Below are 109,216 nucleotides of genomic sequence, written 5' to 3'. Positions count from 1 at the left end.
CATTTACTGAACTGAACTGAATTGGTCTGATTAGAGCTGAACTGAAATGAATATTTTATGAGAGAAAAAAAATTAGGAGATGAAATGAACTGAACTGAAATTAGGGCCTGTTCACGTTTATTGAACTAAACTGATCTGAATATTTTATGAGAGAAGGAAATTAGGAACTAAAATGAATTGAACTACACTGAACTGATTGGAGCTGAAATTAAGCTGAAGTCAATGGCGAGCCTAGGCCGGTGCAAGGTGGGCGACAACTTAGGGCCCCCAAAATAAAGGGCCTCGAAAATTAGTATATACCGGTATTACGGTATATATATAGTAATTATATAGAGTTGAAGTTGGATCAGTGATTTTGTTGTACTTATGATAACTCAAGACCAGGGTTCAAAATCTATGAGAGTTTGACCTTCATGTAATGGGCCTAATTTTTAACCAAAACGTAATTTGGGCTGCCTAAAAACCCATATATTTTATTTCAAAAGTATCGGGCCGGGTCGTGCCCATCACTTTCGGATCGGGTCGGGGCAGCACAACTTTGGTCATGTTTCAAAGGTAGTGGCTGTTGAAGACTTCTCTGTTTGCTCTGTTTCCCTTAACTGCAAAACCCCAAAACCTCTGAAAAACCCTCACTTCGCCTCCTCTGAGCTTCACCTGTACTCTTCAATGGAGGACACACTTTCCGACGAAGAACAACCAATGGAAACCCTAACAACATTTACAGAAGACAACGAATTCGAATACGATGAACACGGTAATACTCTCTCACCCTCTTTTCTCCTCTCCTTCTCACTCATTCAATCTCTAACATCCTGCATTTCTAAGTTGCAGCAATGGAGGATGAAGCAAAAACCCTAAATTTCGAATCGAAGCCGTCGCACGCGGCGAAGATTCGTGAATTACTTCGGAATATTACTTCAATTGAGCCCAAGCTTTGCTCTGATGGCTCAAAGGAGTTCATGAAGCTTCTGAGGGGAAGCTCAGGTGGGGAGCTGTTGCACGAGTATGTTCGGGCTTCGTCGAAGTTCTCGGAGCTTCTAGAAGTTTGGAATCGCCGGCGAGGTAAGCCTGGTATGTATTATGTAATGTCGGTTATTTCTGTGATTTTGGGGCATTCTGAGGGGAAGTTTAGGTCTGATGTTCCTGGTAGGATTGCAATTAGTAGAGAATTAGATAAGTTTGCGAAATTGATTATTGAAGAGAAGTTAGATGATGTTTATAAGGAGCTTAATAGTAAGGATGGGAAGCGCCAAAATGCGGCATTGTTGTTAATGGCGTCGATTGTTAGGCGTGGTTCGTTGTTGGCTGCTGAGGTGGCCAAGATATTCGATTTTAAGTTACCGATATTGCCTAAGTTGTCCGGATATAGGAAGAAGAAAGTAGATAGGAAGAGGAAGGATTCAACTAGGGATTCTTTTATTGAGTTTGCAATGTCGTTTTTGGAGGTGGGTAAGCCGGGATTGTTGAGGTGGGTTTTGCAGTTGAGGGAAGTTTTTTCGGGGATCCTTCGAGGGATTGGGAATGATGATGAAATGACTGTGGTCTATGTGTTGTCGACATTGCGTGATCGGGTTCTTACCCGTGAGTCCTTGGTTCCCCCGGGTCTTCGAAGTGTTCTTTTTGGGAGTGTTACATTAGAGCAGTTAGTAGATATTTCTGCGTGGAAATATGGTGCGCTTGCTGCAAAGCTTGCGTATGAGGTTCTTCTCATGGTGTGCATTGATCCCGACAATGGATTGATGACTGACTTAAAAAGACAACCACCTGCAAAGGGAAATCCAAAGCGGCTTGTTGACCTAATGAAGAAGCTTAAAGCTACGGAAGTTGAGTACCACAGGAGCCTGCTTTTGGCAATTGTCAATGGGAGACCATCACTAGCTTCAATGTATTTGGATCAGTTCCCATACAACCTTGATGATCATACATCATCCACATGGTGAGATTTTTTCATTGGAATCTAGTGTTTGGTCATTTGATAGTACATTACTCTCTTTTTTTTTTGGCTGTAACTAGAAATTCTTTCAGGCTCTCTGCTGTCACATTGGCAGCAAATGTGGTTTCCTCGGTGAGGGGTGGGATTTCATGGGATTTTCTTGATGTCCAAGCCAAAAATATGGTGGCCTTTGAGACGTCAGATGTACAAAGTGTTATGAAATGTGTCTGTCTTCGCCCTTTCAGTCGTCTGGTAGTCAACAAAGGCTTACTTCATTCTGATTTTCTGATCAAACATGGTACCTTAAGGCTCCTTTTAGAGGTTCTAAAATTGTTAAGCTCCTTCATTGATGCTTTAAGTTTGAAAGGATTGCCTTTACTCAAGCAAAAAATTCAAGATGAAGTTCGTATCCTGCTCCCTGATCCTCAAGTATTGTTTACATTACTGAGTTCGGTTAGTAGTATTAATCAGATGTCAGGGCCTTCCTTGAAGAGAGCAGCTGATTCAGAAAGCATTGGCAGTCATAAAGGTTCTGCTAAAAAGAAATCAAAGGTTAATGAAGACATTGATATTCTTGTGACCGGGTTAAGTTCAAGTGCCGAAAGCATTGTACCAGTAGATGGTGTAAAACCACCGGAAAAATCTATGATGCCTCCATCTGAGGATGGAAATGATCATGAGTCAATCATGGAAATTTGGGGTTCTTATGAAAGCTCTTTCTCTTTGAATATTGTAAAAAATGCCGAAGTGTACTTCTATTGCAAAGTACTTGAAGCTCTCAAAATATATCACGTAAGTTTTTTGCTGTTTATAATTCAAAGATACTGCATGTAGTTATTGTTAGGTTTTATTATCTTTGCAAAACAGTGGCAATTATGCTTCTCTACAGTGTCACGTCAGATAGTGCTGTGCACATAACTTCAGAGGAATAGAAAATTGCCTACATTGGGGTAAGCTAGGGCATTGTCAATCAATTTCCCTCTGACATTGTTTTTAAGCGTTGATAGGCCCGCCACATAAAATTACAATTACTATGTAATCTAAAATCCACACTCAAATTACTTGACAAAAGTTTGTGTTGCCTACTTTTTGTTCTGTTTGTTTTCTTCCCTGGCTAGGATTTATTTAAGAAATCTAACTTTAATATGCATGTAGGTGTTAACCTTTCCCGTAAGGCCGTAACTACATCTATAACATATGAATAGGTTTGGAGAGGCAATTGCAAATTGCAATGTGATTATGTCTTGTGCCTAATATAACTTGATTCATTTTCTATTGCAATGTGTTATACCCAGACTAGACTATCCACTTTATTATTATACTTTTTTTTCAATCCTTGATCATTTACTATCTTCCAGGGCCTTTTTTCTATGGTTTAGCTCTTGTAACCATAAATTATTTCTAATTGGTTCATTTATACTTGATTTGTCTGGCCATTCTGTGGTGAATATCTGGGTTAGAACGCAGAATTTCATCTGATACAGAAGCATTCCATTCAATCTCCTTCACCTTTCTGCAGCCAGAAACCAACCTGATCTTCTAACTTACTTAGAGTTGTAAACTGATGAGGTCTTTTGTAGTATGTGCTTTAATTTTTTTGCTTCAACCTGAGTAACTTGGCAATAAGGTTTCTGAAATTCTGGTAGTCAAGATCCATATTGGGGATCCAAACACTGAATAGTGTACCTACATTCACCTAATAATATAACTGGGCAGTCACAATTTCACCAATTGAGAGAATATGATCATCAAGTTTAGTTAACTCCTGCACTTTATAGATAAAATCATACTCGACACTTGACAACTTGAAGACATGAATGGTCCTACACCTGCATTTGTGACATGGGAGATGCCTCTTGCTACTTACATCAACAAAATAAATAAATATTTACAGACTTCTTGGGCTTGCGGGGGAGGGGGGGGGGGATTGGATCTGGAACTTGGTATGAAATTTAATATGGCCCAAAAGGAATTCATGTGGATCTTTGCATCTTTCTTTATGTATCTTACTCCCCTTCAACATTAATTCAGCAAGTGTTTCTTGTTTTGGAGGACTTTCAAAAACTTTGTATACCATGGTATGTATGAGTGTATGACTTGTTTTCAACTTCTTACCAGCATACTCTGATGTATGTGACTCGTCCGTCCTTTACACATCTTGATGAAAACAAATCACTGTATTAGTATAGTATGCTTTATTTTGCTGTACTTTATGTATATATGTATTTATTGATTTGCTTATTTATATTTATTGTAATTTTGTATGAATTCATTGCACATCTACTAAGACCTTGTAAGTTGTGATATTATCTTTCCAATGAAAAATTTTCTGGGTTTGGGAGTTGTTCCACGAATGTCATGACCAACTCTGCCTAGCATGTTAAGAAAATCAAGGACTAGATTGCTTGGTTTTGTGGTCTCCGAAATTGACTTTCCGTCTTTCACTTGCTTGGCTTATTTAGTAGAAATACACTAAAGAAGAGAGAAATTGTCAGGAAGTATGATTAACTGATTGTTGGCTTTCTTTGTATCCTAAATATCCTTTGTATGATTAACTTACTTTTCACTTTCTTTTTATACAGGGGACCTTTCAAGCTATTTTGGAAGTATCATATGATTTTCTTAAAATTTTGCCAAATAATCCGCTAAAGTTGCCAGGAATTCTTTTGCAATCGTTGTTGTCCATGTTGATAGAACACCTTGGCTGTTCAAAAGAGTCAGGTTTCTCAGCCAGAACGCTGCCTCCTATCTACAAGCATCTGCAACCTTTTCTTAACTTGTCATTAAATTCACCTTTTGGATATGTAAGAGAGCATGCATATGTTTTGGCTAAAGCAGCAATGATGAGTACTGGTGCTTTTGACCACAACCCATGTGAAATTGGGTCATGGTTTTTGTTTTTATCTGGTGATGTCGGACAATATGACAGCGGCAAATGCCAGGAGGAAAAACTGCTCCATTCTCTGTCTTTACCTGTTGTTTCTTTTCTTTGTGATGCTGTATCCACCGTTGGTAATAACTTAGTCAAGTACTGGGATATTATGAAGTTTCAGCTTTCGGAAGTGGAGACTACAAAAGGTATTATGAAGTGCCAACAGTCGGACGTGGAAAGTACAAAAGGTAATATGGAGTAATAAACTGGAAAATGATCTCTGTCTTTTTTATGCTTTTTTATTTTGGTTTTAGTAATCTTGCTTTTAAATTATGGTATGATGCAAAATGTACCGCTTACATCCTAAAAAGTCTAACTACATGTTGCACAATCACACAAAGCATTGGTTCCGTAATTCCTTTTTCATTTACCATATGTTGGTCTTAATATATTTAAGCGTTAGACACTATTTTATGCTTCTTGTAGTACCGAAATTTGGAGCCTAGACTTTCTACTGTGTTGCATGATTGCTTCAGCTAGAGAGGGGGGGGGGGGGAGTTACTTTGAGTTGTTTCTTGCCTTGAGAAATGGCGACATACATAGTCAATGAGAAAAAGAAGCTCAATGGACTTGTTTCTTTGGCAAGATGTTACATAATAAAGTAATTAATTATTGGGTAGTCATTCATGTTATTCGTTTTATTTAGAGGTGATTAGATTTGTTTACTTTTATGCAAATATTTTTTAGCTTTTCAAAGACAATTTACACCTAGAAGATGCAAAAGGGGAAGAGGTTTAAAAAATGTATGCTTATGAGTAGTTATGTCATTGATATCTATGTCCAGCAACTTAGGGTTCGTTTGGCAGGGATCTATAATAAACTAGTCTATGTCATATAATGAATCAAAAATTAGTCAAACTTATTTTTGAAAACTGACAACAGAAAAGTGGAAATACCTTTTTCTTGTTTCTTGTTTTTGGCCTTTTGTTTTCAAAAATATTGAACACTGAAAACTTAAAACAATGCCAAACAAGCCCTGGAATATGTAGCCTTACCTCTAACCAATTGAGTCTAGTGAAAAGGCTGTTTTCTAAACACCAGTTGTAAATGCTTTCTGGAATGGATGTAATAAAATGAATAATGCAAAAGTTTGTGAGCAATGGCAAAGTCACAATCACCCCTGTCTAATAAAACCCACTCTTAACTCTCACTTTTCTCCCCTGTTCTCCTAAAGGTCATTTATAAAGCTATGCCTTCTCTCACAAAAACTCATCTAAACCTTACTGTGCACCCAATATGTGCAATAAAAAAGTCTCTTAAAAGCAAAGTTCAGCAAGCATTTTTGTTACAGGAGTAAGAGTTGGAGCTGGTCGGGGAGGGGGATCAGGAGTAGTGACTAAAGTGTAGAAACTAGTCTTACAATTGACAGGGATCTATAATAAACACAAACAAGAATTCAAGATGGAGGGAAGGTGAGGGATATGGGGGCAAGGAAGGGGTGCATTTCACCTCAATGTTGAGATGGAGTAGCTCATTTACTTGAGAAATATATTGATACCAACAAAGCAAAAATTCTTATTGGTACCAATGAAGAACTATAATTGTACCACGATGGTACTATCTAAACACAATTTATTACCAATGGAAATTGTTAAAATCCTATATGACTAACGCTATTATAGCTTTAGAGTTCTCCATTTACTTGGGATCAGCTACAGTGTCTTTGCCCAATTTGTGTTTCCGATTTTTTTTTTTGAGTTCTTCTAATTTTGTTGTCCAATATTAAGAAGAGTACTCTGGTTGTATTCTGGTTGCACATAGTCAAACTACACATTTTCTATATAATAGTTTCTCATGTCTTCGTCATTAATGAGATTTCCGGGTTATTTGCATGATTGATTGACCCTATTCCTTGTTTTAAATAGTAAGTTTTGGTGCTATCAAGTGTTGGTATATTATTATCTATCTGTGAATGTAACGTGTTGCATTTCTCATTGCTACAATTATTGCTATGCTGAAGCACCTCATAGGGCAAATAAAAGTTTATAACTAAAAGAGGTTTAGAAAAGGACCAATGTACTATTGTGGTTTGTTTTAAAGGTATAATATAATTGCTACTTCTTTTTGCATTGCCAGCTGTGGAATTGAGGATGTATTGACATATTGCTGTATTAAGCTACAGTTGTTTACTTGCCTTTCTTCATGACGTGTTAACTGCGATGGTGATTTGCACACTTAGAAGATAATTTACGAGGGTCCCTAACTAGTAGAATGTATCGTGATGAGAGCACATGAGTGACATGACTGGTTTTCTGAAAGGTTGAATATTTTCTTCCCATGGCAGAAGCGAGTGTTGATTTTAGCCCACTTGTAGCCTGTATTCTGGAAAAGTGTTTGAGGCTGCTCAGCTCTGGATCAGAGACATTCACTTTGCCTGAGAAATCTGTGATATCCTTGTATGTCTGTAACACATTAAAATATCTAATGGAAACTCAGGTAATTGTTAACACTGTAGCTTTTCATTGCAAGTTTCTGTTTGAATTATAACATGACGCTCTTAATTTGATAGATTGATGCCAGAGTATTAGCTGCAGTTGTTCATCAGCAGTTATCGAATAGAATCGAGAAGTATATCTCTGCAGTAGCCGTAATTGAAAATTCCTGCTGTGAGTGGAGATCAATGATTTCATTGTTTCTGTTTTCACGGAGCATTTTATATCATGAAACTTGCAGTGAAGTCTCTACTGATAGGATTTCTCGGAAGGAAAACCGCTCATTGATGGACATGCTTGCTGAGGTGAAAAGGCTTTTGAGTGCAGGCAGCATTGACGTCATTGGAATATCTAAAGCATTATGCTCCACAATAGCGTGCACAAACCCGGATGATATAGTGGATAATTTACCTTCAGTTTTGGCTGTTTCTGGTGAACTTCCTGGGTTTAACCGTTCAGTCATGGACTGCTTTTGTCTTGATCAGAACCTTATGAAACACGTGTCTAAGCTTTGGCCGGATATGTTCTATTCAGGTCTTAAACTGAGTGTCCTAGCATCTAGTCAACTGACTCAAGAAAATCACAAACAAACTTCAATAAAGGCTCTGCAGAATGACTTTGTAGAGATAGAATATGTTTCTGCTGTTTTTGGTTCTTTACTGAAAGATGCACCTTTCTACGTATTATTCCCTGCATTTTTGTTTTGTGGTTGGGAGCACCATCCAGAAATCCAAGAGTTGCTTTTAGCTAAGGTGTCTAACTTAGAAATTGAGCAGATTGTTTCTTCACTGAGGCTGGTCCTTTTTTGGTATCATCAGATACAGATTTCGTATAGAAAGAAACCATCTGAAAAGCAGGAATTGCAAGCTGAACTATGCTATGTGCTTGTGAAACACATTTTAGCCCTTTTGCCTACTTTGAAATTTGATTCTGGTTCTTTGGCAATAAATGCAGTGTTTCCTCTCTCTCTTTGTCTTCAAGAAGTATCTACAACTGTCTTTCGTCACCCTTTAGTAACTGCAGCAATATTGTCTCCATTTGATCGTGGTTGTAAACTCACCAAAGAATTTTTAAGGGATATCTCAGAGGGAGTTCTGCATCTTAGTGGAGAAGGTATTTGTAAGACAGAACTTCATATTCTGGAGTTATTGACTACTACTTCTGAATTCTTATTAGCTCTGTGTAGCAAAGAACTTTCTTCATCCATGTATATTGAGTGCAAGGAAAATATTGTCAAGGAGTTTAGGAATTTGGTGCAGTGGATATTTTTAGTTTTTAAGCAGAAGTTCAAAATGTGGTATAGATCTGGTGATATGGCCCTCTTTCCAATCTTATGTGCTTTTGTTGTTTTGATGCGATTTAGCTCACCCATCGAGTTGCTTGAGTTGGCAAATTGGATGCTTTCATGTGTGGAACTTACCGACTCCATAATTCCTGGAACCTTAAATGTCTCTCGCTCATGTTTGGCATTTTCTATTGCTTGTGGAGCTTTAAGCATTCTGTTTCAATGTATGCAATCTCCAAATTCTGGGATGGTGCCACAATATTCAAAAGCTACCGAATTGAGAAGTCTTGATGCTACATTATTCAAAAGCATATATTTTAAGGCTTATGCCTTTGCAACTTGTCTCAAAACTGACTTTGCAGACATATGTTTGCTTAAGGCTCTCAATGCTGCTTGCGGCCAGATTCATAGGCAGGATTGTCTTCCATTCAGCATTGAAATAACTAGATTGACAGCCAGTACTCCTGTAAGAATTGTTTCCCACTGTCTTCACAGAACTGACAATACCAAGGCAAAAATATTATTTCTAATAATTGAGATGAGTGTATTACATTTATCAGTTTTTGGTCAGCTGCTCTCAGATTTTATGAATGAAGATACTGTTTCAATTGTCAATGCATCAAAAGAGATCTGTAGTCAGTCCCTTTCAGATGAGGAGTGTTTGATGCTTTTGCCTGCTGCAGCCTTGTACATAAGTGTTTCTTGGACAAAACTCAGAGAGCACCCTTTTAGGAATATTAAGTTCATGCTGGATTCTTATTCAAGGATTCTCTTGGATGGTTTTTCTAACTGGAAAGACTTTGTGTCTAAATCTGTATTTGAGGTGGAATTTGATAATGTTTTTCCGTATTCTGTTGAGAATCTTCATGATCTTTTCAACAGCAGTCTCCTTCATAAAGCAGTTCAAATGTTGCAGTGGTACTTCTCCTCAAGTGGGGATGATAAAAATAAGAGATTGAAAATAGTGGGCTCACTTTGCCCTATTTCTGAAGCTTTAGATGATTTTATGGACTTTGATGTCAGAGATATTGATTCATACTCTGTTGGACAGTTGACCAACTTAATCAATAGAGTTTTCGCTAAAATTTCTCTTTGTTTGGTGCTTTTATTCCCAGAGGGAGGTAAGAAGTGCTTAACAAACGAAACTCTTGATGTTGAGCGGGAATCTTGTGTCGGCTCTAATAGTGAAGACTCATTAGGATTAAGGTTCTTAGATATGCTGATCTGTGTTTGGCAACTTGTTGTGAAAAAAAATCCATCTGCCTTTGATAATCCCGGCCTAAAGACTCCCATCTGTTTGTTGTTGAGATCTCTTGAAATGTTTACGCTGAGATGCATTTATAAATTGATCATAAATATGCATAGTATCTTGATTCAGATGAATTCTCTTTCCTTTATTGAAAAGATGGTAAAGATTTCTCTTCTTCATAGATTTGGGAACCCTGTGACATTTGAATATCTCCGGTACATTTTATCATCTTTATCTGATGGGAAGTTGCCTATAATCTTTATTCTTCAGTTGGTTCTTGGGCATTCTCAATTGGCCTCCACTGTTGCTACTGTTGTTGACTCATCTACTTCTGCCTCATCTGGGATGGTTATAAAGCCCATGTCTAGCCTTTTGAGGACACTAGTTGTTCCTTTAGAAAGAAGCAATTCGGAAAAATCAGAAAAATACAAGTCCCAGTTGGAGGTAATCAAGTTACTTAGACTACTCTTTCACTTAAGAGCTACTCGATGCGGTTCAGTTTCTGAGGATGACTTAGGTATTAATTTAAGAGAATTATCTTTGCTACTATTGACTACTTATGGCGCCACGGTTAGTGAAATTGATTTGGAGATTCATAGCCTTCTGTCAGAAATTTATATTGACGAGGGGATAGGTGACCAAATATTTTCTGATCAAGATTACCTGTGGGGAAGTGCTCTCAAAGTTGGAAAAGGACACACAATGAATAATGTGCTTATGAAGGATGGTACGGCAGATGTGGAAGAAGACTGTAGACGAAGTCAGTTCAGGGATAATCTTCCTATTAACCCTAAGTTGGTGATTCAGACTGTCCTATATTTTCCTTATGAAAGGACCACATCTGCAAAGTCGCTATTCATAGATGATGTTCATCAGGGTGGAGTCAGAGATACTAAGGAGGTATCCATCACATATATTTAAGTTATTTACATGGCTCAATCTTGGCATCATATATGAATATATGATGGTTCTATATTCTTCTCTTTTACCTGTTATCACCATCTTTTTATTTTACTGATTCCCCCCCACCCCCCTCTTTTGTGGTACAGGAGCAGTCTACAGATATAGGAAGAATAGAGCGTTATGATCCAATCTTTATTTTATCTTTCTCCATTCATAGCTTGACAATGGGCTTCTTGGATCCCATAGAGCTTGCTGCCCTAGGCTTGCTTGCTATTGCATTGGTTAGCATGGGATCACCTGAAGATGAGATACGGAAGTTAGCTTACGAGGTTGTTTGGAGATTCAAGGATGCATTGATGGTAATTTAACTTTTTTTTTGTACTTGTTTTGCTGGGTCTTTTGTTCAAATATCTTTATTTGATAACTTGAATATAATGGAAGATTATGCTTCTTTTGGAAGAAAAAGAGGATACACTACAAGCTTCTTTGTAAATTCATATCTTGTATTAAGGTATACTTTTAAATGTAGCTTGCATTAAAGAAAAATTATCTATCATACTGTTTTATAGTCTGTGAGTGTTCAATTTGTTTGCTTTTGCTTTCTTGTTTGAGTTTTGGGGGTGCTCCAGATATATCTTTTGCGAAATTGTGTGGAGGTAAAGCTATCTAATCCTCCCCGCTTCTGATATTTATGGCCATCTCATTTGGGGGATTATGTTGTTTCTTGGTGTTAGTATTTAGTAATTGCCTTGAGTTGCTTCTCTTAGGTTTCTAAGCTAAACAAATCCATTTACTCCCATAATGGAAGCAAAATGGAGAACCTGAACTAGGTGAACTGTCACCAAAGATTGAACAGTTGTGTCTTCTCTTGTTCTTTGACTTGGTGATGCATCAGATAGGAAAATGTCCTCTTTTAGCTTGAGTTTTAGTGGTCATTGATACGTACGTAGCTGTATTTAGTGTTCAAATGAGATCTTAAAGCTGACTACATCCATCTTGAGCTGTTTTCCAATTCTTGGTGTGATCATATACTCCTATAAAGGCTATAATGGAAGGACAAGCCAAATTTTGCTAGTTTTGTCTTGGAATATCAAATCTTCTCATCTCTGTTGGCTTTCCCTTTCCAGGTTTAATTTCGGGCATCAATGATCACATACTTTTGGTCTGTATGTATATCCTACTTTTAATCCAGTGAGGTAGGAAGAAGGTTGGAGTTATTATCCTGGGATTTTGGCTGATGGGAGTAGTGTGTTTCAGGCTGCTTTACTGTGTCAAAGTGTTAGTATACTTGGGAAGTTCTCTTGCTTCACATGCTGGAGCAGGACTCCTAGTCATTGAAAAATGTTTTGGGTATTTTGTTTCTTGCATATAGTTATCTCAAGTGATTAAAAATGTGTTGAAAGATACGTTTTGGAAAACATGCATTTTCTTCATTTTTATTGCTTGTAAACTTTTTGTCAAATTGTTCTCTCCAATTTGTTTGCATGTTTGGACAAGTTAATTTGGTCTTCTATGAAATGTTGGCCTTGTTGGGCATATAGCTTCTGCTCTAGATTAAACGCTCAGGGATATATTTATTTATTTATTTTTATTTTTTTTTTTGGGGGGGGGGGAGGCAAGGAGGGAGCCTGAAAAGGTGAAAGATAGTAGTTGAAAATCCTTTGGAAGTGTGCCATATATTTCTTACCAATCCCAATCTTCAATACTATTGGATGGATACAGCAGTATTTTATAATGACTCCTTTCCAAATCTTAGTCCCACGCAACCTTGTCTTTTTAGCTTCTCCTTGATTAATGGCTGATTAGCTTGTTCATGATATGCCCTTGAAGATTTTATGTTATCCATCTTGTACGTCATTTTGGCTCTCTTCTTATAGTTCATTTAATAATCATGTTACTGTAAATATAAACCTGATTAGTTCAATTATACCCAGAATGCAAAGCACGAGCCTTATTTTGAGACAATGAGCACAAAAGGTCGAAGTAGAGTGTACACTCTGACTATAAGATCTCATTTAACGTTGACTATTAATTGGCTGGGTTGTTTTTTGTTGTTTTACCTGATTTTTATGTCATTTAATTTGATCATAAGTTGTGTATTAAATATTCTAACAGTACTTTGTTGCTGATGGCAGAGATGTCAGAAAAAAAGGGAGGTGACACGCCTTAAGCTTTTGCTGACGTATTTACAGAATGGAATAAAAGAACCATGGCAAAAAATTCCCACCATTCTTGCTGTTTTTGTTGCCGAAGCCTCTGTTGTTTTATTGGATCCCTCGCATGAGCATTATCCTGTCATAAGCAAGTTCTTGTTGCAATCTCCTCGTGTAAATTTGAAGGTAATTACTTGCAGAAGTTACTTTACTCTTAGTTTTCCTTAATGATTTATGTCAACATATTTTAAGTATGTCTTTTTATTATAAATTCAAAATCCCCTTGCTCATTAACCTTTGTTCTTTTGCAGTCCATACCTTTGTTTCATGAATTTATCTGGAGCAGCTCTGTGACCTTCAGAACAGACAGGCTGTGGATGCTTCGTCTACTCTATGCAGGGATAAATTTAGAAGATGATGCTGTAATATGTGTTAGGAACTCGGTGCCTGAGATTTTATTGAGTGTTTATGCTTCACCTCTTTCAGATCTTGAATCAAAGGAGTTGATTCTTCGGGTAAGTTTTGGTCATATGAATGAGTTCTTGTATGTTTTTATATATTTGTTAATCATCTCTTTTTATTTTGGGACAAAGTTTGGAACTGCTTTGCTAAAAAAACAGTGGAATTTATGAGGGATAAATTTTACTCAGTCCTGACTCTTGGGGTATTCTGGTTCTCTTTCTGCAGTTTATTTTCACTTTATGATAATACTCTTTTTTATTTGAAAAATATATATCAAGCTATATTGTACATCATATGGGAGTGCTCCCAAATGCTATTGACTATGCAGGTTCTCCACTATGTTTCTAATTTCCATTACCATTATGTCCCTTTTGTATTGAAATTAATCTGAACTGTTGACCATCTTCTTATAGAATTTCAACTTTGAATTTAACAAAATATTATCCCAATTGACAGGAGATTTGCATTTTGTGGGACATTGTTTGAAGCTATAAATCCTGGGTATTATTGTATTAGTCCTTAATAGCTAATATTTTTTTAAAACAAATTCTTTTTCTTCGGAATAATCAAATGTTGGGATCTATCTAAGAAGATGAGTTTAATTTAATTGTTTAAAGTAAATTTTTTCAAACCCATCTTCCACTCACTCAAAAGGTTTTCATTTGCATTTTGATAACTCACTTTGAGCATTAGATCCTTTGTTGATCTAATTTTTGCAGTGAGTAGCTTTGCATTTAATATATGAGCATTGAAAGCACATTGATTAGTACGGTAGCTATTCTAGTTGGTTAAAAGCTGTTTTCTTCTTTGTGCTCACCATTTTTTATTATATCAAATTTCATACATGTTCTTTCAATCTTTCAGCCCTGTGTTGTTCAATATCATGACCAGAATATTATGAATATCTTGCTGCTATCTAATGAACTTCTGCTTTATTGTTATTTATTTTGTAGGTGGTGAAGAAGTGTGTTAAATTGCACAAGACAGCCTGTTATTTAGTTGATAATTGTTGTCTGATTTCCTGGCTATCTTCAGCTCTTGCCTTATCTATGATTCATACTGATGGTGAAGATATGTTTTTCTCAAAGCAGTTGCTAGTTCTACTTGAGGTTTGTCCCTAATCATATTTCTTCTTATCCATTGAACCTTTTATTTAAGATTATCTATCCACTCTATTCAATTTTCTGAGCTTGTATATATGGCGGCATGTTTGATGTAATGGTATTGTTATAGTTTGTATTCTTATAATATGATGTGATTTTGATAGGGCCAATGTATTAATATCGCTTTCAAGTTTACTCTTTGTACTTTTTATATATTGCGAAGTTGCTTGATGGTTATTTTGTTTTAAAATAAGGGTTAATTGGAAATGATCTTTTTTTGGTCATTAAAGGGTGTTAGGCTACACATCAATGGCTACCCAAATAAAGTTCTGTCCTACTGGTGTGTCATCTCTAATTCTTTTAGTACTTGTTGGGTTATGAGATCTATTTTTCTTGTCAAGCAAAAAAAAAAAAAAAACAGAAAAAAAAAGAAAAACCACACACACACACGCACAATCACACTGAAGAATAAAGAGAAGTAAAACATCAAAGAAAAATGTGAAATAAGAAAGGAAGCCACTATATTTCTAGAGCTTACTTAATCCTTTTTCTCAGCATTTGTTTGTTGAAGAGACCAAGGCTCTATTTTTGCTATCATATGCTCTGTCTTTCTAGTCCCTACCCCAGGTGCCATTTTCAGTGTGCTGTGTTGCTGCCCTTTTGATGATTTGCTCTTGTTTGTTACCTTTACTTGCCATTGTTCTTGAGGTTAAGGCAGTACGAAGCTTACTTCCCAAATAGAATGCATATGGTTTGTATCTTTTAAGAACTCAAGTTTGATAGTTACAATCATTTTAATTTGTTACTTGTTATGATGCTATTTATTGGCCACTAGCTCCTTACTATCGAAACTGAGTATTGATCATTTCCATTTTTTCATTCATTATGTAGGTAGTGCATGAGACCGTCTCATCCACAAGCACAATGGAATGGCTGCAAAAGCATGCAATTGAGCAGCTTTCTGATCTTTTTTGTCAACTTTTAAATCTGTTAGTTAGATGCTCAAAGTTGGCTCTGGAGACTAAGTCATTGGTTACTTTAATTCTAGAAATAATTGTGACAGTCTTGAAGATGTCACAAAAAGGGAACATGTACCAACCACCTCTTACGCCTACTATGCGGTGTTTATATCAAATATATCAGGCTGTTGATGTGCATGATAATAGATCTGGTGATTTAGCAGAATGTGGGCTGAAAGCTATACTTATGAGTGCGCCATCAACAACTATTTTTGACCTGGTATTCTCTCTGCGTGTGTAGCATCTTCATCTTTTTCCTTTCTTTATGCCTGTGTTGGTTTGGGGGTAGGGATCATTGGGGTTGGTGGCTGCATTTGTTTATGCACTTTACCTCCAGCCTTCAACCTTGATTGTGCCATTGCATGACTCCCACATTTGCACCAGGACTGTCTATGGAATTAATTATATAAAAGTAGAACCATTTTGTTATGGTCTGAATTAGTAATGGATATCTGCATTTTGTTGCTCCTTGGGCTGCAACTTTGTTTAACATTTTTATTGCATGCAGGGGAATAATTTGGTTTATCTGGTCTCCTTGATATGTGCTTTGGGAAAGGCTTCCTTCCCTTTCTTCTTTCTGTTTGTGCATGATTGTGTGTGTGTTTTTTCTTAATATCATCAGTACTTGTTCTTGCTAGAAATTGACTTAAAGATTTTAGTAAAATGTTGTTTAATTTAGATGCATCTACACATGTAGTCATGTAGAAGTTCTATTACAATAACTGGTTAGACTAGTGTTTTTGACATGTATAGTGCACTGGTTCTATACTGTTTTTAAAATTGATCATGGTAGAAGATGAGAGAAAAGTGGTATTAAGGTTGGATAACCATGTTATTGTTACTGATAAAGGAAGACAAATTAAGAGGAGAGAGTGCCTTGTGTAATAAGTGTTTATATTTTGAATTCTAGTATGGATGAGATGTGTTACTTTTTTCTTTTTAGATGCATTTGTAGAAGTGGAATTGTGCTGAAGATATTGATGAACAATTGAGCATCTTGTTTTAGATGCATCTGTAGAAGTGCTATTGCATTTATTAACATGTTACCTCTTTTTCCTGAAGGACTTGAAAGAGCTCTCCGAGTTTATTACGTGGGCAGTTTCTACAGCTCTACATACAGATTCTCGGAAGACGTTGCAGCAAACACAATATTTTCCCCACAAAGTGTGTATTCAGGATGCAGAATACATACAAGAAGAGTCTCTAACTTCAACACTTCTACGTTGGCTTGTAGCTTCTGTAATTCTATGGAGGGTTTCATGTAGCAATAGTGTCTTCAACACTAGTTTTCTACCTAGTGGAGAAAATGGTGAAACTTTGCAATCATTAATAACACTCTTTGAAAGCAAAGGTGGAGAAGACAAACTTGTGTCTGGTTCTAAAGAAATCTTAGCTACAGCAATTTTTCACCTTCAACAGCTTCTTGGCATGAAATGTCTGGTGCTGTCTTCAGTGGTTGCAGCACTCTCAATTTTGCTCCTTGGTGATGGGTCATATGCTGCTGCAGGTATGTACCAGAAGTCACAACATCACTGAACATATGTAATGATCACAATAAGCAATAAAAAACTGCAGCCCGTCTGATTATTGATAATAGCCAAAAGGAGTAACAAGTTGTCGGGTGAGAGATTTAAGAGGACTAATAAATGCAAATATTGCAGTTGTATTTTAATACACATCTTAAGAAACTAAATTTCGATGATTGTTTTCTGAAATCAGCTACTACCCTTGTAACAATTCTATGCATAGCATTCAGACATGGGACTTTAATTTTTCTTACCTTTTTATTTGTTTGTTGAGTTCTGGTTTATTTTTTTTATACAGGTGATTTGTCAGGCACCGCCACCTGTGTCAACCCTCAAAATTCTTTGTCATTTATCTGGTCAAAGATATACTGTCCTCCTGAAGCTAATCCTTCCTGGAGATGGTAAGATACTATGCTTCTTTGTCTGACCTTTTGTTTTCCCTTCATATTCCTTCCTGATTTCGGAAATCTTGTTTTCATTTTACATGTATTGCCATACTCAATCCTGAATATGGTTGTCCTTCCCAAAAACTCATCCTTGTTTTTAAGCTTAATCTCCTTTAGCGCAACGCAATATCTATGTTATGTAGTAGTATTACCGGGCAACCACATTGGGACATTTCCTCCCCTTTCGTGAAAAGGAAGCATGAGTGCAACAAGTAGTTGTGTATAATGGTTACTGTTTGATATCTGTTTGAGCTAAACTAATGAAGTAACTCATGTCTTGTTAACAGGTCATTTTACCAACCATGGGCTGATCTTGAAACAGAACACACCGATTTGGAGAAATTAGATGAAAGACATGCATGCCAAAAATTCCTGGTCATAATCTCAGGGGTGTTGGAAAAGAAATCGTCAGAACACGAGTTGTTATCCCCTCAAGAATTAGAATCTTCAGGATTATTTGAATGGGAGAGAACTAACCTCCAAAAAGAATAACATGTTTACTATAGGTCCATATTCTGATTGTACATATTTTTTGTAGCTTGCTAGTTGTAGCTTTACAGAATCGTACTTGTATTCTTTCCACATTAAATGAAAGAAGTTAATTGGCTGGAAATCCCATTTCAGAATACCTATTATTAACAGGTTTCCTTTAGTTTAATTTTACTACATGACTTCAGATTAATACTACCTCCGTTATAGTTTATGTGCAACTATTAGACATTTTCCCTCTCCGCTTTATGTCAAATCGTTGCACATAACCTGTAACGGAAGTAGGACATTGATTTAAGTTTCAAAACAAGATGCATTTGCAATTTCTAGGTGAGCAGAATTCGGAGCTTGTCTCAGGGACACGCACTGACGCGGTTTGGTGTGTTATCGAGTAACATTCAATTCAATTCGGTGGCGGTCTGAGTCATTTTCTGATTGGATCACATTTCAAGTCATCATACAAAAATTTAAATCAATACAAGTCACGACAGTTTCTATATCTGCTCGGCTCTAATTACGGCTTAGGTCTAATACGAGTAATGCAATAACCGATTGTAGTCCAAATTTGGATCATTCAACCTAGATCAAGTAGCGAGTAATAAGCGAGTTCGAGTCATTTTTATCAGGTCTACTATTCGACTTTTGATGCTCCATAACTCTTATTACACCTCATCGTAATAAGAATCAAAATCCGCAGAATCAGAGGGAAACAAAAGAGAGCTCTTTCCCTAAATAATGTTGGGAACTTATCTAATTCCCAAAATACAGCTAATCTTTTTTTAATTCCCAATCTACCGTCCACGTCAGCTAAGTGAAAAAAACCGGTTTTTTTTATCGGTCCAGCAACAAACCGCTACTTCAAGTAGCGATTTATAAAATTAAAACCGCTACTTTAAGTAGCGGTTTATAAAATAGAAACCGCTACTTGAAGTAGCGGTTTTTGATGTAATTTTTTTTAAAAAAAACTATCAATAAAATACAAAGAGAAGGGGAAAGTGATTTTTGACCACCACCCACAATAATAAAAAAAAAAAGTGCCGAGTTCTCTACCACCAATTGTTCATGTACTCCAAAATCTGGAAACACAGATAATTTGATACCAAAAAAAAAAAAAAAAATCACAAAATTGATTATGTGTGAATTTTGCTTTGCTAATATCGATTTGATTGATCTGGGCAAAAATCCTTCCAGTTTTTTATGAATTGACAAGATTTTAACATAAATTATAACATTTGTAAACATACAGTAAAAACTACTAGTAGAAATCTTATACTTTGTTCGTTTTGTACAAATTATTTGTAGGAACTATAGCATCTTTTTAAGGCTCAAAACGCTAAGTACGAACTATCAAACCTGAAAATGTCGAATTTTCTGCATATACACTGATTACTTCCTGCAGTATCAATCGCCAATAGAGTGGAACTAAATTGAAATCAAATCAAATTAACCACCACCACCACAACCTAGTAACCCCCACCTTAACCCACCCAAACACACCCAAACCAAACCAAGATCTACAACCCTAACCAAACAACCACCCAAAAATTAACAAAAAAAAAACATACCTTAACACCGAAATTGAATGTTAATTTCTCATCGAATTTGGTTTAATACGGCCAAATTCGATCATGAAGCCTCTAGATCTAGAGGTTTCATGGTCGAATTTGACCTGAATTACCATGCGACACTGGCGAGAAAGAAGGCAGACATCACCTCCAAGGAGCGTAGGTTGCGTAGACAGCACCTCCAATGGCGGAGGAGAGAGAAGGAGGGAGGAGAGAAGGAAAGAGGAGAGGAGTTCAGAGAGAAGAGGAAAGAGGAGAGGAGAGAGAAAGAGAAGTGAGGCGTAGAGAGAGAAGAGGAGAAGGGGAAAGTGAAAGGAGGTCACTTACCCAGCCTTTACCTCCCATGCGTAGTTGAATGTAAAAAAACTTAGTAAATATAAACCGCTACTTGAAGTAGCGGTTTCTATTAAGAAAACCGCTACTTGAAGTAGCGGTTTTATTCAGTACATCGCTACTTGAAATAGCGGTTTGTAAAAAAAACCAATTTAAACACCTAAAAACCGCTACTTTGTTTTGTAAAAGCAACTTGGTAAATAGCGGTGGATTCAATACATCGCTACTTGAAATAGCGGTTTGTAAAAACAACCCAGATAAAACAACCCAGATAAGCATCACTCATGAAGTAGCGGTTTTCCTCAAAACACCAACAGCCCCACTTTGTGAAAATTTGTTTAAATATAAACCGCTACCTCAAGTAGCGGTTTCTAATAAGTAAACCGCTACTTGAAGTAGCGGTTTTCTAATAAACCCGTTTTTAAAAAAATTCTCACTGAACCGGTGACGTGGACGGTATGGTGGGAATTAAAAAAAGAGTAGCTGTAATTTGGGAATTAGATAATTTCCCAACATTATTTAGGGAAAGAGCTCAACAAAAGACCAATTATGTTTTCTTCAACAAAAAAAAAAAAAAAAGACCAATTATGAAGAACACGAGAAGAGCGCGGAATTTCTATAATTCTGTATACTTTATTCTATCTTCTATCTTACCAATCAATCTTTCATTCAATTTTATCATTTGGGTTATCAAAGAAATTCGAAGTTTACAAGTGAATAGAAGAAATAATTAGAGTGAAAATGGCGGAAGAAAGAAGAGCGCGGCAATTGGGGCCTGCGAGCCACCGTCACCTCCGCCGTAATCCGACGGTAGCAACTGTTACTAGGCAAGTTCTATATCATTATCTTATCTTATTCTAAATTGTTTTACTGTAATATTCTGATTTTTAGTGTTTGATTGAGCAGTTCATTTTTAGTTTTGATGAATTTTGTTATCATTTGATAGAAATGTGTAATGAATTAGTCTGTTCTTTGCTAGAAATTTTGGGGTTGGAATATGATCAATGCATTTGTTATTAGGAATGTGAAATAACCCTTTTTCCTGAAATCCCAAATTGTTATCTTTGTAAGAATGGAAGCAGTTTGCCATTATACACCCGGGTATATCGTGCACTTAATATAAGCACAAAGTGTTGTGAATTGGCTATTGTCATTGTTTCTTAGTATAAGACATTATTGTTTCTTAGTATAAGACATTTGCATGCGGCACATTACAACCGCACTCGGTTTTTTATGGTTATACAACTATTTCTTGTTAATAATATACTATGGTTTATGAATTGGGAATTGTCATTGTCTCAAATCCTTCTGTATTCTAGTAGAAAAAGGACTAAGTAGAAGTTGTAGAAGGGACAATTGGTATTGCTCTGAATTTGGAATCGAATTATGTTGGTGTTGTATTATTGGGTGAGTTTGATTATACAAGGGAAGTTTTGTAAAAGCAACTGGTAGGATTGCTCAGATATTCATGAGTGATGCTTATCTGGGTTGTTTTATAAGTGCCATAGTTAGCCCTATTGATGGTAACGGTTTAAGGGTGAAATGGAGCTTTTAAGTTTTGGTTTGTATAATTATATAATCTGTATTGTGGATAAAAAGTGAAGGGCAACTAGTTTAGTATGTAACTGAGTGAAAGCTATGATTACCAAACATATGCGACAGATGTGTGAACCTGAAACTAGGATGGTTTTTTGATGATCATTGTAATGATTTTCTTTGTGACCTGAAACAGTTATAAAAACTTGTGAATTTGAGGGAATTGCCTTTCTTTTTCGGGGCACTTGAATGCTTGCTATAAGGAACAATTAGCTTGTGCATCTAATATATGCAAGATAACTTGGAGATATTGATTAAATGGAACTTTCTTTTTTGGGGCACTTGAATGCTTGCTATAAGGATCAATTAGCTAGTGCATTAGTCTAACAAAATGCAAGAGAACTTGGAGATTAAATGGAATGAAAATGGTATGGGCTGTTTTAAAGGAAAAAAGGAGGACCTTGTGCTATGAATTATCATAGCTTGAGCATCCTAAATGGCAGAAAATAGGAAGATGATGTTTTTGAGTAAACTGAATAACAGCACTTTTGTATGATAATTCCACTTTCAACTTTCAAGAGGTGGATTCTCTCCCAATTTAGCCCTCTAAAGCTAACCCAAAACATTCAACAATATTTTACATGATTAGCTCTCTCTATTTAGCTCTATTTATAGAGCATTTCCCTAACAAACTAACTAATTTCTCCTTCAAGCTACAACAACTTTATTTTAACTCTACTCCCTAAATTCTCCTTTCCCTAAAGATATTAATGCTGGTTACCAAAACAAAATTTGTCTGTAAAGATCACTTATTCTCTCTGTCCCTAAATAAGCTACATTGGATTAAAGATAAATTTGAAGGAGTTGGATTGAAAGACCATGATTGTCCATCTTTATGTAACTTTTTATATCTTTTTAATGCCACAAAGTTGTATGTCCTTAAGCTTATCATTAAGGGTATTAGGAATAAGTTGAAGATATTAAACCTAGATTTAGATAGTGGACTATAATTTGGGACAATCCAAAATATTACTGCGGACTATCATCTAGGACATTTCTTAAATGTCGAAGACATGATATATCAGGTGGATGCATGTACTTTTTTTTCTTCTTATATCGTTGCTCCAATTTGACGTTTTTAAACATGAAACAAGAGACAATGTCTTAAAGCTCATGTATTGCAGTTGGGTTTGTGAGGGTCAATGTCTTTCTGAGTTTTCTAAATCATGTCATACTTTTATCCATTTTTCTTAATCTAGATGTATTATTGATTTTTCCTGTTCAATGCCACAGGTAGGAAATTGGTCAACTACAGAACAAAGAGGTCGAATGAAAAAAGCTGCAGCTAAAGGTAGCAAGCAGAACAGTAAGCAAAAAAGAAGCAAGTTGAGGAAACAGCAAAATTTATGAATTATCCACAATTCATAAAAATTAGCATTGGCAGGAACTTTCATCCCTGGGCTTTAGCAATACAGATGGCAATGGAAACGATGAGGGAAACCTCAACACACTTGTTAAGGTCATAGCAGGAGTATCTGTTGGCAGTCAAACTGATAATTACATGCCTAGTATAAGCATTAAGAAATGGGAGAATATAAGCTCAGCAAGAAGCTGCAAGGGAGCAGAGAACAAAAGAGGAACAAAGGAACACCATAAGTGACAGACTGACAGTGGTTAAAGATGAGATTTTTGAGAAGAAGCTAGAACCGCTTGGATTAGCTATTTATGAGGTTAAACCAGATGGCCTCTGCCTTGAGCTGTTGAGGATCAACTAATTTATTTGTTTGGAGGGTCTTCACCTTATAGTTTTCAGCAGTTTTGAGAGATGTTGGCTTCTTATATGCGTGATCATGCCTCCGAATTTTCCCCATATTTCTTGTCAGAGGATGTGATTGAAGAAGAGTCAGATGATTCTCTGGTGCAGAGATTGAGAATTAATGCAGAGAGGTGGAACAACAGCGGCTTGGGGTGGGCAATTGGAGCTTGGCGCTTTGACACATTGCTTTAAGATACATATAAATTTATGATGATTTTTTCATGGTGTTTTCCTGATGTTGAAGTGGGTAAGGAGTACAAGACTGATGATGCTGCCACATCATTGAATTCTAGCATCATGCTATCATACCACAGGCACACCTTCAATCTGGGTGAGCGCTACAATTCTGTGGCTCAAAATACAGCGAAATAGGTTAGCTATCCCTACAATCTTGTGAACATATTTCTCCTTTTTTCCAGCTTTTTTCATTTTCATTGTTTAGGGGCTATTATTAGTGAGTTAGGAGAGTGCATTAAACTCTAGCTGAATAAGAGTAAAAAAATTTCTTTCGCATTCAATGGAAATATATACATTCTGAGATTTCCTTGCTTACATATTTATATCCTTTACAGTTGCAAATAGTAATACAGAGATCAACAATTATTCTTGTTTTTCATGTTCTTGGATGGTAATATGACATTAGATCAAGCCTATTTGCTAGACATACCTTGTATAATTTATTTACATGGAAAACTTGACCATTAGTAATTTAGCACCTGAGCCATGGTGGTTCCTATAAACCTCTATGAATTGGTAAGTCGGCCAATAGGTCTAATTTATGCAAAATTGCTTCTTGTGTGTCAAGAAAAATCTCTACAGGTCTTTAAACATGTCAGGATTGTAAAACATGTATATTAAAAATATAGATGATTAAATTATAAAAAATAATCTCATGTGTTAGCCATATTTGAGCTAAGAGGTTCAAATGACCAGTTTCTCATAGTGAGAAACAAAATTTGTTTCTCACATGGAATTTTCGTAAATAAACCAACAACTTTATTCAATTGTAGAGCCTACATTAATGAAAAAGTTGTTGATTTATTCACGAAAATGCCCCCATGAGAAACAAATTTCGTTTCTCAATATGAGAAACAGGGAATTTTTCCTTTTTTTTGGTTTTTTTCTGAAACAATCTTTCCTGTATAACTAAAAGTGTTGAAATATCCCTTTAAAGCTTTTTTATGTATTACAAACTTTATATATACCCATAAATCTAAAACCTTTAAAAATACAACTCCAAATACTGTAGCTTAGCTACAATAAGTGGCTTTTGGATAATTTATTTCACTAAACGACCCTTGTTATTTTCTATTTTTCACTCATAGCCTGATGGAAACCCCTTTAAAAAATTCCTAAGAAAAAATGTTGATTAAATTAAGTGTAATTGTAGTATTATTCTAACAAAGTATCCGAATCGTTCTAGATATGATTGTTAGTCCCATTGAAAGCGATTAATGTTGATAGTACTGTTTATAAGTGAAAAACGTGTTCTTACCATATACTAAACTGTCCTTAGAAACCTGAGAAAAAGAAGAGAAAAAAGAAGCTTATTAAGAATCAGGAAAACTGAGATTTTGAGAACAATAAAGAGTTCTGGAGAATCAATTAGGATCATGACATTAGCTAAGGTACTGCAAATTTGATATGTCACAATATTTTTCTTGGGCATATATTCTTTGCAATTGGCCACTTCTATAAAGGCAAAGCCCCACTATTTTATGGAATTTCTTGGAAAGAAGAGAGAAAAAGATGGTGGGGATTATGCTTTCTTATGTCAGATATAAAATCCATTTTATGTGATGCGAGGAGCCGAAGTTGCCTTATTCTGCATGCATTACGTCAAATTTGTATGATCTCTTTAGTTTTTTTTGTCTGTGCACAGATAGGTACTATAGCAATATAATGTAACATAGAGCACAAGTCAACTAAGAATTGGACAATAAAAGTGTCTGTATCTATATTGGTTTGGTCGATGTTTTAAGTGATACGTATTAAATAAAAAAGAACGAGTCAACTCTATTGAGGATGGACTATATACAGTAGATCAGATTTTGATTTTTTTTTGAAGCCTTAGATGTTCATGGAGTAGCATTTAACATAACCAGCTTTTACACAAAAAGTATGCGTTCTCATCAAATGCAACATGGGTTTTGCAATCTTCTGTACAATGTTAAACAATACATATTCAATCCTTGAGAAATTACATATTGTGTAACCCAAATTTGACATGTTTTTTCATCTAAAATTCATCAATATTATTTTAGTAATTCATACAGAGTATTTACTAACTCACAAGAATGAATCGACGTGAATTTGAATGACATGTTCACAAGACACTTTAATTTGGAACGGTGCGAATCACACTAGGGCGTCTGTGAAGTTGAGGTACTCACTTTGCTCCATGAGGCACAAAGTTCAGTGCCTCTGTGTGAGGCGTGCTATGCATGCTTTTTATAATTAAGCTGTCAGTTCTGGTCTAATGGAACCCAATACATATACAGTTGGTAATTATACAAAAACACCAGCACAATGTGTTATTATGTTAATCTGTACACGACAGTAGATATTAAGGTAGGCTGAATGTCCTCAAATAGCACACATAATTGGTTAGTTGTATTCAACAGAGATGTATGTCTTTCTAGGTGCAAGCTTAAATTGTTAATTCTGCAAATAGTTGGATAGGCCTCTTGCTGTATAATCCAATTGATATAAGAATGTAAAAGCAATTATAATAAATCTTACATTGAATCTCATGAGATTTATAAATGATCAATTACAGCCTGGTTAAAAATGCTAAGGATTAAGATAGTGTCATGTTTGATACATTCTGATGTACATTACTATTTCTCTTTCTATATTGGAGATATCTTAGCAGGATCAATTCCAAAATATTCATACAAAAGGTACGCAAAGTCACAATATGTTATGTTCACTGCATCTTAATAAGAATGACGAATGCAGAAAACAGTACATCTTTGATCAGCCTAATCCCATATTTTCCGCGCTCTTAATTTTCTTTTGGCTCTTCGAGTTCAATTGAGTTAAAGTTTCGACGATAAACATCCACGTGTCTGTTAAAAGAAAGAGTTTTGTGCTGCTCGAGTATTTGATTTAGGAGAAGATCAAATAAAAGAGGACTTCTAGTGGAGTTTTAGAGCGTGGCTCTTCATTATTCTGTTCACTCTTTAGGTGTTGCAAAGTCAATTTTTCTAGATGCCCTTTGTTTTTATCTTGTGTCATCGTGAAATTATTCGATAGGACAAATGTCCTTGTTTCTTTACGGAATATGAAGAACATAGACGATGTAAAGGGTCATTTTCGAGTACAATTTGTGGATCAAAAAGAGAAAATAGAAAGTTCTCTTTTTGTTGAAAGTCTTGGAACTTATCCTTATAACAGTATCAGTTCTTGCATGCAGATTTGAGTTGCGTCACCTTAGAATGGGCTTATAAATAGACCTGTGCTCTAAGCATTTTCCTCATCTCAAACCTTGAGCCTTCTCTCCAACTAGTATCACAAAAGTTCTCTGTATTTCAGCTTTTTCATCACCAACTCATCTCCCAAACAAAGGAATTTCCTTCAAAGATAATGGAGGTTGTGAAGGGTTTGGTGCAAGACAGGCCTGTGGTTATTTTCAGTAAGACTAGTTGTCCTGTGAGCCACTCGATGAGACAGCTTATCAGTGGCTTTGGCGCTAATCCTACTGTATATGAAATTGATCAAATGCCAAATGGACGGGAGATTGAGAGAGTTCTGCAGATGATGGGACGCAGACCTAGTGTACCATCCATCTTCATTGGTGGAAACTTTGTAGGTGGACCTAATGATGTGATCACCCTTCAGGTTCAAGGTAGACTTGTACAAATGTTGATGGACGCCGGAGCTATTTGGGTCTGGAATAGAAACTAGCTAAATATTCCAGTCTCAGCAATTAGAAGTAGAATAAGGGAAGTTTTAGGTTATATTTGTAGAGGACATAAGTGGGAAATAATGCGTCTTCTGCAGTGCCTTGTTTTTCTAGGCACTATTATATTTTGGTGACTGAAAATTAGTGTTTTTCAGTGACATAGTCTTATTCTCCTTCTGCCAAAAAGAAAAAAAAAAAAAACAGAGTATATCCTCTGAGTAAATGCTTGTCCTTTGTTATCGAGTCAAATACTAGTGAAAGCTGCATTCTCATTTTGACAATGCACTCTTCTGTACCTTATTACCTGTCTTGATTTACTGTTATAAAATGATGGACTGGGATTCAGTTGCTTATGCTTTGATAAATAATGCTCTACAATCTTTATATATACCAAGTAAATAAGATTATGTTTAGAGCCTTGCACAAAAGTATACACTGGCATGACCTAAACGAAAAATTTACATGCAAACATGATACATTATGAAATCAACTACAATTTATAGATTTCTGGACAAAAAAGTTCATGTATATGCCAATCTATGCAATCTATCCAATGCTTTTATATTGTAGTATGTTAGTTCAGTGTTTTTCAGAACTAGTTCGAATTTCCTGTATAAAGAGCTAGCCTTGTTTTTAATTAGAAATGTAAAGCTTTATATGCCTACATTTTCTCTAGTTATGCTCTGGATGTGTTAGCCCTTAATCACAGCCTTCATTTAATCTAAGGATAAATATTTTGCATGTACACTTGGATTTGATTTCTCCTTAAAAGAATAGGTGATAGTTAGATGATCTTGAAGCTTAATGATGTAAACCAGGCTTGCAGCTTCTGAAAACCTGCATTGATCTTTCAGAGAAAATTAATCAATATACATTATGGGCCACTTTTATTTTATTTAATACTCTTTTAAGCCTTTCTGGTATTTTTTGTCTGCTATTTAATTTGTAAACCTACATTGATCATTCTAAGTATGTGTATAGATTACATATTTGCTCAGTATAGAGGACATGCAGCTGAAGATTTCTTATGTTAAATGTGCAATTACTTTTCTTATTTGGAAGGGTTATATATCTTACATGATCCTTTCTGTACTTTACTTTCTTATTCGAGTAAAGTTAGTTTAGTAAATGTATTTTGATCCAGTTACCTACACCAATTCATTCTGAAAGAAAGTGCATAAATAGTGAGCTTATTACTGTTATTAATGAAACAGGAAAAGAAGTTACTAATACTTATAAGAAACAAAGGGCGATTAAATCTCTGTCATCTCATTGTTTTTTAGAAGCCAAGTATTATAGTTACTACATTGTCAGAGATCATAGCTTAAAGTCCAAAATCAATCTGCCAGTAATAATAATAAAAATTGAGTGTCATTTTATACATTAAATTGATACTTAACTGTTCTCTGAAACAAGACCTGATTACATCTGATTTACAACAATCAGGATGTAAGAGAACTAATCTAAAAATCAACATGTGCTCCACACAAGATAATAATCATGAGTTGTCATTGTTTGTAAGTGGGCATATATTATTCTGATCATTTAGTGGCTAAAGAAGTATATATTGTACATGGGTAATGGGTGAAGTTGACACTTCCTTGTTTTTTATAAACCATAAAAAACAGAAATATAGTTGGTGTTTGATGTCTGCTGGTTCTGTGATAAGGAAAGAATAGAAGAACCTTTAAAGCAATCTATAAAATTGTGCTTGAATTTACTTTCTTTGAGGTTCGATGCCAATACGTGGATGTGATTTTGATGGCATTACCTAAAAACATAATCTGTATGACAATGTTCAGTTTGAGTATGTCTCAGCCTCTTGAAGATCCTAGAATTAATCAAGTTCAGGTGCTATCCTAACTGCAAATGTTTGTATTTTGTCCATTGCAGATTTTTCTGATGATCTTTTCTGAAGTATATCTATCACCTTCCTGTAACACTCTACATGTTATTCCTTTAGACTGTAAAATTTCAGCTGCTATAACAATAAAAATCGATTCTGAAATGTGATGTTAATTTTCTCTAATAATATGAATAAATACTGTAGTTAAAAAAAAAAAAACCATGCAAGCAGACATTCCTTGTCAGAACTAATTTTGTGCTACATAAGCTATCACAAACATTTACTTCTACTGATATAATCTTATCGTCGAGTTTATCTTGCCTTTTACATTTTGCTTCTGTAAAGGGGATGAGAATCTCAATGTGTGATGCAAGGATAACTCTTGCAAACCTTTTCTCATTCACAAAGATGCTCTGTGATAGGTACAGAAGCAAGCCCTTACAACGAAAGTACACACTTCCAGAAACATAAATTATGCTCTCTTCCTCCCAAAAAAGCAAGGCATGGTTACATTGGGCTATCTAACTCATCCAAGTTGGGCTAAGGCTAGAAATGGTGGTAAAAAAAGAAGCCCAATGGTGCACACTTTTATTCTCTCTCCTTTTGTTTTAGTACTCATGCTCTGAAACTTTTACATTCTTCTGCTTTGCAAACAATTTCTATCTATCATTTAATGGGTCAGAATTGTAATACATGTTACTGTGGGATTAGCCTCAGCAATACTGCATACTGCAATATCAACAAAACGATTGCTTTACACTGGAAATTGACCGAATATTTGATCACTTCCAAACTGATGAATGGAGGACAAGTCAGTTAAGATATTAAACAAAGATACTATCATTTATGGCCTTTAATCTGTTTTTCTTGCATATTTGCATACACAGTTACACACCCTTCTCACAGAAAGGTTTCAATGAGATGAGATAACAAGCAATGAATTTCTTGTTAATAAAAAAAAGAAGTGAAAGGTCACCTATAATGTGTACTAAGTCACCCAATATCCTTTTTCATAATGTCTCATGATAATAAGGCATCCTCTTTTTGAGACTGTGTAGTACAAGTTTATTGCATCATCCAAATTAAAATTCTTAACAGCAGAAATGTAAAAGTAGCTGTTTTCATCCCCTAGGTAATCTTGCCTAGCTCTTGCTTGAGGCTAAAACTTATGGAGTTGTTTTTAAACTGTGCTTCATTTAAACATGTCCATAGTCAAGTTTTGTTTTTTTTTTTTTTGTTTTTTTTTTGTTTTTTTATGTTGAGCAAGATTTGGGATTTGGTTGTTTTCCTGAGTCATATCCATGCCATCTACATGATTAGTCATTGCTAACAAAGAAAGGGAAATGAGCAAAAGCAAACTTTATCGTCACTCTTTTGAACTTATGCCCTCATGCTCAGTCAATGACAAAAGGCTTCATGCCTAGGCACATAAGTTCATCTACTACACAGCTTAGTGAACTTTAATGCCGTTCGTCAAAAGAACTTTCATGAAAATAATAGAATGAAAACAAAATAGGAGCGGTGTGTAATTCAGGTATTCAACTCGTAGTAGTTCAGCTTCTGTAGTTACTTGGTGAAACAGCACTTAATCAGCTTGGTGCAACTCCTGTGACATAAATGTAAAAATTTTCAAGGTGAATTTAAAATCAATATTCTCTTGTCAGGGAATGGAGGAAGCCGGTGAAGACAGTTTTGGCCTTAGCACAGCTGGCTTGTAGGGGCAACTGAGATTCCATGATTTTGCATTCAGTAAAATGAAGGTATAATATGATAAAGCCCTTCTTTTCTATTCAAAGGATAAGATATTGCTGCTCAAAAAGGTTTGTAACTCTGTTCTTCTAGGATAAGAAAGCTGTACATTCCTTTTTCCAGTCAGCATATACACAATATGAGGCGTAGAGAGAAAGTGTTCTAGCTCCGTAATCATTTTAATCTTTATCTCAGCTCCACGCAAGAATATTGGAATATATATTGCAACTTTAAAGATGATCTCTACTGTAAGATATGAGGAGTAAATCTTGCAATAAGTTATATGACCTGACTTCTTAACTTGGCATCTGCATCCGTACTTCTTATTTGTACAACCTTTCATATTCATATATCCCTAAATGCACATCTTTGAAACCTTATCTGTTTTTTTCTTAATTTTTTTTTAGTTAGTAAAAGCAGGTGGTTGTCTTCTTTTGATCAATTTACCAAGTTCGAATCTAGTATTGAGTATTGACCCTTCGCTTCTTGTAGAGCCGTTTATTCAAGTAACTCGAGCACTCTTGAAACTACTGGTGCCTCTTAGCATTTTGCACTTTCCTTCACCAAGAATCTGCACATACCCATCACAAAATACCTTTGGTCACTTCATTAAGTTGCAGGATAATTCTGCTGTGGCTAATCAAGCACCATTTTATCTACTTTCTCATCTGTCGAGTGACAATTTTTGCCTACTGAATCATAATTGTCCAATACTGAGCTGAATCATGGCACTGGCTCTCCTAACCAATAAGAATTGACAATACATGCAATCTTTCTGACACTAGGCATAAGTATATTGGACTAGCAGCTCAATTACATCCTTGCTTTTGTCTCAGGGTTTTAGTGGTGCAGATTATACACCTAAGGCATGATCTTTCTGATTGTCACGAGAAAAATAATTAGGTACAATAACAGAATCACAAAAAGCTCCTTTGCCTTCATAGTTCAAGAATAATAACATATCCCTCGCATTTTCAGTAAAATGACAATGAGATACAGCCCTCTCTGTGGGCTATATAAATACATATCCAAGGTTGGCTTAGTAACAGTAAGGGAAAAGCAGAGGTTTCTTCATTCTAATCATCTTTCTAATGGATACCTTAAGGCCGTTGGTGGATGAAAAACCGGTTGTTATTTTCAGCAGGAACAATTCTGATCCTGTGAGCCATTCCATGAAGCAGCTCTTTACTAGCTATGGTGCAAATCCTGTAGTTTATGAGCTGAATCAATTACCGAATAGACAAGAAGTTGAAAATGCCCTTGATCAGGTGGCAGTGCAGACCCCAAGTGTGCCAGCTATCTTCATTGGAGGGAACTTTATTGGTGGGGCAAATGATGTTATTGGCCTTCAAGTTCGTGGAGAACTAGTGCAAAAGCTGATTGATGCACGAGCCATATGGTTTTGGAACAGAAACCAGTAGTTAATAATATCAATAATCTGCTGTAATTCTGATAATTGTGAGAGTGGTTTTTGTTTATTTAGCTGTATTAAGATGAGGCTAAAATTGTTTAGTGCCGCGCCTTCACTCCTGCTGAATACAATAGTTATGTGTGCTAGTTTACATATGCCAGAAGTCGTTGCTTGAACATTGGATCTTCATATTTGAATAAAGCGTCTTTCTAGTTACTATGATTTTTTCTTGTGTTCTTTTGACATATATGAACTATTTTTTAGACAGTAACAAATGAGAGAAATGTTGGCTGTACAACAATTTTGATTGTCATAAACAAAAACTTGAGCCTTGTTGGACCAGAAAAATCTGGAACATGTAGGGTAAAAATTGATGCATTGTGCATGTCATATCACACATAATAAAATCATTACATGCATGTCACAAGGTTCCATAAGTTAACTTGTAGGGATTGAAGTGTGGTGCTTGCTGTAAAATGAGCCTGGACTGATGTCTATTTTTGTTCTGACAATAATAAATATACTGTACTACTTGTGAAAATATATCAGCTATTTAAGAACATAGAATTAATAAATGTTGAAGTTTACTATTTTGAGACTTTTGAGTTCTTGTTATGTTTGAGCCTCAAGCTTGTTCAGTTTTTTGTAAGAAAGCAAAAAGAAACAGGACTGAAACTGATCGAAAATACTTTAGAAAACACCTGTTTAACATGGAATACTTACAGGTGAACATGCTTTATAATCATCATCCCTGATTACCTGTCCTATTGCTAAGAAAAATCTACTTTGGCAAAGGATAGATTATAGATTATAGGCTTGACATTAATTAGTATAAGTACACATAATTGTGTGGTTATATAATTCCTCAAATACAGAAAACAACTGGCGGTTGCCATTTTTCAGAATACAGAGAAAATCAATATGATCAACATCAGAATCAAACTATTTCATACCCTTACTCTGTACTGCATTACTGCACGTCACTGTAAAAAATATTCTTCCTTCTTTAAGAGAGTTTCCTGTATCATGCAGTGATGCTATGCTAGAAGCCAGCCTTAGCTTGCAAATCTCTAGCTAGGCCAAATCTGAAGTTGACATTCCTTCCGTACTGACTTGTACAATCTCGTGTCAGCATTTATTCCTTTGTAAGATATGTGCACAATTCATACAATTGTCTGTTTAGATAAAGCAGCTAAAAAAGTTCATTACAAGCAGACAACCTCGGCATACTGTAGAATTGGCTTTAAAACCTTTTTGGCTCTTCAGTACACCTAGAGCTGTTGATTCTAGATAAAATTCTTCCATGTGCTAGCAGCATGGACTTATATTCTGCTTTTACTTTTTCACATTAGTTATAGATATGGCTGGCCACAACTTGAGCAGCATATTAGATTGATGCACTTAACCCAAAATCTAGTGATATCGAAATAACATTTAGCAGCTAGTTCAGTTTCAGTACATGCTAATTATTTCTGATTAGATCAATAGTCCTTGCTATTGAACAGTTAGGTTTACATGTGTAAAGTATTATGCTGAAGGACACAAACCAGAATCAGATACAATGATTTACTTTTGAAGTGCTATAACTAGTTAGAAAACATGATCATAATTTTTAGCTGATATGATGAAATTATACATGGCTCTAATATCAATATGTATGCACTATGCTTAAAAACCATATATTTTCGCTTCTGCATGCAACTTCATCATTTCATGCAATAACAGGTCAAGCCATCAGGGAGGAGGGACTAGGCAGGAAGACTTATAGAAGATTCAACACTAGAATTATTATGCTGCTGTTATAATTTTATTTTTCTGGCAGTGCCAGGGAACATCATAGTAATACCCGTTCAGTCAGCAGTTGCATTCTGCACCAGCCAATAGTGCTGCAGCCGGCAGCACTGCTTCATATCCTCTCATTCCTCTGTCACCTAAAATACAGTGTATTTTGGTTTGTAACAAGGAACAAAATAGCGTTAAATCTTTACAGGTTTAGATAATCTGGATTTTACTTCTTCCTTAAATAAAGGATGGGGTGATCCTAGATAGTAAAAGTGCACTGAAGAAAAATGTAAACTTTTTATCAAAATATGAAATTACATCTCATTTTCTGTTTCTTCATCCTGTTGGGGCTGTTGATCAGAAGGCTAACTTTACATCGAGTGAAAACACTGTATCTTTTACTCAAGGCAATAAACAGGTATTTCATAATAACTCATTGGAGAGTTTTGAGAATAGAGTCTTAATACATCATTACTAATAAAATCTAATTCTTCCACACCACCAATTCTTCTTATGAGGAAAGTTGATGACATACAAAAGGAATATTGACTAATGATAACTGTAGCATATCAAAGGTCATAGAATCTATGTCTATTTGCCACATTCACTGCATGAATCTGATCTAAAGAACATTAAAAACGCGGTATTTTTCCTTCTTCTGAAGACCTCCAAAGTAAAGGATAAAAAGGTGGAATCTCAGTAAAAAAACCTTATTTTAGGATAGAGTCGTGGTTTTCTTTCCCACATAGAACTTTATGAGAAATACGCGACTCAAGACTGATATTCCAGTTTTACTTCACGTACATATACTTTTTATTCCTCGGACACAGTCATGTCCTTAGACTCCTTAATCCTTACCCTCTTAGTTCTTTGATAGGGGGGTAAAATAGGCATTGAACTCCCTTCATACAATGGCTGTTCAGATGCCTTCACCAAATCAAGATGCTGTTCTAATGGTGTGTTAGGATCCTCCTTTGAAGCTTCGGTGCCCAATTGATCTTGGTTATGATCACCAAGAGCGTCCACAACCATTTCACGAAATTCATTGGATTTCTCTTTAGATGTAGTAGGAAACCCTTCCCCTTGACACATCCACTCATAATAGTTAGGAACGAATCCTTTGCCATACAAATGAATTCTAACCATGTCCGGAGGATGAAGACGTAAGTTCTTGCATTTAACACAAGGACACCTAACTTCATTGGGGTTACTGCTCTCAGGATGATCTTTGCAATATTGCATGAATTCCTCTACCCCTTTCAAGAACTCGGGCTTAATAGAATACCCATCCAATCTGTCATACATCCAGCTACGCTCTCTTCGTTTCATGATTACAACTTCTACATAACTCACACATATAACCACATTAGTCACAAACATTATTATAAAAGTCTTCCAGTTTTTACTTAATAGAATTGCAATGAGACTTTAAATGATGCCCAAGTGTACTTATCACTCTAATCAAACCCATCCTTGGACGTTTAACCTCACTAATGCATGTATGCGGAGTTTTCGATTCTATGGAATATCTAGTACCCTTTTCTTACAGATTCACAAGTACACAATGTAGGCAATTAAATACACCTACATATGTATAAAGAGAACATTGTAGAGAAATAACAAGGCATGATAATCATTAGTTTTAAAAAATATGACATACATTCACCACTTAAGTGAAATTAAATGTCCAAGCACAATCCCAACCAGAATTATTCAAGACCTACTCATAATGTGTATGTCTGAACGAGTTTATAAACATATGATTATGCAAATGATTCATTTCAAACATTTACACATCCTTCACAATGAATCATGTGTTTCTTACATTAAGTACCCACACAATTAGCATATAAAAAGATGAAAATGAAACATAATTTCATGAAATTAATTTGATTTAAATTACATAGTAACATATTATACAACAAACACGAATAAAATAAATTGTATATATACGTTTATAAACTAAGGCCGTTTGGTTGGGGGTATTCATCAAAGGGAAAGGGAATTAACCGCTCTGATTTCCTTTGTTACGGTTTGTTAGCCATTTTTTTTTCATTCCCCTAACCCCCTCTATTCCCCCAAATCCTTCCAAGTTCATTCTCCACCCCCCAAAGGTATTTCCATTCCCATTCCCTAGCCACCAATAACGCACCACCACATCACCGCCTTCTTACCTAGCTACCTACACCACCGAAAAACCCAACCATCTTTTGACCCGACCCTCACCGCCCCTCTCCCGAACTTCGCCGCCCCTCCCCCGACCCTCACCGCCCCCGCAAGAACAACCTACAACCCTAGATTACCCTCCCTTTTATTGGAAAATCGCCGCCCGCCCTTCCTTCCACCCTTGAAACCCTAGCGGCTAGGGTTTCGAGGGTGGAATGAAGGGCGGGCGGCGATTTTACGGGGGTAGGGAGGGGTTTCCAACCATTTACGGGGCTGTTTTCCAGGGAGGAGGGGAGAGTTTTGCGGGAGGAGGGGAGGGGAGGGGAGGCAAGGGCCTGGGGAGAGGCGGTGAAGCACAGAGGTGGTGGAGGGGGGTGCGGCACATGGTGAGGTGGCTAGATGGTGGTTGGAAAAGGTAGAAAGTGAAGAGATATGTTGTTGTGCGGTGGTGGTATGGTTGTTGGACTAGTGGCTTCATTCCCTTTATTTTTTAAAACAAACAACATTGAAAATTTGAAGGATTTTCATTCCATTATCCTTCTTTCCCTTTGTTCATTCCATTCCTTTTACTGACAACCAAACGGAATGTGTTATACATTTAAAGGACCCACCCTCAAAGCGTCTATATTAGTGATTGAACAGGGGAAAGGGTTTAGGAATCTCCACCCTCAAAATGCCTTTAGTGGGAATTAAACCCCTAATAAAGTGCAATCCTTACCAATATATCAAGTTTAGGTTGATAATTTGATATATATACACTAAATTAACATACATTATCAGGAGTATTAAACGTATTTATTTATAGATTTTACAAGGCATATATGATACAAAAATAAACTGATACACAAACAATGAAATCAATAAATTTCCTCTCCCAAAAAAAAAAAAAAAAACAATAAATTTAATTAAAATTTAAGGTTTGTAATGTAATTAACCTTTAAATCTGTAGTTCTTAACTTCAATTTTTTACAATGAAACTAACTCACTCTACAAATCCTACAAATAATTAGATTAGAAAGCTTAATTCAAAAATTAAGGTTTGTAATTGAAATTACACTAAAAAGAGGGAAAGAAAGTAACCAAAAAGGGTAAGGCTTACAGAGGGGCTGGGCAGGTGGAGGCTCGTCGCGGCTGCCGGCGGCGGAGGATTCGGAGAAGGCGGCGTTCGCGTTCCTCTTCCTCTCTCTCTCTTTTCTGTTTTTCGGATTTGAAACTGAGAAAGGCTGACTGCCTACCTTTTAACATTGACGAATTTTCCCGACGGAATTTCCGACATCTAATTCCCTCGGAAATTTGTTCAAACTTTATTTTAATATTGAAAGGAACTTTCCGATATACTTAATCCGTCGGGATTTTCGACGGAAGTCCATCGGAAACATTATTCCCGTCGGAATTTTCCGACAGATTTTGTTGTTAATCAGAAATCATCGGTCGCAAAAATCCCTGATTCATAATTATAAAAAGCTAAATGTTACAATCAGGACTTCTGCTCATCCAAAAGAATCTGGTGTTTAAAAGGTAGAATATAACCTTTCAATTTCGAAAATACTGAAAGGAATAATTAAAGATGTCAATTATTTCATACATCAATCCTAAGATTATTTTCTTAATCACTTATATGAATCAGTTTTTATATGAATCATGCAAAATCAAAACAATTAATGTATAGCATATGCTCAAAACTTCTGATAAAAAGAAAGTTTGTAGCAACTCTTTCCTGTGACACATTTTTACTTGGTTCTCAGTGACTGAATGTGACTTTTCGTACTAGTACTCGTAATTATCTGTCGTAATTACATAATCAAAAGAGATTTCTAAACTTATGAGGCTAATACAATTAATCTATATCCTTTGAAAGCATAGGCAGGACAAAGTACGATACCAAGAGAACCATTACCTAATCTGACACGCGGAAAAGAATAATCCTTGCATCCCTTTTCTGCGTTTCCTTCCACAGAGCCACTGCCACACCATCCCCTTTTGTGCCTTTTCCGCGTGATCACAGAATATCACAGTGATCGAACAAGCCTGAGTTGACATTCCATTCACACTAGTACCTTACAAATTCAACATTCTTCTTTGTCTTATAACTAGTTATATATCATTTGCTCGAAAAAAATTAATTGTACTTTATGCAGTATTGCAGCATGTCCTGCAATCAAACAGTAATTGTATACTTCTGTATATCCTTAAAACAATAAAAATGATGAACAGCCTTACCTAATTATTTAAGTTATCTTTGTACATGCGTTATAAAACTATATCATGTAATCACCACAAAATGATAATAATACGGAGTGCTACTTATACACACTGGAGTTAGAATTCTCAAGCAATAGCAGAGTTCTGAATGCTTACTGTTTGGGTCCAATTTAGTCCAATTGGGCCTGGTCACTGAATGATCCAATTAAAAGCCCAAGGTTAAGGTTCAACTCTCCAAATATGCTAAAGTCAAAAATCAACATCCTCAAAGCCATGTCAAGGTCAGTCAACGGCCCAATCAGCTTGGCCCAGCCCAACTGACTTCCGGGCCCAATCCGCCTCCTTCATTAGCCAAGGTATAAAAGCCAACAATTTGGTCAATTCTTGGTAAGACAATAAAGCCTCAAGCAACTAAACTCTTGCGCAGCTTTCTCTCTCTAATATACTGACTTAAGCATCGGAGGGGCCTTCCTCGGCGTCCCCCCCGAGGCTAGTTTACGTGTATTTGTTGTGCAGGAAACCCTCGGCTCCGGCGTCGTTCGGACCGAGACCAAGTTCCCTCAAGATAAAAGGATCTTCCGAGATTCGATTGTTTTCATCCGAAACAATTTGGCGCCGTCTGTGGGGATCGCTACTAAATTTCGCGTCAGTCATCAAACACTCCGGCAGTCGCCATGACTAAGAGTGGAAAGAGTTCCAAGAAGGCTAAGAAGGGAGGAGGCCGGATTACGGTGAGGGAACGCCAGCCGGTTTATCCCTCCCCGGAGCAAGCCTCTTCCGAATCGGAGGCCCCCATTTCTCCGGAAAGGGAAGCCTCAAGAGGTCCTAGCCTCCAGGAGGAGAACACCTCGCACCACACTCGGCAGCCGGGGCCATCCCCGAGACCGAGTGGCTCAGGTGCGAGGAACTCCCCGCCGCGCCATAGCGTGCAATCCAGGTCACATCCGCGGGAGACTCCTCCCTCCGGACCCTCCACCGAGGAAGTGGCCAGAGCAGTGGCCATCTGCATGGAGTTCCTTAAAGCTCAAGGGGCTCCAATCCAGATGCCTGATGATCACCAGCCGAGAAACCTGAAAAGGAGGATCGGTCAGGATGGTGGTGGACAAGTTCCACCACATAGACAGCTCGGCCAGAGGTGGCGAGGGGACACCCGAAACTCCAGTAAGGAGAGGAGGAGGAACCCTCAACCCTCTGACCACTCTGAAGCTCAGAATTCCATGGGGCCCTCCAAGGACCCGGAATTCGCCCGCCAAAGCGTTCACGAACGCTTGGGTTCGAGGGAGGTGAGTGTGCATAGCCGCCTCACCTTCCCAGAGGATACCGGACCCCACCCAACCTTGTCTCAGCCGGGGACGAAAACCACTTCCACCTCTGAGAGAGGAGGGAGCGAGGTCCCTGAGGCCGGGTACAAGGGGAAGGCGGTCATGGTTCCATCGAACTCGCCCTTCCAGAAGTGGATTCTGGAAGAGCATGTGCCAACGGTCAAAATCCCGGCACATATTACTTACGATGGTACCTCAGATCCTAAGGATCACATTGCCTCTTACGAGGGGCACATGTATCTGAACCCGAGGTCTGAGGCTACCTGGTGTAAATACTTTCCTACGACCCTCAAAGGTGTTGCCCAATCCTGGATCACCAAAGGGCTCAAGGAAGGCTCCATAACCGGTTGGAACGACCTCTCCAACAAGTTCAAGAGCAAATTCTCTACGGCCAACCGCCGAGAGAAGACCACTGCAGAGCTAATGAGTCTGCAGCAGGCGGAGGACGAGAGCCTCCGCGACTATCTGACTCGCTTCAGCAACGAGTCATCCGGAATCACAAGCCTGGATCAAGGCCTGGCCGTGTTCGCGCTACGGAACGGCCTCCAAGCTGGAAAGTTCCTGGACTTCATGGTCATGCATCCCCCGCAGACCCTGGAGGAAGCCTTGGAAGCATCGGATAGGTTCATCCGAGCCGAGGAGTGGAACAGATCCAGGTCTCAGTCTCGTCCGAGAATTGGGAAGCCGAAAGGGCAGCAGCCCGAAGTCTCGGCGCAGAGGAAAGGGAAGGCTAAGGCCTCAGAACCGTCCTCTGCTGCCGAGCCGAAGAAGGAAAGACACTTTCCCTATACGGGAAGGTACGATTCATACACTCCACTCTCCCTTCCCCGTGCTAAGATTTTCAGCACGACGAAGGACGAGGGGAGATTCAAAAAACCTCGTCCGTTGCCTCCCTGGCATCAGACGAGGGGAAAGGACCAGTGGTGCGAGTTCCATGACTCACCCGGACATCGCACCGAGGACTGCGTCCAGCTGAAGGACCAGATTGAGGATCTGGTCCGCAAGGGGTACCTGAGCCAATACCTCGCGGACAGGCGCGAGGAGAAAAAAGCTGAAAAAGATTCTCGGCAGGACCTCAACTTCGCTCGGAAGAAGGATAAGGGACCTCAGGGCAAGGAGTCCCTCGACATCCTAGTTATTTCCGGGGGAATCTCGCGAGGCACAGCCAAACGCCAACTGAGGGGTCTAACCCATCAGATTCATCAGGCTGAGCTTCGGCAGTCCCAGTCACCGGCGCCGAACATCCTGTTCACAGCCGAAGACTGTGAGGGGGTGGTATACCCCCACGATGACCCACTAGTAATCATTCTGGGCATCGCCAACCGCAACGTCTGGCGGACCCTCGTCGACGGCGGTAGCGGGGCGAACATCCTCTTCCGAGGAGCGTTCGACCAGCTGAGGATGGGAGCCGAGCACCTGGACCCCGCACCCTACCCGGTGTCTGGATTCAACGGCTCTTCATCGTATCCTGACGGGAAGATTACACTTCCTGTCACCATCGGCGAAGGCCGAGCAGCTAGGAATATCATGGCCGAATTTTTGGTCGTAGATGCTCCATCTGCATACAACGTGATCATGGGGAGACCCCTCATTCACGGCATTCAAGGAGTCGTCTCCACGTATCATCAAATCATGATATACGTTTCAGACGAGGGACGCTCCGAGAAAATAAAGGGCAGTCAAAAAGAAGCCCGCCGATGCAATCACCTCAAGCCATCCACGTCTCGCCGAGGCGACCGTGGCGATGGGGAGGAAAAGCACCGGGACCGAAACGCCAAAAAGCCGAGAGGCTCAGACGTTTCGGCTAATGAAGCCCCAGACAACGAGAAATCTGATGGGGGCCAAGAGGCTGACTCCGCCTCAGAGCCGAACGACTCTGATGGCCAGCCGCGGTCAGGAAAGTCTGCTAATATTGATAGCAGGCCGGAATTCGAGGAATCCAACTCTAAGAGCATGGAAACGGATGACCTGACCGAGTCAATAGAACTGACCGTAGGAGATCCGAACAGATGTGTTAGCATCGGGTCGTCACTGGAGCCAAACACCCGTGCGGCACTCGTCCAACTCCTACGGGCCAGTGGAGACGTGTTCGCCTTCTCAGCCGCAGAAATGCCCGGGATTGATCCGGACTTCGTCTCCCATAGGCTTAATGTCGACCCCTCCAGTCGACCCATTAAGCAGAAAAAGCGGAACTACTCCGCCGAAAAGAACCAGAACATCGCAGCTGAGGTCGATAAGCTCCTAGATGCTGGGTTCATTGAACCCTGTCAGTATCCGGAGTGGCTGGCCAATGTTGTAATGGTTCAGAAGGCAAATGGTAACTGGAGGATGTGCGTTGACTTCACGGACCTGAATAGGGCATGTCCCAAGGACTCCTATCCGCTGCCGAGGATCGACCAACTGGTCGACTCGACAAGCGGGCATGCTCTGCTCAGTTTCATGGACGCATTCTCGGGATACCATCAGATCTTCATGCACCCCGAGGACCGAGCTAAAACAGCGTTCATAACAAGTTCCGGGTTGTACAATTACAGAATGATGCCCTTCGGATTGAAAAATGCGGGGGCAACATATCAGAGGTTGGTTGATCAGGTTTTCGCCGAGCAAAAAGGCCGAAACATGGAGGTTTATGTTGACGACTCAATCGTCAAAAGCATAAAAGAAAAAGATCATGTCACGGACCTAGCCGAAACCTTCGCCACCCTCAGAAAATACAAAATGAAGCTGAATCCGAAGAAATGTGTCTTCGGCGTGAAGTCAGGCAAGTTCCTCGGCTTCATGGTCAGCAAGAGGGGGATTGATGCAAACCCCGCCAAAGTACAAGCTGCTTTAGACCTCCCCGAGCCGAAGACAAAAAGGGATATTCAGCGTCTAGCCGGGAGAATGGCCGCCTTGTCCAGGTTCATCTCACGAGCCTCAGACAAAGGGCTCCCTTTCTTCAAGGCGCTGAAGCTCCAAAATTCAAAAGGCATTGAATGGGGAGACGAACAAAAGTCAGCCTTTCAGCAGCTCCGTGAACACCTGGCTCAACTCCCAACACTGGCAAGGCCAGTCGTAGGAGACATCCTATACTTATACGTGGCGGTCAGTCCAGCCACGGTAAGCGCGGTGCTGCTAAGGGAAGAAGAAAAAGTTCAACAGCCGATCTATTTCGTCAGCCACACCCTGACGGATGCCGAGACGCGCTACCCATTGTTAGAAAAAGTGGCTTATGCAGTGGTGGTGGCTGCTCGGAAGTTGCGACCCTATTTTGATTCTCATCAAATAGCGGTTCTAACTGATCAGCCGTTAGAGAAAGTCCTCGGCAAGGTTGAAAAATCCGGTAGACTAGCAAAGTGGGCTTTCGAGCTCACCGAGTTCAGTATCGGTTATCAGCCGAGAACAGCCATCAAGGCGCAAGCCTTGGCAGACTTCTTGGCCGAGTGCTCCTATCAGGAGACTCTGGATGCAAGGAGGAAAATCTGGACCGTCTTCACGGATGGGTCCTCCACCGTGAACGGTTCGGGGGCAGGGGTCGTCATCACCTCTCCCGAAGGCAAAACCTTCGAGTATGCACTAAAATTTTCATTCAAAGCCTCTAACAACGAGGCCGAATATGAAGCAGCCATTGCTGGCTTAGACCTGTGCATATCGTTGGAAGCCGAGCATGTCTACCTCAAGACAGATTCTCAGCTGGTCGCCAATCAGATCCGGGGGAGTATGAGGCTAAAGAGCCTTCAATGGCAGCTTACCTCACAAGGATCAAATCGACAATTGCGAAGCTGAGATCTTTCGAAGTAGAGCTGATCCCAAGGGGTCAAAATGCTCAAGCGGACGCACTCTCCAAACTTGCAAGCTCAACTCTGACTGAGTTAAGCCGTTCTGTCTATGTGGAGGTGCGCCGAGAAAAGAGTGTAGCCGAAGCAATATCAATCTGCTGCGCTGCACTCGAGCCGAGCTGGATGGATGACATCCTGGCTTATAAACTCAGGGACGAGCTCCCCGAGGATAGGAATTCGGCCTCCAAGATAAAGCGGATCAGTTCACGATTCCTCGTCTTCGGCGGCCAACTCCTCAGAAAATCCTTCTCCGCTCCATTATTGAAATGCGTGGGTCCAACGGATGCCGACTATATTCTCCGAGAGATTCACCTCGGCATCTGCGGAAACCACATAGGAGGGAGAACCTTAGCCCACAAAGCTCTCAGGGCAGGGTATTTTTGGCCTACAATGATCTCGGATGCAAAGAACATGGTCAGAAAATGCGAGAAATGCCAAAAATTTGCACCGGTAATCCATCGGCCATGCCTAGATCTCCAGCCAATTCTTAATCCTCTTCCATTTGCACAATGGGGGTTGGATATTCTGGGACCCTTTCCCGAGGCCCCATACAAAAGAAAGTGGCTGATAGTCGGAATCGACTATTTCAGCAAATGGATTGAAGCGGAAGCTGCTTCAAGCATATCTGAGCAAACTGTCAGACAGTTCATCTGGCAGAACATAATAACTCGGTTCGGCATCCCAAAAGTTTTTGTGTTCGACCACGGCAGACAGTTTGACAACCTGCCCTTGCGCCGATACACTGATCAGTTCGGGATAAAATTGGCTTACTCCGCGGTTTGCCACCCTCAGAGTAATGGCCAAGCCGAAGCCGCAAATAAACAGATCCTTAACGCTCTCAGAAAAAGAGTAGAGGATCAAAAGTCCAAGTGGGTAGAGGAACTTCCGGGAACCCTCTGGTCACTCCGGACAACCGAGAAGGAGGCAACGGGGCATTCACCTTTTCAGCTGGTGTATGGATCCGAAGCAGTGCTTCCAGTGGAAGTGGGCTCAGAAAGCCTACGAGTGAATCTCTTCTCAGCCGAGGAAAATGAGCAGCTCATGAAAGAGTCCCTCGACTTCCTTGACGAGATTAGAGATCTAGCCCGAGAAAGGATGGCTGCACACAAGCTCAGAATGAGCAAGTCCTACAACCGAAGAGTCTATCAACGACCTCTCAGAGTTGGGGATTTAGTTCTGAGGAATGCTGCAGCTGTTCAAAAAAATCGCATTCATGGCAAACTCTCAGCATCTTGGGAGGGACCTTATGAAATTTATCAAGAGCTTCAGCCCGGTACCTTCAGACTCAAACAAATGGATGGCACCGAGCTGAAAAACCATTGGAATGCCGATGTGCTCAAAAAATACTATGTGTAAATCCTTCGGATAGTACAATCCATGTAAGTACACTGATTTTGTTTGTAAAAAGGCCATCGAGCCAGTATTCATTCAGATTGCGTGTATTCTTTAAGTCTTTATGCTTTCTACGGTTTTTCAAAAATTCAAGGTTTCATTCGGCGCTGTCCGGGGTATTGCATAATGATGCCTTGTACCTCGGCAAGCCGTAAAACCTGCCAAAAAAGGATACAAGCCCGAAGTATTGCATAGTGATGCCTTGTACTTCGGAGAAGCTGTTCCTTTGGGCAAAAAGGCCATAGACTTATCCGAAACATAGCCTAAAAAATAGGAACTGATAAAGCCCCGAAGTATTGCATAGTGATGCCTTGTACTTCGGATGAATCAGTTCCGGGTGGTAGTTGCAACTCTGAAGTATTGCATGATGATGCCTCGTACTTCAGATAAACTGCTGCCCCGGCATGGTGTTTCGGATAGTTGTTCCCTTGGATGAATTGAAGAAAGTGTCACAAGAGTACCATCTCTAGAGTGAAAACTCTCAGGTGGGAAATCAGTACTTTAAAAACAGATGTAGAAAATAAAGCAAAGTGTTCAAAGATCCTCGGCTTAGCCGAGAAAAATTATCAGCCATTCCAGAATTCAGAAGACCTCATCTTCAGATTTCTGGGGGGGCAGAGGGAAATAGAGAAATGGCACAACTGATCTAATACCCTTCAGCTCAGCCGAAGTTTGATACTTATGTCAGTTTTTTCACAAGTTGAAAACATCCGAGTACAAACGGCAAAAAGAAGTCTCAGCAGAAATGATTCTCGCTAGCCGAAGTTCTGCACTTAGCAAATATTTGAAAGATCATTCAAAGAAAGCAGTAAAGTGCGAAGACTGGTAAAGCGAAGAAAAAAAATATACACAAGAAAGCTGAGAAAGTGAACTTCTTTGAAATAAAAATGTTGAATTACAAAAATAGTCGGCAGCCGCCCACAAGCGGAAAGTAACAGCTGCCGAAATACGTACAGGCAAAATAAAAATATAATAAGCTGTTGTACGATAAGGCAAGCTGAAGCAAAAAAAAAAAACAAAAGGCAAAAATTCAGAAAGCGGCAAGTCTAAAGTTGAGCGCATGATGAACCGCAAGATTCTGAAGACGACTGCCCGAGTTCCTATGCTTCAGCCTGAGGATCAGACTGATCAGCTTCATTGGGCCCAATGGTGGTCTCAGCTCCAGCAGCAGAAGAAGCAGGCTTTGCACTCTGCCGAGCCTCCCTTTCCCTCTGCTCAGCCTCCAACTCCATCCTCTCAGCTTCTTCCTCGGCTTCCTCAGCCTTAAGGATTTCAGCTTCGATTGGAGTGGCATACTTCATGTGAGGGTCTTCGGGATCTTGGACCCATTCAGCACATTTGGACCAGTCCAGCTTCGGCTCAGCATGAAGGCAGACCCTTCGGCACACTCTGAACCCGTTTCTAAAACCCATTTCATACTCTTCTTGGGTATAGATACGGACTTTGAGTAGAGCCTCAGCATCGGCCAACTTCTTCTTCGTCTCCTCCAAGTCTTCCTCGGATCTCTTCAGCTCATCGACGAGCTTGGAGGAGGAGCCTTTCAGCTCGGTAAACTCTTGCTGAACCCGGGAAGCCTCGGCCTGAACTTGGACCATTTCTTCCTTCTTGGCAGTGAGCTGATCCTCAGCCTCTTGTAGCTTAGCTCTTTGAGCTTCAGCAGCAGCAGCAGCCTCTGAGAGTTGGACGTCTTTGGCCAAGAGCAACTCTTCAGCAGCCATTCGGCTGGCTTCAAGAGCCTCTAGACGCTGCTGCACTTCAGCTTGTGCAGCAGTTCCTTCTTGAATTCGGCTCTCAATAGCAGCCTTGAATTTGGAGACGTCCACTCCCATATGCTCCTGGAGGAATTTTTCCCCTTCCATCAGTGGGGGAAAAACCTCCATCTCCATAGCATCGCAGAAGGTTTTCAGAGCTTCGGCAGCTTTTTTACCGTACTCCTCAACCTCCTGCTGCTTCTCTTCAGCTGCTGCTTGCTTCAGCTTAGCAAGCTTAACTTCCTCTTCAGCCACCTTCCTTTCGTGCACAGCAGCGTCCACCCTATCTTGTAGGGAATCTATCAGCTCTACAGTGAGAGTCTGATTGTGCACGAACTGAAAACAGGGGCACAAGTTAAAAAAGTAAAAAATAATAGCTGAAAGGTTGAGTTCAGAAAGAAATCAAGGCAAGGAAAATTACCTGCATCATCAGCAGTTGGTTAGACCTGGCTGGGTCAGGAACTGATCTACTGGATTCGCCCATCCCAGCAGTGGCCTTCAGCGACCAGATCCTTGCCCTGTCTACTTCGGACATGCCAGCAAAATTGCCGAAGTAGGCTGCAGCTCCTTCTCGGTTTTGACCCCATATGAGGTCCCAGATGTGATCTGGGATTGGAATTCGGGGGGCCGAGAAACCCATTTCTCCAGAATGCAGAGTCTGGAAAGAAGGGAAGGACGACGATGGAGCTTGATTAGCTTTGGTTGTCTCAGCATCGTCCTTCTCAGAGGAGTCAAGTACTATGACCTCCTCTTCTTCAGGGGTGAGGACGAAAGCCTCAACCTCTCTTGCGATATCTGCCGTGAAGCCTTCAGCACTTGACATCACGGCATCTTTATTTTCGTGCTCAGCAGCACTCTCCTTGATTTCTTCTTGGACCCCTCCCTTAGGTCCGGGAGTTCTCTGATCCACCTCCATCTCAGGAGGTGGCGGAGGGGTCTTTTGAGGAGATTGGGGTGTTGGCTGGGGAACCCTCGGCGATCCATTGCCTTCCTCAGGTTCCCTTATTGCGACGCCGATGGTCATCGGCCTCTGCTGAAAATCATGAGGGCCGATGATGGCCATCCTTCGGCGCCTTTTCAGAAGGGGCTGCTCGTCCATATCTGAATCTGAAGACTCTTGTATTTGATCTTCGGGACGAACAGGAGCTTTGCCTTCTCTGTGTCTGTTACTCTCTTCAGACTGTAACAGACAGGGGGGAAGAAGAGTGTGAGTAAAAAAAAAAAAAAAAAGAAAAAAGTTGTCTAAAAACTCACCGAGGTCTTCAGCAAAGCCTCGTCTTCTTCAGCTGCTCTAGCTGCAGCTTCGGCTTCAGCAGCTCTGGAGGACCCTTCTCCTCCTTCACAAGCCTCAAGTACCCGTGCAACCTCTTCGGCTGTGCGGGCAGCTTCAGCTTCTTCTTCCAGCAGCTGAAACAAGGGATCCCTCTTCTCCCACCAAGGCTTCTGCCTCTGATACAGAGCAACAGCCTCAATTTGGAAGTGGGAAGAGTCTAGGTGAACCTCTCGGCGCCTTGGTTCAGTGATAGGGGGAGCCCGATCAGTTACGACTCGTTCTCGGTTGACGCCAAGGCGAGCGTAATCAATGCCGACGTTGGTCTCGTCCCGTTCTGAAAAAGAAAAGGGGAGAGGTCAATTCAGTTAGTTCGGCACATCACAAGAAAGCAAAATGAAAGAAGAAAAGAGATAATTAAAAGGCCTCGGCCCCAGCCGAAGAAGATTACCATCCCTAAACTTTCGGCTGAGGCCGACAGCTGCCAGCATATTCTCTTGGAAAACATAGTGCGTATCGGGGAGCCAAGTCTCCGGGATATGCTGCATTCGGCCGCTGCCTCCCCGGTTCGGCAGCTTGCCGAAGATGTTCTGCTGATTAAGGTTCGGGTCTGGTCCGCTATCTTCGGGAGGACCTAAACTTCCCATATCAGGATCCGGCTCGGCAAGATACCGGGGAGCGCTGAAAACATGAGGATGGCTCGGCTCCGTGGGCGCCCTAACCCAAATCCATTGACCTCTCCAGTCCTTGTCTGAAGAGTCGTTCGGCCACATGGTTAGGAACGGGGGCCGAGACTCAATCCGATACCACCCAGAACCATGGCTTCCGTGCCCACTCTGAATATTTGGCACTAGCCGATGGAGCTTTCTGAAGCAGTGCAGGTTCGGCACGTATCTGAAGAATTTGCAGACCCATAAGTACGTCATTACCCTTCGGATGCTGGTGGGGGTCAGCTGGCACAGGGAAATGTTGTAATGGATCAGCAAGTCTCGGACGAATACGTCCAAAGGGAACCTCAGCCCATACTGAAGCTGTCTCGTGTACACCCCCACATACCCCGGGGGTGGACGATGGATTCTATCGGATGCTGAGGGCATTCGGCACCAATATCCATCAGCTTCAAAAATGCCGTAGTGCAACTCAATTTGCTCAGCAAATTGATATTGATCGGCGTTCTCTACCCACCATGAGTAGGGACGGTTCTTTATCATGGCCGAAGCTACTTCGGCATCCTCCCACTCTGAAAACCCTGGGAGGATATCCCAAAGGACAGCGGGAACTTCATCATCCCGTCCTGAAGCTCTCACCCCCTCAGCCCTCTGAGGAGGAGCCGAAGAAATGGGAGTCGCCCTAACCCCTTCAGCAGGGTCAGACTCTGTCCTTCGTCCATTCCAGGTCCCAATCCTGTCCCTGGGATCGGGGATTAGCCTTGCTCTTCTTGGAGCACGGGCTCCACCTCTAACTCCCCTCACCATCGACGAATTTCGAAGGAAAAAGTCGAAAAAGGGGAAAGAGTGCAAAGTCGAGGAAAAATGAAATAAAATCAAAGGAATTTACCTTGATCTGAAGCAAAAGCCGCCGATTTACGAATTGGTAGTGACAGGTCTCAGCTTCTAAGCTTAATGCTCGGGGAATTTGCGAAGTTTTGATGCGGGCTCTTGAGCGTTCTTGAGAATTCTGGGTTTGTGTTGATGAGTGAGTGGGGAGAGAAGACGCGCCTCTATTTATATCTCCAGAAATGGGAATTCAAGGAGTCTGCGTTTCAATTTCTCTCAAGCACCCCACTAAGTAGCCGTTAAACACACGACCTTGCAGTTAAATCGCCCACTACCCGTCCAACTTCCGCAATTATCCACATTAACTGTTGTTATCTCATTAATCATGGGTTAATTACGGTTTAAATTCACATTTTTGGATTAACAAATCATTCACTTCCCTCCTTTTCTGATTAAATCAAACCCGACCCGTCATCCTTCCAAATCGGGTCTGGGGGGCAAGTTGTTTGGGTCCAATTTAGTCCAATTGGGCCTGGTCACTGAATGATCCAATTAAAAGCCCAAGGTTAAGGTTCAACTCTCCAAATATGCTAAAGTCAAAAATCAACATCCTCAAAGCCATGTCAAGGTCAGTCAACGGCCCAATCAGCTTGGCCCAGCCCAACTGACTTCCGGGCCCAATCCGCCTCCTTCATTAGCCAAGGTATAAAAGCCAACAATTTGGTCAATTCTTGGTAAGACAATAAAGCCTCAAGCAACTAAACTCTTGCGCAGCTTTCTCTCTCTAATATACTGACTTAAGCATCGGAGGGGCCTTCCTCGGCGTCCCCCCCGAGGCTAGTTTACGTGTATTTGTTGTGCAGGAAACCCTCGGCTCCGGCGTCGTTCGGACCGAGACCAAGTTCCCTCAAGATAAAAGGATCTTCCGAGATTCGATTGTTTTCATCCGAAACACTTACTAATGCTGCTGTTTATAGTAAGAATCTCATATGAGAGCAGGAATCATGCACCATCTTAACCCCATAATTGGTGCTCATTGAGAATAATGTAAGAAACCTCTTATATGTCATGAATGTGTAAAAGTTCAAATACATTGAATTTACTCTTGATGTACAGTAAATATAACTAGCATCGGTTCCAAGAATTTATATTCTGATCAGCATCATGGGGCCTGTACCATATTCCAGGCGATACCTTTGAGCATAAGAAGTCTCTTCGAGTGCTTCAAAAGCAAAAATTAAACACTACTCATTATTTAATTTGATCATCTGTATGTTCTATCTAGATTCCCTATCTTTAACATGTCCACAGATCACTGACCAGTTATTTAAACATTGAGACAACATATCGACAGAATTTCAAGCCTGAAAGAGGATATATAATGGAATAAACTGATCTTTATGGAGCATCATTCCTTACACTACTTTTAAATAAAATATTAAAGAAGAAATGTCAATCACTGAACTACTCATACTATAAATAGATGGCATGTATGATGGCTCAAATTATTCACAGTGAAGGCAAGAAAATCCATTACCAAAACCCAGCAGCAGTAACACATTTGATCCTGATCTTTCTGCTTCATTCTGTTTTCAGAAAAAAACTATATAATGCAAAAGAAAAGAAAAAAAAAAAAAAAACAGTACATCCCGAAAAACTCAGCAAAAAAGGTCATATAACTAGCTAGTAATGGATACCGTGAACAGGTTAGTGGAACAAAAGCCTTTGGTAATCTTCAGCAGAAGCTCTTGCTGCATAAGCCACTCAGTGATTAAACTGATCAGCGGCTATGGAGCAAACGCAACAATTTATCAGCTAGATGACATTTCCAATGGGCAAGAAATAGATAGAGCGCTACAAAGGCTAGGACTTAGGCCGAGTATTCCTGCAGTTTTCATAGGCCAAAAATTAGTTGGTGGTGCTAACGAGATTATTAGCCTGCAGGTCCAAGGAAGACTTGTGCCAATGTTGAAAGAGGCCGGAGCTCTATGGGTTTAGAATAAAATCAAACAATTTCATACCCTTACACTGTACTACATTACTGCACGTCACTGTGTAAAAAATATTCTTCCTTGTTCTAGAGAGTTTGATGCTACAGCCTGTATCATGCAGTCATGCTATACTAGAAGCCAACCTTAGCTTGCAAATCTCTAGCTAGGCCAAATCTGAAGTTGACATTCCTTCCGTACTGACTTGTACAATCTCGTGTCAGCATTTATTCCTTTGTAAGCTATGTGCACAATTCAGACAATTGTCAGTTTAGATAAAGCAGCTAAAAAAGTTCATTACAAGCAGACAACCTCGGCGTACTGTAGAATTGTGTTAAAAACCTTTTTGGCTCTTCACTACACCTAGAGCTGTTGATTCTTGATAAAATTCCTCCATGTGCTTGGCAGTGCTTGTAGCATGGACTTGTATTCTACTTTTACTTTTTCACATTAGTTATAGATATGGCTGGCCACATTTGAGCAGCAAATTAGATTGATGCACATAGTGACATAACCAAATCTAGTGATGTCAAAGTAACATTTAGCTGCTAGTTTAGTTTCAGCAATGCTAATTATTTCTGATAAGAGCAATCGTCCTGACTAGTAATTAAATAGTCAGGTTTACTGTGAAATTAGTCAATACTATGCTGAAGGACACAAACCAGAATCTGATACAAAGGTTTAAACTTAACTAGTAAAAATAGAACGGCTTTTAGAAGATACGACAGTAGAGTTATCATGCTACTGTCATAATTTTATTTTTCTGGCAGTCCCAGGGAACATCATAGTAAAACCCATTCTGTCAGCAGTTGCATTCTTCACCAGCCAATAGTGATTCAGCCGGCAGCTGCTGCTTCATATCCTCTGCCAACTAAAATATAGTGTTGTAACAAAGAACAAAATATTATTAATCTTTACAGGTTTAGGCAGTCCAGATTTTACTTATTCCTTAAATAAAGGATGAGGTGATCCTAGAAAGTAAAAGTACACTAAAGAAAATGTAAACTTTTTATCAAATTATGAAATTACATCTCATTTTCTGTTTCTTCATCCTGTTGGGCCTGTTGATCAGAAGGATCAAAAGGCTAACTTACATCGAGTGCAAAATCTGTATTTTTTTAGTCAAGGCATTAAACAGGTACTGTATTTCATATATATTAAGTTAATAACTCATTGGAAAGTTTTGATAATAGAGTTTTTAAAACATCAATACTAATATAATCTAAATCTCCCACACCAAGAAGTCTTCTTGTAAGGAAAAGTGATGACATACAAAAGGAATATTGACTAATGATAGCTATAGCTTATCAAGGACACAAAATCTATGTCTAGTTGCCACATTCACTGCATGAATCTGATCCAAATAAAAACGCGGTATTTTTCTTTCTTCTGAAGACCTCCAAAGTAAAGGATAAAAAGGCAGAATCTCAGTTTAAAAACCTGCTTTTTGGATAAAGAGTCGTGATTATCTTTCCCACATAGAAGTTTATGAGAAATACGCGACTCAAAACTGATATTCCAGCTGTACATCATGTACATATGATTTTATTCCTCTGACAGTCATATCCTTAGACTCCTTAGAGTCCTTATCCTCTCAGTTCTTTGATAGAGGGTAAAGACTAAACGTTACTGGGAGGTCGACAACATATATAAGTGGCCGTTGGCATCTCCTAGAGCTATCTTTTATAACTAGGAGATATCTTGTATCAGGAATTCTGCTCATCAAAAGAATCTGGTGTTTGAAAGGTAGAACAGAACCTTTCAAATTTGAAAACTGAAAAAATCATTAAAGATGCCAATTATTTCAGACATCTATCCTAAGGCTATTTTAGTTAACCACTTAAACCAAAAAAGAATTATACATATGAATCAAATTTTATATGATCATGCAAAATCAAAACAATTAATGTATAGCATACGCATATGCTCAAAACTTCAGATAAAAAGAAAGTTTGTAACTTCTTGCTGTGACACATTTTTACTTGGTTCTCAGTGACTGAATGTGACTTTTCTGTGAGTGCTAATACTCATAGTTATCGGTTGTAATTACATAATCAACAGATATTTCTAGATGTATGTGGCTAATGCAATTAATCTATACACAAGTAGTGGCGCGTCATCTTTTGAAGGCAGAGGCAGGACAAAGGTAGTACGATAACAAGAGAACCTAATCTGACACATTGATGTGGTGGGAAGAATCATTCTTGCATCCCTTTTCTGCTTTTCCTTCCACCGAGCCACTGCCACACCATCCCTTTTGTGCCTTTTTCTGCATGTCCAGAATATCACAATGATCGAACAAACCCGAGTTGACATTCCACTCACACTAGTACCATACAAGCTCAACATTCTTCTTTGTCTTATGAAATTGTTTATGAGATGTTAACAAGTTAAAGCATTTTCTCAAAAAATGAAATAAATTTGTACTCCATGCAGTATTGCAGCATGTCCTGCTATCAAGCAGTACATGTATACTTCAGTATCTCCTTAAATTAAGACAATAAAAACGGTGAACAGCCTTACCTTAGGTATTTTTGTACATTTGTTATTTAACAGTTTCATATAATCACCACAAAGTGATGATAAAATTTCTTATACACCCTGAAGTTAGATCTCTTAAGTCAACAGCAGAGTTTCAGATATTAATGCCGCTGTCATAGTAAGATTATTCCCATATGAGATCAGGAATCATGCACCATCTTAATCCCATAATTGTTGCTCATTGAGATTAATGTAATAAAACTCTTAGGTACCATGAAATGTGTAAAAGTTCAAAATACATTGAATTTAGACACTGTGCTGTAAATAAAACTAGCATCGGTTCCAAAGATATATATTCTGAGCATCATGGAGCCCGTACCATATTCCAGGTGATACCTTTGAGCATAAGTAGACAAAGTAGTCTCTTCGAGTGCTTCAAAAGCAAAATTTAAACACTACTCATTATTTGATCATCTGTAGTTCTATCCAGATTCCCTTTCTTTACCATGTCCACAGATCACTGATCAGTTCTTTAAACCTCGAGACAACATATCCACAGAATTTCAAGCCTAAAGAGGATATATTGTGGAATAAACTGATTTTATGGAGCATCATTCCTTACACTACTTTAAAATAAAATAATAGAGAAGCAATGTAAATTACTGATCCACTCATACTATAAATAGATGGCATGTATGAGGCTCAAATTAATCAAATCGAAGGCAAGAAAATCCATTATCAAAACTCAGCTGCAGTAACACATTTGATCCTGATCTGCCTGCTTCATTCTGTTTTCAGACAGAGCTATACAGCGCAGAAGAAAGACAAAGTCAGATATTTAGCTAGTAATGGATACTGTGAACAGATTAGTGGAACAAAAGCCTTTGGTAATCTTCAGCAGAAGCTCTTGCTGCATAAGCCACTCAGTGATTAAACTGATCAGCGGCTATGGAGCAAACGCAACAATTTATCAGCTAGATGACATTTCCAACGGGCAAGAAATAGATAGAGCACTACAAAGGCTAGGACTTAGGCCGAGTATTCCTGCAGTTTTCATAGGCCAAAAACTAGTTGGTGGTGCTAACGAGATTATTAGCCTGCAGGTTCAAGGAAGACTCGTGCAAATGTTGAAAGAGGCCGGAGCTCTATGGGTTTAGGATAAGAATTTGCTGAAATCTAACAAGAAAAGTATCAGGCTATACATTGAGTTTTGTAACTTAGGATAAAAAAATTTCTTCTAATTCCTTCCATCCGCATTTTTGCTTGTAGGATGGAAGGATATTTATAGAATGCTCCTAGTGTAAACACTAAGTAGCCGTCTAAATGTATTGAGTTATTATTTTTCTTTATGGTAAGTGGAACATTTCTACCACAAATGTCGTTCCTCTCTCTTTCCTACAACACAACACACATAATTCCTAAAACATACCAAATGCAATTTAAGGATGAGAGAGAAAAATACTCTCCAAATGTCAGCAAGGACAGGGATGATAAATGGAGAGAAACCAAAACCAACCATTATAACCAACAAGAACGGTAAAAAAAAAAAAACCATCCCAAATTTTTTTATTTTATTTTTTAGTTTTGGTGAAGAGAACCATTTCCAATTTATATATATTTTTGTAATTTTTTGCCAAAAAATCTTAAAGTATTTAATTTTGTTATTTATCATGGGGCATTTTCGTGAATAAATCAACAAATTTTTTATTATTGTAGGCTCCACAATTGAATAAAGTCGTATGTTTATTCACGTAAATGCTATGTGAGAACACCATGAGAAACTGGGGCATTCCCTTTGCTATCGTTATGTGCACTGATATTTAGAAATTGAAGTGCCATTGTTGATGAACAAAAAACAAACAGAGGACGGATTAGTGTAAATATATATAAATATATGATGCATATTTGGGTTGAAACAACAAATATTATGAAAATGCTTCCAATGTTATTAATGTATGAAAGAGGAAATTCAAGTTAATCTTCTTGATTGCTTTAATATGTTAATCTAAGGGCTGTATTGGAATTTTATCCTATTAAGTTGAGGACGCAATTGTAAATTCCATCAGTTGACATGGTCAACTAGTATGACTAAGCAGCCACGTAACAACCAGACTTACAGTTGGAGTTAACGCCATATCACAGCCGTAACTAACGGCGTCATAGTCTCTCTCCTTTGTAATTGCTCAAACGTTCAACCATTAAGTTTGGAAATCACTCCAAGTGACTTCATTGTAATCAAGTCTGCTCGTTTGAAACACTGACTTCATTTTTGCAAACTTGAAAAAATTCAAACCAATTTCAATTAAACTTCTAAATTACAATACCCAGATTTTAGATTTTGCATTTTCTCACTGAAAATCAAAACTTTTCTCAAAATTTTCTGAGTCCGAAGAACAGAGCTCAAAACAATGTCTTCCATGGTATCTTCAGCATTCACCTTAACATCAACCAAAACTGACCTTATTTCATCAATCTCACAAAAAATCCACCCAATTTAGTGATTTACATCAAGATCACCCAGAAAAGGTAAAATCAAGTGTGTTGTAGCTGGAAATGGTCAATTTACCCAAATATAACTAAAGTTGGACGAATTGTCCTAGTGAAATAGAAAAATTTACCCACTGTAAAAAATTGTGTATGTAGTCGTATAAGAAGCTCAATACTAAATTACTAATCATCTCTGTCAGCTGCAGTTCAGACCCTGAACAAAACCTCCGTATCGCGAATTTTGAAGTTGTTGGCTAGGAGTTTAGTTATAGATAAAGAGACTTACCAAGGCTTCTGTAAAGATCGTTTTACGGCTTAGCCGCTTAGGGCCACCCTTTTGATGGGCCTCGCGTTGATCACAGAGGTTCAAGCGGCCAAGCTCCATTAAAGCTAGAGTTTGAGCTTATTAATGTTGGAACGGAGAAAACAAAGGAAACTAAAAAAGACTTGGGGAAATTTATTTTGGGGCCCATCATTCCACCTTATACGGAGTATTCATTTGAGAAATTCATTGTGAGGTCCATTAAAAGTCAACCTCGCTCAAAATTTACCAAATTGTAAAAATAATTATAAAGGTTTGGAAAATGTTTATTATTACGTTTAGGATAATATATACTTCATCTGGTTTTTTACTTGATCCACTTTGACTTTTACACTATTCATTACCTCTTCTTTGCCCGTCTTTTGTGAATAATATATAAGGACAAACATATTCCTGTGAGATCTTTTTTAATTCGTTTCAATAAGTTTTTTATTTATCATATCATATAACTAATATATAAAGCTAAATTTTTAGCCAAGATACGAGACATCGACACTTGACGTCCCAATTTTTCGTCAAGTGTCACGTCACGTAGACGATAATTAAATATTAAAATTACACATAGGATTTATTAGAATATATTGTTTATAGAATAGGATAAAAAAATAAAAAAAATAAAAAATAAAAAGTTGGATAGATTCTGTAGAATAAAAAAGTTATTTTAGAGTTTTATTTTCAATAAAATTTGAATAGATTAATAGGATAAAAAAAAGTTATTTTAGAATTTTGTTTTTAATAAAACTTTTGGTTTAGAATTTTATTTTCAATAAAATACCAATAATCTACATATAAACATTCTCTTAAGTCTTAACATGCAACCAACCTTTTCTTAGATATTCGGAGAAAATGAAAAGAGATCACAACTTTAGCGTTTAGATCACCATTCTTTTTGTTTGTACATCATTGATAACCATAAACGGACATGTGATTATTAATCCATGAGTACAAAAATTCAACTAGCAAATGTATTTTAGATAAAAAAAAAAATTATTTAAATTTCGATAAACAACCCGGACATCACACGGGCACAAAACTAGTAACTAATATATAAAGCTAAACTTTTAGTCAGGAGAAGAGTCAGCTTTTCGCCAAGTGTCGCGCCATATAGGATAAAGTTATATAGAATTCAATTTGTAGGATAAAAAAGTTAGTTTAGTATTCTATTTTTAATTAAATTTGGATAGAATTTTAGGATAAAATTGTTAATTTAAAGTTTTATTTTCGATAAAGTACTAATATTTCATTTTTTTTAAGACAAGTACTAATAGTTCATATGTACAAATTAATTTATAATTTTAGTCAAAAAAATAATTAGATTATAACTCTCATAAATTATCATATAAATTTATTTTTTGTATCATATTTTTTAGAAGTGAAGGACTTAGTTCAAAATGTGCCACATCCATTATTTATACATTAATATATTCTAATCAATTTAAATAATATATACTTCACAATCTGATATAATTTTATTACTCTACGTAGACCTGTCAATCGGGTCGGGCCACGAGTCCTTTCGGGCAGAGTTATTATTTCAGGTTACGGGTCAAGAAATGTTTTTCCCAAATATTATTATTAGTCATTACATGCTTACTACATAGTTTAAATCGTCACAAAAACATATCAATTCCAAATTAATTTTGTATCAATGATATGTTTTAAAATTTGACATATAGATTAAAAAATTCATCTTAAAATTCAATAAGCAACCCGGGCATCGCACTGGCACAAAACTAGTTGAGCATTAAATTATTGATCATTAAATTCTGACATTGGCAAGCGTGATAAAAGAAACATGTCAAGTAAAAGAAACAGAGGTAATACTTGAGTATAAGTGTATAACAATACATTAATAACATTATTTTAAAAAAAAAAATTTAAAAAAAACATTAATAACAATTTTCTGACTTATGTAATACTCCCTCCATTTTTAAATACTTGCTCCTTTTCTTCATGTGCGGAGTTTTAGGAGAAATTGGAGAAAATAATAAAATATAGAGGTATTGGGGTAATTGGGAGAATAAAAAATTGTAAACAGTAAAAGTAGTTGAAGAATATGAGGAGAGAGAGTATAATGTTGGATCCACTAGGTGTGAGAAATGAATTAAATATTGTTAAAGTATTTAAAAACGGCCGGAAATGAAATGTGGAGCAAGTATTTAAAAACGGAGAGAGTACTTCGTATTAGTATCATCAAAACACATCTTTATCATTGTTAAAAAAAATTACACATTTTTATATAATTTGATTTAAAAAAAACACTAACGGATAAATAAGAGAAAAATTCATCCATGGGTTTTCCTATTTATTCATATTAATTACTCCCTCCTTGTTTTTTTTAAGTGTTACACTTACCAAATTCGCCCGTGTTTTAATAAGTGTTACACTTCCTTTTTGGCAAAAAGCTACATTAAAATATTATATCTCTCTCCTCTTATGGTCCCCACCCAAACCCAATACTACTTTTTTTTTTATTATATCTCTCTTCTCACATTTATTACTTTTTAATAAACTATTAACCCCACTATCTTTGAAGTAATTTGTTTAGAGTGGATTTTAATACTCTATTATGATTATAATGTGTATGAGACTTTGAAGTAAGCAATTTCTACTAGTCATGGCAATTTTAAAATCGTACTCAAGGTACGTTCGCGTACTTAGCATATTTTGATGATGTAGAATCATGCTACGCTTGATTTCAGTTAATTACAAGTAGTATCATGCTAAGGTTTATGTATGGAATTGTGAATTAATGGTGTTGGTGATTGAATTGTGAAACATGAGTTATTTGTGATAGTTTATGGATTTGAAAATTATATTTTGGGCATGTTGTGTTTGAACCACACTTTTATTTATGGTATGTTAGAATGCATGATTAATTAAACTACATGTTTAATTATGTTTGGAATATTGAAAAGGAATTTTATCATGGTTCAAATAATTTTTATTGATGCTTCAAGCATGAGGATTAAGCTATATAAGTGTCTATGTACATAAGGGATAAATAGTATGTTGGTGCCTTTGTGCACTTAAGGTGTTTTTAACACCAAGGGATAGTATTTTTGGCGCTTTATGCGTTTAAGGTGTCTTTGACACTGAGGTAGAATTAAAAAGGGTTCAACATTAAATAATATGTGGTCACTAATTATTCAAGAATTAAATTGGTATGTTTGGTTGATTGAATAATTATTGTTGATTGATTTATTATGCTTGAGAGTCATCACCAAGTCCAATAACATGTAAATAACGTAAAGTGAAAGAGATTACGCACCAAAACTCTTGGAACGTATATATCTTGAGTATGAACAATGGGGGGAGTTATGGGGTTTTATATTTAACCATAACTTCTAATGGAGTACAGGACGTTGTACATTCCTTTTTATTTATTATTGTGCGAAGGAATTCCGCCACCTTTGAGTGGTTTTGTCGCTGGCATGGTTAGCTCCCGTGTCAGTTAACCTCAATTTATTTGGGGGAGGTATAGTTGGAAACCCTTTCGATGCGTAATCAACGCTAAATGAATTATTTAGTGTCTAGTTAAAGTGTCTTGTTGATTTTTGAGTGTGCTTGTAAACAGGTGCATTGAGGTAAGTGTGTGTTGATAGGTGAAAGTATGTTAGTGTGTTTAATTACGCTTATGTACTCAGCTTTGCTGATTGTGTGTGTTTGGCCATGTCTTTATCTTGGCCCTATGATAACCCATTTTTAATGGAGAATAGTGGGGACAAGTAGAGATAAACTTTTCAGGTATTGAAGGATATTCATGACGGGGCATAAGTGAAAAGTTAATCATGCTAGTTTCCATTAGTTTACGATGTGTTTTATGCTTTATTTATTTATGACGTATTTTGTATGGACTAACGCAAAGGTTTGGTTTTGGAACGGTTTTGAATAAGGGCCTATAATGGTTCCAAGTTGTAGTTTGATTTTACTTGACTTTGTTTGTTTCGGTTTTAAACTTTACTTTCGTTTGGTAGACTTTTGAGTTGACTTGTTTAAACGGTTTTTAATTTTAAGTCTTCTGATGTGTATCTTTAATAGTTATCTTAGCCGTTTTCACGGTGGCAGTAATGTCTTAGATATTCCAAAATCGTATTTTAAAAAGTAAAGTGGGTATTTAAAGGAAAGGAATTTCTAGGGTGTTACACCAATCTCTTTATTTTTCATAATTTCTTACACAAAATTACGCTTAATTTTCTATTTCTCAAATTCAATGGTATAGTTGACAAATATTCTCTATAAATATAAATTTAATTGATAGATTTTTTTTTTTTTTTTTTTTTTTTTGTGGAATGGTTGATAGTGTTTTTTTAAACACAATTAAGTTGCTGAAAGAAAATAAATTTTGCTATATTTTTGAAGAGAAAAATTGGCCTTGAAAATTGATAGTACGGCTAATATTGAAAATGAATAGCATCAATACGACAGTATCTAATTAGTTTTTAACAACCACTACTGACTAACCTTTGAATTTCGTTTGTCAACGTGTAGCTTCCAGCAGCTGACTCAACATGCTCTTACTTCAATTGCTGACATGGAGTAAAAGATTGACATAGTAAATCAATCAAGAAGATCAACTGGGGCAGCCCCTGAAAGAAATGGATCTTATATTCATAAACAAAAATCAAAGAGAATGAAAAACATTTCAATCCCGCGAAATTGTTCCAGTAAGTTTGGGAGCACTAAACAACACAATAATATTATTTCCCATAAGAGAGCCGACGGAAAGGATAACCAGCTGGGCAGATGTTGTAGAGCCGGGGAAGTTGTTCGAGATGCATAGTCGCAGTTCACTTGATCAGCTGAGCCAATAACCTGAAGTTTGAGAGAAAGAGCTGGCAGTTTTGCACATAAATATAACTTCCCAGATTGCGCACATCATTAGGCAAACTAATCAGCAGTTGAAATTTTTGGCAGCTCAAAACACAACTTGTAGGACAAATTCTAATGAGGCAAGGAAGTTCTTCAAGATGGATGATATTCAACTCAGGCAGGGTAATTTCCTTACTGTCAGTTGCAAAACTTTCCCGATCTTCAAAAAATAATTGCTCTAATTTGGTGCTCGTTTTACAGATACCTTTTCAAGTCTTGGAAAGCGTTGAGCAACGGAAAGTGGGAAGATGGTTCTTAGCTTTTCACATCCTTCTACAGTTATTCTCTTCAGTTTTGACAAGCACGAGAGGCTACCAACATGAACGTGGTCTTCAGCATAATCCGGCTCAAAGATACTTTCTAATTCATTGCAGTTGTAAACTTTTATTATTTCAAGGCAATTTAGAGTTCGAGCCATTTTATGTGTGAAAAGACTGCTTTCCAGGGCTATGCAGTTGTTTATTGTGATATGACGGAGTGACCATAGTGCTCCCCTTCCATATGCATTTTATACTGGGTAAGCAGCTGAGCCTCAATTTTCCCAAATTTGCCAAAGAGGATTCTTCAATTTGCCCATCTTTACAGTCTTCCAGATTAAACACTTCCTCCGCATCAAAGTTTTCAATCTCTATATATATATGGTCATATGACTCATATCCATTTAGTACTCTAAGCGGCAAAATTCCGTTAGACTTTTTACAGATTTGGGTGTACATAATTCCTGTCAAGCACACGGAAACTATCAAGATTGTGTAATACGAAGTATTATATATGATTGAATTTTTACCTCATCTAAATTCACTGTCCCGAAGGTAGAGCTTTTTTTCAAGGAAGAGCATATTAACACATGGTAAGTTGGAGGGGCAATGCTTCTCAAGCTTGGCAGTGCAATGAGTTTTAGCGTTTTCAATTTTGGAAGATGTATCTGCTGCAAGCTTGTTGAATTCCTTTGCTCTCCAATATCATCTTGAAATATGGTCTCTAGCATTGGGCACTTTCTGATTTCAAGGTGTAATAGCTCTGGGAGAGCTGAAGCCAAAGAGAGAGGGAATATAGTTTGCAAATTCTCACAATTGTTCACTCTAAGATTTTCCAGTTGTGGGAAACAAGTCTCAATCTGCTCAAACTCTTCAAGAGCACCAGGTTCAATGATATGTTCCAATTTCTCACAGTTGCGTACAGTCACATCCTTGAGAGAGCATAAACTCTGGGCAATGCTGAACGTAAAGAGACTTTTGATGGCCTCACAATAGGATGCATTTATTTCTCGGAGATTAGAAAGGCTGACGAGCCTAGTGGGTCCCTTCCATATGTACTGCAGATCTGGAAACTGCTCTAACTTCAACACTTCTAATTCTTCAAGGACTGGTTGTTGAGCTGCTTCAAGATCAAACACTCCATGTATTGTTTTCATGCATTTGAGCTCTTAACTTTTTATATCCAGTAATTGCGACGCTTTAATTGGTATAAGTCCCTTGGAATTTCGCCATAGTTTTTCCTGCAAATGATAACATAAATCTCTTTTGACATTTGCATAATAAAAGTGATTTTGATTTTGTGATAGGAAAGAAAATTAATAACACTGATGCTAGCAAAATTTAGTACTCCGTAATTGATAAAAGTAAAAATTAGGGGAAACATAATAGAATCTCACATGACTATATTATTCCATAAATTATACAAGTACTAACTTATCAAATCTAATAAAAGTTGAGTATTCATTCCTTTAATTTTTTCAATGGCATTGGCTTGACCGCCACATAGTTGTATGGAAATAAGTTGAGTTGGTTAATTTATTAAAAAAGTGAAATAAAAAATAGAATTGGAGACCGCAATATTCTCAAATATCTTAACTTTCTAAATCTATTCACAATATCTCTTGTACATATTTTCACAATAATATCGATAATTATAAAAATAACGTATAATTCTCACACTATTATTATATGTTAATTATGAAAATAACGTATACTTATAAACAAAAAAAAATTGTGAACTCTCACAATCTCATTATATTAGACGCAAAAAATGAATAATGCGTGCAATTAATCACTCATCTTACCCGAATTCTTGTGTTTAAGATTATTTTATTTTCTCACTTAATGAGAACGTCATTCTTTTCGAACCCATCAATCAATACAACGAGAACGTCTATCTTTTCGAACTCGTCATATTTTTTTCTTCTCCTCTCACACAATCTACCGTGTTTAAGGTTTTTCTCATTCTCTCACATGAACTCTCGTGTTTTTCATCCTCTCCTCTGACACGAACTCTCGTGATTTAGGGTTTTTTCATTCTCCTACATGAACTCTTGTGTTTTAATCCCATGATCTCCATCCCTAGCCTCTTGATATCATGTTAAATATTGGGGAAAATACTTCTATGTATTTTCTCATTATTGTATTTTCTCTTTGTATTTTTCATTCATAATATCATCTAATGCAAACAATTAAGTATTACATTCAATCAATTAATTAATTATATATCATCTAGCCCGTACACTTAAAGATATCATTCAAAAATTAATCATACCATCCAAATAATGAAAGATATCATCTAATCAATTAATCATATCATCTATCCTAAACACTAATGATATTATTCATACAGTTAAATAAACCATCCAAATAATGAATGATATCTTTTATCTAATTAGTCATATCATAATCCAGCATATGCACTAAAAGATATCTTCTACACAATGAATACTATCATCTAACCATTCCCAAGTATGGATAAAGAGGAGGGTTACGGTAGACTAGTGACAGCCAATGTAAAACTTTGTCACATCGTTTAACATGAACCACAATGCATGCATGATTGAGATTAGCTTAAGGATGAGTACGTGACCTCCTGAGAAGTCCTCATGTTGATTTATGTAGCTGATCCTATTTATGGGATTAAGGCGTTCAAGAAGAAGAATAAGAAGATCTAACCAATTAATCATATCATGCTAGCTCAGGTAGCCGACCCTATTTATAGGTCACTATATATGTTTATTGATTTACTAAAAAGTAAAAATAAAACAGAGTTGTTAACAGTTAATATGCAATAAATGATACTGTGTTAAACTTACAATCATATTGTTGTATGGGTTATGAAAAATTAAAAATTAACATGCTAGGATTGGGGTTATATAATAAGGGGGTTAAAAAAAGTCAAATTTGAAAAACATAAGTAATTAGAGGAGGTGTTGTAGGAGGCAAGGTGTTTAAATGAAATAAGGTAGTTGTGCCATGAGGAAAAGAGAGGGATATAAGAATTATTACCCTCATAACAAAGGTAATATTTACCCACCCTTCCCTTAGTGTAACTATTACTTTTCCTTTATTAACCTCATACTATACCATATTACCAGTACATAATATTCCTCACAATCATACCATTATTATCTCCTATTTCCTTATATTCACTTTCATTTTGCTTAATTGGACTTTTTATTACCCTAATAGTAATACATTTCCCTCAATCTAAGCATGCCCTAAAGGGTAACTATTACTCCTTTTATCCTTGTTTTTTTTTTCATTTGACTTTTCACGATTTCTAAGATGAAATTTAAAACACATATATCTTCATTTTTCCTACATTTAAAAATTATAAAAAAAATGTGATATTAATAAAATATACAATAACACAAATCTAATACTACCTCTGGTTTTTATTACTCTCATTTCTTGCAACAAAGGGTATTATTTGTGAGACATAAAATATTCCTTTGTTACAAATAACAAGGAGGTAGTAATTAAGATTGCACATGACTTTATTATATCTTATATATTAATGAGAATATATGATCAAGCATTTAAAATTTGACTCAAAAAGTGACAGTAGGGAAAAAGTAAAGGGACGGAGGAAAAACTTTAAAATGAAGGTAATACTAATAAAAATACTTAATCCATTTTTTTAAAAAAAAAAAATTACTTCCTATCTTTATTCAAAATAAATAGTTCCTCTATTTTCTTTTTAAATGACACATTGTAACTATATGCACTATTCACATACTTTAGTTTGTTTTGGCATTATGATTAAATTTTCTATATAAACAAAATAAAAATCATGTGGGTATTTGAAAATAGTATAGTATACCGGAAAGGACATTAAGCATATTGTAAAGAACATGAGCGAAAAAAAGACTATATTAGTGTTTGAAAGAGAATATACATGTGTTTAACAAAAAAACATGTTTGTATTTAATTTGACAAAGAATATGGCATCACAAAAAACATAATGTCTTTACAAAAAGAACATGATAATACATAAAATAACATGTTCGGATGGAATTTTTGTGCCCAAACCTACCCAAAATGGTCGGGTCATATGAGCTTTTTAGGGTGGAAAAAAAACCAACTAAATGCATAAAAACGCATTTCCATACCCGCCTAAAAAAATAAATTTTCAGTCCGAGCCCAACCCGATTTTGGGAGGAAAAATTCTGCCCAAAACCAAACCAAAATCGTCTCAGACCAACGGGTCGGGCTAACTTTGATCGCCTCCAAACAAATAAGTGAATAACATAAAGTCTTTACTCTTTACAAAAAGAACATGATAATACATTAAACAACATGTTCTTTTTCATGGTCACTCAGGTGGTTGGATTTAATATTTTTTTCATGGACATACATTAAAACACATATTGTATAATGTAAAGAACATATAGTTCAAAGTCAAAAAACATAATAATCAAACTCAAAGAACATATTATATACTCGTGTTGTTTATAAATGTCTATAATGCTTTTTTTTTGTCCATATTCTTTTAAATATACTTAATGTTCTTTCCGGGTGCAAATGTGCATGGTGCAATCGGGTGCACCAACCACACATTATGGGGTATTCATAACTTAATCTCAACGTCTATTTTTCAAATATTAAATTTAATAATTTTTGTTACACAACAAAAAAAATGAGAATAGGCAACACTTAAGATTGCAACACTTACAGAAATGATACTCTTAGTAATCTAAAGCAACAATATTTATTTGTTACCTTGAACTAAAGTAACAGATAAAAAAGTGTTGCTCTAGAATATATAAGGCTACAGTCTCTTAAAGTGTTACCTTTTTCTAGTCTAAGACAACAAACATAATAATTGTTGCATGAAAATATAACAATAACAAAACTATTGCTTGAAAATGTAACATTAATATCTGTGTTGCCATCTACGGCAACATTTATATTAAAAAGACAACATAATTTAAGATATTGCTTTTATGGCGAGTGTGTGTAATGTGTGATTATATATATATATATATATATATATATATATATATATATATATATATATATTTGGTGGAGTTGGTGGTGAAGTCACCTTGTGATTTTGAGGTCACAAGTTCGAGCCCTACAACCTACTAAATGCTTGGGAGTGGAAACATTTAGAAACATTTTTGAATTGTCTCCTTAGATGGCAACATTTTTCATTTGTTGTCTTTGTAAAAGTGTTGCCTTATGTATTATTTTACCTTGGTTTTCAAAATTGTTGCCTTTGAATAAAAATGTGTTGCCTTATGAATAGACAACGGGGGCATATACGACGCCTCATATGTGTTGCCTTAGCTACAAGACAACACTTTTTTTATATTAGGCAATGGTTTTTCACTGTTACCTTTGCTTTATTTTGTTGTAGTGTTACTCCCTATATTTTAAAGTAAATGTCACGCAAACTACCCATGGTCATTTCAAAATAGGTACCCATTTCCAATTTCCTTACCATATAAAGTTTAACAAAACTCTTATAAATACATCTATCCCTAAAGTGCATGGACATTTACATCCCTAAAAAATGGTCTTCTACATATATCCCCCTATTTAATTTCAAAAGCTTTAAAATTGTGCTTATTTCAATGATTTGAAGCCATCTTTTACTATCCCCATTTCTTTTTTGTTTTTCCTATTTGGAATTTAAACATTAATTGATATAAAGTATTAAAGAGACAATGAATTAACTTTAGTACACACACATATATATATATATTCATCAATTCGTTCCAATAAGTACTTAAAATCTGTAAAACATTTATAATTTCAGGTGTTGATCGATCTTTGTTTGTCGTTATTTCGCTAAATCAAAGTAGCTCTAATAAAGTTTGAACATTGTATATGTACACAACATCCAACACATTTATCGCCCCTAAATAATTATAATAAAAAAACATTATGCAAACATGAATAAGGCATTAAGGCTAATGGTAATACTTCTTCTCAAAGGGCTAGCTATAACGCGCGCATTGAATTTCCTAGTTTATAAGCATGGGTTTCATTATCTACAGTTCCACACGATGTAGCCCCGTATGTACTTATGGACAATTTTTCCCTTAATTAATGAACGTCTCTTTGATTTCCCTAACAATTAAACACAAAAAAAAAGAAAAAATAGCACTAAATATTTCATATTATTAATCCATTCTACAGAGGAGTAGTATTCTTTAATGGTTAGTCACTCACATTTTATTCTATTTCTCTTTGTTCTCACACTTTTGCTTAATTTAAATATTTAATTAATAAATAGTTATTGGTCTGGACAATGCCCTTGATACATCATAAATTACAAATTTGATCAAAATTAATAAAAAAGGTTAATATTGAACAATATTAATAAGTAAATGAAAAATATAATAATCTTTATTATCTTTCATTAATATATAAATATGTCAAATTAGAATTTTTCAAGTAAATTAAATGTTATTATAGAGAATTAAAATCACACAATAATATTGATTATATCCACGTTGTAAATTTTTTTTTAATAAATTAAAGAACTTTTTGTGAGAAATTACCTAATAGAACCTAAATTTTGTGAGAATATGCAAAATAAAAAAAATGTTTTAAGAAACTACCAAACCCTGCATAGCTGCAACAGCTAGCAATGACCTCACAGTGGTCATCATTGCAACTGGTGCAAAGGTTTGATCAAAATCAATCCCTGGTCTTTGTCTGCAACCCAAGATCACCAGTCTAGCTTTCTTTCACTCCACAGTTCCATCTGGATTCAACTTAGTTTTGAAAATCCACTTGCTTCCAATGGCCCTTTTTCCAACAGGTAAAGTTGTATGTTCCCAAGTTTCATTTGCTTCAAGAGCCAACAGTTCTTCATTCATAGTTGTTATCCAAGTTGGATCATTTTTTGCTTCATTGAATGAGATTGGATCAGCTTCCTTGGTCACACTTGCCAGAAAGCAATAGAATTCCGAGGACACACCAACATCACTGTCTTTGGCTACACATAGAGGTTCAAGCTCAGCATTGAGTGCCAATTCTTGTAATCCTTCATCCAGAAGGGTTCCTATCTTGGTTTGGTAGATTTTCTGATCTCAGGCTGCTGAGTTTGTGGTTCTATGTGTTCTGATCTATTTTGTGAAGGTGATGATGGTGGGTTGACAGCAGGAGAGCTAGGAACTTCATCAGTATTCTGTGTGACATTATCAGAAGCAAGATGTATAGGTGAAAAGTCTTCATACTGCAAAGGAGAGGGTGTTTGTGGTGTATCTGTGGGAACAGGCTGAAGAATGCTTTTGAGAGTGGAATTGTTGTAAGGAAAGATATGTTCATGGAATTTTACATCCCTTGAAACAAATCTCTTTTGAGTGAGAAGATTCATGAGCACAAAACCTTTGGTATTGGGTGGATATCCTAAGAAAATACAGGGCACACCCCTAGGATTAAGTTTGTTAGGTTTTAGTGTGGGGTTATAGGCAAAAGACAAACATCCAAACACTCTCATTTCATCATAGGCTGGGGGTTTTTTGTGAAGCTTTTGGAAAGGAGTTTGATTAGCTAGGACAGGTGTAGGTAGTCTGTTAATTATGTAAGCAGCCACAAGAACACAGTCACCCCAAAAACTCAAGGGAAGACCAGATTGAAACCTAATTGCCCTGGTAATTTCCAACAAGTGCTTGTGTTTTCTCTCTGCTCTTCCATTATGTTGAGGTCTCTCAACACATGAAGTTTGATGCACAATACCATATGCAGCAAATAGAGGGTTTGCCTTGGTGTCATGCAACTCAAGGGCATTATCAGACCTAACAGTCTTCACCTTCCTACCAAACTGAGTTTTTGCATAATTCACAAAAGTTTCAAGAATGTTCAAAGCCTGAGATTTCTCTTGCAGAAGATATATCCATGTATATCTACTATGATCATCTACTATAGTCAGGAAAAACCTGAATTTTCCCTTGAAATTCACCTTGTAGGGACCCCATATGTCAATGTGAATAATCTCAAATGGAGATTTTGCCACTGACTTGCTCAACTGAAAAGGCTGTTTGACAAATCTAGCCATAGGGTAGGTTATACAAGTGCAGTCATATGACCCCACCTGATCAGCTAAGACTGGAATCAATTTCAGCTTAGGTGTGGGAGCATGCCCAAGTCTGTTGTGCCAGAGTGTGAACAGTTCTACACTGGTCTGAGCTTTACTAGAGGTTGCTTTACCACTAAAAGCAGTGCAAAGAGCATTCAATTTCACACAATCAGCAGGACTGTCTATGAGATAGTACAACCCATTGTGAAGTTTTCCCAGACCCATAATTTTTGGTCACGTACTATTACCCCTTATCACACAAAAATCAGAATGAAACATCACATTACAATCATTATCTCTATTTAGTTTATTTACAGAGAGAAGATTATGTTTGAATGTGGGCACTCCCAAAACACCTTTCAACAACAGACCATCAGCAAGTTTTATGTCATCAATATGAGATACTTTAGACACAACACCATTAGGCAAGTTAATGCTAGGGATATTGTTAACCAAAACAGAGTTTTTCATAGCATCAATTTTATATGTCATATGGTCAAAGGCTCCCGAGTCTATAATCCACACATTTCCATCAATAGCAGCATTGCAACATGTCACCATACCACCAAATATATGATCTAACTCATCATCAGTTTCAACTACAGTAGAGGATGAGTTAGCATTCATACAAGAGAATTTCTTCAAAAATTGGTCAAATTGAGCTGCTGTGAAGGTTACTGATCCAGCATCTGAGGGGCTTTCTGAGTCTATCTGTCCCATTGCAGCTACTTTGGTTTCTGTTTTGGGCTTGCCCTTCCCTTGCTGCTGTTTTCTGGACTTTGGATGCCATCTTGGGTATCCTACCACCTCAAACCATTTTTTGGCGTAGTGTCCTTTCCCACCACACACATTGCAGACAACTTCAGAGGTTTTGCTAAACATAGCTGCTGTTTCTACCTCAGGTTTCACAGATTTGAGCACTTCTCTCTGCGATTCCTCTTGTTGTATGGCAGAGCAGGCCGTTTCAACAGTTGGAAGAGGAATCATAAGCAGGAGCTGACTTCTCTGAGGTCTGTAATCTTCATCGTCCATTTAGGAACTGGAACAAGTGACTCTCCTCCTGCTGCCTTTCCATAGCCCGCAGGAAAGCAGTAATGTCTGTACCCGTTGTGGTTATAGTTGGCAGAGCACTCACCGCTTCCAGCTCCTTCCAGAGACTCCGCATGTTAGTGTAGTACTCGTGCACTGGCGCACCACCTTGCTTCAATCCATACAGATCTCTGCTGATCTTGTATTTGCGTGACCCATCTGTGAGAGAAAACTGCTTCTCAAGGTGTGACCATATCATCCTTGCTGTGCTCAAGAACAGTATTGAGCTTTTGATAGAGTCCAACACCGAAGCATGAATCCACCCTATAACGGTGGAGTTGCAAGTGTCCCATAACTCCGCCTTGACAGAGTCATCAATTGGGCGACTTACGCTCCCTGTCACAAACCCGAGTTTGCGCTTTGAGGACAGAGCGATTTCCATCGATCTTTTCCAGGTCTGATAATTGCCAGATCTAGTGAGCTTGGAAACGGCAATGGTATGAGTACCATCAGAAGGATGCAAATAGAGTGGATTTGTGAAGTCCAAAGAAACATTAACGTTTGTTTCTCCGGCCATTTGGATATTAGGGAAGATGATTTCAGCAAATCTAGGTCAAAATCAATTTGGGAATTTCAATTGAAAATTTGTGAAATTGCTCTTCGAATACAACAAGGCTTCCTACAATCTACAGCTCTCAATATCTGATTTCAAAGCAACTTTGCTCTGATACCATGATGACAATGGTCATAGAGAGATCTGATAGAATAGAGAGGGAAGCACTGATTCATTGATTCAGAGAGCTCTGCAAAGCAGCTTACATTATATATACAATGATGCTCAACGGTAATAAAACACTAAGGACAAAGGAATAATAAAAAAGGACAACCCACCATTCTAAATGGCAGCTGGTACAGTGCTCACAACAAGACAAGAAAAGAGAATAAAAGAAATAGCTAGGAAACTTCCTCTCATCAGGTTTGCATCTGCTGGTGAAGTTTATTCGGGTTCTCTGCCTTCCTGTTAACTCCCGTAGGTTTGGGTGCTTGTTTTCTTCTTGTTGTTTTTAATTTTCCTTAGTGTAGTTATGTTGTTCTGGATTGATTTGCTTGCTTTGTTGTTTTGGTTGTTGTTTTTAAATAATTCTCTACCTCTGCTTAGTTATGAGTTAGAGTTCCATGCTTTAGTTTACGTTTTGGAAGTTAATGAGGAGTTCCCGTTGTCTTTGGAGCCTTGTTGGTTGGCTTTAAGGGTTGTTATTTTAAGAAATTCCTTGTTAGTTGGGCTGGTGGTTCGTCTAGTAGCCTTGTCGGGGTGTGAATATGTTCTCCTGGTAGTCAACATAGTTTTTTAGGGGATGGAGTTACTTGCGCAGGTGGATGGTTTTCCATGCATATGGAGTTTGCAGGAGGAGAGTGGTCTTGAGGGAAGAGTTTCGTTTGTTGATCTTGTTGCTTGGTTATGGGATGATATAGGCATTCATGCAATTGCAATCATCCCTTTGTTAGTTTTGGTGATGGCAAAGTCAGTCATCGCTGTTAATCGATATCTTGTAGGAGGGTACCCATCTTTAATGTTTGGGTTAAGCAAAGTCCTCCAATTTCTTGCATTATCTCTTGGTAGAGGTGCAAGAAGAGAACCTGCATTTGGATGCATGGCTTCTCAGGGTAGAGTCATTAAAGCATAGGACTCTATTGGTTTTATTCCCAGACTCCTAGGATGCAGTTATGGTTTTCAACCCCTAGGAGTGGAATTGTGTCAAAGGTCCGTTCGTCAGCAACAGGGTACATTCAGCTTCCGGTTCTTCCGTCTCTCAACAACTTCCATCTTGAGTTTACTTAGGTGTGAGTGCCAATTTCGGGTTCCTTCAATGGTTATGTCCTGTGCTCTTGGTCCATCTCGACTATTTTGGCTCATTTGGCTTCTCTTGGACTACAATGTGGATGTGGTACGATCCTCGTGGTTATACAAGCTCCGCGGCTGCTGCTATAATGCTACACGACTTTTACAGTTTTTTGTTTTCTTCGTTCTTCCTGTAATAGTTAGTAGCAACCCCTATGTGAGGGTTTGCTTAAGTGTGTTCATTAGCTCTTTTAGGTTGTAATTATGCCTTTATTTATATAATGAGTTGATCTTTGTGGAAAAAAAAAAAAAAAAAAAAAAACTTGCTCATAATTTACGGTGAATTAAACATAGCCCATAGTATCTTTGTCAAAAACAAAATAATAATAATAATTAAATAAATAAATAAATAAATAAATAATAGCCTATAGTAGTAGCGAAACTAGTAACTTGTTTTGTGGCGTGTGAATATGATCTACCAACTTGAACAATTGTTTTAGTTTTGGCCTCCAAACTTTACGACTTTTGTTAGCCACTTGCTTGTAAAGTAATGAACTCTCTTAAGTAAAACAAAAAAAATGACAAAAGTAGTTCAATCCTAAAAGAAGAAAAACAACATACCACTCCCAATTTAACTTTCCGAAGATTTACACCACCTGGCCCGAAATTTATGGGGGATTCTTTCTTTTCCCATTATTATTAGAACAAAATCAAATCTTTCCTTAATTCCAAGTACAAGTATCATTTAATTCAATCCCAAAAACATGGGTTGTCAAATTTTGCAACTAATTATTGTAACTGTAACTCTGTTAATCTCTGCTTCTTATGCTACTGAATACATTCGGCCTAAACCTCGTCAACTTCTTCATTTTCCATGGAATCGTCGCAGCTCCACCGAACCCCAACAGGTTTTTTTCCATTTATTCATTTTTATGTACTGAAATTTTATTAATTGGTTAATTTGATTGCTATAATCTTTGGGTTTTGGTTTGATTTTTAACTTATGAATTGGGTTTTATTTTTGATATTTTTTTGGATGGTTCGTGTATTTATCTTCAGTTTGTTTCAATTTTTTTTTTAATTATTTTTTTCTGTTTGCTTATGATAAATCAATCCTGTTGGAGGTGATCTTGGTGTTATATGGAGGAAAGGACCTAAATTTTACTTGTATAAAGGCCTGATTTGATTTTAGGTCTTGAGTAACCACGGATTTACTATACCACTCTAGACTTTAATCAACTAAGATAGTTGACATCTTCCCTAGTAAAGGACCTTCATGACTCATGAGTAGTTTTTAGATAACATAGTCGGGTACTCGGGTGTTAGCCAACTCCAAATCAATTTGGGACTAAGGCTTTGTTTTTGTTGTGATCGAAGTATATGTGGAATGTGGTCATATATCTAGAGAAACTTTGCTTAATTCTTGTTCTGTAGTAGGTAAATTGATTATGCAAAATTAATTAAACCCTTAAAAAATGTAAAGGAAAGGAACATTGTGTGATTGTAAGTAGAAGTTGTAGTTGGGATGAAATTAGAATGTTACTAGTGACATTTCTTTGCTAAAGCATGACTGCATAAGTGGCACAAACTCAACAATCAGGATTCTACATTGTTAAACTTAGAAATTTGCATTATAGATGGCAAAATGTGAATTCTTTGTTGTCTTTCCAGTCTCAAAGGCGCTGTTTTTTCTTATTTGTCAACGTGTTGTCTTTGTGTGACTGCATAAATTTGTTGTTTGATTGAGTAGTGCTTATATTTGTATCTTGCATTTAGGGCCTGTTCTCTTCAACTTATTTTCAGTTTAGTTCAGTTCACTTCAATTCAGTTTAGTTCCAATGAGTTCAATTCAGTTCCTAATTTCCTTCTCTCATAAAATACAACTCAGCTCCAATTAGTTCAGTTCAGCTCAATTCAGTAAATCAGAACAAGCCCTTAGTGAATCTTTGTTGTAAGATTGGGCCTATTCTTCCTTTACATTATGTCAAGAGGTTTTTGTTTTATGCAAGCTAAACTACATTGTTGCATGAGATACCCATCCACAATGGTGTGTGAGTTAAGGGGTCGAAGGAAAAGCAAATAATGCAGGAGTTTTAAGGCAATCTTAAACTGAAGTATTAGAGGTCTTATAAACATTTATTTTGTTTTCAGGTACATATCTCATTGGCAGGAGACAATCATATGCGAATTTCATGGGTTACAGATGATTCATCTGCTCCTTCTATAGTTGAATATGGAACATCACCAGGACAGTACTCTGCAAAAGCTGAGGGGGAGAGCACCTCCTACTCTTATATGCTATACACATCAGGAAAGATACATCATACTGTTATTGGGCCACTGAACCCTGACACTGCATACTTCTATCGTTGTGGAGGGGAAGGTCCAGAGTTCCAGCTGAAAACTCCTCCAGCTCAACTACCGATTACTTTTGCTATTGCTGGTGATTTAGGTCAAACGGGCTGGACAAAATCAACGTTGGACCACATAGATTTATGCAAGTATGATATGCATTTGCTACCAGGAGATCTTTCCTATGCTAATTACATGCAACATAGGTGGGACACATTTGGTGAACTAGTGCAACCACTAGCTAGTAGTAGGCCTTGGATGGTTACGGAAGGAAACCATGAAAAAGAAAACATCCCTTTAGTGAAAGAAGGATTCCAATCATACAATGCACGATGGAAAATGCCATTTGAGGAGAGTAGTTCAAGTTCCAATCTTTATTATTCTTTTGAAGTGGCAGAGGTGCATGTTATCATGCTTGGTTCATATACAGATTATGATGAATACTCTGAGCAATTTCGTTGGATAAAGGTTAGCATTATTTCTCACTCTTAATCTTTTGATAGATAGTGTGTGATCAAATTGTTTGGAACTTTGAAGTGATTTTACTCGTTTATTAGTTCTGAGACCTCTCTTCAGCCTTAACTCATTTGGACCCCTTCATCACTAACAATATGCTTACTGATTGTTGCTACTATCATGTATTTTGCCAAATAGTTAATAGAGGCTTACTCCATTTGCAAAGTTTCTAATGTTTTAACATGTATAGTGATCCCATTTCTAGGAGGTATTGATGGAAAAAAGAGATTGAATCGAGATAAAGATATATCTAATTTGCATATCTACTGATCAAATTGAAACATTGCTGCATGTATTTTACACTAGAAGATATACATATGGTAGTAATTACTTGTTTCCGATGGTTGGGATGCTTTATACAAGAAATATTTACTCAAGGATATGTTTAGTGCCGTTATTGGGTTTGCTTCACCCGTCTTTCATTTTACAAGTAGAGATTTTAAAAGCCTGTGACACTTAGTGATCTGGACCTTATTACTTTACTGATTGCAAATTTAGTGTCAAAGATCTGTTCTTGATTATATACCTCTCAATGCCGTACAAGGTATTGCTCTGATAGAATATGTTCTTACTTGGACACTAATATCCTGGATAATGATTGCTACTTGCTAGAGGATGCATTAACTGTAGTCTACTGTGTTTTCCATTTGTATAGGGAAGTATTATGCATGGCCTCACACTACTGATAAGTTGGATATATTCTGTAATTTACATGGGGAAACATCTTGTGTGGTCTTTTGTTCGCTAATTGAATCATTGAATGTAATGATTGTTAGTTGGTTAATCCATTTAAGGCCTTTTGTTCTGTTAATTGAATCATTGAATGGATTGATTGTTACTTGGGGAACCCAATTTGGTATATTTTTCTTTTTTTTTTTCTTTTTTTTTTTTTTTTTTCTTTCTGTAGCTTGATATTACTTAACCCATGTTTTATTTATAGGATGATCTTAATAAGGTAGACAGAAAGAGAACTCCTTGGTTGATTGCTTTATTCCATGTCCCTTGGTACAATAGCAACACGGCTCACCAAGGTGAAGGAGATGAGATGATGTCATATATGGAACCATTACTCTATGCTGCTGGTGTAGACATGGTGCTTGCTGGGCATGTGCATGCTTATGAACGATCGGTATGAGTGTTTTTAATTCCTTTATCCTGTTGGTCTTTATAAGAAATTGTATGTTAACTATTTGCCCATATGTTGACAGAATCGAGTGTATGGAGGTAAATCTGACCGTTGTGGTGCCATCCATATAACTATTGGTGATGGTGGGAACTCTGAGGGTTTAGCTCGAAGGTGTGTACTCATGAACCTTCTTCATTTGCACTTTACATGTGTTTACTTTCTGGCCTTGTTAGATAATCATGTAGAAGGAATACTCAGCTACTTATTGCATTAATACTCATGATATAGACTTGTGAGTAGATAGTATATATGAAGGTAACTTTATCAGTTATGAATAAATGATCACTGCTTTTTTAATGTTAATTCTAAATTTTCTCAGCCTTTTTGTTCATTTCATTCATAAATTTCAGGTTGGTACTGATTTTCTATTTTTCTTGATCCTCTTTAATGTATTGGTTTTCTATGGACTTCAGGTATCAAACTCCGCACCCTGAGTGGTCAGTATTCCGGGAAGCAAGCTTTGGCCATGGGGAACTCCAGATTGTGAACACATCTCATGCTTTCTGGAGCTGGCATAGGAATGATGATGATGAGCCGGTTAAATCAGATGAGGTCTGGATAACCTCTTTAGCTAGTTCAGGATGCCTTGCAGACAAGGCACCTGAATTCAGGAAAATACTTTTGGAGCCATAGGACTGTCAGATAGTAGCAACTGTTTTCGTATTCCACTATTCCTGTTATCAGTTAGCAGGAATCCATGTAGATATTGTCATCAAATCATGTTTGTACCCTGACTAAAGATGGCTATAGAGCTTGTTTTTGAACCTCTGCCGCTAGAGGGATATCTGACAGTCTTGGTTTTAGCAGATCCTGTATCTTGCTTCTGTACTGGAATTTGTGTCCACTACAGCTTATGTTGCTATTATTGTTTTTGTAACTGCGTGGTGTAATCTAAAATTTCACCATTGTAGTACACATTGTTTATATATATAGAAGTGCTCATATATCGTCCTGTTTAATCTTGGACCTTTTCTGCATACTTGCAGGCATTGTAGTATTGTTTCAGTTATTCCTACATCACAGTTTTAAGATTTATATCTGTGGATCAATGTATTTTTCTATTAAAAGGCTTGCAACAACTTGATTGAGCCATGGAGATCCCATTTTCAGTGAACCAATGTACAAATTTCAAGAATGTGATAAGATCCATTTTCAGCCCTTCTCTCTAGAAGAAATCAGAACTATGATTTCAGCCGGGGTTTCTAGTTGCTCAATTAGGGCAACTAATTGCTAATTGGCACAATTTTGATTAACAGTGGATGCGGTGTAGAAGAATGATACTGACTACTGAGTGAGCTGCTGTAGCTTAGGTTATTATTTCTGAAACAGGATACCAAATATACAACCATGAAGTATTCATGCTCAAACAGCGTTTTAAATGGAGCTCAGGCACACCTGCAGGTTATTTACTGAATGCATCGGAAATCCAGAATAATTGTGGAAGCACAGACTCGGCTTTACTCGTTGAAATTCTGAGTAGTAGGAAGTGCATCCCTGTTGACTTACACACATCTCACCACCATATATGGAAAAATGCAAAGCATCTTCTCACTCGATGTGTGCAAACAGTCTTTAGAAATGAAGTCCTGCAGGCACATGATGATAGAAATTGTTTGCAAGGAGAATTTGAGGGTTCATTAGTTTTTCAGTTAAGTTTAGTGGATGTTCAAAAAAAAAAAATAAAAAAAAAAATAAGTAAAATAAAATAAAAAATTGCAACATTGCCAAGTCGAGAAGAAATGTTAATAGATGTATGTTCATATTTTGACATAGAATAACTACAAGATTAAATCTCATTTAGATTTTGTAATTATCAGGGTACAAACTGTAGAGCAAGGAATCACTACAACCACAACAATTGAAGCTACAGCTTGTGCATTGTCAACTGTTATAGATATTGACCAAGCTTCAGATGAAATAAACATGATGACACAATGAACATGACAATCCTCAGGTGTCTCTTCTCATCTCCAATCATCTCCACAGCCACGACCAGAACTCAGAGCAGCAATTACTAGGACTCACTGTCATCCATGCCTTTAAATAGAACTATAGAAGTATGTGTAATGATGGTCCGGCTTCAAATCTACATGACATACAGCAGCTTCAAGCACGAGAAACCTCCTGATTGTGTGAAACAATCTTCCCATTTATCATATAGGAAAGTGTGACGATTGACGAAGGTCAATGAGTACATCTCTTACTTGGACCAACCTGAAGCCATCAAGCCAACAGTAGTGATAAGATGTTGGGTAATAAGTAATACCAGAGCGACTCTCATTCATGACTACAAATTTGATGGCTCATTTCTATAGCTAGCTTGATTGTCTTGGTCGCTCTTTCCCCTCCAAAGAATCATATGCTCGTCCTTGAACAAGATTGGGATACATGGTACTAGGTCCTGCATAGATTTCAAAATGATGGTTAAAAACGAAAATGTGAAAGAAGCCAAATTTAAGTAAAGAGATATACCCTTAGTCTCACACCAATCCTTTTGCAATCGCTGGTTCCAACATAGGTACAGTCCAGTCTCACTACCTCTTCAGTCTCGAAGGCATCTCGCACTCTTTGAACCACATTCACATACACACCATTCCTGGCTAAGGAAACACATCAAATCCCTATTATTATTTTTTAAATCATGCTGCCTAATATTTCATAAATCATAACTTCTTAAGCAATTGAAAGAACAGAGAGATAACTTGAAATAACATACTGAGTTTCATAAGAGCAAGAGAATTAAGCCCCTGGTTCCTCAATTCTTTGGTTTCTTCGAAAGTCAAGCCATCAGCAACATTCTTCACAAGCTTCGGATAAATTGGAGTACGAGGCTTCCAAAGCATTAAAGGAATCACAGGTCTGTTTTTGGGATCATAATTCCTACCCCGATACAAAAGTAAAACATTCAGGTGGCGGTAGATGACCTTTCCACCTGATACAAGAGCACAAAATCAACATCTCTGAATGACCAGAATTCCCACCAAAAAAGTAGACACTATTAGATCAGTACCTCCAGGTGAAAGCAAACATTGTCCATATCAAGCGTTGGAATTCCCAAGCATTTGATCCTCACAGCCTCAGCTCTCCGCCAATGGTTGTGGACGTCATCCAACATGTTATGTGTAACTCCATCCTTCCCTAAACCAGTTACAGAAAAACAAATATGTCAAGCCAATTTTGAGTAACTCTATCTTAATGAGGACATAGCAGCCACTATGATGGACCACAATAAGTGTACTAGATTACACAAAGCCATGAGTCAAGACAATTAATCTCCCTAATGCGAGAAATCAATAACTATGTATATACATATTCGCATTACATACACAAGTACATAACCTTGAAATTATGCTCCATATTTTGTAACTAGAATACTGTAAATTTAATTCTTTATGTTCATCAAACATTCAAACGGCCAGCATACAGCAAGATTCATGCAGGTAATTGTTCTTCTACACTTAGGCTTCTGCTAAATGATCAGGGAGGAAACAAATACATACATAATATTGATTAACACGAACACGATTATAAGTACATGTCACATATGTACCTCAATTTCCTGCAAACCGCGAACAGACAAAGACGAATTAATACATAAATGTGGCACATTTTGCCTATACTAGGTAGCAAATTGCATACTCATACACCCCTAAGACATGTTGAATTCTTAATTTCTTGTCAAATACAAACCAACAACAATCCAAATTATTATATTGGGTATGAATTTCAACAATACTCAAGCACGTTCATAAACTAATTAACCAAACCATCCACATTATCACACAAGAAGCTACCAAACAATCCAAACATTTCAACCCCATGTAGAAGCTTATGATCATCCCCAAATGTTAACTTTGCAAATGTTCGACTTTTATGTTTTTACCAGACCGGAACCTCTAATGAACTTAACGGATTGAATTGAATAAAAGGAGAGAGAAAAAGTACCAATATTAATCTGGCGATTACAATCATTATGACGATACTTCTCCACAAGCTCAGCAACCTCTTCTTCAGAAAGCGGCTCACCGAAAACTCTCTCTTTCTCCCTCTCCCATTGTTCTCTCTCCTCTGTCTCCCCTTGGGCCGGAGCATTCGTCCCGGTCCATTTCCTGTCAAGCCGGCCCGGCCCAAACGGAGAAAACTTGGGTGGTTCACAGAATCCAATGGGCTTAACAGACGGGTCGGATTAGGAGTATGAGTACCGAAAGTCGAAGGGTAAGTCGGAATTTACAGGAAAATTGGGGGCATTTTGGGGATTTTTGTGGGGTTGTTTCTCCTTCTTGTTCTTGTTTTGGGGTTTTGGGATGAGAGAGAAAGGTGGGTCGTCGGCGTCGGAGGAGAGAGAAGAGAAGGATGAAGTGAATTGGGTTAGAGGGATGTAACGACGTCGTATTAGGAGGTTTAGCATTGGCTGTTGAAGAAGTAAACTTTTTCTGGTTACTCTCACTGAAAGTGTTGAAGAAGAAGAAGAAAGGTTTTATCAGCATTTCAGCAATTTATAATATGGACTGGATTTGAAAGAATTTTGGGCTTTCTTTTGTTGTGGACTTGTGGCCAAGGCCAATCATTATGGTTTAGATTTCATTTTTTTTAGTAAAAAATTGCCGGAATTAAATAGAGCTATCAATTCAGGTCTACGATCAATTTCAGAAAATGATTTGTACAAATACGTCGTAGTATTCATACAAATCGAATGTGCAAAAGTGTTTTTTTTTTTTTTTTTTTTCAGTTTACTGTGGTTTTTGTTGGTTTAGGGTGTTTTGACAACCCTTTCGTTGTTGGGTGAAGAGGTGGTCAGAACAAGGGATTGATGACTTTAATGTGAGACTAAGATAGGTTAGTTATCTTTGTGATGCTTAAATAGTCATAGAAGTAACATAGTACGAGACTAAGATAGGTTAGTTGCATAACACAAAGTAGCTAGTATGAAGATACTAGGCAGGTTAGTTGCAAAAACTCTTAACCTGCCATTATCATATGTTAACTTGCATTAGTTGCATAATGGATGCCCAAGTCCAAAGCAGCAGTCACATTGTTATATATGTTATACTCTATGACGGCAAGGCACATGGTAGAAGTAAACGTTAAACAGCCTGATACTGCAAGAAGCAAGATGATAGAGACTAAAGCAGGATTCTAGCAAACTCACAAAGTGAAGGACAAGAGAAGAATATGATTAATAATCAGCAAGATTTAAATATATTTCTGTTTATCAAGATTGCACTCATGTAGGTACATTGTGTTGGTACGTTAATCATCGATATGAAGATAGATTTTTTAGTGCCTCCTCCTTGAATCGTCTCTGGTCTTTAACCATGGACTCAAAAACATCTAATAAGTTATCCAGCCCCTCTAACTTCTCGCTCCCTCCTAGAGCCTCCAATGCGTACACAATGCTCTCAATGGTAGACAAATATCCGGGCTTAGGCTGACGCCTAACTTCACTGAACATGCTCAACTTCTCCATGTCTAATCTCACAGACGGTATAATTTTCAACCATGGATTCTCATTATACATTCTATTCGCCTTTGACCAAGTTCCGTCTAAAACAATCAAGTTCTTCACTTCAAAGTCGACTGCCTCAGCTGGCATCGCCTTTTGTGCAGGAAACAGAAGTGCTGATCCTGGTGGAACCATGATTTGAAACTCTTCAAATTGTTCTAGTTCTAAACTCCCACTGATCTGCTTCTTTTGCAGCTTCGTTACCACAAACCCTCCTGCTAGCGATTCCAGAGCTTCTGGTGACGCGGCCAGATGCTCAAGATTGTGTGTTTTCCCTTCATCTTGCAGCTTCCACTGATGAGAAATGTTGCTGATTTCTCCATATTTACCAATAGTTACACTCATTACAGCTTTAGGAATTTCTGTTTTCACAATTTTACTAGTTATATTATCACAAACACCAGCAACTTCTGCATCACATTGCTTCAGCAAGTGAACATCTTTCTTGGCCAATGCACCACCACTTCCTTCAAACTCGAAAATTTTATCGACATTTTCTTGAATACAACCCGAAAGCCTCTCACAGTCTGAAATATCAATGTACCCAGCTTCTGAATCAAGATCAGTAACCTGATCAAAACCCCGCTTTCCAGAAATTTTAACCTCTAAACTCTCAGAGGCATTTTCACAAACAGTTGACGTGCATTCGTCTTCTAACAAAATCTCTGTACTATCCAACTCCAATGGCTGAATATCAAACTGAGCTTCAAACATAACATCAGTAACAGTGAAAACATCGACATTTTTCAAACCCAATTTAGCAATTTTTGCAGAATTAAGAGGGTGTTTTCTTTCTAAGCTATGCTGAAGAATGGTGACATGAACTTTGTTATTAAGATTTGGGTGTTTCAGTCGAGTGCAAAGACAGAGAGAAAGAGGTTTAGAGCAAGATGGGCAGGTGGGTCTCTTGGAATTTTGTTGGGATTTCATCTTTAAAGTTGGGATTTTGGAGAGAGAAAAAATTGTTCTGGTAAAAAATGTTGAAAGTTTGCTGGTGCATTGGAAGTTGCTGATCTTAGTCTTGACCTGAGACATGAAGCTTATACACAATTAGGGGTGTTATTTGGGTGCTTAAAAGTTTTGTTTTAACAATATGTTTGCATGGATGTGTAGTATTTTGCTTAGGTAAAGGAATGGAGTGGATGTAACTCATGTAAGGACTAAAAAGAGGAAGATAAATTACATCTTCGTCTATTTGTAAATACGGATATTTTGGTATACCTACTAATCGATCTTAGAAAATTAGCTAACTCATGTAAGGACTAAAGAGAGGAAGATAAATTACATCTTCGTCTATTTGTAAATACGGATATTTTGGTACACCTACTAATCGATCTTAAAAAATTAGCTTTGTTACTAATGGTTTTCTCAATTAGTTATATGTCACTTCCTTAAACTCTACATACATTTCTCATCTAGCAAACTTTACACTTTAGTTCCCCATTGTCTCTTCTGTAGAGGGTTATCGAGCTTATAATGGTTATTAACTTAATATGGTCATGGTCGAGAAGTTAAGCTCTACCTTTCTCATATAGTCATCCTTACACTCAAATTTCCCATCTTTTTTCTTACCAAGAGTTGTCGAGTTCATAACGGTTATAAACTTAATTTGAGCTGAAAATTTAAAATCTACATTTCTCATCAAGCCTCTGTTACATTCTAATTTCTCACTCTCATTCCCGTATTGTATTGTCAAGCTCAAAACAATTATAAACTTATTTTGTGGAAATGCAATTGGAAATGCAATTGAAAAAGAAGAAGTCTAGATGGCCAATAAAAGTTTAAAACCACTAATAAAAATGATAATCTTGATGAAATGATATGGACTAAGAATACCCACATAAGAATCAATTAAGTGAATAGGATGATGACTAAAAATTAGATTAACCTATATAAAACTAGGAAAGAGGCGAAAGAGTAAGGGGTCCAATCCTTAAAGTGTCTATAATGGAAATTGAATCTCAACCTCAAAGATTAAGATGTACAATTTTTTTCACTAGTAGAGTTAAACTTGATAATCGAGAATTCAGTGGTCACTTCTCCACATTCAACAACTTGGATAAAGCATAGATAATGAGGAATGACCAATTTATTACAAACATAAATTATTAATGAAAAACTAGGATTGGAGAGTCGTTGACATCAACTAATCAGTAATTACTCATCACATATTATTGCTTCCATTTCTTAATTTTTTAATACAACTAACCAAATTGCAATAGCTTAAGGTGGCCACACGCCAATACCCACTTTCCCTTTGACCATTTCCAAAATTCCTCGAATAATTCTCTCTCCAATTTCGTCGATCTCAAATCCGATAACCCAGTTCAAATTTGATCAATCTTTGTATAATCTCAAATACCCATTAGTCGAAAATGCATGATTTTTGCTTCACAATCCCATATGGGTTTGTTCTTGTATTGGGCGGGCTCATCGGGTATGCCAAGAAAGGCAGTTTGGCTTCACTTGGTGGGGGTGCTGGTGCTGGTTTATTGCTCATTTTAGCTGGTTATTTGAGCCTCAATGCTTTCAAAAAGCGCAAAAATTCATACTTTGCTTTGATTCTTGAGACTGGTATGCTTAATTAAATGTTATTATGTTCAATTGGCTTTTCAAAGTTATTTTTTTGGGCAATTTTGTGATGAATTTCTTCATAAGTGATCTTTGGTTGGTTTTTATAATGTGATCATGTGTGTTTTCATCGCAATGTTAACAATTTAGAGCTATGTCTTCTTGGAAGTTGGAACCTTGCTAGATGTGTGAGAATTGTGACTTGTATTGATTTTGCAGCTTGTATAATGTATAATTTTATTTTATTTTTGGTTGATCTATTGTTTAATGTGAAGAATCATTATCTGAATCGGTTTTTCGCCACCTCAGATTTTAGGGGAAAGGATTGTGTTGTTGCTATTTAAGGTTTGTTCAACTAAATGATCTTTGTCTTGATGATAAGGTTTAATGGTATTTGACCTTTTCCTTGCATTGATGTTGGCCATGACTAATGACTTTTTGAGCAGAAATGACTATCTAAGAGGTATTGTGAGATAAGTTAATTCGCGGGTTTGATCAGGAAGATTTATATAGTTATATGAGGTACTGCTAGAAGCAGGGCAGAAAACTGTGCAAGCAATATGACCTGTGTGGTTGTGTACTAACTATAGATAAAATTTGTGCTGACTCTTGGTACACCTCTTAGCTCTAGGTAACCGAAATTTAGCTGATAAAAGAGAGGATAGCTACACAGCAATATGTTATTTTTGATGTGAAATGTTGATCTAACTTTATGGAAGGGTTTCTATACCCTTGTAAGTGGGACTGCTAGTTTTTTTCTTTCCTGAATCTGATTCCGAAAGATTCCATATATTATCAAACTTCTTGTAAATTGGAGATCTCGGCCTTTAGAAGCTCGTTGATCAGGAGTACCAAATTTTAAATGAGGACCTTTGAACACATTGGAGCTGTTTATAAAAGACTTTTTGAGTTAAAGATTACCGCAATGCAAATTTCACGTAGATTAGCATATAGTTCAACTTCTAAATGCAAATGATTCCTGATCATAAATAATGCCAAGGAAAGTGTACTTGTCCAATGCAATGCACACATCCTTGCAGGCTTTCTAAAAATTGCAGTTCCTTAACTTTTTAAGATTATTTGTGGTGCATTCTGAGACTACAAGTACTTCTATGATACTTTTTTATCTGGATAAAGTTTGGCAAACATGCAGAAGAAACTAGTTTGTTTTTGGATGCTTTCATTCTTTGAATGAAATATCTTGAAGCATAGTATTTGAAGTTTGAACTATCTATCTATCTCAACAGTGACTGCAACTGGACTCACATATGTTATGGGACAGCGCTATATGGAGACATCAAAGATAATGCCTGCTGGAGTAATTGCCATGATCAGGTACCTTGATTAGAAAACTCCATAATCTGTTATTCTCTTTTCATTATTAGCATGGCTTCCTTGCATCTTCATGGCGGCTAAATCCATTAAGAGTTCTCCATGAAATTAAAAGGAGCCTTGGGTGATGTTACACTTGTAAATCATTGGCTAAATGTTACCCCAACTACATGTTATTTTAGGAATTTTTACACATAAGAATTTGAATAAATTTGGTTTAATTTGCATTACATTTAATATTAGTATGTTGCTCTAGATTGGTCTACATTGTTAAATTGCTAATGTTAATTGAAATACAACATTGCATTATTATTATATTTTGGATCAAAATGAAGTAGCTAAAACGACTTATATCCTGGAACAGATTAAGTACTCTTAAACAGTTAAACCAGGAAAATTCATGCATGAGCACTTAAGATTTCATGATATGAGGTTTAGAATACACAATTAAATATGTTTATTTACAAAGCCTATGATTAGTCACTGTGAAAAACCATGACATACAAAGTAAGGGCCTGTTCTCTTACGTTGAAATTCAGTTCAGTTCATCTCAGCTCAGTTCAGTTCAGCTCCTAATTTCCTTCTCTTATAAAATATTCATTTCATTTCAGTTCAGTTTAGTTCTGTTCAACTCAGCTCAGCTCAGTTCAGTTCAGCTCAGCTCAGTTCAGTTAATGAGAACAGGCCCTAACTCATAATCATATGCTATGCTAACATATGTTTAATTTATGCATGTGTTAATTAAAACATCTTTTTCTAGCTCCTTTGCTTGATGTTATTTCTTCCTTCTCTGATAGATTCTCATCCATCTCTCATTCTTCTCATTCTTGTTATTTGCAGTGCATTCATGACTGCCTTTTATGCTTACAAGGTAGCAAGTGGTGGCAACCATTTTCCGGCCAAGGCTGAATAATGATAGATTATACCATTGTCAAGTTGAAAAGTTCTGTTGACTGCCCTACAGCACATTTCTGATGCATACTAGTAACATTCTTTTTCTTACAGCTACTGTGAATCCTAGCTATGTGTAGAGAAGTTAAGATCTCTATTTTGCCTGCTTTTACTTATGTAAGATGTATTTGTATTGAAATCTGACAAATGTATGTGTATCCGAGATACTAATTTTTCTTAGAAATGAAATGATGAGTTGATTTCTAATTTACTACTCTTTGATTATGCGTACAACTTTCATTCTTAGTGACTTCAGAGATGGCCAATTTGCCTTGCCATTTTGCCAGTTTTACTTATTTTTGCTTAGGAAGAGTAAGCTATCCTGTAAAAACTCTGCCTAGTTTGACCCTGAAATAGATGCATAACAGAGAATTGTCAAAGAATTACTACTGTCTTGGCATTTGGCCTTCAAACTGTAGGTATGTTGAATTCTTCCCCATACAGTCCAAGCGATCCGGGTTTTTCAAAGGTATGTATGACGAGAAATTACAGACGATAAAAAAATTGTAACAGAATTCAAGTGCTCATGAACTGATTTTATCCTTCATCGGCATAATTTGGATCAGCAAAACGTACTGTATTAAACAACCGCTTATTACATACTGAATCGTTATGAAAGGATGCAATTCTGCTGTGTGCAGTTATGTTGGAGCTTAATAAGTTCGGCTAATTCAGTCTCAGATCTCAGCGCTTAATAGTTTTTTAAACCGCTGACTTTTGCTCCATATAAGAAGGTACATATTGTCGCAGCAATTATCAGTAGAAATTAAATAACCGAGTACACTCTTAATAACTAACAAGTCAAGTGTTTGTTGCTCAAGCCATTGTATCATGTTTCCATTCAAATTCGCTTAAATACTTACAGCAAAAACTAATCCTAAAACAATCTTACGGCATCTGTGTCACATATTTTTCTCGAATCATGAACATGGAACTTGGAGGTATCTATAAAGTTGGAGAAAAAACCATTCTCTTAAGGCTCAAGCCATAGTAGATAGATCTTGTTTCTCATACAGTAGAAAATAATAGACTTGTTATTAACACAAATTATGTCCAATTATTTATTTGATTTTGTTTATTAAAAATAATAAAAATAAAAAAATAATAATAAAAAAGTTTTTTACTTTGATCAAATAATGTCTAATGCATTTGGAATCCGTAGTTAATTTGATTTATGCATAACTATACAGGTTGTCATGTGAAGACAATCGATATGCTAGCAATCTAGCATGCAACAAGCTTAATAACATGTGCGCTAAGTAAGAAGTGCATGAAAAATGCTAATTTAGTCAAGTTTACTAATAACAACTAATCATAAATTAACCCAAGATCCAATATTAGTATAGTACATTTTGTTTTAATTACCTAAAGACAAAACTTGGATCAAAAATAACATTGAAAGTTAATACTAGTAAATTGCAATGATCCAGTGGGGGCTGTTTGGTACACTATAGGGAAAAGGAATAATGGAATTACATTTGTGGGTAATTTTGGTAAAGACCATTAAACCACCATCTTAAACATGATTATTTCCAACTTATTGAAAACTATAATGCTAAATGGTAATAAAAGACACCACATAACGAAAGATTTCAAATCTATGTGTTGATTGCAGGACATCTCTAATGAGCAGGATCGCGTCCTTAGCCATCACGAGAAGAACTCAAACCAAGACCTTGGAACTGCTAGCCAGACAAACGAGGGCTTGGATGCAGAAGTGTAAAATATGCAAGCTGCACGTACTCTATCCCTTTATAAGAGGGGATTTAAATGTGACTGTAAACATGGTAACAAATAACTATGCTACTGCAGCAACTTATTCTATGCTGCTATAAGCCTTTCGATTTCAGGGGAAACTTTGTCAATATCAATGAAGTACAAAACTCCTGATTATAGTGAAATACAACTGATCACTTGTGAATGATCTTCTCAGCGAAGATATGCAGGAAAATATGTGGGAGCTGTTGCTCCGACATACAACTAAAGATCGATTGTAAATTTGTAACCATAACTGAAGAATCAATTTGAGAGATCACTTGCTAAAAGCAAAGGTGAAACTTATATATAATCAAGGTCAAATCAAGCTACAACAAAAGTTTGCATTAAGATTAATCATGTGTACATACAATACTATCTATGGTATGACTAGCTGAACCAAATATACACCTTACATCAACCTACATATGATGTTTTTACACGAAAATTATGTACAGAAATAACATGAAAGTTAAAAAATCCTGCTATTTGGCTAAAACCAACTAGTGTGACTCATTAACAGTTATTTGGTCTGTAATATTTTGGAGGAAGGGATGGACACTTTTCGTTCATATGTGGGTACGGATCAATGGTATTGTAACCGGGCAATTCCATTCTATATCTTCCTCGGATTTGACAAAAAGGAAGCTCCACATTATCATTGTCGTTGCACCAACTCGGAAGCCGACTTAGATCATCTTCGAAAAACTTTAGTGAGTAGGCATCCTTTATCTGCAATCAAAGCAAAACATATCAATCCTTCGTTTCACAAAGACAGTGAGAATAGAAGTCCTCAAACTTGTGCCCCGAGTTACATTAAAATATTAGCAGTTCAGCTGCCTGTTTATATTGGAGCAATTAAACGATGATCAAATCGTAAGGTAGCTGAGTGATAAAAAAATTTAAAATAAAAAAATTAAAATAAAAAAAAAATCTTAAGTGATGCTGTATTGTTAAAAGACCGTTGGGGCCTTATGGGGATTTTGGTGTACGCAAGGGCACTGTTACTGAATCATGCTACATATTATATGAAGCACGAGGACAGCGATTAACCCCATTAAACAGGGCCAGTTAAAAAATTTGTAGAGTGAGGATAAAAAAAACTCACAGTGAACTCAGTTGCTTGAATGGAACTAGAAAGTGGCCCAAAGAGTCCAGCTGCCTTGTATATTTGAAGAACATAAGCAACACACGAGACTGACGATCCATCTTCATAGATCCAATCATCTTGCTCAGGAATAGCAAGCAACTGATCAAAGGATGAGCCACGTTTTTCAACTTCTACAAGAACTTCAGGAAGATCAAGATCCTGCATAGAGAAAGGGTAGCCGCAAAAAAGCAAAAATCATTTACAAAAGTCAAATCCCTGTATAAATATTTTTGTAACAATTTTTTTTATTAGAGACAACATTCCATTCCTTCCCTGATTATCATAAAATAATGTTCCTTAAAAATAAAGGGTGGTAGCACACGAGGGGAAATTCAGTGGTTCAATAGAACATGCTAATCAGGAAGCAACTAATCACCGTTCACATCTTATCGATCAGTTGGGACAATAGATGAGTCAATCACAAAAACTAAGAATGAGAGACATTATGGAACATTTACCTCAGTTCCCAACCGCTTATTCAATGCTTCCTTCCACAAGTTGGCTGCATAAGCAGGCTGCATCTGATACCATATTGTCATTACAGAAGCAACCTGAAAAAAAGGAAACATAGAGATGTATAAATAAACTAAATTGTACTACTATAAAATAAAACCATCAGTCAGATCATGAATTTTGTACATCAAAAGGCCTTTAATTATGTTTATCATAAAAGTGAAATTGAAATATCTAACGCTGAAAGTGATAAAGACATAAAAAAGACTGATAAAACTAATGGATAAACACTCCAAACAACTGATATACCTAAACACTTTCGAACTTTTAAGACACTAAAAGATTAGCTACCACTTTTCAAATAAGAAAATAACCTATTGACATAATGATAGTAATAATCTAAGATATTGTATACATAAAACATTACCACCTGTAATACCTATTACTTCCTCGAACCAAACTTGAATCTTTCAATTCATTTGGCCAGCAGGCGGGCGGCGTGCTTATCTTGTGTGCGTTCTATTAATATTGCAACAAAGGATGAAATTACGCATCCCAAAGCACAATTTATATGCTAAATATCTATAATTATGTAAGAGTAAAAATTGTAAAAGGTTGATATTGTGAAAGTATTTTATGAGACAAATCCAACAAGATCTCACATGACTATATTTTGCTAAAGGTATAAATCATATTATATGGTCAAACAATAGTGATGAATAGTGCAAAAAGTCCATTGTTGCAATAAAATTAGTGATTCATAGAACGCAGGAAGTACAACATATGAACAAGTCCATGAAGTTATTTTCCAAAAAAAAAAAAAAAATTATGTTGCAAAAAATTAGAAAAGTCAAGGTTTATAATGATATGTAGCTAATAATGCTTATCCTACTATTCGAACTTTGACATAATAACCAATTTCTGATAAAATAAAAAGATATATACAGAAAAAAAAAAAATATATATATATATATATATATCAATGCCTGCAACAAAATTTAAAGAATTTTCATGTTTTGATACTTACAAGTGATAATAACTAGTACACACACCATTTATCAATGTTTAATTACAGGGAATTCTCAATTCAGAGATTGTGTGGTTACAACTGTACAAGGATTAGCAGCAAACTGTGTATGCAGCTAAAAGTTGCCGCAGAGTGAACACAAATTCTTGAGCATCAAAATCAATATTCATGTTATCGTGATATGACATCAAGGATATAAAGCAGAGTATTGACAATAAATAATAAAGTAAAGTGAAAAGATGAACTCATTAGTCAAGAGTTACCCATACAAAGAATTTAAATTGGAAAGAATGGTAGGACAATTTCAAGGAATTCAATAATCCCAGAATACAAAGGACTAAGCTTAAAGAGAATGTAAGAAATATGTCATACCAGATGTGCATCCAAAGGAGGAGGATAATTCTTATCAATAGTGTCTACCCAGCTGAAAATAAGGTTATGGTAACCATATGGCTGCCCATCCATGCTTCTTGCATACTCCCAAGCAGCACTTTCATTAAATTTGGCACGTAGAGAAGGATGTAAGGGAAGCAATGCAATGTGGGGATTGGCGTTATCTTTAGTCAACTCATATTCCCACCACTCATCCCAAGTAAGCAAAGCTACAACATCTTCTCCCTGTAACATGAAATTACAAAAATTCAGTGTCAAACTGATACAAAACAAATGAAGCCAGGTAAACCTCTAAGATAACAATTAAAGTTATCAACTTATCACTAAGCAGCAAATGGTTAAATTATATTTGAGTTGATTTAGTTGATACAGACATTTATATATTCATAAAGTTTGTAAAACTCTGCAGAATCATAGCAAAATGACAGGACATCATTGATTCACCATGTTTCTCAATTAAATAGTTTTCTAAGCTGATTAAAGTTAGCATTGGAAGAAAAAATTGTCTTGACTCTAGATAACAAGGGGGGGGGGGGGGTTTAGTGGTGAGGATTTTATAGGATAAAGAGATGGTGAAGGAAGCGGAAATCTATGAAAATTTCCCATACTTGTACATCTTTAGCACAATGAGAAATGAGGGACTTAAGATCTCCACATTTCTCTCACCTTTCCAGTCTCAAAATCCGTCCCTACGATCATATTATTTAATTAGTAACAAGTCGATGATAACAAGCACAAGTTTCACAGCCATGTTCTAGAGACATGACTGTCCAAATCAATCAGTTTTTTTGTGGTTTTTTTGTTGGGGGGGGGGGGCACAGAAACATTTAACAAGTGTCACTAATAAATGAAGAAAAAATATGTTTCTATAGAAAAGGTATAAAATTTACACGGTTACACCACTATTTAGTTCATTCTCTGAATTGAAATTTCAAACAAGAACCAACAGTCCTCCACAAAAGTGACTAAACCCCTTGAAGCTTGAACTAGTCAACTTTTCCATTACCAGCAACTTCAGAAAAAACAGACGTGCACAAATTCAAAAAAACTATGTACATATGAAGTTGTAGCCTTGAGATAACCATGTACAAGACACAATAATGCTCAGCATTTTACCATTAATATAAGTTTAGGGATAAATAAGTTCATTTAAGGACCAATAATTCAGGTGAATTTAGATAAGAGTCCAAAAGTTCAGATAAGCACTAGCAATTGCAATTTATAGCTAAACATACGTTCAAAATTCAAATAGATCAAGGTTAGTTCAAATGAGGGCCAATAAGTACAAATAAGAAGTTTCCAAGTTTCAACTCAAGTATCAAGAATGGAGACATAACTACACTGACCTTATCATTTTCATGTCCAGATTCTGCAACCCATAGCTTCCCATCAGAATCCCTCAAGCACACAGCACTATGACCAGCATAGGCTCCAGTGACCCACTTCTCCAGAGTCTCAAATCCACCCCAACGGCCACGAATTTTTGATATAGCAAGAAAGTCTCCGGATTGAATCTCATCAGTGGTAATGTTTGTAACCCAAGGTTTAGGGCGTTCCTCAAATGATGCCCCCATATGCTTCTTAAGAAAAGCAAGGTTAGAGTTCTCACCCCAAGCAGTATTTGTAAATAGAGGGAAGACCTCCCATAAAGCTTGCAAAGTCCCAAGCATTCCAGCTTGCAAAAGAAAAATTGAAACCCCATGTTCTTTTACCTGAAATAAAGATAGTGTCAATGAATTACTAATAACCAAGTCAGAGAGGAAGAAATGCCCAAAATGAAATGAACTCACATATTCATATTCGTTTATATCTTCCCACTCTTTGAACTCCAGAGTATGTTCCCGAGATAGTAAATAGTAGTCCCAAGTCACACGATATGGAGTTGCAAAGACATAAATGTCCATACAGGTCCAGCTATGGGCATTGCTAACCTGGTTGCATAGCAAATATAGGCGATTAATGTAATTCAGAGTTTCAAGGATCATAATCATAAGCATCTTACGGCTTACAAAACCAACATACAAAAAAGTGACAAAACCCATAATCAAAGGTTTTGACAAATGATCCTATGATAATGCATGAAGATAAAAAAAAGGAATAGAAAGCCACCTACATTCTACAAGCCTACAACAGGTCAAGAGCATATCAAGGAGGGTAAAACGTCCATTGAAAATTCTACCCATACAACACACAAAAGGCACTGTACAAGCAACAAACATGATATCAAAGAAAACATCCATACTGTAGCAGACATTAGGAGTCTTGTTCTACAAAATTAGAAGGAGCTTAGAAGCCGAGAAGGATAATACTTCTGTGTAAAAGACTAAAAGTTTAGTGATTAGTGAAGAAGCAATACCTCTGATTAGACTCCTTAATATAGACACATCAGAAAACTAGTTCACAATGTAGCTTCACAACTACTTGTAAACCACATATACTATTCAATCTTCATCACTGTTGGCAGCATTGACCGAAAACATGCAAAAAAAACCACCTGACATATGTTTTTGTAATACTATGTTTATCTATATTTTTGTGCACACCATCCTTCACCCATCCACTGAAACTCCCAATTCCCAAACTAAAACCAAATATGGATTTTAAGTCCATTCCTCAAAACTCCAGGGGATCACCAAACAGCCAATGAACCCATCTTTTTATCTTCTTTTCCCATTAGCTAACCAAATAACAGTAAACTTGAAAGTTATAAGAATACCTAAGCCAATCCCTTCTACACTATATCATTTATTGATAAATTGCATATCATATGTACATTAAACATACATAAACCCTATGTATGGGGACCCACCAAAAGTATCAAACTAGGATATAGTAATTGACACCGACATGTCTGAAGAGTCACACCCATATCTGACATAGGTATGCCAAGGAAGGTGATACAGGAGAACACATAACATAGAGACATAGAGCTAACTTAGCTATATTCACTTGTAGGCATGTAGCCACTGAACTTAATCTAAATAAAAAAAAGGTTTAAGTTTATGTTCCCATGAACATATCTCTAAACTCTCATAGTTGCAGTAACATAAAGAGGTTGCTTCCAGGCATATCCAAACCGATATCTTCATATCCACAGTACTTATAAGACATTCATATAACTGCATAAGTGCATATGTATAAATAATGCCACAACTGATCGCAAAACAGAAACAACTAAATTACTACTACAAGAGCGACATGCTATAATATTTTGCATGTTTCTCCACTGTTACAGTAAAACAAGCCATGATATAATTGTTTTCACTCATTGAGTTATAGTCCTTCTGTTGAATTGTATATGCCCTACATTTCATAATAATATTGTACAACTTTTCGAAATTCTAATTATGACCTGTGGTGTTCAGTAGAAGATTAGGAAGATTAGGAAGAACAACATTCCTTTCCCTTCCCTCCAAAATTACTCCCCTCGCTTTCTCTCCCTCCAAAAATGCGATCCAAACACAGTATGGAAGGACATATCACTGGCGAGGAAGATAAGGAAAAGATGATAGCCTAGTATTAATATATCTTTTGCATTTGATTGGTTCTCTCCCCATATTCCTAGCTCTAACTCCACTTCTCCCCGCTTTCGCTTTGCTTCCCCCCACCCCGTTTCTCTCAACTTAAATATTCAATCTCCATTACTCTCCAACCAAAACCCCATGGATTCATCAAACAGCCAATAACCCACTCCCCTTCCCTTTTTTCCCCCATTCAAACCTAATCAAACAGTTCCAAATATCTCATCTTTAACCGCACTACTCCATTCACCAAGCTCCCACAAAACTTCACAAATGAAGTAATTCAAAGTAAAATTACACGCACAAACACATGCCTTAGTTTTCAAATTCATTCAAATTATAATTAAGCAATCAAAACGAACACCAAATTCAACTAAAATTATACAGTATTCTTCATCAATCAATTTCAGCTAAATTCACAATATACCCACTTGCCAATATTAAACAGAAGTTCAGGAACAAAAACAAATTAATCCTACTGAAGTTCATATGCAAACAAAAACACAACATACACACATGCCAACAAAAAAAGAAATCAATTTCATTCAAAAAAATAACAACTCAATCAAATTGAAGTCCAAATTCACAAAACCCACATAGCAAAACCTCAAATATCACTCAAAATTGATTTAAAAAAAAAAATTGATACAAACCTTAATATGAAGGGTACCCCCGCCAAATTGACTACCACTTTTATTGTGAAATTCAAGCCAAGCAGTATTCTCATAAAAGCAAGCCCCTTTCCAATCCAAGCTATTATTCGAGGAAGAAGAAGCGGCCCCCACAAAAATCGGCAAAAGGTCAACCGCCCGGTTCAGGGTTTTAAGAACCTGCCATGAAACCTCTTTAGGAAGAAGAGGAAGAACATCAGAGGGGTAAAATGGGGCTTTTAGGGTGTTTGAAGTGGGGAAAAAGATGAGAAGAAAGAGGAGAGAGAAAATCGAAAAGGGCGTGTTTGACATGGTTGTTAAAATTGAAGGTTTCTTGAGTTCATCAATGGAGTTTTGTGAATTTATATGTGAAAGTGGGATCATCCAAACACGCCATTGTTAGTTTGATGTAAGATTGAAAGATTCAGAAGTTTGGAGGGATTAAACGGTGACGTTTTGGGGTGAGATTCTTTGTTACGGATCCGAATATACGGAGATTTCTTTGTTGTGAACGAGTGCCACGAGACATGAATGGGTAGCTTATTGTAGAAAAGGCTTGGTTTGGAAATAACGGCTTGTTTCATTGTGATGACAAAGAATAATATGGATGACAAAGGATGTATATCGAACGATGGAGATAGATTAACTAAGTTGATTGGTTAAAGTTAAGAGCGTACTACTGTAATATTTAATGGAGTTTTATCCTGAAACTTAGCGATTGTGATCGGATTTCTTTTCTGATATTATTTGACATTATAATATAACTAATGTAACTCTGTAACAAAAAAAATAATAATAATAAACATTTAAATAATTTAACTTAAAGCATACTTCAAAAAATTTTACTGAGTATATTGTATTTGACGATTTGTCTCATGTCTTGAATATTATGCTTCAAAGCTTTAACCAACTAAGGGCCTTTTTCTCATATGATCATTTTCAGTTCAGCTCTTCATTTCCTTCTCTTATAAAATATATTCAATTCAATTCACTTCACTTCAGCTCCTAATTTTCTTCCCTTATAAAATATTCAGTTCAATTCAGCTTTAATAAGTTTAGTTCAGTTTAGTCAATGAAAACAGGCCCTAAGTTTTGTTTCTCAAAAACAAAAAAAAAATGTTACTTGATCATCCACTATAAGAGTATGTACTTGTATTTGATATACTTTGAGTACATAAAGTATAATACTAACTACAGTCAAAGGTACTCCACAGTTTGTAAATGGTGAAGGTGAGGGCAAAGGCAACAAACTAGTTGTTATAGGGGGTTGAATAGTTGAATACTGACCAATTACAAAATTAATCAAAAATTCTATTCTCTTAATGAGTACTCTCTCCGTCCCTTAATGCGAAGCCTTTTTCTAGCATTTATTACTCACATAATAAAGAGAAAAAGATTTTTAATTTAGGGACGGAGGGAGTACTCACATAATATTTAATTTTATTAAAATATATATATATATATATATATATTTACTCTAAAAAAAATTCTAGTATATGATATAAAAAGATAGTATATGCAAGCATTTAATTTGTTAATTTCTACGCCGTTCTCTTTATTACATCTTGAACATTCATATCTTAAAAGTTAAAATACATAGTATGAATGTGTGACCTTTCTATTAAAAAAAAATATACATAGTGTGATTATAAAAAAATCTTAATACAATATCTCTGAAAATATAATGATCCACGTAATTGACATGCTCCTCGTATATAATATACGTAGTATATACTTATTTTCAATTTTTATATTTTTAAAAAAAGGTATTCTGTTAACAAGAATGAATTAGACAAGTTTTACTCACAACTTCTCAAGAATCAAGACTCAAGAGTATACTTCCTCCTCGATCCTCATAGTTGGTTTTACTTTAATTCTTTAAATAACTAAAATAATGAAGATTCACTTCTCTTAAATATGTAAGTTTATAAATTTTGATTAAAAATTTACACTCTAGCTAAATTAATAAAGATTCTCTTCTCTTAATTATGTAAGTTAAAAATTCTAATTAAGTGCATTTACCAGGCCAATTTCATTCTTATATTTTTTGACAGGATAAATTTTGGATTTTTTTTTATTTTATTTCTAAGCTAAAATCAAGAGAAAAATGCCAACATACCAAATATACATTATAGACCTAATTTGTGTTTTCTCTTTCTTTTAAAAGTTTGATACTCGATCTCAAGAACTATGTCCACTAGCACTACTATAAATATGAAGTATTTCTTCAATAATTTCGTCATAAAATACAATAAAATACTCTACATTATAATCCGTGCTTTTAAAAAATAATATAGTATGATGAAGACTAATTCATCTACTAGTATTATTGTTCTCTCAGTTTTCTTGTTCGCCATATTACGCGGTAACTACTTATTAATTTGCTTACAAATTATCGTCCTTTTGTGATAAAAATGAGCATATGTACTTTAATTTGCATGTAGTATGGACTAAATTTGTGTTTTAATAACACTAACACGTAATTTTGTACTTGTTTAATTCATTTGTTTTTCTTTTTCATTTGTTATGTTTGTTTTTATGTTATGCACATATTTGACCATTATTACGTGTTTTGAAATCAGGAACAATCACAAGCGCAGAACCTAAACGCACAAGAGTGATATCGCCCGATGAAATAGTCATCAATGCTCCACTTTGCTTCAAGGTTAAAGATTGCAATACTAGTTGTAGTGATATTGATCCTTATTGCAAGGATTCAACATGTCGACAATACACCGATGGGTCACATTTATGTTGTTGCAGATCTTCACCCTTACTTCCACCCAAAAATTAAGGAATTACTCGTAGTTAATAAATTATTTACACTTATAATAAATTCCTTTTATCACTAATTATGTGATGATATATATAGACTTTTAAATAAATGATAATCTTTTTATCTTTGAAGTTTTATTTATTTGTTAGTTCAATGCAATTTTGGTTATATATTGGATATTATATTGGTATTACATTGATGTGAATCATGTGAGTTGCAGATTACAAAATTTAGTGAACCAATTAATATTAAATTACAACAAAACAATGCCCGATTCATTATATATTATTGAACTATTGGCAATTATATTTTGGCCTTAAAATACATGAAATTAGCAAATAGCAATTAGAGAAAATTGTGAAAAAGGACCTTTTAAGTGGTCGACTTTTTGAAAAATGACCTTTTAAGTGAAAATTTGTGGAAAAAAAGGATCTTTTAAGTTGTATTTTGTTTGAATGGGTACTTGAATTGGGTGAGCTTGCATGGTGGGAGATTCGGGGTTGACTATCATGAATTAGTATTAAAATCAAAAAAATTCCCAAATTTCCATCATTTCTCGACCGAACCCTTTCATGTAATATTCTCACGGAGGTCGGGAAAGGGGTTTGTTTTTTTTTTTTTTTTGAAAATAAGTCATGTGATTAATATGTGATAGTGAACACAGCCGGAGCTCTAAGATTTACCACCTCGCAAGCTGACACAAGTACCCCATATAAACAAAATATAACTTAATAAAAGATCATTTTTCACTTAAAAGATTATTTTTCAAAAAGTCGATCATTTAAAGGTCCTTTTTTACAATTTTCTCTAGCAATTACATGTAATATAATATATATGTTTAATTTATCCATGATGACTCCATTTCCTAGCTCTTAATTTTAAAAAAAAAAATTATATATCATAATGCTTATTGTAAATTATACACAATATATTCACTAAACACATAGATAGTACTATTCACGAAAGTTTTGATACACAAATTTTTTATATCTTTGAATAAAATATTATTTTTAAGTGTATATTACTTTTTTTTTTCGAAACAATTAAGTATATATTACTTTGTTTATCATAAATATAATTATAATTCCATATATTTAAATATGACAATAATTCACAATTTATACCTTCAAATCTCTTCAATATATTTTACTTAATTAAGTTTGTAATAAAATTAAAAAATGATGAATGTCTAAAATATATAGTCATAATAAAAAAAAAATCATGTATGTTATTGTACCATTAATACAATTATTTATTATTAATTCCTCCATTTTTATAAACTCACTAAATTATATGTAACTTTATAGTAACCTTTCTCTAAAAAAAAAAATAGTAACCTCAAGTTTAAAAGTGACCCTTTTTCATTCGAAATGAGATGTTCTTGGTAATAATTTATCAAATATATACAAGATATATTTTTGTTTTAAAGCTAATTTAACAAGCAAGATCCAAATTAATAAAATGGAATTATTATTCCAAAGGAATGGTTCAATACATAGTTTTAAAATATCTATTTGGTTATAAGAAGAAAGTCAATATTGATATATCATTGAACTAAAATGTATATATAATAGGTTAGGCTTGTGCGATGCACGATTTTAACAATAATTTTTTGGCTTATTTGTGTGTAAAATGTAATTGTAGTACAAATAATTTAAGTGATTTATAATACATTAAAGAATTAATAAATAGTGAAACCCCAACATATTCATACAATCTATGAGAGTGAGGGATAGCTCAAGTGGTTAGAGCTTTCCTCCCATTTTCAGATGATCTTGGGATCGATTCTTAGGGTTCGTTCACATTTACTTAATTTCAGTTCAGTTCAGTTCACTTCAGTTCAGCTCCTAATTTCCTTCTCTTATTTAATAGGGCCTGTTCACATTTACTTAATTTCAGTTCAGTTCAGCTCCTAATTTTCTTCTAGTTCAATTCAGTAAATGTGAACATGTCCTTACCACCGCCCTTGTGGCTCTCTAAACACCAAAAAAAAAATAAAAAAAATAAAAAAAAAAATCATACAATCATGTATTTATTTTAAATAAATGATATTCCTTTTATTTTTATTGTAGTGAGCTAGCTCACCATTGTGAAAAAAGTAAATGAGTTACTCAAGTTAATGGAATATGATGTGGAAGAATTAAAATTGGAGAGAGAAATTTTGAGCTACTCCACCAATGTGGTTGCTTTAAGGGCTATGTATAAATAGCTAAAAGAGAAAAATATTAATGAAATACATACATAATTTGCACTAATTTGCGGGTAATCTTGTCATGAATTTCTAATCTAATGCTCCCTCCGTTTTTAAATATTTGCTCCTTTTCTCCATGTGCAGAGTTTTAGAAGAAATTGAAGAAAGTTATAAAATATGAAAGTATTGGGGTAGGTACATGAAAGAATAAAAAAATTGTAAAAAGCGGAAGTAGTTGAGAGAATTGGAGGAGAGAGAATATGAAATTAATAAAATATTATTTATGTTGGGTCCACTAGTTGAATGAAATGAGTTAAATGTTGTAAAAGCTTTTCAAATAATAAAATGGAACAAGTATGGCCGGAAATGAAAAGTGGAGCAAGTATTTAAAATTGGAGGGAGTATTGTATCAAATAAGAAAAGATATTTAATGCTTATTTGTAGACAAAAGTTGGAGAGAAAAAGTGAAAAAAAAAGTAGAAAAATATTTACAAAAATCAAGGGTAATTTAGGAAATATAATGAATAGAATTAAAAAAAAGTGAGGGTGTAATAGTCTTTACATAGTATCCCAAAATAGAACATGAACAATATTTTGAATCTTCAAAAAAGGAAAACATGAACTATATTATGGGACGGAAGAAGTAATTAATATGAAAAAACAAATTCAAAAGCTAAAATCATTAAAGTAATAAATTCTCGCACACATCGCGAGAATTATGCAAGATTTTATTACTTTTCAACGATCATAACTTTGATAAAAGAAACCCTAATTTGATTCAATTTTTTGTATTAATTTAGATTTCATTTGTAGATAATGGATGACTTTTTATTAATGAATTGATTTGTTTTAAAAAAAAAGTAATAAATTATATACATATCATTGACCAATTAATTTATTTTAAAAAAGAAATGAAACAAGACAAAAATCAAGCTTTTTGATACTTTTTTTTTATTTTTTTTTATTTTTTTACAAGAAGAACTGTGAAACAAACAAAATTCAAAAGGAAAAATATAAAAGCTGACAGCACCTTACTGTCGTGGCCAACCAATGAACCGGGGTAAGCCAAGGATGAGGGACCTTCCTAATTTTGCACACATAAAGGCTCAAAATAATAGATTGGATATCACAGAGCAACCACCCCGCAGAAAGAGGAACAAACCCTGAACTAGATAACAGGGATATCAAAGCAGAACAGTTGGTGTACATAAGAATTCGATTGAAACAAATCAGTAGCAAATGTGAAAGAAATCCTTACAAAGTTTACTTTCAAAATATCGTTTCGTTTTTTCATTTTAAGCTAACTCCCATTATGTTCAACAAATTTTCACTAATTTCATAATTAATAATTTTAAATAAGTTTAGATAATTCTAGTTAAATTCAGATGGAAAAATGGAAACTAAAAATCCAACCTTTGCACGATCTGACAATAAAAATCCAACCTTCCATTAATCTCATAAAAATCCAACATTTATACCTCACCTTCTTTAATTTGACAGATCCATTACCTGTTGATGACCGATTTTTGTAAGTTATGTGCCACGTGTCAATCATTGATTGGTCAATTATTTTTTTAATCATTAAAAAACCAAAAAAATTAAAAGAAAAAAAAAATCAGAATAGCCAACCCCACCTCCTGACCACCCCATCCCCACCACCCCATCCCTACCGCCCACCGTCGCACCTGCTCCAAAGCAACCACCAGTCGCCGCACCTTCTCTAAAGCAACCACCAATTCCCCTGCCACCACTACCACCTTCCCCTGCCACCACTCCCTCTCCCCCTCCCTCCCCTGCGCGCAACCACTCCCTCTCCTCTTCCCTCCCCTGCGCGCAACCTCCCCTCCCTCCCCCTCCCCTGTGTGAAACCTAGCCCCTATCAAACCCCAATCGACAACGACCCTAAACCGACCCTAAACACAAGCCCTAACCTCTACGAACCCAGTTGCCTACCCTAACTTCCACCATTATTAAACCCCAATCAACGGCGCGGCGACCCTAAATCGACCCCATACCCTATCCCAGACCGCTTCGTTTGGGAGGACTACGTGATGCTTGTGGTTGGGTGTTGGTTTGGGAGGAGAGATAGTGGAGGAGGAGGAAGAGGGTTTCGGTTTCGAGTTTGGGTAGGGCGGGTAAGTGGTGGCAGAGGTGGTGGACTGGTGGTGGTGTAGAGAGGAGAGAGAAAGAAGAGGAGTGAGAAGGAAAGTGAGAATTTTTTTAAAAAAATAACATGTTTAACAGATTAAAGGTTAAATGGATTTGTCAAAGAAGGTGGGGTATAGAAGTTGGATTTTTATGAGATTAATGGAAGGTTGGGTTTTCAATGTCTAACCACCAAAAGGTTGGAGTTTCCATTTTTCCAATTCAGATTTGATAAGTACAACAAAAATTCTATTCGAATAAAGGGTTACCTAGAAGCAATCAGAAATTTGGGCCAAGTTGAGCCTTAACATCATATCTCATGCCCAACACGCAAAAAAGTAGCAAATTTGTTGGGTCAAAGTGTGTTTTTGGGGTTTTTTCAGGGAACGTTTGAGATTTAACTTAATAATTGATGTGTTTTTAGGATTCCAAACCCGCTCAATTTTTTGGACCAAATTGAGTTGGGTTAGCGGGTCGGGCTGTGGTTGAATACCTCTAGGCCAGGTTATCCATCAATTATGTGTACATTCTATAACCATTATAAAAGTGCAAAAGAATTCACTGTAGCTTGTGAATAGTTCTTTTGCGTGCTATTACATAGACGCCCCTGAATTAAATGAAATGCCAAATTTGCCCTTGCTGCCAGTTGTTTCCTACCTTGCCCCAACATTACTGAATTGCCAATTATGCCCCTTCTTCCCACCGACTTACTTGGCCTTGCTTTCTCACCGACTTCCTCACCATCTTTCCCCTCTGTCTGAAGGAAAAAGGGTCAGAGTATTTAGGGGAAACAAGGAGAGAGAAACCTGGAGAGAGAAACTTCTGCAACTCAAGACCAACGATTGTCCTTTCGAGTTTCGATGAGGGTGCTTCGATTTTCCGATCTCGTCACATTCATCAGGTCCGATCTCGTTTCTCTTTCTCAATTTAGTTTCAAATTTTTGGGCTTTACTTATTCGATTGTCGTGGATTTTTTGCATATACATTCCTGTTATTTTCGATATGTTTTCGAATTTTTTGGGTTGAATCTTTGTGGGTGTATTTCTGATTAATCGTTTTGTTTTCAATGGGGTTTATTTGATCAATTTGTTTTCGTTTTTTTGGGTTTATTTGTTTGTTTTTTTTTTTTTTTTCGATTTTTTAAGGGTTTATTTGTTCTATTTATTTTCGTTTTCTGGGTTGAAATTTAGTGCCTTCTTTGATTGTTTGGTGGTTTTTTCGGGTTGAATTCGTGTGATTTATCGTTTTTTGGGTTGATTTTTTATATTGCTAGTAGCATTATTGTCTGATTTGTAACAAATTGTTGATCTACATGTACAATTCTATCTCCCGTTTCTCTTTCTTGTTCTAATTGGTTCAGTTTTCATCTAGCCTTTAATATGAATAGCTTACTTGTTATCTTTCTTTTTTTTTTTTGGAAGATTGTTAATTGCATGTTGAGATTGATTTTGGATTGAATTGAAGCCAAAAAATGTGAGTAAATACAAATTCTATTATAATAAATGTTAATTCAAGCGGAGTGCGGGGAATCTATCTAAACTTTTTTAAAATTTCAAACCTTATGTAAATAGAGTAGTTTTAATAGGAGATCCAATATTTTCATAATGTAAATTACATTTTTGTATGGGATTTTTTTTTTTTTACTCTAAAGGTTGGTATCAAACCATGCTTAATGTATGCTAATCTATCTTTGCAGATATTTTATCTGAGAAGGAGATGCACTTGACTGGAGTTTATGATTTAGTTGCTGTGTTAACTCACAAGGGTAGAAGTGCTTATTCAGGGCACTATGTTGGTTGGGTGAAGCAAGATAATGGTTAGTGGTGGAAAAACATATGTTTAAGCTATCTCTGATACGAAGTATTATTCTAGATTTTTCAATTCTTATAGATTTTGTTGCTTCCAGGAAAGTGGATTGAGTATGATGACAACAACCCAATTCCCTAATGAGAAGAAGACATTGTGAAACTCTCTGGGGGAGGTAAGCTAAATGTCTACTAACCTGCTGCTTTCTTACGAAATTTACTTCTAAGCGCCGCTTTCTTATAGATTTTGTTGCTTCCAGGAAAGTGCGTTCCTCAATCCTCCAATGCCTTCAATTTTCAGTATCCTTTCATTCTTTGGCAGGTATCTTTCTTTGTTTATTTATGTTTAGTCCATTTCTCAGGTTTTTTGGGATGTTTAGTCTGTTGAATTTGAATTCTGGGATTTGGGGTTTTATTTAGTATTGTTGGATTTCTATGTTGAGGGAATAAATGAATTTTATTTGTGTACTTTGATCCAAAAAGTGGTCATATGCAGAATTTTCTTAACCTCAAACTGCTGCATCATGACACTTTGTAAGGGTAGAATAAGAATTGAATTGATTGTTGTCCTTGTGAAGATTGTTTATACTGTTTTTGCTTCAAATGCCTTGTATAGCTTTAGCCTTTAGATCGAGGACTTGGATTGGTCTAATAATATAAAAGAAACTGATTCTTGTTTAGAGTTTTTTTTTTTTCCTTTTTTTGACAGGGTGTTTTTAGTTATTGAACTTCCCATATTGTTTATTATCCTATTTGAGCTACCTGGAGTATTTACTCTTGTGTAGTTTCTTTGGTTAGGTGGAGGAATTTGGTTATGCTATCATTATGATTTGGCTATTTCACATGTCATGGTGCTATTTATTGAATGTAATATTATTTAGCCTCTTTAATGGATGGTATAGGGTTATATGAATTTCATGGTTATTGTATAAGAAGTGAATTGGAGCTTAATTTGCATTAGATTTTTTTGCTCTAATGATTGCGCTCTTAATGATTTGTACAGCTGTGAGTTATATAATTGTTGGTGCTTGGAGTTAAAGAAGGGTGGTGATAGATTTTTTTGTGAATAAGTTTGGGAATAGCGGTCTTGTTAACATACTTCGTATATGGCATTGCAGCAAACTTAATTGATATTATTATGTACTTTTACCAAAATTCAGTGAGAGTTATATTGTCAAGATTAATCTTGTGTCTCCTCTCAACTTCGTTGTATATTTGTAATGTTTGTCCATGCTACTGATCTTCTCTTAAATTTTGTGCAGTGTTAAGCAAGTTGCAATTATTGGGTCCCAGTTTCTATTGAACTTACCGAACATTTTTGTACAAAGGTGTTGATTTATTTTTGATCTTTTGATAGGTAAATCTGTACCGAGTGCTCCCTGCATAACCGGAGGATCTACGGTTGCTTCATCAATTCTGTCTGCCTGTAGTGCTCAGTTTAATTGTGAGTTTTTTTTCCTTTACATTCTGCATTGTAATAGGTTTGTTGCTTAATTGGTATGTTATCTGTTGATGCATGTATGATTTTGATTTTGGAACTTTTGTGGTGGAGAGTTTACTTCCCAGACTCTGGGCATCGTAGGATAGTAAATTAGTGTATAAGTGATGTCCATGTCATGGGATTGATTGCAGCAATCTGCTAAGAAAGGAAAAGTGATGTCGGTTTGACGTTCGTGTCATGGGATTGATTGCAGCAATGTAAATTATTTGTAGCATTACTAAAAGATCATTGTCCTATTGAATGATTTGACATTGATATACTGTAAACCAAATTATATTATATTGGTACAATTCCTAAGTTGTGAATTTACCATAACAATTAACAACTTCAATAGATTTATTATACTTCATGTCCAACATTTTTAGAGTAGCAATTTCCGACTTGAAAGTCGATGTCTTAAAGGAATTTTAGTTATCAAGTCACTATTTTCTATGAGAAGTACTCAGTTGATTGTTGATTATCTGAAACTGTGAAGAAGTCATAAGATAATTTAAATTGTATTATACCTATAAATCTATAACTATCCTTAATTCTTCTTGCTTCAGCAGGTGGATGAGCCAACTCGCTTGACACCAAGGAAGAAATCAATTAACCCACCAAGTATGACATCAATAGATGAACTCCGAACACCTGACTTTGAAGCCTTGTTGAAATCATTTTGGGACTTGAGGTTTGGAAAGCAGACAAAAGATGATGTGAAACATATATACGGACAAGAGGGTGTTTTAACTAAAGTAAGTCAGTAGTTTAATTGTAAGATGCATCTATAGTATTATGTAGAAACAATGTACACTTATACATTATATGTAATATGTATACAAACCATGTAGCTTCAATTTCCTTAGATAATCAAAGGTCATTGTACTACTCTCTGCTTATTGATGTGTAAGAGTGATAATTTACATTGTAAAATCTTATTATTATTATTATTTATTATTATTATTATATTATTATTATTATTATTATTATTATTATTATTATTATTATTATTATTATTATTATTATTATTATTATTATTATTATTATTATTATTATTATTATTATTATTATTATTATTATTATTATTATTATTATTATTATTATTATTATTATTATTATTATTTATTATTATTATTATTATTATTATTATTATTATTATTATTATTTATTATTATTATTATTATTATTATTATTATTATTATTATTATTATTATTATTATTATTATTATTATTTTTTTTTTTTTTTTTTTTTTTTTTTTTTTTTTTTTTTTTTTTTTTTTTTTTTTTTTTTTTTTTTTTTTTTTTTTTTTTATTATTATTATTATTATTATTATTATTATTATTATTATTATTATTATTATTATTATTATTATTATTATTATTATTATTATTATTATTATTATTATTATTATTATTATTATTATTATTATTATTATTATTATTATTATTATTATTATTATTATTATTATTATTATTATTATTATTATTATTATTATTATTATTATTATTATTATTATTATTATTATTATTATTATTATTATTATTATTATTATTATTATTATTATTATTATTATTATTATTATTATTATTATTATTATTATTATTATTATTATTATTATTATTATTATTATTATTATTATTATTATTATTATTATTATTACTATTATTCTTCTTCTTGTTGTTCTTCTTGTTGTTGTTGTTGTTATTGTTATTGTTATTGTTATTGTTGTGTATGATAATCTTTTAAAAATTTTATGTGCAGCCACAATATTCTATTTAACCGAATAAATTAAAGTTATACAACACTTCTTGAAAAGAATTTTGAATTTGAAAAGAAAAACAATATTTTTCAAATAGACTTTATAATTTGGAAAACCTAAGTGGTACAATGTAACAAAACATGGAAAGAGAGAGGAGAATGATTGAGAACGGCAAGAATGCAAATAAAGAGTTATAAATTTTGAAAATCACAACCTAGGGAGGGAGGGAGGGAGGGAGGGAGGGAAAAAGATGGTCAATTAATTGTCAATTTGATGTGATATAAAACCAATACTAATGTGATAATTTGTCTACAAGGTCAATTTTATTGATAACATATTTAGAAAATATATTCAACCTTAAGGTAGAATGCGTTGGATTCTTACATAATATTTCCTTTAGTTTGCATATACCATGCTTCTTTCCATAGACATTGAAACCCTTTATTTTGTTCATCTTTTTATATTTCAAAATCACCTTAATAATATATAATAACACACAATACAAAGGAGAAATAAGCCACATAATATCAAAAAATACATAAATAAAGACATTATGTGAAGAGAGGATAAGAGAACAGAAAGGGGCAGTGGGGAGGGGGAGAGGATGAGAGAGGGAAGGAGTAGGGAAATAGAAGTGTCAAGAGAGAACACGGACCGAAAAAGAGACAAAGAGGGCTGAGAGAGAGAGAGAGAGAGAAAGGGAGGACGCGAGAGAAGAGGTCTCAGAGAGAGTGAATAAAGAAACAAAGGACATGAGAGAGAAGTTAAGAGAAAAGAGAAAGAAAAAGAAAGTGGGCCTAAGAGGAAGAAAGAAAGAGAAAGAGGACCAGAAGAGGGTGAGAAGGGTTTAAAGAAGAAACGATAAGAGATAAAGGGGCCTAGAGACACAGAAAGGGATTGGGAAAGAAATTAAAGAGATTAGGAGGCCGCAAGAAAGAGAGAAATGTAGAGAAAAGATGGGAAAGGTAAAGAAGTCGGGGGATATGGATTGGGAGAACAAATGCAGCTTATAATTTTCAAAAAAAAAAAAAAGAGTGAAATAATTATTGAGCAAAATAATTTGAAAATTATTGAGCTACTTGGTAAAA

General features: G+C 36.3%; 11 protein-coding genes, 1 long non-coding RNA gene and 2 pseudogenes across 15 annotated transcripts; 9 read left to right on the top strand and 5 right to left on the bottom strand.

Moving 5' to 3' along the window:
* Positions 1 to 574: 574 nt before the first annotated feature.
* LOC110723822 lies at positions 575 to 18,056 on the top strand. The gene is made up of 14 exons (XM_021903208.1): positions 575 to 754; positions 832 to 1,936; positions 2,026 to 2,725; positions 4,516 to 5,053; positions 7,150 to 7,301; positions 7,375 to 10,731; positions 10,881 to 11,093; positions 12,870 to 13,073; positions 13,199 to 13,402; positions 14,303 to 14,458; positions 15,344 to 15,691; positions 16,534 to 16,978; positions 17,296 to 17,398; positions 17,731 to 18,056. The coding sequence occupies exons 1-14, from the start codon at positions 667 to 669 to the stop codon at positions 17,933 to 17,935; spliced, it is 7,818 nt and encodes a 2,605-aa protein (XP_021758900.1). The 5' UTR covers positions 575 to 666; the 3' UTR covers positions 17,936 to 18,056.
* A 4,594-nt stretch (positions 18,057 to 22,650) lies between these two features.
* On the top strand, positions 22,651 to 31,748 carry LOC110723540 (annotated as a pseudogene).
* On the top strand, positions 26,457 to 27,440 carry LOC110723821 (monothiol glutaredoxin-S6-like). The gene has a single exon (XM_021903206.1). It carries the CDS (start codon positions 26,771 to 26,773, stop codon positions 27,089 to 27,091), a length of 321 nt encoding a protein of 106 aa, XP_021758898.1. The 5' UTR covers positions 26,457 to 26,770; the 3' UTR covers positions 27,092 to 27,440.
* Positions 31,749 to 31,775: 27 nt separating the features above from the next.
* LOC110723539 (monothiol glutaredoxin-S6-like) lies at positions 31,776 to 32,270 on the top strand. The gene is made up of 2 exons (XM_021902892.1): positions 31,776 to 32,083; positions 32,168 to 32,270. Exons 1-2 carry the CDS (start codon positions 31,776 to 31,778, stop codon positions 32,268 to 32,270), a joined length of 411 nt encoding a protein of 136 aa, XP_021758584.1.
* Positions 32,271 to 34,213: 1,943 nt separating this feature from the next.
* Positions 34,214 to 38,141, bottom strand: LOC110723820. 2 transcript variants are annotated; one of them, XR_002511772.1, is made up of 3 exons: positions 37,941 to 38,141; positions 37,143 to 37,486; positions 34,214 to 35,217 (listed from the first exon to the last, which is right to left on the bottom strand). XR_002511772.1 is itself a non-coding variant. In XM_021903205.1 (2 exons), the coding sequence occupies exon 2, from the start codon at positions 35,204 to 35,206 to the stop codon at positions 34,691 to 34,693; it is 516 nt and encodes a 171-aa protein (XP_021758897.1). In that variant the 5' UTR covers positions 35,207 to 35,217; positions 37,143 to 37,640; the 3' UTR covers positions 34,214 to 34,690. The 2 variants fall into 2 exon arrangements, 1 of the variants encoding a protein (XP_021758897.1); XM_021903205.1 differs by lacking the exon at positions 37,941 to 38,141 and having other exon boundaries at positions 37,143 to 37,640.
* A 12,426-nt stretch (positions 38,142 to 50,567) lies between these two features.
* LOC110723575 (monothiol glutaredoxin-S1-like) lies at positions 50,568 to 51,593 on the top strand. Its single transcript, XM_021902923.1, has one exon. It carries the CDS (start codon positions 50,984 to 50,986, stop codon positions 51,290 to 51,292), a length of 309 nt encoding a protein of 102 aa, XP_021758615.1. The 5' UTR covers positions 50,568 to 50,983; the 3' UTR covers positions 51,293 to 51,593.
* Positions 51,594 to 54,082: 2,489 nt separating this feature from the next.
* On the top strand, positions 54,083 to 55,308 carry LOC110723573 (monothiol glutaredoxin-S1-like). The gene has a single exon (XM_021902922.1). It carries the CDS (start codon positions 54,612 to 54,614, stop codon positions 54,918 to 54,920), a length of 309 nt encoding a protein of 102 aa, XP_021758614.1. The 5' UTR covers positions 54,083 to 54,611; the 3' UTR covers positions 54,921 to 55,308.
* A 15,455-nt stretch (positions 55,309 to 70,763) lies between these two features.
* LOC110723538 lies at positions 70,764 to 71,348 on the bottom strand. Its single transcript, XM_021902891.1, has one exon. It carries the CDS (start codon positions 71,346 to 71,348, stop codon positions 70,764 to 70,766), a length of 585 nt encoding a protein of 194 aa, XP_021758583.1.
* A 1,760-nt stretch (positions 71,349 to 73,108) lies between these two features.
* Positions 73,109 to 77,642, top strand: LOC110723818 (purple acid phosphatase 18-like). The gene is made up of 5 exons (XM_021903204.1): positions 73,109 to 73,519; positions 74,763 to 75,431; positions 76,420 to 76,608; positions 76,688 to 76,776; positions 77,079 to 77,642. Exons 1-5 carry the CDS (start codon positions 73,376 to 73,378, stop codon positions 77,296 to 77,298), a joined length of 1,311 nt encoding a protein of 436 aa, XP_021758896.1. The 5' UTR covers positions 73,109 to 73,375; the 3' UTR covers positions 77,299 to 77,642.
* A 752-nt stretch (positions 77,643 to 78,394) lies between these two features.
* On the bottom strand, positions 78,395 to 81,681 carry LOC110723819 (annotated as a pseudogene).
* A 122-nt stretch (positions 81,682 to 81,803) lies between these two features.
* Positions 81,804 to 83,354, bottom strand: LOC110723572. The gene has a single exon (XM_021902921.1). The coding sequence runs from the start codon at positions 83,201 to 83,203 to the stop codon at positions 81,920 to 81,922; it is 1,284 nt and encodes a 427-aa protein (XP_021758613.1). The 5' UTR covers positions 83,204 to 83,354; the 3' UTR covers positions 81,804 to 81,919.
* A 997-nt stretch (positions 83,355 to 84,351) lies between these two features.
* On the top strand, positions 84,352 to 87,247 carry LOC110723817 (protein FATTY ACID EXPORT 5-like). Its single transcript, XM_021903203.1, has 3 exons — positions 84,352 to 84,742; positions 85,987 to 86,074; positions 86,912 to 87,247. The coding sequence occupies exons 1-3, from the start codon at positions 84,544 to 84,546 to the stop codon at positions 86,982 to 86,984; spliced, it is 360 nt and encodes a 119-aa protein (XP_021758895.1). The 5' UTR covers positions 84,352 to 84,543; the 3' UTR covers positions 86,985 to 87,247.
* A 1,840-nt stretch (positions 87,248 to 89,087) lies between these two features.
* LOC110723816 lies at positions 89,088 to 96,548 on the bottom strand. Its single transcript, XM_021903202.1, has 7 exons — positions 95,975 to 96,548; positions 93,591 to 93,731; positions 93,147 to 93,512; positions 91,780 to 92,025; positions 90,386 to 90,478; positions 89,886 to 90,086; positions 89,088 to 89,509 (listed from the first exon to the last, which is right to left on the bottom strand). The coding sequence occupies exons 1-7, from the start codon at positions 96,353 to 96,355 to the stop codon at positions 89,294 to 89,296; spliced, it is 1,644 nt and encodes a 547-aa protein (XP_021758894.1). The 5' UTR covers positions 96,356 to 96,548; the 3' UTR covers positions 89,088 to 89,293.
* Positions 96,549 to 103,818: 7,270 nt separating this feature from the next.
* On the top strand, positions 103,819 to 107,287 carry LOC110723815. Of its 3 annotated transcripts, none has more exons than XR_002511771.1 (6): positions 103,819 to 103,984; positions 104,780 to 104,899; positions 104,990 to 105,064; positions 105,133 to 105,210; positions 106,246 to 106,332; positions 106,935 to 107,287. It is a non-coding gene; the product is annotated as an uncharacterized LOC110723815 (long non-coding RNA). The 3 variants fall into 3 exon arrangements; XR_002511770.1 differs by having other exon boundaries at positions 103,820 to 103,984; positions 105,149 to 105,210; positions 106,938 to 107,287; XR_002511769.1 differs by having other exon boundaries at positions 103,820 to 103,984; positions 105,149 to 105,210.
* The last annotated feature ends 1,929 nt before the right edge of the window (positions 107,288 to 109,216 follow it).

This window comes from Chenopodium quinoa, unplaced genomic scaffold (genome assembly GCF_001683475.1).
Source record: "Chenopodium quinoa cultivar QQ74 unplaced genomic scaffold, ASM168347v1, whole genome shotgun sequence".
In the NCBI taxonomy this organism is placed as follows: domain Eukaryota; kingdom Viridiplantae; phylum Streptophyta; class Magnoliopsida; order Caryophyllales; family Amaranthaceae; genus Chenopodium; species Chenopodium quinoa.
Note: the sequence above shows the minus strand (reverse complement) of the source record. Positions and strands in the feature narration are given on the sequence as shown.

Excerpts from the sequence above, each read along its gene's own strand:
- LOC110723818 (XM_021903204.1), top strand. The coding sequence starts at position 73,376 with ATGGGTTGTCAAATTTTGCAACTAATTATTGTAACTGTAACTCTGTTA. Across the intron at positions 73,520-74,762 it reads GCTCCACCGAACCCCAACAG|GTACATATCTCATTGGCAGG; the intron begins GTTTTTTTCCAT and ends TTTTGTTTTCAG. Across the intron at positions 76,777-77,078 it reads TCTGAGGGTTTAGCTCGAAG|GTATCAAACTCCGCACCCTG; the intron begins GTGTGTACTCAT and ends TATGGACTTCAG.
- LOC110723821 (XM_021903206.1), top strand. The coding sequence starts at position 26,771 with ATGGAGGTTGTGAAGGGTTTGGTGCAAGACAGGCCTGTGGTTATTTTC.
- LOC110723817 (XM_021903203.1), top strand. The coding sequence starts at position 84,544 with ATGCATGATTTTTGCTTCACAATCCCATATGGGTTTGTTCTTGTATTG. Across the intron at positions 84,743-85,986 it reads TGCTTTGATTCTTGAGACTG|TGACTGCAACTGGACTCACA; the intron begins GTATGCTTAATT and ends CTATCTCAACAG. Across the intron at positions 86,075-86,911 it reads GGAGTAATTGCCATGATCAG|TGCATTCATGACTGCCTTTT; the intron begins GTACCTTGATTA and ends TGTTATTTGCAG.
- LOC110723816 (XM_021903202.1), bottom strand. The coding sequence starts at position 96,355 with ATGATCCCACTTTCACATATAAATTCACAAAACTCCATTGATGAACTC. Across the intron at positions 90,087-90,385 it reads ATAAGCGGTTGGGAACTGAG|GATCTTGATCTTCCTGAAGT; the intron begins GTAAATGTTCCA and ends TTCTCTATGCAG. Across the intron at positions 89,510-89,885 it reads TTCAAGCAACTGAGTTCACT|ATAAAGGATGCCTACTCACT; the intron begins GTGAGTTTTTTT and ends CTTTGATTGCAG.
- LOC110723575 (XM_021902923.1), top strand. The coding sequence starts at position 50,984 with ATGGATACCGTGAACAGGTTAGTGGAACAAAAGCCTTTGGTAATCTTC.
- LOC110723539 (XM_021902892.1), top strand. The coding sequence starts at position 31,776 with ATGGATACCTTAAGGCCGTTGGTGGATGAAAAACCGGTTGTTATTTTC. Across the intron at positions 32,084-32,167 it reads ATTGATGCACGAGCCATATG|CTGTATTAAGATGAGGCTAA; the intron begins GTTTTGGAACAG and ends TTGTTTATTTAG.
- LOC110723538 (XM_021902891.1), bottom strand. The coding sequence starts at position 71,348 with ATGGCCGGAGAAACAAACGTTAATGTTTCTTTGGACTTCACAAATCCA.
- LOC110723572 (XM_021902921.1), bottom strand. The coding sequence starts at position 83,203 with ATGTCTCAGGTCAAGACTAAGATCAGCAACTTCCAATGCACCAGCAAA.
- LOC110723573 (XM_021902922.1), top strand. The coding sequence starts at position 54,612 with ATGGATACTGTGAACAGATTAGTGGAACAAAAGCCTTTGGTAATCTTC.
- LOC110723820 (XM_021903205.1), bottom strand. The coding sequence starts at position 35,206 with ATGAAACGAAGAGAGCGTAGCTGGATGTATGACAGATTGGATGGGTAT.
- LOC110723822 (XM_021903208.1), top strand. The coding sequence starts at position 667 with ATGGAGGACACACTTTCCGACGAAGAACAACCAATGGAAACCCTAACA. Across the intron at positions 5,054-7,149 it reads GGACGTGGAAAGTACAAAAG|AAGCGAGTGTTGATTTTAGC; the intron begins GTAATATGGAGT and ends TTCCCATGGCAG. Across the intron at positions 13,074-13,198 it reads CTCCTCGTGTAAATTTGAAG|TCCATACCTTTGTTTCATGA; the intron begins GTAATTACTTGC and ends GTTCTTTTGCAG.